Source organism: Hibiscus syriacus, unplaced genomic scaffold, assembly GCF_006381635.1.
Source record: "Hibiscus syriacus cultivar Baekdansim isolate YM2019G1 unplaced genomic scaffold, ASM638163v2 tig00000538_pilon, whole genome shotgun sequence".
Classification (NCBI taxonomy): Eukaryota; Viridiplantae; Streptophyta; class Magnoliopsida; order Malvales; family Malvaceae; genus Hibiscus; species Hibiscus syriacus.
Window position 1 is genome coordinate 102947 of NW_024061797.1, and position 144179 is coordinate 247125.

Here is a 144179-nt window from a genome sequence, read left to right on the forward strand (position 1 = left end):
GTCATATAAAAGATAATAAATATAATAATGAATGTCGAATAATTACTATTTTCATGTTAAACATAGTTTTGTGGCATAAATACAATGTTACATTTTATATCATATAAAATATGACGAATCAAATTGTCACAAATAAAATTTATTGGCCACCAGTTATAATGTTAATAATTCAAATTAAATCGTCATAATAATAAATCATCACTAATACTTTCATTTTATTGTAGACGAATTTACAATGTCGCAATTTTACCTAAACGTTATTGAAAGATTTCTCACCAATATTTTTGGAGAGAAATTTTGGCACCAAACATTTAGCGAAGAAAATCAATGACCGTTTTTAAAATTGTCACATAAGATCACCAATCACTAAATGTGACGAAAACAAAAAAAAACACGTTTATAGTATATTTGTGATGTTATACGCGATGTCATATAGAATTTCCGTCACAAATTGATAAATATGTTGTAGTGATATTAAAATCTAATGTATCATAAATAACTCTCCAATATGCTTATAAAACTTATCTACAATATAGACTCCAAAAATTACAAAGACTACAAAATGATTATATATCTCTAAAATTATTCTCTCGTGATTTTAAAAATTAAGATATACTCCCTATTTATAGAGTCAAATACTTAGTCACCCAAAAACTTTATTTCATTGTAATTATTAATTAAATAAACATAATTACCAAATAATCTTCTACCAGTAACAGTTCAGGCATAATGAATTTAACGCAAGATTTGATGTCAGCTCACCTGTCACCGATAAGCCTATGCATCCTGCAGATGAGGTCTCCTCCTAATTGATGATCAAGCTTTCGTTTAGGCCCAGATTTTATGGAATTTATATCTATACGTAAGTGGTTGATTGGGGTAGTTGAGCGGCAAAAACAATATGAACATAACATGTCAATATGTCATGTTTCTTCTTTGGTCCTATCGTCATTGTTCTGTTTCATGTTTTGGAATAAAAGCTTAGTGACGAATTCTACAAGCCTGAAAAATTGTTCCCATGACAATATTTTTCAGAATATATATATATATATGGTTGATCTGGGTAGTTGAGCGGCGAAAACAACATGAACGTAGGATAACATGCTTCTTTGTTCCTATCGCCGTTGTTTTGTTTCATAAGCTCAGTGACGAATTCTACAAACCGGGAAAATTGTTGGTTAGACAAAAGCCAAGCTGTTTCTTTGTTTTTTTTTAACTCATCTTCTCCTGTCATTGATAACCCAAAGTCCTTTCTCAATCTCTTCACCACTTTTATTTTGTATCTTTCTTTTTCTTTCTCATAAATCTCTGAATTCAGAACACATTTGATTAAGAGAGGGAAACAGAAAGAGAAAGAGAGAAGTGAAGATATGGCAAGCATTGTTATATCAGGTTCTTGTTCTTCAAGCTTCCTGTTTAGAAACCGAGAAGCAGGTGGCAATGGAGTTTCTCTGGCTCAGTACAATGGTCTTAGAGCTATGGAGAGGATGCAGCTGCCTTCATCTGAGATGACTAGACTGTCTTGTTCAGGTATTGGGATGATATATTTTAGACATTTATTTATATTTTATATTGATAATCTATTTTCGACTCTAAAATTTGGAAGTTAGTCCTCTGACATAAAATCCTGAAGTCTAACCGAGTCTCTCTTTTTTCAGCTCCACAACGAAAAACAATCAGGGGCATGGCATCACCAACAGTCTCGATTCCGAAAAGAGAAAAAGATCCCAAGAAACGAATAGTTATATCAGGAATGGGGCTAGTGTCGGTTTTCGGCAGTGACATTGATCACTTCTATAACAAACTTCTTGCTGGTGAGAGTGGGATCACACAGATTGATCGGTTCGACGCCACAAGTTATTCGGTTCGATTCGCCGGTCAAATTCGTGATTTTTCGTCGAAAGGATACATCGATGGTAAGAACGATCGTCGTCTCGATGATTGCTGGAGGTACTGCTTAGTTGCTGGACGAAGGGCACTCGACGACGCCAACCTTGGTTCTCAAGTCCTTGAAAAAGTAAGTATTTTTTTTGTCAAATTACGCGAGTTGGTGTATCGATATTACTCAACTTTTAATTTCTTTAACTATAGCATTAAATTTTTATTTTGATTTTAATTATATCATTTGATTGTTTAATTTTAACGGCATGATAATATGAACATATCTTTTTTATCATTGTGATGACGTGAGCAGAACGACGTCATTTTGATACGACTATTAATGTTCAAAATGATGTTTTAGGCACTAAACTTTAAGGTTGTATTAATTTTGTATACTAAACTTCTAAATTGTTCACTTTTTGTCAATGTCCTTTTCCGACCATAGTCGACAACCAATCATTTTTTTTGTCACATGTCATCTTTTGCAGTAAGATTAGCATCAAAACGTTTGCATTTCACCCATTTCTTCTCATAGGATGGTTTCTCATAAAACTCACTCAAAATAGACGAAAATTCATTTAAAGGTTCAATGTACTACTATTTCGATCTCCTCCAATTATTGTCTGAGAAGACTAATTTTGAGGTATGTTGTGTGTCGTCTCGAAATAATGCTTCTGTCTATTAAGATTTTCGAATAAACACCCCAAATCTCTCAAATCTAAGGAATAAAAATGATAGATTTTTTGTTGTTTAATTTTGTCGATTTTATGAAAAATCAATCTTATGAGAAGAAAGAAGAGTGAAATAAGAATATTTTGATATCATTATTTCCACAAAAAAGGATCGTTGAGGGATGATGATTGGTGGCCGGCCGCAGCCAAAAAAGTACAATGACAAGAAATGAATTGTTTAAAAGTTTAGTGATAAAATTGATACATCCCTAAAGTTTAGTGATATCTGATGTAGGTGTTGTTTACGCTATACTTTTTCCTACGTTGAACAAGAACTAAATTAACCCTTTTGTTGCTCATCACCATAGATGGATAAAACTCGAATCGGGGTGCTGGTGGGGACGGGGATGGGAGGGCTTACAGCATTCAGCAATGGTGTGGAAGCTCTTATTCAGAAGGGATACAGGAAGATCACTCCATTTTTCATCCCTTACTCCATCACCAACATGGGATCAGCATTACTGGCTATTGACACTGGCTTAATGGGACCTAATTATTCCATCTCAACTGCTTGTGCAACTGCAAATTACTGCTTTTATGCAGCTGCCAATCACATTCGAAGGGGCGAAGCCGACATCATGGTAGCCGGTGGGACTGAGGCCGCTATCATGCCGACCGGGATAGGTGGGTTCATAGCCTGCAGGGCATTGTCTCAGAGAAATGATGAACCCCATAGAGCATCCAGACCCTGGGACAAGGACCGTGATGGTTTTGTCATGGGGGAAGGCTGTGGCATACTTGTTATGGAGAGCTTGGAACATGCTATGAAAAGAGGGGCTAACATAATTGCAGAGTACTTGGGCGGCGCCGTCACTTGCGACGCTCATCATATGACTGATCCCCGTTCCGATGGGTTCGGAGTTTCGTCCTGCATAATCAAAAGTTTAGAAGATGCCGGAGTTTCCCCTGAAGAGGCAAGAATTCACAATGAAGCCAACTTTGAAACAATTTGTAATATGAACATTGTAACACCATTAATTTGCAGGTAAACTATGTAAATGCTCATGCAACATCAACACTGGCTGGAGATTTGGCTGAGGTTAATGCAATCAAAAAGGTCTTCAAGAACACTTCTGAGATCAAAATGAACGGGACAAAGGTGATCAAAACAACAATTTTTCTTTAATTACAAAGCTTAACGACTAAAGGGTTTGATTTGTTTCGCGTTGCAGTCGATGATCGGGCATGGACTTGGAGCTGCTGGAGGATTGGAAGCCATAGCAACAATAAAAGCAATAACATCTGGTTGGCTGCATCCCACCATTAATCAAGATGTAAAAATCTCATAAACCTTGCTCATATTCATATCATTTTTTTATCAATGACCTTGTATCATCTCTTCAATGAAGAACTTGGAGCCTGATGTGACAATCGATACCGTTCCCAATGTGAGGAAACAGCATGAAGTCAATATCGGTACGTGGTTTTTCTATAAAGAGTTTTTCACGTTAAATCTTAATGTCTCTTTTACTGTGTTATCATTTTCATCGGCGTTATCTTTTCCTGCAGCAATCTCTAATTCATTTGGCTTTGGTGGACACAACTCGGTTGTGGTATTTGCTCCTTTCAAACCATGAAAGAAACTTTCATATTGCAGGGCCTTTACTTGATCCTGTAACTGGATCCATGAAATGGATTTATTACCCTTTGTTTTTTTGTTCAATAAAATATAAATGGCATTTTTCTATATCTTCATCGTTTTTTAAGTGGATTCACAACTTATAATATACAATTATAAATAATTTTCACAACTATTGCATGATGATATGGATTATTTTAATGTCCTTTTACTCATCTTATTCTAATTCCTCAAATTCAAATCAAGCCTCCATTTCACTGAACTAGTAGCCATCGTCTTTGTTGTTCACGACTCAGTTCATCACCACCTTCAACGTCAACCATCATTGCCTCCACAAAAACACCAACAAATCGATATCACCTTAATTTATCGAGTTCACCACCGAACCATCAGTCAAATCATACCAACAACTAACCCTTATCTTTTGCCCTAACCAAATCAAAATCCTTACACAAAGGAGAAGTAAAAAACCCATCAGAAAGAAGAAAAAAAAGAAAGAAGTAAAGAAAGGAAGAAAAAGCCTCGTGTTTCCTCATTCTTGGTAATTAAAATATTATTTCTCTAAACCCAATGATAGAAGAGTCTCTCACTTGACAAAGAGAACGACATATCCTGAATACGCCATGATCCAATGATAGAAGAATCTATTGGTGTATAATTTAACTGTCAAAAGACTATTAGAAAGTGACGATTTTTTCAGGGAATAGAAGACGACGTTAAATTCATCGATTCAGTGTCATTTAACTTACTAGTAAGGGGACCGAAGTACGTTGACTTCGACCGTCGACGGGCCATGCATTGTTGATTTAAGTGGCTTTGCTTTATCTTGATAATATTGGGTTGGCTTCTTCTTTGCCACAAGATTCAGATGCTCCATGAAAATCGAAGTAGTGGGTTAGTAATAATGGCCTATCCAATTTTTTTGTACAATTGGGTATCTAACTTTTTTTAATGGTGTAATTAGGTTGTTGAATTTTTTTAATTACATATGTTCAATTATGATTTGTTTATACTTATAATTTAAAATTGTTTAATTAAAGAGTTAATGTGTGTTACATATCCAAAAGTTAGACATTAAATTCTAGATATGAATACATATAATTTTAAAAAATGTTACGTATTTAATTATACCAAAAAATAAATAAAAGTTGAATACCTAATGTTACATATTAAAATTCTAAGTATGAACAAGTGAAAAACTAAAAAATATATTAGGTACTTAATTGTAAAAAAAGAAAAAAAATGGTATCTAACTGCACTCTCGAAAGTTAGAACTGAATTACACCAGTAAATAAAATTAAATATTGCATACATACATGGAATGGTTTTGAATTATGTGTTAGAAACTCATCTAATTGAAATTACTTAATGCTAAAATCAAATCAATTAGTGTAATTGAATTGTTAATCAATGTTGAGTTGATGAATTTTAGAGCACAATTCATACAAAGGTGTGTTAATTGGGTAAAGATTATGCATCCATTGACTTTTCAAAGAAGTCGTTCTAAAATAAATAAAAATGTGATATAGGTAAAGGATAAAAAATAATGCTAAACATGTGGGCAGCCTCACTGCCTCATATTGTAAAATAATTATATCAGCGGTAATCTATTGGAATCCTCCCTCACCTTCAACTATCAACCTTTGTCATTTGTCAAAAAATTTCCTTAAATTTATTTTTTACATGTTTTCGGGTGATTTGACTGTTATTTTTGTTTATATTTTTTTATGGTTAGATTTGCCATATCTTTGACTGATCAATATGACGCTCATTTGTTATCATGTTATTCTTCCCTGTTTTGGACCCTCTGATTGAATTTGGATACGTGGTTTGTCTTCATAGATAGTTTTCTCACATTGCTTGACTCTGATTTACGATTGTCATTATCTACTATTAAACGTAGGAAAATATTTTATTATTTTAAATTTATAGATACCAATTATCTTAGTATTTTAAATTATTTATTATTAAACGTAGGAAAATATTTTATTATTATATTAATAATTTAAATATTGAATTATAATTTATATTTAAATATTTAATTACCCTTTTAAAATATCTTTAATTACATTTTCATTTTAATTTAAACTATTTAAGTTTATGTATAAATAATATTTTTTATTATTTTTATTTGAATATAAAGAAAATAAATTTATTATCATCTCAAAACAAAATAAAAAATGAACAAATGTAGCAAATAATAAAATTAGAATTTATATTTATTTTGAATTAATTTTATCATCCTTAATTTCATGAGCTGCATTATTTTTCGTAGGGGTCCATTTGACCTACTTTGTACACTTCTTTTGCTTTATCTGGTTTTTGTTTCGGTTTTTGAAATTCCATCGTTTTTGTTACACACCCTCTCTTATTATTCTTCTTCTTATCATTCTTTTCCATGATTTTTCTTTTTCGAAAGAAAAAGGAAAGAACTTGAAGAATATATTCTCATGGCTGCTTTCTAATTCAAAGAACCAACGATCGACCATTCTTTTCTGCACCAAGAACAACCACTATATTCTTCAAAAAGAAAGAACAAATTATTCTCTTTCACTCTCAAAAGAAGATCATAGCATTGTAGGTGGTGAAATGTAAACCTTCTTTGTTTCTTTATTCTTTCACTTTGCCTTGTAATAATCTTCTTAGCTTCCTGTTGCTCTTCTTGTTGTTGTTTTGGAGACTATGGAAACAAGGGTTCTTGATGGTATAATCAATAGGTTGCTTGAAGTTAGAGGGAAACCAGGGAAGCAAGTCCAGCTTTCTGAGTCTGAAATAAGACAGCTTTGTCTTGTTTCTAAAGACATCTTCTTGATGCAGCCCATTCTGTTGGAGCTTGAAGCACCTATTAAGATCTGTGGTATCTTCTTTAATTTCTCACTCTGTTTAAAGTTTGATTTTAATGAAGTGGTTTGCTTCTTGTTTACGTGTTTGAATTTGCAAAGTAGCTTGTTTTTTGGTGTGTCTTGATGTATGTTTTGTCACTGAAAATGTTCTGAATTTGGCATCCTATGACCTGTTTGTCGGAGTTGCTGACTGATGTTTATGTTCACGAAATCGAATGCATATAGATTTTCTGCAATGTTTGATCTTTTCAGTTCTTTGTTTAAGTATCAAAATCTTGAACCTTGATGTTTATATCGATGTTATTGTATGAACCAATTAAGTTAAGTTCCGGTTTTAAAGATGTTATGGTTACATATCATACATAATACTGAATCTACATCGTCATGAATTACCAGGAGACATTCATGGCCAGTACTCGGATCTCCTGAGGCTGTTCGAAAATGGAGGCTTCCCTCCCATTGCCAATTACTTGTTCTTAGGAGATTACGTTGATCGGGGAAAGCAAAGTCTCGAAACCATCTGTCTTCTCCTTGCATACAAGATCAAATATCCGGAGAACTTCTTCCTGCTCAGGGGCAACCACGAATGCGCATCTGTGAACCGTATCTACGATTTCTACGACGAGTGCAAACGGAGATTTAATGTCCGGCTCTGGAAGGTGTTCACCGATTGTTTCAACTGCCTCCCCGTAGCGGCCCTGATCGAAGAAAAGATATTCTGCATGCATGGCGGACTGTCGCCGGAGCTATGCAATTTAGACCAGATTAGGAAGTTAAAGCGGCCTGTGGATGTTCCAGAATCTGGCTTACTATGTGATTTCCTATGGTCTGATCCTAGTAAAGACATTCAAGGCTGGGGGGCTAATGACAGGGGAGTTTCATATATATTTGGTGCTGATAGGGTGATTGATTGTCTGAAGAGGCTTGATCTTGATTTAATTTGCCGAGCACACCAGGTTTCATAACCAGTTTGCATTGAATCATTTGGTATAAATGGTTATAGTTTCAGCTTCTTATATCTTGATAACCAGAATCTATACGCTTGCTTGCAGGTCGTCGAAGACGGATACGAGTTCTTTGCTAATAGGCAACTTGTAACCATATTTTCAGCACCAAATTACTGTGGAGAATTCGACAATGCCGCTGCCATGATGAGCGTGGATGAAACATTAATGTGTTCATTCCAAATACTAAAGCCTGCAGACAAGAAACCAAAATTCGGGTTCGGGACATTGACTTCAATCAAGTCTCCTACACCTCCATCGAGAATCAGAGTATACTCAAAATTCCTTGTCCATAGTTTCTGCAATTTCCTGTGTCGGACACGTACACAAAACCGATAGCTCTCTTACTTGGTGCTTGAATTTTTCTTTTTTGCCAGTCATTTCTTGGAGCAAAAGTATAATAAGAGGCTTCAAACTGGTGGAGATATCAAGAGCAAGTTGGCTGCCATCAAAGGGAAGATTTGGAAGATTTTACAAAGAAAAACTCTTATGAAATCTGGTGATTTCAAAGACCCTTTGTTATATATTAGTTTCAATAGAGTCCCCCTCTTTCCCTCTCCTCATCTTTGTATTTAACCTCTGCTTTTTTTATTGTAATCAATGGATGAAAGTGAAAGAGGGATTGATGATTTACTCATTTTGTGCATTATTTCTTATGAATTAGTTTCACACACTTGTGGTTGGAAAGATTATCTTGATGTTTGGAGCATTCCCGGCTTTGATCACGTATTACTGGAGAATGGAAAAGCCCGAAACCACTCTGTACACTGCCTTGGTCGCCAAGAAAGCGAAACAACCTGAAACAGATATGTCGAAAGTTCTTCAGGTCAATTTGGAATCAGAACCAGATTAATAGAACAGAACAGATGGAACAAAGATACAATTGCAAAGTAAAAGAAACAAAGATACAACATTTGGGTCACACAATTTTAACACGTAATAAAACTACTCGAAGAAGCTGATGCGTAAGTTTATTAGTAATGTAACACCCCAATTTAGAGGCTAAATTGTAGAAATTTTAAAGTGGTGAATTTAATTGAAATTTTGGATTAAATTATAAAATTTCAAAGTTCACAAACCGTTTTAACAAGTGTAAAAAATTCAGTAGCTAAACTTATGATTTGATCATTTTTCTTTAGTAGAAAATATAAACCCCTTTCCACGTGCGCGGTTTCTAGATTATTTCCCAGTTTTCCCTTCCCCGTCAACCCCTCTTTGAACTCCAATCTACTCACCGTCCGACCTCTGATCGACGAACCGAAACCACCATCATGGTTGTTGTCGACTGATGAACAAAACCCCTCAAACCTTTCGTCGTGAATCATCGTCGTTCGTCGTTAATTTCAGTCGAAAGTATCGTCGGTATTAACTCGATTACAGTTGGTTTTTCGTCGATTCACGACGATCTGACCATCCATTTTCGACACCTCCCGCACCATCGTGTTTCTTGCATCGTTCCGAGTCCGTCGGTGTCCTCCGTTTCTCCGTCGTCGCCGGCGCGTGGAGGGTGAAAAAGTTGAAGCTTTCAATGTTTCGGAATCGAGCTCTCCACCGTTCAAAATTGTGAACCAAACTCGGTAAGTGTCTTAAAATGCCTTAAAATAATTTTTAGGAATTTTTCCGGGAATTTTCTGACACTTTATCACTGTTCACGCTCCGCCACTGCGCATAGAGGTGCTAATTTTGTAATTAATTTCTATTATGGTGATATTTGTCAAAAATTCGGGTGTTAGTTTTGTAAATATTTATAGAAGGTGACTAATTTTGTAATTAATTTATGTTAGGGTGATATTTGTGTAAAACGGTCGACTGTTGACCGTTGACCGACATTGACCACTGTTGACCAGAACTTTGACCGGCGTTGAAAGACATTTGACTTTGATCAGGTATACCTATCCTAACGTTTTCGACGTTCTGAGTCCGATTTCGCAGTCTGTTTTTCGAAATTCAGACCTGAATGCCTCGAAATTTGGATCCGAATACCTCAAAATTGTCAGTCAAACCCGTTGACTTTGACTTTGACCGAAAAGTCAAAAAATTTGAAAAGTCATATTTTATGTATTTGACGTTTCGAATTCGTTTTTGGGGTCTGTTTCGCAAAACTCGAATCCGATAAACTGTTTTTGATTGATTTATCACCCGATTTGATATGTTTTTCAGAATTAAGCTCTGTTTTTTATGTAATTTCTGTTGATATGGATACGAGGAAATATTGGAAGTTGAATTAAAGATCAAAGGCGTTCGAATGGAATTTATATGGTCGATCAGTATGGCACGAATATCGAGGTAATATTTTACTACCTCTTTATGCTTTATGTAACATGTGAATATTGATAAATGCATAATTAAGATAATGTTGGTCTCATTTGTGTAGTTAATTAATTTCTACACTCAATCTGAATACGGTAAAAAGGTTCAGTAATTGATTATGGTTCAGATGACTGTTATAGGAAATTGAGGAATTGTTAGAATTAAATTACAAGTTATGTGCTCTGTGATAAAGAAATCAACATGGATCTGTAATTTATAATTTATTTTATCAAAGGTTAAATGTTAAAGGTACTTGGATGAAAATACTCTGATAGGGTGAAATTACGAAAATACTCTTATGCTATAAAAAGGCAATATTTGATTATGGAAGTTGGATAAGAGGTTTTAAATATATATTGATCTGATGAAACTACTTATATACACAAGAAATGCTAGTTTTGCTTAGAAAATATGGATAACTGATTTTTAACTTAAGAGGATTTGAGCAAGAATCTAAGAGTTTGTTAAGAGAATCATTTCAAGATCAGAGAATGTTCGGGAAAGCAATTAACCATAGGATCTCCAAATTATAAGTATGTTTGTTAAGAGTTAATACTGAAATTATCTGGTTAAGAAATTACGAAAATACCATTGAGAGGTAAAAATAGTCCGAGTTGACCCTGAATGAGAAAGTAATTTGAAAATTCATATTTAACTCGATAAATTACGAATTTAATGGTTAAGATCCGTCTTTGTACAGAAAATTTCTGATAACATGTTTGTAACTTTTGAGAAGGCAATTGACCTGAAAATCTCTGAGCTAAGAATAAATTATTGAGGGTGCTCTTTTGTCAGAATTGTTCGGAAGAACTGAAAAATATGCTACATTAAAATTAAATAATCAGATCAGATGGGAGGAAATGCTTGTAATACATTGGATCTGTAAATTGACCAAAATACCCCTAGAATAAAAATGACCAAGAATATCACCAAGCCCAGGAATAAATAGATATCCTCAAGCTTTGCAATTAATGGAATAAAATTAAGCACCAAAATAACCAAAATACCCTTATGGCCTATACTAAGTATATGTTTTGGATTAATTAAGGAATCAAAGTAAATATGGGTGTTGTACTACCCTTAAAAGTAATGGAACACAATTTAAGTGAGTAGATCAACCCTAAAGCTATGTCAATACCTGAATGACATAGATATTACTTGAATGTGTGTTCGTCTTCTCAAGTTTGGCTCGATGATAATTTTGGAAGTATTTAGCTCAGCTCAACTCTAAATCGCATTCAGTACTAAGAATTAGACGTTTGTTCGACAAATCAACCATGAAGACCAAATTGAATGGAACGAAAGTACAATATGTATCTGAAATTCAGGAGCGTTTTAATTACTCTGGAAAATCCTGAAGTAACTGGAATGGACTTGAATGCTAAATGAACTAAGTAACCTCAATGACTGAGGATTAATTAAGTGATTAGGATAAGGTTGGAAACTCGGATGAACTTATATGATGTATCATCCCTATGGATTATGAACCACAAATCAAGTACGTCAACATTTCATGATATCGTGGAAGCGTGAAAATGAAATAAATACCATTAGAATATATGTTTGTCTCCTTAAGATATGTTCAGTGATGACTCAAAAGTTGATTTATGGACAATAATTGTTGGTATTAAAGAGTGAATACCTGGTAGGACAACGAATGGACCGATCAACATGCATTAGTTTTGGGAGTTGTTAAACTTGAGTTATTTCAATAATCTGATAGATCGACACCGACTGTAAATGTCCTGAATCTACATTTCTTCCTTATCAGCTCAAGTCACATTCTGAATAACTGATGATTCTGTCACTTATTAAACTATTCCAATAGTGATTCTGAATTCCGACATTCTATCGATATACTGAAGATCCATGTGTCTCTGCCTATTAAGATTATCATGTACCTCTGAATAATATTCATAAACTCTAGTGTGTTCCTTTATCACATAAATATTTTATTTGATTTCCGACTTGAATTCTGTTCTGATACATTACCTGAATTTTGTTCTGATTTCTGTTATGATTATGTTCTGATATCTTATCTGAATTCTGTTTTGATCTGTGGGGTTTATTGTTGGAGGAAGAATACTTACAGGTTCATCGACTTTGTGCTCAGGGCCTAACTGTTGTGCCGGGCTTGTACACATTATGTTGTGTTCGGATGGGGGAATTTACTATGGTTTTTGATAAATGTTTTATTTGGGGTTATTGTTGGAGGAAGAATATATGCAGGCTCATCGACTTTGTGCTCAGGACCTAACTGTTGTGCCGGGGTTGTATGGTTCTGGGGAACCTATACATCATGTTGTGTTCGGTGGAAGGGATTACTATGGTTTTTATAAATAAAAATATGTTTTAAAAAAATTGTATATTTTTACTGGTTTTACGGGAACACACTAGATAACCTATTCTGATCTCCTGAACCCAGTCATCCGAAATATTTCTCTGAACTGAAAGCTCATTGTCCATTACCATCTGAAATATCAGTAGGATCTTCGCTCAGTATAAAAGTCTATGGATGTTCGGAACCAATAAGAAAATATATGTTTATCTGTATCTGCACGTTCTTCAGCATCATCTGGTAGCTCTGTATTACTGAGTTTTCTAAAGCTCACTCTGTTACTCATCTTTTCAGGCTAAAAGAATTGTATCAGTGCAGCTATCGACTTCTGTAAGGGAGTTCTTCCGGTGTTGTTTGCAGAGTACGGTACATGTGATTAGGGGGCATGTAATTGTATTTTGTTTTAAATACGAATCAGAAAATCTATTTTATTTCTGAATATTGATAAATGATTTTATGAGTTTATATGTTATGATAAAAAGTTTTAAATTTTCTGAGATTTTACAGTGGGTCGCTCCGGTGGCCCTAATGTGACACTCCAGATCGGATCGGGCTACCTGCATCGGTCTGAGGGGTTACAAGTAATTCGTTAATTTGAAAGGAAGGACATATTAACAGTCATTCAGAGAGTAAGAGGAGTCCCACCTCAAAAAAAATATTTTGGTTCAATTATTTGGAGAGCTAATGATTTGATTCATACTGTCGAGTTGAATGCCGCAATCCGATGCAGAGAATTGTCGACATCTTGTGGGGGGATGGCGACAGTAGAGGTAAGAATTGTTGGTCACCATGATTGTGCACTTGTGCAGTGTCTCAAAAGTTACATGTAATTGAGAATTTGAGATACTTATTCCGATTTAACAAAGAATGATTTTTTATAGGAATTGAAGGCCTCGTTAAAAACCTCCTTCTTGATTAAAGGATCTTGTAAAAAAGCTCCTTAATCAACAGAAGGAGGAAAAGAGTGCCCTAAGATTTCATTAACCATAAGATTCAAAAGATACAACCAAGTCGCCACCCCCAACATAAATAAACAACCAAAAATAATCGAAAAAACCCTACACAACCACACTAACACAGCGAAAACCATCTATGCTACAACAACAGTCAGAAGAATGACTGACCAGACTTAACACCTGAACTTAGCCCGACGACCAGCACAAAAACAACAGCTAAAACAGAGACCGAATAACACAGCTGGCTCAATCCATAAAAGGCAAAATCAAAAACAAAACCCTGAACATCCGCACTAAAAGAGTACAAGAATCAGCTTCCGCCTTACTGCCTCTTCTTGCTCGACTTGTCGACAGAGGCCAACCGAACTACCAACTCCATACAGAAAAATAGAAAGGAGTCACCTGGTAGTTCCACAACTTCCACTGCCTTAACCTACCTCTGAGAACTCTTGCTTCGACTTTAACGAGGTTTCCTTTGATTAGCCGAAAATTTTTCTTGAAAGTTTCGGAGAGAACTAAAAATTGCATTTCTCTCCTCCAAAGTTCTTTGTTTCTGGCGCCCAGTATTACCCACAAAAGCACATGCAGGTTCACACCTTTTCCTGTTGTCTTCTTCTGCCCCTCTCTTATCGTGAACCAGCACTTCCTTGTGTACCCCCACTTTCTCAGATTTCGATAGCCATATCCCCTGACCAGCAAGCACTTCCTCGTGTGCCACCAATACCTTAATTCCATCAGTAGGCGTGATCGGCACAATTGGCAACTGCACGTTACCTTTGATTACATCCTTAGACCCAACGTGCGCCCTACTAGCACTCTCCAAGGCCTGAAAATTCCCACCACTTTGATAGCATGCTCCCGCACAGCTGCCCCACTAACCGAATCCACAATATGAGACTCCAAGGACCTTTCAGAATTGAATAATAAATTGGTATGCCGTAGGCCACCAATTCTTTTTGAAGAAAAACCCCTACCACTAACATCAAGAAACATGTGTCGTGCATTATCAACTTTAGAAACACACACATCCAATCCTGAGGCCACGTGTATCCCACCATCTCCCTCCAAAATGTTAAGATCTCCACTCCTCTGGCCAAGCGAATATGCCCCATTATAAACTGTCGGGAAAGTGCCACTCTTCTGGCAATCAGTCCCATGCGCAGCAACACCATTTTGGACTGTCGGGGACACAGCTTTAACAGCCCATACCTGTTCGGAACAAGGGCCATCTCCTGCTACCTCGGCACCTGAACCACACGTTCCACCCTCAGTATGCGTGCCATCACTAGACGCTCGTGTTTCAAGCTGTACTTCCTTAATATTAGTGGAATCAGAATTAACTCGTGAAAACGTTCCAACACAAACCGCAACCTCGGAAGACTTTTCTGGCGAGACACCATCGAGCTCCCCCTCCGAGTGAAGCGGGGAAGCAACTGTAGTATCCAATGCAGACGAATCCTCCCAGACGGAATCTGGGCTAAAGCAAGGATCTATCTCGGACATATATACTGAAAAAGAATGATCCCCGACTTTCAAAACAAAGGATTCTTCCACACGAACTTTACAGTTCGTAATGATCTGAAAACAGGCCCTGTCAAAAGAGCTAGGATATAAGGTCCCTACGTCAATTGAGATAAGAGCTATTTTCAAAACTCCTTTGATAGGGGAAGCTGTTTGGGTGGCGGGTTTGGATGACGGCGTTGCAAAATGTGTCATCAGGACCAGGAGACCGTGTTGCATGCGCTTTGTGGTCATCCTTTGGAACATCTGGAATCGACATTGGGTGCTGTTTACTATGGAAATTCTAGACAAGAGAGATTTTACACGTTTTGTGGTCATCCTTTGGAACATCTGGAATAGACGGAATAAGGTTGTGCATGAGGGGAAGCTCCAAGGGGCATCTCTCGTTGAAAATGCCAAACTGCTGCAAGCCTGCAAGTAGATTTTCAACAGGTTCATAATGGAGCGTTGGTTTGTAACATGGAGTGCATCAACAGCCTCGTTTGACTAAACCTTCTGCTGGTGTCGTTAAGCTACATGTTGATGGGGCTTTAGTGGCTGAAACCAAGCATGCGGCGGTGGGAATTGTTGTAAGGGATCATCACGGGCTAGCTATCGCAGGACACGCAAAGCAGGTAACCAGGTGCTCAAATGCTGAAATTGTGGAGGCACACACTTTTGCAGAGGGCATCCGAATGGCGAGTTATTATGCGATGAACGTGGTGAACGCCCTTGCTATACCGCGCCACGATCTATCTGTGACGGGTTTTCTTTTTACGTCAATCTTTGGTTCAACTACGATTGAATCCGGGTTTTCGTACATCTTTTATTAAAAGAAAGGCGAATACTGTAGCTCATAATTTGGCTCAATGGACACTTATAATTCTCTGGCTTGGTTCGAGATTGAGTGTCCCATATATATTTTGGACACTTGTAATGTTAATCTATAAATTCAATTTTATTCTTAATAAATGATAGAATGCTAGAATGACTCCTCAATGTTTGCATAAATGATTACTTAATCTTCAATTTTTTTTTTTGAAATATTTTAACCTCCAACATTTAATTTTTAATCAAAATAGATCTTATTGAATGAAAATCATTAATTGACTAACGATCAATACATATTACTGATAATATTCACATATGTTTAGTTATTGAAACATTATAATAAAATGTTAAAAAAGTGCACAAACTTTAGTGCTATTTGTCATTATGCCAAAAAGAAATTAGACGTGATTATGCCAAAAAAAATTAATTAGAAGTGATTTGATTCAGTATCCTGCCTGTTTGCAGATGGAAGATCTGATTTTGGCCCGGCGCGGTCCACGGGTGGAGGCTTAGCTGCCAATGGCCAGTGAGTGTGCTCATCCAGATCGAGAAGCGAAACTTTTCACACATCACTTCATAACATGCATCTTTTCCTTTTTTTCTTTCAGATGAAACCACCTCAGAGAACCAGGCGATCGAGTGAACAAGATTTTGACGATGAAGATGATCCTAATTTCAGCTTAAGTTCTTTGGTAACAATTGAGGGGAATTCTTAATATTTTATTTAGTACACATTAGGGAGATAAGGCAAAGCATGGCAAGAGGGAGCGCTATGGATTCAGTAACATCCATCACGCCCACAACTCCATTGCTATCAAACACCTACTACGAATCTCAAGGGATTTATTAGCAAATACGAACATGAAGCTCCAGATATTCGCAATAAACACATAACTTGAGCAAAAAACATCAACTTCGATACAGTCGACAATAGTCTCACTTATCCCATTCAAAATCGAAGCTAACATCCAGGATTATCTAATAAAAGATCCAAAATATCCATGATCAAAATAACATTTATGACAGAGAACGATCCGAGGATGCAGCTAACCGATCATTAACAGTTCATATAGAATGCTTCTTATTCAAAACTGCAGCTAAACCATACTAAGGCAGAACACTCCCCTCTTTCAAACACATTATAGAAGTGATGAATGCGTTCACGAGAGGCACGAGTACGCCAATTCCTTCTCCTCAGTGAGCTCCACTCCGGTCAAGTCCAACTTCTTCCTTGAGAACTCATCAATAGCCAGCCCTAAGAAAAAGTTGAAAGAAAATAAATAAGGAAACTCATATTTGCACATGGTATCCACAAATCTCCAAAATTCCTTAGAAGTTGTACAGATTAAACTATAAGTGTCAGCAGTTAGTAACAAATGATGGCTTATGCTTTTGGAATCAGAAGGTGTTCGAAAGGGAGGCACACAAAAATGAGTACATTTTCAAAAGCATTAATTCTAATTTGTATTAGACACATGTCGGCAGAAGACTAGCCAAAATTCACACAAATAACGGGGGTCGTATTTTGATGCATTCTTACCTTGGACAATTGTCCATTCTCCATTCTTACAAGTAACCGGGAAGGAATAAATGACCCCCGCAGGTACATTGTATGAACCATCAGAGTAGACCCCCATAGAAACCCATGTGCCCTAATAAAGCAAAAAAGCCAATCAGATTGTGACCGTATCAAATATCATTAGAAAAAGAACCGATCAACAACATTGTCAACCTCGGGAGTTCCAAGGACCCAATCGCGTATGTGATCACAAGCAGCACTAGCAGCAGATAGAGCACTTGAGAATTTCCTTGCTTTGATGATTGCAGCACCACGCTGTTGGACGGTTGTGATGAATTCTCCATTCAACCTACAACAAATCAATAATTTCATAATGAGGTCTCAAATTTCTCACGGTTAGAATATACCCGTTTCGTCACAGAACCAACTCTTTTAGCGTGACTCTACTTACCATTCATCATCCTTAACAAGCTCACGAACAGGCTTGCCCCCGACAGTTGCATGATTGACATCAGGATATTGAGTTGATGAGTGATTACCCCAAATAATCACATTCTTAACATCAGAAACTTGGACATTTAGTCTCTCTGAGATTTGACCTAATGCCCTGTTATGATCCAGCCTTGTCAAACAGGTAATGTTCTTAGCAGGGATTGAAGGTGCGAATTCCTTCAGGATCAATGCATTGGTGTTGGCAGGGTTAGCAACAACAAGAACCTGAAACAAGCATGAAATGCACAAAAAACGTGTAAGATTGAACAGTAAACAAAATATTAATCCATGAATTTAGAAACTTTTGAGTTCCAGCAAAGAACATCGAAGGCCCCATGAGAGGATATGTGTGACATTGCATAATTGATAGAAAACAAAGTAATCCATTTAATACAATTTTAAGAAGTTATAAGAGAATACTATTGTCCATTCCTGCCAAATCAGTAACAACCCACAAAATACAGTACCGACAGTTCGAGGCTTCAAGACACAGCTTCATATTTGCAGCAAATTATATTTCCCCAATCTTTATAGGCGAAGAAGAACAAAAACTTAAGACCTATTTTTCAAATATTTTGTGCAGGAAACTAGAGTTAAACACAAAAACTGAGATTTTTCATTTCGCAGGTGACCAAAAATGCAAGAAATTTAATGTTGAAACATTATTTTCTCACCTTGCAGTTTGGAGCTGCATGCTGTTCCAAGGCAGAAGACTGAGACTTGTAAATAGACACATTCTTCGACATAACATCTTTCCTTTCCATTCCTTCCTTCCTTGGGAAACCACCAACCATGACAGCAACACTGACTCCAGTGCATGCCTCAACAACATCGGTTGTAGCAACAACACCTGACCGAAACAACAAAAGGTTAGATCACAAACCATACAACATATTCATACAAATTTAATAATTTTAAGTATTGCTCGATGACAACATTCAAAACTCAAACAACACGATCATGAACACATATACCTTTTAGAAGCGGAAATGCAGCATCCACCAACTCCATTTTGACACCATTTAAAGCCTCTGCTGCAGGAGGGATATCAAGCATGTGAAGGATAACGGGCTGGTCAGCACCCAACATGATTCCCCTAGCGATCATGGGAACAAGAGCATACCCAATTTGTCCTGCAAACACAACAACAAAAATGATTTTTCAATAAGCAATTTTAGAAAACCCAAAAAAAAAATGATCAGCGAGTCTAAGCTATGTTGCTCAGACTCGGGTGCGAGCACCCATTATATATTTGTGTGTCCAGCACAGTTCTATTTTTTTTGAAATTTTTCATGTATTTAGAGGATCCTTAAAGGGCCATATTCTCATATGTCCGAATTCAGTTCAACTCACTAGTACTAACTTTTTAATGTCAATTATACATGGAAGATCCCTGTATTTTCAAGTATGAACAAAACAACGCATATATCATTACGGAGCATGTAAAATACACTTTCTATTTATTGATTGATTTTATTTGTTTGTTTGTTTGTTTATGATCTTAGCAACTCAACATATTTACTTTCCACACTAGCAAGATATTCAAAAATTTCAAATGTTAAAGCACTTTCTCCATCACTTACCATATAAGCTTCTACGGTCAATACTTTGAGCTACTAAGCACAGATCCATGGCAGATTAAAATACTTTTCAGTAAAATCTAATTTTAGATCATTTTTTCTAATCCAAACAACTGTCAGATCAATCGAAACATCTAAAAAAACAGTTGAAGTTTAGATCGCGATTAGCTAGATCTGGAAAACAGAGATCGGGTTCATCCAACTAAAATCACTAGATCTGAATACTAGATTTCAACCGACAGATGTTTAAGTAAAAGATCTGATTATTGGAACCATAACATTACCTGCAGCTCCGGTGACGAGGACGCGAACTGGTTCTTTCGCCATTGATGAAGATCGGAGGATAACAAAAGAACGATGTCGTTTAGCAAGAGTTCAGTAGAGAGACTGACAAATGACTATGAGCTGAGGGGCACTGGATGAGAACAATACGCGAAGAATCGACGATATTTATCAGCCACGAAATGAACATACCGAGGGAAATGGTGATAAAACCAATGGTCTAATTCTAGTTTTAGTCCCTTCACTATGTTATCATGTATAACTTATATTTTTAGTTTATCATAATTTAATCATCTTTTGTTATAATGTTACATGTTATTACTTATTCTTATTAAAGTGATCAAAATTGATTAAACATGATTTATTAGATTTTTACATGACTCTAACTATGTTATCGAATAACCATAAATGAAATTTCATTCATTACTTTAATGTTATAATTATTAATGTTATCTATTTGGACTTCCTATTAATATTATAAACATAGAAAGACTGGATTATGACAAACTGAATGATTGAAATTAAAATTGTAACATAAAATAGGGACTAAAAACTGAATTAGACTTCAAAACAAGAGGGTTTTAGTTTTGCAAAACTGTGTGCTTAACGTCGTCGTTTGGAAGTTAGAGAGAATAAAGTTTATAGAGTCCACCGCACAGATAGCGTGAGAAAGTGGGGACCGTCGTGCTTGTCGCCGTTAAAACTGGGATGTTTATGGTCAGGTTGGTTGTGTCAAATCAAAATTTTATTTAAATTTGATCCCAATATAATCTTTTTTTCATTTATCATTTGGTTTGAATCGAGTTCAGGGAAGAGTTATTCAATTAGAAATCCAATCTGATTTCTTAAGTAAAAATATAAGGTCAGATAGATTGTCTTTAAATTTAAAGTGAAAAATATTTAATTTGGTTTGAGTGAAAATAATAATATAATTGTTCTTTACAAATTTAAGAGTAATTTTTATAATATATACATTTTCAAATAAAAATATATTATAAATATTTATATCGGGTCGAATTAAATGAAAAATATCCACATGAACCCGATTTTAAAAAAACGATCATATAGCATAAGTTCGGTCAAATGTTCATCGTTAATTATAACTTGGATTTAATGTAATTGGGGATTGCTAAACTTTATTTCGATCTCTATTAATCCATGAATTTGACGACTTTTTTATTTGTAGTCTTTTGATTACTAAAAAAATGGGTCAAAAATCCAAATTTAAGAGTCCATTGGGAAAAAAAAGTCATGGACCAGGTTTTAAAATGTTTTAGGGATTAAAAGTTGTTTATCCCTTTTAAAATAAATAATATTTTTATTTTTTAAAAGCTATAAAAAAGTAGTGGCTTGAAACTGATCATACAAACTAGCAAGCCCAAGGGAATTAAATTATGGCCACAAATGTCAAACAATCGGCTTAGATACTTTTAAAGTTAAAATTATTGGGGTGGGGGATTTGACTTGCATATAATAAAATTAATTATTTGATATACTTGTATACTTTTCATAGAAAAACAAGAATAAATTTAAAATATTTAATTGTTTATTTGATTTTAAGACATTCTAATAATTAAATATATGATTTGACATGTGTGATAAGGGTTTTTAAGGTACGGGGGCTATGTGTGGTAAGGTTTTTTAAGGTACAGGGACTTAATTTGAATTAGGGCTAGGGTTTTTAAGCTATGATTTGCATGTCATTGATTTAAAGATAAATAAATAATAATTTTGCCTAGAAATCACGAGTTCGGGTAACAGCTGCATAGGGTATACATTTATTGTTAAAAAAATTCTGAACAAATATAACCTTAAAATCATCTTAAACTAATTAAAATAAACAAATAAAAAAATGCTTCTTATGTTTAATGAACAATATTCATGTGAAGCTTCGTATTCGATATTTGTATTTGATACATATTCGATATAAGGGTATGATCTTCTAAATACATATTCGAGTCCTGTTTGCATTGTAGGCATGGATTCCTCCATAACTTACCACTAAGTAGCAAGAAAACGAGGGACACACAACAGCTCTTGTGGACCAAAATAGATGTAGACATTAGCAGGAATGAAGAATAAGGTACGTGATAACATATCAGTTGGCCATTGGTCCCCAAGGAAAATGAAAACAAGAAAGGCACAATAGAAGCACTTCATGTTGCTCGAAATCCGATACGTTTTACGACTCAAATATGCTTTATGTTCCTAAAAATAATCCTAATACCTATGTTGGGACATGCATCAAACATGATAATTGACACGGGTATTTCAAGTACAATGAAGAGTCGGAGTAACATAGCATTCGATATGGTACTGATTTGCGGAAGAAGCTTTGGATGGCATCAAAGTAGAGTAGTTCTTTTTTGCTTGTTTGAAGAATGACCTATATAAACGGTAACCAATTAATGGCTTGTCATGTAATTCATTACAAGAATAACATTTGAACCATTGCTTAATGGTACAAAATGAAATTGTTTGCTGGCTTAGTAATGGGTGAGCTTCTTAATACCTCGGAACTGCAGAAGAAGATATAAGGAGAGTACTCGGAAACGGTGATGCTAAAATATTCTACTCAGAATCCCGGACGCTTTCACTTGTGAGCCACAATTTCTTTTGGATGATAAACACAACATCATCCCCTTCATGCTCTGAATCCGAACTGGAATCAGCCGTTGCCACTGCTTCCCAGTGCAAAGCCGATAAATACTTCCTTATGAAATCTATCACTGGTCGTTTGTCCTGGACAATTATGAAACCACTGGGCCGGAGAATACGATCCATCTCGAGTAACAAATCCTCAGCACTGCAGCCTTTCTTCTCAATATCCGAAAAGACGGTCCAAGCATGGAGTAAATCATACGTTCGAGGGTATGTGGAAAAGGCTTCACACCTGCCAAGATGATCAAATTCAAATAATGCAATTTTTTCGGAACTATGATAATTGGACTCTGGGTGTGAGTATCGGCAGGTCATATCCATGTAGTCATGTAATAAATATTATGGGGGTTTACTGAAAAATAATTTTACAGTTCAGACTAAGTTATGCAGATTTTGTAAGTTAATTTATGCATACCAGCTATGTGTAGTGCCAATGAGACCTCTGTCATATATCAACTTAAGCGTGTTCGGTCCATCCTCCGGGATGACATTCATCACCCAAACATTCTTGTCTTTTAGAGAAGCTGAGAAAGATCCCATGTTTGCTTTCATGTCCATCACATTTCTCAAAGTGTCGGCTTCAATCTTAGGACTCAAGAGATTCCAATAACTCTCGACCTGTCGGCGCCAAGTTTCCTATGGATTTGAAAAAGCTATATTAGCGTTTATACCCTTTGTCATGACCGCATAAATTAAAATATAAACACAACGAAGTAATCACAAATAAAGGCATAGATGAAACAATGCTGCTGCCTTCATTACCGTGTCTTTTTCAAACATTTCGTTTGAATAACCAAAATCAGCAAGCCTTGGAGGAGGAGATGTCAATCTGGCTGGCCAAGGAGCCAAACCACTTCCCTTGGCTTTCTGGTCATCTGATAGAAACAAAGAGAGGTTTTAATTCTGATAAATTCTAAAGCTCGGTAATCATGTGTGATCAAGCAACAACTGTATGCTATATAACTCGCAGAAATCCAAAAATAAGAAATGAGCAGAATAAATGCACTTGATACAATTTTTTTCTCTCTCTTTACCCTAAAGCTAAAAGCAAATCAAGGTTACTGTTAAGAATTCAACTACACAAAGAATACATCTTCATCAGGCATTTGATATGAAGCCGTAACACAAGCCATCTTAATTACTTGGACTTGGGTGTAAGTTTTGGATATGGATATCTTTCCGACAAGGATGTGTTCAAGTTTTTCAAGCTTTTTCCATGTATTTAGAGGATAGCTGAAAGGTCATATTTCCAAATCCGTGTCTGAAGTGTTGGACACAGGTGTCAAACTAGGGTACTTCAAGCAACATGAAGAGTCAGAAACATAGCAAGCGGTTTTATGTTTGGTTAGTATAGGTAAGCAACACGATCAGTGCAAGAATGAGAAATAAAAACCATCAGCCAACCAATAAATGACTTCAGAAATAAAATCTAATGATACAAATGTTATGAAAATTTTTATCTTAATATCAGCATACTCTCCAATAATAAATCAAAATGGATAAAAATATCAACTAAAAGAGGGAGAAAAGGCAATAATATTAGTAACACTGTGAGGTATACTTACAATCAGAATAAGGAGTTATACAAGCTTCCATTGGAACACCCCAAACTGCATCTGGATCATCATCGGACCGGCAGAGGGGTGGATTAGTACCAGGTTCTCGTTCCCTATAACAATCATTTGTTAAAGGCTTTTGCCAAATGACAGTTTGGTTCCTCTTTGCGGCTATTCTCCAACACATACGTCCCACAAGGGCACTCATCTCCCTCCATATCTGGAGATCCTCTTCGTCTTGTGCATAAGCTTCTGGAGATGAGTAGGCAAAATAGCCTCCGGGTCTAAGTAATCGGTCTAGCTCAAGAAGAAGAATCCCATCCCTTTGAAGCCAATCGATCCTACAGCGAGAACAGTGAGCAAGTTCGAATGATCTGCTTGGGTAAGGGAGCCTTTTGGTCCCTAGAACACCAAGATATGCAGGAATTCCTCTTTCCAAGGCAAATTGGATTTGATTTTGATGCACATCATTGGGGGCTAATGACACTGTTATGATATCAGAAGAAAGAAGATATGCCCCAAAACTTGCAACACCACAACCGACATCAAGAACTGTACGAATCCTCCCTTCATTATTTAAATTGTTGTGCGAAAAATTGAGCATCTGCCAATTCAAAATCATAGAAATCAAAGTCATTTATTCTTCCCTAAGTTTGCAAAGTTTAAATAAGAATCATTACATATGAAGCCGATCTAAAAGAAGGAAACAAAACATTATGCAGAAAACTCAAACAGACAATTATTTTCAATCGGAACAAAACAGTATGCATCGGCGATCTTACATTTGCAATCGAAGCAATATACTTGTCAGCTCCATAGTGAAAATGGGTACCTCCCCCTGGAAATACTATCTTTTCACCTTGTACAATCATCCAATTCTGGTCAGACTTTTCATGTGCAAGGTGAGTATGGGGAATATTTGCCTTCCACACTTCATCTCTGCTTTGAGGCCACTTAATTGGGATCTGTAATTACACATGAATTAAAAAAAAATCCGAATATGATAAATATCACAATGACCATCACTATACATGACAAACTCGCTATATACACTTTATCAGCACCTTGTATCCTGCAGGAGGAGGAATCAAGCAATTGTATCTCCTTTCAGGAGGGGGGCAGTGGCGTTCGTAGTGCTCCATCACCGACAGGTCAAGCTTTAATCTCATTTGGTATATGATATTTCTGTCCAAGCAAGGAATAAGTTCCGAATGTCGATCATCACAAACCTTCAAAAGTCACAAGCAGATAAGTTAAATGCCACGACAACTAATCAAATATGAAATGATTCAGCAATAAACAACTTACCGGGAAAGTTTTTGGTACAAAATCTTCTCCGTCCTCCAGTCCAACTTTTGTTGAAGATTCATATTGCTTGTCATCAGCTTCATCATCTCCACCCAAATAAGATGATCCAAACTTTCTCAGAGATTTGCTGCCATACTCTAGAGCTGAAGCACCATTGCTTGAAGATCCAAAAATAGATCCATAATATACATAGAGAAAACCAAGAAAGATGGCCACAACACAGACTGACATGATTAATCTCTTCTTTTGGCCTCCATCAGATCTTCCCCTCATCATTCTTTAGTACTATGATCCTTTACAAACTGTTTTCACACAAATATCCTTATCCTAGTCGATCTCACATCAAATTCCGTATTCACAATAAATAAGTTTCGTTGCAACCATCAGGGGGCTGTATTCAATTGAATGAATAACACAAAACACTGGAAAACCGATCAAACCTGCAAGAAATCATCAGGTGATTAATGCTCTTGAATCAACCAACAAAGTGACTTAAGTTCAACAACAAAATTCAAAACCAAGCTTGAAGCTTGTGTAACAATTTAGATCCCTGTTAATAGTCCAAATCTATGATGAACTTACATTACATAATTGATTAATGCTAGATGATGCTAACTGCCTAAAATTGTAACCAGTTGATTGACAACCACTTAAAAGGAAATAAAAGTATGTAACTAATGCTCTCTTTTTACCCTGAAATGAAACAATGGGAATCATGAAAATGACAGCTAGGTAGCAAACTTTAATGAACAAAACAGATCTGCGTAAAAAAAAAAAACTCAACCAAATCCAAATTTCTGCATTAAAAACCAACCAAATTCAACCATCAAGAATCAAACATGGATTCCAAAGGAATCAATATGGCTAACATTCTTGAAGTAAATATAGGAAACTGGAATTGGCCCATTAAAACTACCACAAACGTAAGCAAAACCCATCAATCCAGATTCCTTAAAAAGAAAGAAACACAAATTTAACGAAAATCCATAAATGTATTCACACAAAAAACAAGATTCAACTGAAAAAAGTAAAAATAAAAGCTTACTGGGTTTCAATGAGAAAATCGAACTGGGCAAAGTTCAATTGAGATATAAGAAAAGATAGCTGTGGGCTATCTCCAAAATGAAGATTCAAAAGCAAAGCAAGAAAGTGAGAGGGATTATTAGATCGCAAAGAATCTGATTCTTTTTAATATGCAGTGTGAGATAAATAGAGAGAAACTGGGAGACAGTTGTTCACACGGTGTTTCTGAAGGAATCTGTGTTTACATCTATCTGTCCTACACTTGATCTGTAGATGACTAGAATTTGACACTGGGTTCATTCTAATTCTTTCAAGATAAAAACAATTTTTTTTATAAATATGAGTCATTTTTTAAAATTAAAATTGTTTGTAATAATTTTCAAAGGAAATAAGTAATATTTTATGGTAAATTACATATTTAGTATTTAAACTATCATTTGTATTTCGTTTTAGTTGCTCAATATTTTTTTAAAATCATATTTAATGTTTTATTATGGTTTTATTTTGATTACATGTCGTTAAAAAATTAACAGTGATGTTGATATGTCGCTATAAGATAATATCACATCATCTTTGAAGATAAAAAATGTCACATCATCTTTGAAGATAAAAAATGTAACATCAATAGTCCTGATAATTTTTTAACGGTTGATGATCAAAATGAGTCAAAACGTAACGTTAGGTATGATTTTGAAGAAAAAAATAGTTGAGTGACCAAAACATAATAAAATTGATAGTTGGGATACTAAATGTGTAGTTTACCCTTTTTATATAAGGATAGAAATCTAAAATAATTCAGTGTTAAAAAAATCAAGTTGAGGAATTAAGTGTCGAATTAAAACTGATAATTAATTTTTGTTTTAAAATGTATAAAAGTTATTTAATATATTATTTGAAATTAAATACATAATATGATTAAGTTGTTTGATAATTTTACATTTTTATATTTATTTAAAAACATTTTAAATTAGTTTATATTTAAATTTTAAATATAGAAATTTAGAGGGAGAGATTCATTCTTATCAATATTTAAATTAAATTTATTTATTTAGATAAATATGATAAAAAATAAGATTTATAAAGAATTTTAAAATGATATTTTAATTACCTAAAATCCTCATATAAATTTTCTTCTAATGTTATTTCATCTTGCACATAATTTCACTATAAAATATTAAAAAGGTAAACTATAAGATTGATCACTTTCGTTTAAGTTTTATATACTTTTCCTCATTGAATTCAAAAAACATAATTTTTTGTCACTTTTATTTTTATTTAGTTAAGATTTGATCCTTTTGTTTTTAATTAATTAAGATGCAGTCACTTAGAGTTAATTATCTTTACACTTTTAACGAATTGCAGACGTAGCATTGTTAGTAAAAATGTTTAATTTTTATTTTAACCCTTACACTTTAAATAAAATACTAATTATGGAGCTTTTTATAAACCAAAAATAATTTAGGAACAAATTATTAATATACTCTTTTTTTAATATTTCATCTTTATCAAAACTCTACCCAAACTTGTGTTGGCTTCTCACTATCTCCGTCGTTTGTGTCCACCGCTTCAGCTACAAGCTCATGAAGATTGAAGAACAGTAGCTTCCAGGATCGTTCGTGTCACTGCCTAGATCGAAGAATAGCCTTTCGAATCGAGCTCTGCAAACCACCACCTCCAAAGACTCTCCCCCGTAATCCGACTTGGTGGAAAAGCTCGATGTTATCCATTGTTTATCCAAAACACAAATATTCTCCAATGTTTACCTATAATAAATGGCATGGCTTTCCATCATATGTAGTTGATTTATTTGTTGCCATTCTTTCGTTCTTCTCCATTGTTTCCTTCTCACTATTCACTGTTATGTCACCCATATTTAGTCATATTTCCTTATACATTCCACAGCCTTCTTTATTTATTAATTGCATGTCCCAAACATTTTAGTTTGAACATAACTCGGCACATGATTGAGAGGACAAACAAGTTTTGATCTTCCGAACTTCACCGGTCACATTGTTCTTGCTTTTGATTTGCAAGCTTAGCAAATCTTTCACTCGAGGTTGTCGACATCCAAATGAGTCCATGGATACTGTAAATTGGACTCCAAACTTGATAAATGTTAACTAAATTAAAAGCTCAGGGGTAAAATTAAAAATAAACCATTTTGAAATTTTAGTAGGAAAATAAAAACTTATTCAAATATTAATGATTTTTGTGTAATTTACTCTTTGTAATTTTATAAATTTAATGTGACACGTTAGCAATCCGTTAAAGGTCTAACAATGGTAACCCGATGACTATATCTTAATTAAATAAAAATGAAAGTGATCAAATATTATGTTTTCTAAATTCAGTGAGGAAAAATATACAAAAACTTAAAAGAAAGTGATTAATCTTGTAATTTACCCAATATTAAATTTTGTCAACTAATAAATAATTAATATTGAAAAAAGTTCAATTATTGTCGATTAAGGTAATATAATAGACAAATTCTAAATATGATAAGATAATTATGAAATATAATATTATAATCTCCTACCCTTCTCATTCTATCCTTTCATACAGACACGACTAAGAATATTGTGACATAATGATAAAATAATCTCATAAGTTTGTATAAATTGTAATTTTATCTCCTATTCTTTTTTTAAGTATTTTAGTCTCAAATGTTTCAATATTTTTTTATTAAAATAGTTCATATTAGATGAAAATTATTAGTTAACCAATGGTCAATATATGTTATTGATGTAATATTGTCATATTTGTTTAATTGATGACGTGATATGTATCATGTCACCCAAAATGATGACATGATATTTATCATGTCACTCAAAATAATAAAATCGCATATGACATGTCATTAATTAAATATATATGAAAATACCACACTAAAAATAAATATTAACGTTAGTTAACTAATAATTTTTATTTAATAAGACTTATTTTGAAAAAAAATATTAAAAATTAAAATACTCTAAAAATATGAAATAAAATAAGCAATTATGTAAATGTTGAATACTAATTTTATCATTATAACTATTATTATTATTAAGCTTCGTTGTGCCTGCAAAATCTGTAAAGTAGTTTTCACATCCCTAGTTCAATTCAGATTTCAAATGCTTGAGTGCCATTTGGCAGATTTGGATATCATCAATTACAACTTCAAGTATAAAAAGGATCACAAGGTATAAACCCAAATCATTGAAACTCAAATAAAAAAAAATGATGTCAATGGATAGAAGAAAAGTTGTTTTCATTAGAGATTTTAGATTCAAATAATTATATTTATAGGATGTTTATATGTTCTCAATAACTAAGTAATATGAGCAGATATCACGTTATAATCACTTCAAACTATAAAAAAATAATTAAAAAATTGGAATAATATATTTTAAAATGGACTGCTGTAGTGATAGGTTTAAGGGTAATGGTCCACAAAATGAATAATTTCATTTGTTTTTGATGATCAAACCCCACTTGTAGTCCAAATGTCAAGCCTATCACAAAATTTAGGATATGGTTTTGATTTTCTTTTGGAACTTTCAAGCCCGAGCGTTTAAAAGAGTTTTTTTCAAGAGTAAACCATACAATTAATCACTTTCGTTTAACTTTTGTATATTTTTCTTTAAATAATATAATATTTGATCATTTTTGTTTTCATTTAATTAAAATGTGACCACCGAGGGTTAACTGTCACCACTAATCCTTAAGAGCTTCACAGTTTAAATTCTAAAGGTTATCTTGTGTTCAATTTAGTCCCTATATTCACTGATAATTAAAATGTAAAAGAAGGAAAAGGAGAACTAGGTAAACAATCTTATAAACAAGTTTATTTATGAACATAAACGAGTTGAGTATATGGAGAGAATGTTATATAAACAATTGAAGCTTGTTTTCTAATGCAATGAAGGAAAAGAAGAAGAAAATGGGAAAAATGAGGTTTACATAGATTCAAAATGATGTTATTTTAATATGAGTTTAGTTTTTTTAAATGATATTTATTTTATGTTGTATGTCAAGTCATAACATATAACGTGTAACACCCTAGACTCGGCCTATGAGTTACGACCAAATCTAATGAATTACAATAAAATTTTCCAAAACATTCTTCAATAATTTAAATTCATTTTATGAATAAACACCTTTTAAAAACATATTTATTAATAATTAGTTCTAATTCGAGTAATATATAAAACCATAAATGACTAAGTAAAACAAAATCTTTCACAAATCAATATCGATATAATTCTAACATTAGTCGCAAAGGCAATATACATCGCAATATAAAGTATTTCAAAATAAATAGGCATGTGTCACCCAACATAATGACAATTCGAAAGATAAAAACATTACAACAAAATAATAATGTACAAATGTGTCGATCCTCTAAGTGCCAAGTCCGGGGTGCCTGTCCAAAAGTATCTGAAAGGGGAAAAGTTTGGGGAGTGAGCTAGGGAGCTCAGTGTGTTCCAACAATGAATAATAAAAACATACAATTGAATTTCAAAAATCGGTTCATTATCAAAGTCATGAAAATGATTTTAGAGTTGTAGTTTAAAATACAAAATAACCCTCCAATCGTACACCATATGCAGTTCCCCAGAATTGCATCCACAAGGACTTACCCTAGGCCCAAAGGGCTTAGGAGTCAACCTAAGGGAACAACTTGGGTACATAAGTTCTTACCCTAGTCGAAGCATAGGTGCCCACCTGAGGGGTATGCCCTCAGGCTCATAAGGACTTACCCAATGCATATAGCAGAAGAGCCACCATAAAGGAGTATCTTAGGGTCCATAAGGTCTTACCACTAGGCCCTTTGAACCCAAGAGCCTACCCAAGGGATCGTCTTAGGTCCGTAAGGAATTACCAGCTTGATCGATGTTGAACCTATATAAGGAAATTATCGGTTTGATTGAAGCTAAACCTATAGAGACTTCATACTAGATCCCAGAGTACCCCGAAGAAAATGGTTTTCAGATAGTAAATAACAGTAACAGGGAAATCAGAGTTCATACATATATCAATTCAGTAAAAACAGTAATCAGATAACATGAATTAGACAAACAGGCTAAAAACTTTAGTAAATCATAAATCAGGCTTGAAACAGATAAATCATGCGAAATTAAATCAGATCAACTAGCCATATTGCAAATCAGGTAAAACAGTCATGTGTACATGATATTTCAAACATATATATATATATAGCACACAAGGAACATAACTCACAAAAAGAATCAGTCCAGTAGATCTATCGAACACCAGCTTCACTACGCTCTTTGATTGTACGAGAACCTAATTCATATCAGAACAAAATTATTATCGGAGTAGTACACTAAATTGAGTACTTAACAGGGTTGCAGAACTATACGAGTAATCACAGGCTATCGTAGACGAGCGGATCGAGAGGAATCAGGCTGAGTAGATGAATGATCGGGAGAATCACAAGTACCTTAATCAAACGACATAATAATTTAGTCATTGACCATCAAATTAAATTAGATGCACTTAATTAAATAACTTAAATGAATATTTAAATTACACATGCATATTCGACTTTAACGGATCAATTCAGAGGCTTTTGGGTTCGAATTTGACAAAACAGACTTCGGATTCGGAATTAGAACGCTGAAAAACATAAAATATTACTTTTCAAAAATTGATTTTTGGTCAAAGTCAATGGGTCTGGTCAACAATTAACAGGTAGATCAACGGATCAAATCGGTTTGAGTTGACTCAGGTCGGTTCAAGTTGACTCAGTTCAGTCCGAGTTAACTCAGACCTGTTCAAGTCAACTCGAATCGCTTTTAGAAGGTTCCAAGACAGGGGAAGGCCCCACGCGCATGCGGCAACATGTGACGGCGGTGTGAGACGACGGTGACGGGATAATTTCAATGGTCAACTATTCCACATTCATCCAATCACCATTTCCAACTCATATCAGGTCAATAATCCATTCAAACATGAAGCAAACAAAACGAAAAGTGACAAGAACTTGCCTAATACAGGCGGCAGAGGAAACGACAACAATAAAGTGAATCAAGGTATAGGTTTTGAGTGCACGACAACGTGAAGTCCAAAGGTGACGGCGGTGAGGCGAACCAATGACTTGAATGGTCGAAAATCACAAAAACAAATCGAGGCGATGGGGGTGGTTTTCAATGAAGCTTTGGAGACTTCTCCACGACGATCGGTGGGCCTTCAACGATGACGGATGGAGGGGGTATGATCGAGCTTGCGAAGTGCTTCGTTTGGGTTGTGCGATGACACCCATCGACGAATGGTGGTTGAGATCATCATCAGTGAGACTCGAACGATCTTCATCTCATTTGCAACAAATGACAGCCGATTTGGAGGTCTGACGATCAGGGACGGGACAATACTAAACTCGATGGAAGTAGCAGTGGCCACTATAGAAGGTCAAAGATCTGTTGAACGACGAAGGCGATAGGTAAGGTGAATGAGTTTAAATTGATAATGGGTTTTGGGGTTCACGAGTAGGGACTATTTTTGCTTATGTAATTTGGTAAAACCAAATTTTATTAGGTTAAAAGGATGTTTTCTTCGTTTAAATCAACAACGGTAATTTTAATGTTTTAAAGTTCAGGTTCGAGTTTGAGTTTAAGGCTTCAATCGAGTTAAATTTAAGAATTTTTTTTCCATTTCGAACTGCTCACGAGCTTCAGTTCAGGATTTCGAGTTCGAGTCGAGCTTGAAAATTTTAAGCTCGCGAGTTTTCGAGCCGAGTCTAACTCATCAATACTCGAACTCGACTCGGCTCGGCTCGTTTACATCCCTAGCTTTATCTATGCATAGGTCATGGTTCAAGGCTTTATAGCCTCATATTATTTTATTTTACCTCCATAAGATTTTTTTACTTTTTGCCAGAAGGGTAAATTATGGGGTTAGTCCCTAGAGCATCATTGGTTACAGATTTAACCTTAAATTATTATTAAGATACCAAATAAATCCTAATATTTAGTTAATGAATTTTTAATATTTTTACCCTAAAATTTTGGGACGTGACATAATATCGTTAATTATTTAATAGTAAAGTAAAAAAATAATGATTAAAGTTTACTGATTAATTAAAAATAAACTTCAATAACCAAAATAAGAGAGAGTAAAATTGAGTGGTGAAATTATAATTTACCCTAGATTAATATATATATATATATAACAAATGCTGCATTAAGTCGTATTGACATAAGGCAAGGACACGTGTCAATAACGCGGCTGTGTCTAAGGCGGACATCAAGCTTTGCATTTATTTATTTATTTATTTGCAATGGAGAAGTTACTATTATTTGTCCAATTAATTAATATTGACACTTCTCTAATCCAATTATTTTCAAGTGGTCCACCTCATACCCCTATAATTATATTCTCTCATCATATTTTATTATTTATGGAATTGCATATTATACATTTTATTGTTAATTTTAACTAAATATGTGTTTTAATTTTATAAACAAAATGTTAATTTATTTTAAAATCTTAATTTTCTGAAAAATATATATATATATATAATTTTTAATAATTTTTATAATATGTATCCCTATACCTCATTACTTAATAATAAATTAAAAATATTAAGATTATATTTATTTTTCCATTGCCAAATGGAACAATGAAGCTAAAATAATAACAATTATAACAATAAAGTTAAAAAAACAAAACATTAACTAATATAAATGATAAATGTAATAACAAAGTAAAAAAGAAGGGTAAAGTATACCTGAATTTTATTAAAATGAAAGTTTTGGTTTTTAAACTTCTAAAAGTCATTAAAGTTTTCGAATATATACAAATGGTTACCAAAATGTTTATAAATTCAATAATTTTAAGGATTATTTTATAATATTCTATAAAATTGATATCATTTATAACATTTTAATAACTTCAATGATCACTTTATAATATCGTAGGAGTTTGCTCGGTTGAGATTTAAGATTTAGGTCATAAAATTTAGAGATTTTTGGAATTGATGTTATGATAAAAGGATGATCAACCAATGGGTAGCAATCGATAGGACGATATCGGTAAGAAAAAGTCGGTGATAAAGTTGATGCTTTGAGATTAAAGATTTTTGGAACTTCTCTTGATATTTTTTTAAATTTTGTTTTTGTTTTAAAAAATAATAATAATTTTAATTTTTTAAATAAAACTTTTAAAAATTTATAAACATGTAACATGTCACATTTTGAGTGATTGGCTAAATTTTTTTGACAGTCATAACCAATCAACACTTAAACTGATAAGGTCAAAAAGTTAAACATTTATTTTTACCAAAAAAAATTAAACATCTAAAGGAAAAAAATTGTATAATTTATGTAATATTTTTATAATTAAGTAATTTTAAGACGGAACATAAAATAACAAAAGAATAAAGCAGGTGAAAGCAAAGGAAAAGTCAAAGGAGCAAAGCCTCCAACTTTTCAAAAGCCATAAAATCCTAACCAATGAGACAGTCAATTTCGTCATCTTCAGTTTAATCTTCTCTTTTCTCGATTCCCTCTTTACTAGGGTTTTCTTCTACCTTTTTTTCTTGTACAATTACTACGCTGTCGTTTTATCACTTATCTCGCTTTACTACAACAATCAAATCTCTTCTCATTTCCCGGTTTAAGTATCTTTGTAAGTTAGTTTAATTATAGATTTATTTTTGGAAAGTTAGTTAGATTATCCTTAAGAGATTTAACTTTTAAGTTACTGTTTGGTTATTTGTTGTTTGTTATTATTTTGTCTTCTGATTGTTAGTTAGATTCGTTTTGAGTGTTTGGCTGGTGAGGAAATTAGCAAAATGCTGAATTATTTTAATTGTTAGATTTGCTAGCTCTTTCTTCCGGGACATCCGCCTTGAATTGCTTTGATTTTATGATTGGCTTGAACTGCAATCAGGTATTATCTTGGCAAGGATCTCACTGCATCATTTTGTTTTTTTTTCTGAATTGATGATAAAGTGTTGGGATATTAATCCTATTTTGTTTTTGTTCTATGCATGTTTAGATTGGTCACCGCAAATCAATGGAACACCGTTTTTTTTTTCAAGAAAAAAAATTGCATGTTCTTAGTTGGGAACTGGGTTTTGAGTTGGGGTCTACTTTGTTGTTTGTTTGAGCTGAAAATATGGGGAACTCCGTGTTGGTTGATAAAATTCTACAAAAGCGCATCTATTTGTGCATCTTAGTCGGATGCGGCCATTTGCAATTAATTGATCTAACAGAGTAACTGAATGTTTGGTGAGAAATTACTGGCATCCAACGGATCTTGAAGTTTCCAATAATTAGATTTTTCCCACCATTTATCTGTTTTTTCTTTGTTTATCTGTTTATCTCTTGACAGCTGAGAGCAACTTAAAATTCTGTTTCAAATGTTGTTTGGTTTCCCCTTTGTGTGCGTTTGAAATTAGTCCTTATTCTCAGTAATGTACTAATTTTTCACTTTTGTTGTTCTTTGCAGAATCCGTTTGTTGGATATTTGGGTAAACAAAGATGTGTTTAAGTCGGTTAGATTTCTGTCAGTGAGAATGAGATAGTCGGAACCTGATTATTTCTCGTTTAGGAGTGTGTGTTTTAGAAGCATTGTATTTTTTGAGTAAACCAATGGAAGCTACAAGGTCTTGGTTCAACAAGCTGAAATCAAAAGATAATATAGTCTTCAAAGAATAAAGAGGCTCGCCAATGCAAAGGGGCTCTAAACCACCAACAAGTGAAGAGGCTCCGTCGAATGTCACCAAACAGCGGGTAGCAGCTGCAAAGCAGTATATTGAAGACCATTCAAGAAGCAGATGAAAAGCCTGCAGGAAAGGAAGGAACGGTATGATTTAAGTTCTTCCTTGGATATTTCTAAATGTAATAGTTACTTTTATGCTCACATAACTATAACATAGCATGCAAGGCAACAGTGCTCTATAAAGTTTTGTTTAAAAATTTATGCGAAAAAACTTAGCGCTGTCATTTTATAATCTGCAAAAGTGTAACATGATAAAGTGTATCTGTGATCAAAGGAATGCTGGGTAGTTATGGTAGATTTATTTAGAATAATAAGGATAATGCTTTTGGTTATTATGATTCTGCAGGTGATATTCTTGAAAGGAAGTTGGCTGATGCTGAAGTCTCTGAAGAAGAACAAAACAACTTACTAAAGTATTTGGAGAAGAAGAGACCGAATACATGCGTATTCAGAGGCATAAGATGGGGGCTGATGATTCGAGCCGTTGACCATGATTGGCAAGGGTGCATTTGGAGAGGTAATTATATCTTTTTCATTTTGTACATCATACATAGGTGTTTCTTTTTCTTATATTTCTGATTTTGCTTTAATCTACTTGCTGATATTAAGAAAAATTGATGAGCTATGACTACCACTAGATCTGTTTCGCCAGAATTACTTTTTCCTCAACTTTTTCTCGTTATAGGTTAGAGTCTGTAGGGAGAAGGCAAACCGGTCATGTTTATGCTATGAAGAAGCTGAAGAAGTCAGAGATGCTTCGTAGAGGCCAGGTACACAATTTGAATCACTATGTAGTTTCGTTAATTTGTTTTGTGCCATGATGCTAACTTGTAACTTTTTCTCGTTATAGGTTAGAGTCTGTAGGGAGAAGGCAACCGGTCATGTTTATGCTATGAAGAAGCTGAAGAAGTCAGAGATGCTTCGTAGAGGCCAGGTACACAATTTTGAATCAGCTATGTAGTTTCGTTAATTTGTTTTGTGCCATGATGCTAACTTGTTAGCTTGCATTTGATGTTCAGGTTGAACATGTGAAGGCTGAGAGAAATCTACTTGCTGAGGTTGACAGTAATTGCATTGTTAAACTATATTGCTCCTTCCAAGATGAAGAATACCTATATCTCATTATGGAATATTTACCCGGTGGAGATATGATGACTTTACTAATGCGGAAGGATATACTAACTGAAGATGAGGCCAGGTTTTATGTAGGAGAAACTGTCTTGGCGATTGAATCAATCCACAAACATAACTATATTCATAGGTGAGTCAGCATGAGGTTAAACATTCGCTCACATTTATATAATGTTCTTCTTGAGTTTGGACTTAATGGTGAACCCATTTCACATGTTGCAGAGATATCAAGCCTGACAACCTACTACTCGATAGAAATGGTCATATGAAATTATCAGATTTTGGATTATGTAAACCATTAGATTGCAGTAATCTTCAGGAAAAGGATTTTACTATGGCAAAGAATCTCAGTGGGGCTCTTCAAAGTGATGGACGACCTGCAGCACCGAAACGCACCCAACAAGAGCAGTTGCAGCACTGGCAGAGGAACAGAAGGATGCTTGTAAGTACATGACTACCATAACTAATGCAACATTTATTTTCCATAGTTCACGCTTTGTTTGATTCTTTCGGAGTTCTCAAGGCTTAGATTTTACTGCTGTTACTTTCCTTGCATAATCTAGAAAGCCCAAAAGCCTCATCTCTTTATCTTGCCGCTTTCATAAATGGAAATATTTTTTTCCTTTTTGCTTCCGTTGAAATTGCAAGCGAATGTTGCTTGAACATTTTAATGTTGTGACTTGTGATATTTCAGGCTTATTCTACAGTTGGTACACCTGACTATATTGCACCAGAGGTTTTGCTGAAGAAAGGATACGGAATGGAATGCGATTGGTTTGTATATTAAACATGATATTTTATGTTTATTTATTTTTATCAGATTTGGTTATAATGGTATTTTTCTTTTGGATATTTCCCTAGGTGGTCTCTTGGTGCTATCATGTATGAAATGCTTGTTGGATATCCACCCTTTTATTCAGATGAGCCAATGTCAACCTGTAGGAAGGTAAGCTTTTACCATGAAGTTATTGTACTGTCATTGTTTTGTATTATTATAATTTTCTCCATCTTTACATCCAAGCATTTATTTATATTTGGTGATCAACTTCCATTTCACAACTATTTGTCACATTGCCTTATTTCAACGTTTCCCAGATAGTAAATTGGAGAACACATTTAAAATTTCCAGAAGAAGCAAAACTATCACCCGAAGCAAAAAATCTTATCAGTAGACTTTTATGTAATGTTGAGCAGAGGCTTGGCACAAAGGTGCCCAAGAAATTAAGGTGTTGTGTGGTGTGTCCTGTTCTGGATTCTTTGTCGTTGTTTTAAAAGTAGAATGCAAATTACTAAATTAACTGGCTTTATCTGTCTTTTTCCCAGGGTCATCCATGGTTTAAAGGTATTGAATGGGATAAGTTGTATCAAATGAAAGCTGCATTTATTCCTGAAGTCAATGATGAGTTGGACACACAAAATTTTGAGAAGTTTGAAGAGGTAGATTAGTATTACGATGATTATTAATATTAAAAATGGCCTTCTTAGAAATGTTCTTATTGCTTTCCTTTCTTTGATGCACCAGGCTGACAACCAAGTTCCATCTGCAGCAAAATCTGGTCCGAGAAAGGTTAGGACAATTTCATGTATTTTCAATTAAAATACCGTGAACCAATACTCAAGTTAATAGTTATTAGTATAATAGAGAATTTTTAATGTCGTAAATTCTTGCTCTACCTTTAGCCTGGACTGACTGTTTCTTAACCAAGTTTGCCAGAAATTTTCTTTACTGAAGTTTTCGAAATTAAATGGCACCACTATTTTGGGGTGGCAATTTCTTCAGTTCTTTGTTGCATCTATACTAATGTTTCATCAAATGAATTCTTCAAAAATTTCCATTTTCCATAAATGCCAGAACCATTTTCATGCGAAAATTTGTACGTTGCATTTTCTGGTCCATTAGCTTTAATATATGTGTTATACTTCATTATGTTTCTTAAATTATTAAATCAACTTTCTAAAGAAAGCGGATATATATAGCCTATTGTCTTTAATATGTGTATCCTTTTCTGGTGTATTTATTTATTTTTTCCTTTGATGCAGATGCTTTCATCCAAAGATGTAAACTTTGTGGGTTACACTACAAGAACTTTGAAATTGTAAATGATAGCCGGTTGCCTGGCATTGGTATTTTTCTTCCTTGATTTTTTGTTTGCGTTCGTTGCTTCTGCTTTCCATACACGAAGTTTATCTAACTACTCAAATACTTTATGCATCTTTTTGATGATCATTGAAAAACAAGATGATCATTGCTACAATTTTTTCTAAATCGATCTTCTCCTTCCCTGTCTAGTTATTTTGAAGGCGGGCTTATCACCTGCAAATTTCTAACCTGGCAAATATATTTGTATTTGACTGTCTTTTACTTGTTCCATCGTACAGCTGAATTAAAGAAGAGCTCAAAACCCAAACGACCCTCCATCAAATCCCTTTTTGGTAAGATTACCGCACAATTATATGTTTTGGTCGGTGCACCCGATTGTTGTTCAGTAGCTTTGCTGCAAAAGTAGTTGTTTATTTCAGCTCATTGCAAGCACTAAATGTTCCCAATCAAACTACAGTTCAGTCATCTTAATCGTGGTCTATGTTTTGCAGAGGACGAGTCAGCTGAAGCTGCCAGTCAACCCGTTCAAGGGAGCTTCATAAACCTCTTGCCTACGCAAAAAGAAGTCCCCGAGAACCGTTTGAGAAGTGAACGCCTCAATATCCTTGTGATATTGGGATCGTGATATTGGGAAGTTCTCCGGGGAATTGCATCTGCTTTTTTGCCACATCTTTTACGTTTTAGGGAAAAAGACCCCACAAAAACAAAAAAAAGTGGTTTGAGATATGGGATTTGGCTCCTTGAGCCTGTTAGGAGATTGTTTTCTTTTTTTTGTAAAATGACATCTGAAAGTAAATATTCTTTCATATTTGTTGTGTATTTTCCCTCCCCCACATTATGTCAATTGCCAAAGCAATCAAAGAATTTCATGTACAATATCTCATTGTTTTTCATTTTGCATGTAACTTGTTCTCAGGTATACAAGTGTGCTTTACCGTGTGCAAGATTTGTGTACACTTTACCTTTATTACCATAGTTTAAACATTTATATTTTATTCGGATCGATAGGCAATTTTTATTATGGGTGGATATCAGACACGGATATCGGATATGAATGCTATAAGGAAAATGAAGAGTTGAATAACCGCCCGAGCAAAGCAAAGGCATCAGCTGTTAATGCTATACATACTGCCCTTTACTTTTGAATCCTAAGCTAAGTTGCTTATCATTAACGGCTACCAACTTGATGATAAAAGGGTACCTAAACAAACCCTTTTCTCACTTTAAACTAAAGTAATGATTAACAACATACCACATGTTTTATAAAAAAAAAACAACATACCACATGTAAATTGTTAATCATAACAATATCCATTTTTCTTACAGTTGTTCAAGCTCGGTCGGAGGTCCTTGGTTCAAACCAAGAGAGTCGTACTTCTCGAGGGGCAAAGCCTTAAAAGGATTGGTAGATATTCAAAGAGAATAATAATTTCGAAGCAAAGATATAGAGAAAGCAGATGACACAGAAAGCTAGAAAGTCTTTGTTAGTATACTTCATAAGCAGTCTTCTTGTTTGCTTCTGATGAAATAAAAGAAACATCACGTGTTTTTATTACACAGCTAGAATTAATAGTTGAAACTTGGAAATATATGAACAATTTTCATGAGGTGATGACAATGATATCATTTCGCTCTTTCTTTAATGACACTCTAGAGGCATGATAATGACAATAATACCTGAAAGGGTGCACAAGGAAGGAGTTCGATGAGTTTTTCCCTGAGGTGAAACTTCTTCAGGGGATATGTGAAGTTGTGGATGGAAACAAATCAAGGACGCAAATATACAGATTAAACTGTTTGAAAATACAGTTATAGTACCGAGATCTCCTTCATAACACCAAATCCTTAGTACCAGATGTGCATGCCATTTATTTCCTTCTCCCGCTTCCAATTGTCAAGAAGTCAAAGCTCCTGAGAGCATCAATGCGACCACCTTTTGTGGCTGCAGCACGAGTAAAAGATGATTTGGATTCAAATCCAGGTTGGACTTTCTGAGTGGTTGACAGGCGACTGCAGCTCGGGACCAATCTGCTAGACCGGTTTTCACTAGGCTCACCAGAGGAGCCAGGTCGGTTGCTAGAAACAACAGGCCTCTTTGACGTATTAACATTTCTCGAGGAAGACTGAGCCCTATCAGAATCAGGTTGCTGAAGGAGAGAAAAAGTTCAAGAGAAAATCATAAGAAAACTTGTAAATTAGCACTCATTGAAAAACAATAGATGAAATCCATTAAAAAAATGCAGCAGCAGGGTCGCTCACCACGTCCTTGGATGATGGCACATCTGAAGATCTGTATCGAGACTGATCCCCATGCCCAGATCCATTCCGTCTCGCAAATGCCTCAACAGCACCAGAGAACCTTTCACGAATCTCTTGGCCAACTAGAGCAAATAAAGAGATGTGCTAAACCCATAAGTTGGCGAACTTAAGTAAATCAAGGTCAGAACATGTCAACATGGTCAAGTTTAGGTGTCTTAACTACAATAGTTAAATTTTCATATTCTCAACCAGGTTGTGAAAAGGAACACACCTGAAGGCCTTTCAGTTCTTTCAGCAGATACTCCTGGGGGGTTTAAACCAGGTTTTGGGCTTGACTGTTCAAGAATAAAACGAAACAGAGTATGTGCGTCTTTAATGAAGAAAACTAATATTTCCATGAAAATCAAGTCCATCAAGTTAAAGATCGCTGACCTGTGCTCTTGAGCTAGAGCCAACCTGCGGATATCTCAGCATAGTCCAATCAAATACGTAGTCAAACTGATAACCTGCACCGGATTGTTGTAAAAATCAATACTTATGAGAGTTCAAAAGCAGATTCCATAATAAAAGTTCTATAGCAAATTCATGATGAACTAACTGTAAGACTCATTCAATGTTCAAAAATAAACAATTTCAAAAGGTAAGCAAAATTTTAATGTGAGAATTAGAATAGCAAGTCAACCCTCTCGAATGAAAAGGTCTCGGAATAGCCTCTTCAGGTATGATAATCCGGTTTGTCTTCAAACCGTAGTGATCGACAGTAATGGAAGTATGATGTGAACTCAGAAGGATATGATTTGCAAAGGACCTAAAAATGCCATATTACTCGTCAGACATACAATCAACCTTTGATTTCTTGAACATGAAGGGAACTAGAAGGATTTTTTTTAAAAGTTCTACTACTTATTTGTAAAGAAAGAATTCATTGGTATCAATACAAGTAATGCTACCTCTATGGGGGTAAGCATCTTCTTTTCGCTAATCCTGTCGTACTTCTGCTTTTTGGTGCCAGCTTTCAAGCCCTGCCATGGAAGGCTGAGACAGATAACAAGAAAATAAGTTCACACTATGACCCGACATTTAAAAGGTTTGTGAAGTAAGCAACCAGATATGTGTTCAACCAACCTTCCCCTAAGGAAGTACATAAGCACATAACCAAGGGATTCGAGATCATCCCTCCTGCTTTGCTCTGCAAGTTATGTAAAGCACATTGGATAATATCATAAAACCAAAATAGTCCAAAGTGATGAGTGTTCGCTGAAAGTAAAACCCATATCTATAAAATGCAGTAAGTTCACTCACCAACTCCAAGGTGAGTGTTAACAGTTGCATATCGAGCTGTTCCTGTAAGATTCTTGTTTTCCCTATTAGAAAAAAAATGGATAACTTAAATGAGAGTCTATGGGCAGTAAAAGGGTTTATAAGAAGGGAAAATAGTGCAGGATGAGGTCGGTGTGGCACGTATTAAATGACTTCACCAAAGAAACATACATGCAACATATGATATGAGCTATACTAATTGGAAGAATTGACAATTGATACTACAGCACAGCTAAAAGCATAATTAAGTATCAAAATTTTGTAGTAGTTAATTACAAAACCAAATTGTTTATGAGGCACTCTAAGTCTAGCATCGAAAATGGATGTCAAGGTATGCTGAAGAGCTACAAACATAATCAATGAAAATCTTAACCATCTTCCATGCTACTATCCTATCCATGAGAATTTGTGGTCTTTAAATCTATTACCAAAAGAATTAAGTCAAGATTAGAGTTCTTTAAGTTGGGTCAATTGATAATCAATCTACAAGAGGAAACATCAAATTCCACAAATACATCACAAGTATTACCTGTATGGTATGTGCTTGTGTTTGAAGATCCCTATACTTTTTTGCAAGGCCATAATCAATTATATATACCTGCAGCGAAAATGTGGAAAACAACAGTGTTAAGCAAAACGTACTTGGATATCTTGTTGAACAAGTGAGATAAGTTATGTCAAACTAAAATTTCAGTTAAGGGAAAATGATATTTCAAATGGCATATAAAATTGTGTAAAAATCTTATCAACATGATCTCATGCCTCATCATCCATAAACAAATCCATGTGCCATTAAATGTGGGGAATAAACAGAGAAGAACATGCCTGATTTGCTTTGCGCCCTAAACCCATCAAAAAGTTATCAGGCTTTATGTCACGGTGAAGAAAACCACGAAAGTGCATATACTCAACTCTATTTAACTGAATTACCAACAATGAAAGAGCAAGCATTAGTAAGGTAGCCAACTAACCAAACTAAAGTTCCCTGAAAAATGGCAGAATACTCACTAGCTGATCTGCAAGCATCAACACCGTTTTTAAAGAAACTTCCGATTGCAATAGTTGAATAGGTCTTCCAGACTTGGCCCAAGAAGATCAATAACCATGACATTGTATTCACCCTCAACTCCAAACCATTTAAATGAGGAATACCCGCTGCACATGAACAGAAAGTAAGAACAAAAAAAGATGAGAGAAAGTGAGTGAAACAAAACTGAAGACTCACTCCCTCCTTGAAGAAGCATGTACAGCTTTGACTCATAGTGAAGTTGGGGATGCTTGGTCTTGACAGGTTCCTGGGCAAACAATGAGAGCAATACAACATATATTGATAACCAGTTCAAAACTTCAAGCAGGAATGATATAATGAAGCTCAATTAGATTGTCGAATGGAATAATAGAAGCATAATACAATCTAATGAGATAAGTTCTAGAATAATTTTGTAAGCACTTAAAGAAGATAATCTAAAGCTATCAGCTTAAATAATTGACGGATCCATCTCTATATCAGCAACAAATGCCACATGCTCAGTGCTCCAATTCTAAGAATACTCCAAATAAATCACAGTCAAACAATTCAAAGCTTCAAGCAGCGACGATATAATGAAGCTCAATTAGATTATCAAATGGAATAATAGAAGCATAACTACAATCTAATGACGTAAGTTCTAGAATGTTTGTAAGCACTTAAGAAGATAATATAAAGCTATCAGCTTAAATAATTGATGGATCCATCCCTATGTCAGCAACAATGTCACATGCTCCAATTCGAAAATACACCAAATAAGTCTTGGTCAATCAAATTCTTACCTTAATTCCTTTATCAAGTCACAAAAGTAAAGATATAAAGAAATCTTATAGCTGAATATTATCATCACATCAAACATGAAGCATACATCTAAACTCCAACTAAGTGAACTACTTAAGAAAAGCAGAAAGATCACTATTTGGTTTACTTAGATTTCAATGGCATAAAAGAACTGCTTGGGTTTAAACAATGCTAGGTGCCACCTGATCTCCTTTGACAAGATAGCTCTACAACACTAAATCTAGCATCTACATAATAGCAAATGTATACACATGAATTAATGAAATATTTTTACACTCCCTAAAAAATGGCATGATCTAAAGTACAAGTCATCCAAATGAAACACAAAGAAATACATCACGGCATAATATCGAACACAAGAGCAACAAGTGAACTAAATCAACGATTCCATATTACATATCCGCTGATCAACTAATACAATCTAAAACAGAAACTCCATGGGAATTATGGTAAAACTTCAAACATTACCAGCTTAACCGCCACTCTCCACTTTGTACATTAACGCCTGCAAAACCCAAAAAAAATCGAAATCAATGATAAAATGTAAAGAAAAACTAAGAAAACAAAGTCAGTATTATAATACCTAAATAAAGTTCACCAAATGATCCATTCCCGATCTTTCGACCAAGCTTGAATTTTCCACCAATAATATGCTCCATGCTCTAGTCTTGATTAACTTTTACACTCAACTATAACACAATAAAGGGAAAGAAAAAACACCCCTGCCCTCTTATTCGCTTTGCTATTATTGACAAATTGACTTATTACCCTTCTCTTTAAAGCAACTCTCAGATCCATTAAAATTCTAATCTATCAATTCCAAAGAGCCAAACCCAGTTTTGAAACCCTCACAAAACCACCCTTCTAGAAGAAGAAAAAAACAATCCTTTAACTTCTTTAGTGACTAGAGGAAACAAAGGGAGAAAACTGACTGAGGAATTAGGGAATACCCATTAATCAGTGAACCAAAACAAACGTTTTCAGCCATCAAACTGCATTTTTCTAGGTAGGGAAAAGTAGAGAGAAATGTTTAAGGATGAAAGCTTAGGAATATAAAAAAAAGAAAAAAAGAAAAAAGAGGGTATATTTGATTGCCCCGGTAAAGGGGAATAGTGGAGAGAATCTAAAAGTAACGAATTTATGGGCAAGAATTTTGGGCGATGATCCTTAGATTTGGTTTTGAAGATGATGATTTAATTTCCTCGGAAAATTCTTTTGAACGAACAAAAATGATTTCTTTTTTGTGCTTGCAAAGAGGGAGATAAATGAAAACGGATGATTAGAGAGAGGAAGTTGAATTATTTAATTGATAATTATACTATTGTAAAAACTATTGATATTATATAGTACGCCTAAATTTTATAAAAAAATATAGATTTAAAAATTAAAAAAATTAACTTCAAATATTAATATTATTTTAGAAAAAAGACTAAAATACATGTTATATAATACTAAAAAAATAGTAGAGATTGATTATAATCGAAAATGTTATTAAGAGTATAATTTTTTTATGTTGGACATGTAACATTTTAGGTTGAACAAAAAATGTATATTTTTTATAATATTTTTTATTGTAATTAAAATTATTATAATTATATAATTTTTAATTACAAACCTTAAAACCACCGCAATATAACATTTTTATTATAATTTAAAATGTTATAAATTTATAATTTTTTAAGTTGAATATGATAACTTTTTAAATTAAAAATCATCTTAAATTAATCTTAAATTAATTGTCACATAATAAAACCACCCATTATTTAAAAAGAAAAAATGGTATATAAAATCTAAATTTCTGACCCTATAACTAAATTTTATGATTATTTGAGTGTGAGAATGTGAGTAGAGATGGACGAACGAGAGTGGGTGGAGGTGGTCGCTCCTCTTAAAAGTTTTAAAGTCTCGCTTCTTTATTTTTTATATTTTTATTGAGAATCTATTTTACTTCTAAAATTTTATAAGTTACTATTTTTAAAATTTTATAAGTTTGTCCCTCCAAATATAAAATCATACATTATCCATGTATATGAGTATAAGTTTATATCATAAAATATGTAAATTATCAATTTGTGAGTAATATATTTTGGTAAATGGAGTTTCTTTGAAACAAAATTTTAAACCATTTTTGATTTATTAATTCATTTTTGCACTTAAAATTATTATGATGATTTAAATTAGTTCTTCAATTTGATTTATTAATTTATTTTGTACTTATGATTTTTTTAATTTAATTACATATCTGAACTTGATTTTTTTAGTTAAAAATGATACTTCATATTTGAAACAAAAACATTTATATTTGTCTAAGTCCATCCAATTTGGAAGGAGCTAAATCTGAAAGAATCCAATTTAAACTCAGAAGATAATTTAGATATCAGTTTAAATTAAGAGGTCAAATTATGGTATTTAACTGAATAAATATCATGAATATTGAATTGACTATATAAATAAATTTAAATATAATTTGAATTAAGAATTAAAATTTAAATATCTGTTTATATATATAAAAAACCCTTCAAATGTCATATTCAACCTTCAACCCAAATTTATTACCGAAAACGTATATTTATTCTTAATTTGTTAAATTCGTAAAATAAAATATGAAATTAGCCTTTGTTAGCATGATTTTATAGGGATTATTGTTGTTGTTAGGTGATAACTTTATAAGCATTAAATTATGATATTATTTTTATATTTGAAAATGTTTTGTTATTTTAAAAAAATCTGTGACAGTTGATTAGGTTTTTCTAGGATAACATCCATCTTTTTTTAAAAACAAAAATAAATATATTTGTCAATTAATGGTGGGAGTAGGAGAGACATGATTTATTGAAGGTTGATGTTCATCTTAAAAGAATCACTGCAGGCACTAGAAGATATATTGAAGGTCCTTTCACGGAAGATGAGGTCTGGCTCACGATTAAAACATCATGGATCCATAGCACCAAGTCCGGATGGTTTTAATCTGGATTTCAAGAGATTCTGGATATTCATAAAAGCAGATGTTATGAATTTATGGATCAATTTTATCGTGGGAATGTTGATGATTTCTCTTTCAACAAGTCGTTTATTGCCCTCATTCCTAAGAAATCCGAGGCTGCTACTCCGGACGATTTCAGGCCAATTTCGTTAGTAGGCAGTTTGTATAAGATCGTGGCTCGTGTTTTGGCTAAGGATGGCTAGTTGTATGGGAGAAGTGATTGGGGAAAACCAGTTTGCCTTTATGGCTGGAAAACAGATTACGGATTGTGCCCTGATCGCAAATGAAGTTGTTGATGAGTTGAGGAAAAGTAAGAAAGAAGCTGTTTTGTTTAAGGCAGATTTCAGCAAAGCATACGATACAGTTGACTGGAACTTTTTGAGTCTAGTATTAAAAAAAATGGGTTTCGGCAAAAGATGGAGGAGGTGGATCAATCTTTGTATTTCAACTCCCTCGATTTCGGTTCTAGTTAATGGATGCCCTTCAAGGAGTTTTCAATTAAGAAAGGCCTAAGACAAGGATGTCCGATGTCGCCGTTTCTGTTTAATGTAGTTAGTGAGGCCCTTAGCGGACTGCTAAAGAAATCAATTCTCAGGGTTGTGTGGAGGGGTCATATTGGTTCTGGAGTAGGAGTGTCGCACATTCAATTTGCTGATGACCTCATTTTCTTCTCGGAAGCGAATGCTGGAAAAATAAAAAATCTTTTACGGGTGTTTAAAATTTTTGAAGTTGCGGCTGGACTGAAGCTAAATATGAAGAAGTTAAAGCTTTATGGAATTAATGTAGACGATAGTATGGTTTCTACATGGGTTGATTCAATCTCTTGTGGTTGGGAGAGTCTTCCTACCTCGTATTTGGGTCTTCCACTAGGGTACAAAAAGAATTCCAAATTGATGTGGCAACCTATTGTTGATAAACTTAGAAATCGACTTCAAAGTTGGAAGGTAAAATGCTTTTGTTTGGGGGTAGTACATTGATTAAAGCTGCTTTGGTTAACTTGCCGGTCTATTTCATGTCCTTATTTTCAATTCGAAATACATAGCTGATTTGATTAATTCGCTTATAGCTGGATTTCTGTGGAATATTAAGTCCAATAGAGGGATTCATTGGATCAAGTGGACTAAGGTCTGTGGTCCGCAATCTTATGGAGGTTTGGGTATTTTGATGTAAAGTCTAGAAATAGAGCTTTATTGAATAAATGGATTTGGCGCTTTAGTGAGGACAACGATTGCTTGGGAGAAAGATTATAGTTGCGAGGAATAACTATGGTCCAGAATTTCTTCTGCCAAGAGCTGTAAACAATCGTAAATCTTCTTGGATTGCGTGACATTATAACCCGGCAGTTTTGTTTGAGGATGGGTTCTTATCTGAGGTAGATGTAGTATGGGTATGGGTCCAGAATTGATTTTTGGATAGATTATTGGACTGAAGTACATTCTTTAAAAGAATCCTTTCCTCGAATTTATGGAATTGCGATTAAAAAAACTGGTACGTTGATGAGTAGGGAATTGGGTTCGTGGTGCCTGGGAGTGGAAGATTCAGTTGAGAAGAGGATTATTCGTCTGGGAATTGGATGTATGGAGAGTGAGTTTAATTTAGTTCTGGAAAGAGCTGCTCCTTCAGGTCAACGGTCGGACAAGTTAAAGTGGACAGGTTCGTCTGACGGTAAATATAATTCGAAGGATTATTGCACTAAATTGGATTCAGTTGGTAAAGAGGCTAATCCAACTTGGAATCTGGTTTGGTCTAAGTATGTTCCGCTTAAATTTCTGCCTTTGTGTGGAAAGCTATGCACCAAGATTGCCGGTGGTTTCGGAATTGGTTAAGCGAGGTATTTTCTCCATTGTGGTGTTTCTTGGAAATCTGGCAGCGATGGTGTAAGGTGTGGGAAGTCAATATAGTTTTTCCCATGAACGTTAATGAGCTTTTACAAAACTGGTTTTCACAGAAAATTAGAACTAAAGTTCGAGTTTTATGGCATATTGGGTTTTTCGGCTTGATTTGGAATATTTGGCTGAGTATAAACAAATCACGGTTCGAGGGCAAATTATTCACAGTAGAGCAGATTTTTGATAAGGTTCTGTTGCAGATAGAGTTTGGATGAATTTCTTGTGGCCATCAAAGTTTCCGTGTGTGCTGGATTTTGTTCGTAGTCCAAAGTCTTTTATATTTGAATGCTTCCATGGTTGAAGTTTTCTCTTTGTAATAGCTTTTCATGATTATAGGTGACAAGATGAATTTGCTGTTTTGCTATTTTTGTGTGTCATTGTGTTGTTTTGCTTATTGGTAACCTGTTGTTCTTTGGTTAGCAAACATGGTACAAAATTGTTAATTAGGTTGTGTTTCAGATCGACCAGAAGGAATTTTGTTGGTTGAATGGAGTGCTATTTCGATTGATGTATGGTAGTTTTATGGTTTATGTAATTATCCACCTCATGGGTGTGAAAGGCAAAAATTATTTATAAATATCATATTATGATTTATATATTAAATACAAATACAATTTTATTTTATATATCATAATTTACATTTGAAAAATGAAAATTAAAAGGACAATCAATTTCGTTTATTTGATTTGACACTTCAAAAAAAATAAAACAAATTGAACATTATTATTATATATATATATTTTGATGATGGATGTATATTATGTTATGCATGTAGGAAAATTGGCAAAACTAGGATCCGAGCAAGCACCAATCAATTATAGATTTGATTTGGAACACGATTTTATATATATATATATATATATATATATATATATATACACCGAATTAAGTGACTTCATTGATTAAGAGATTATTGTTATCCCTTGAAGTTTTGGGTTGAGCACTGCGTATGTAAGAATGTATTGATCAAAAATAGTTTATAAATATATCTTATAAGGACTATTTATATATAGTTTGAGGATGAAATTAAAACGTTTAAAATTATAAGGATTAATTATGAGAATAATAATTTAAGAATAAAATTAGAATGTTCAAAGTTGAAAAACCGTATTAAAACTATAGTTATAAATTGAAGACAACTATAATAATTCTTAAAAATATGTTTTTTGTATTAACAATTTACATTATATCACCTTTTAAATATTTTACAATTTCCGTATCATGTAATGTTCAATTACATGTATTACTTATTTCCTTCAATTTTATAATATAATTAAAATATAATTTTGGTAGTTGCTTGAAGGCTTTAAATAATTAAAATTCTACTGTATAGCTTTGCCCTTACATTATTTTTGTCTCACATTGAAACTTAATTGTTTTATTGTTTATCCAACTTTAAATTACCATTACTAAAATATTATAAGATTTATTTAAAAAAATATTTATATTAATATTCGAATATTCATAATTCTACTTAAATAAAACAAATTTATTGCTAAATAATAATTAAAGTTAAAATTAGAACTACCCTAATTATACTTCCTTGTTAAAAAGAATCTCGTAAGGAACGATAGTCATTGAAGCTTGTCATGTCTTGGACGAATAACTTATCGATTAGGTGGAATAGGTAATCGATACCAATAATTAAAAGTTGTCCATTATTATAATATATATAATTGGTGATTTTTTAGTCTTGAGGCATCTATGGCCTATGGGGAAACAATATCTTCGTGGCTGTAAGGTATTGATTCTTAGTAAGATTTTTTAGTGGGTGTTTCAATTCCAAGTATAATATTAAGATGCATAATCTTATTTTTAAATCATTTATTACTTAAACATAATAAAAACATATATTTTTAGTTATATTTAAATTTTTTTACCTTACATTAGATTTCATTGTAATTCAAATTAAACATAATTTATAAATACCAAGCAAACAAAGTCGTACTGTTGGGCCAAGAACCCGACGTTTTGCCGATAATGGATCCAATTCAATAGGGTTAAGTTGGGTTTTTGGCCCATAAGGATAATGTTTTTATTTAACCTATTAGGACATTTCAGTTTATATTTGGGATCTACAGTGTTATTAGAACTCGCCAAGTCGAAGTGACTTTCAATAAAAAAATATTTTTATTCAAACTCGTCACCTTGAGGTGATAAAATAAAATATAATTTTTTTATTAAAATATATCATATCGAGATAAAAAGTTAGAATAAAAAATATTTTTTTAAAACTCGTCATCTCGACGTGACGAATTACATGTCACTGTAAAAAATACCATAGATCCTAAAATAAATTTTTTACTTGCTCTATTAGGCTAAATAAAAAATCCATATACCTACTGGACCAATTTTACGGGTTAAGTTGTAAAATGGATTCAAATCAAAACAAAACAAATGTAAACCGGATAGGCAAAAGTAAGATGGATCCAAATTCACATTGAATTCAAAACCCTAAATTCTAAAAGTTATCCATTTTAATATAAAATGTTAGAATTTAAAATTTTAAAACTAAAATCATAAATTCAAAATCATAAAAATAAATAGATTCGTATAAATACAAAGTTTACAAAATCCGTGTATAAGACAATTCCATATAATGAAAAATAAGTGTTTAAATTTATATCTTTCGTTGCTTTGGTACCTAATTTTTTAACCAAGTAGGTATATAATATTTCATTCTATAATCATTTTAAGGTTATTTGTTAAAAAAATCATTATCTTCCATTGATGAGTTCTACAAGTTCTATGCAATTTTTTTACCTGATTCGTTACTACAAGTGAAATTGAGATGGTCTGAGACTAGTTTTCTAGAGTTTAATCGTGATTTAACTTTCACATGAATTTGACGATCGAAGTGTTTTTTAGACAAATTGTTGGGACATGTGATTATTGATTTCGTAAAAAATGATAATGAAGAGACATGGATCAAATTAATGTACCAATAGATAAATTATCAAAAAAGTGTTTTAAGACTTGTAATTGTTCGATTGCTAAAACGAATTTTTTTTTTGTATTTTATTATTTTCGTAGAAGATGATGAATGTCATATGTCACGCATTTGTTGGTTATTTTAACGACTAACTTGTAAATGGTTATAAAATAAAACATTAAATGAATCGATCAAGTGACTTTAGTGGTTAAAAAGAGTGTTATTCTTCTTTATATCATGGGTTTAAATAACTATGTTTATAGGGTATGCATGTTAAATGTTTTTTAACAAATATAATATTTAAGGTCATAAAGTCGCCTAATATTTAACAATGAAATGATTTATTATAGCAATCGATTAATTAAGTGATTTATTTGTAACATTTTAAAATTAGACGAATTATGTATAATCTTACTAATAATTAAGTGACATATGGGTGTATTTTAACCATATAAAAATTCATTGTTTACCGTTGACAAAAAAACAAAAGAAGGCTATTTACGTAAACATAATTTCATCAACGACTACAGTATACACCTTTACGTTCCGCATTCCCTATGCTTGTCGTCAACTTCACTTCAATTCCCATTATACCCCTTCAGTCTCTCCTTTTACTCCCCAAAAGGCAAATTGAAGGAAAGAAAACAATTTTCTTTTTTCTTTCAGCTCTACACTTCCCTCTACTTCAAGGAAAAGCAGTCTTCTGGATCCTCCATCTCTCTTTAAAAAATACTTTTTTTTCACTTTCCAAAGCAGTTATGTTTCTATCTGAACTTTCCATTGTAATGCTTTTTCTTTGATGGGCAACTAATACTTAGCTTGGTAGAGGTATTAAGCATGCTTGGTATTAAACTTGAAGTAAAATCGAACTATTTGAGTGAGCTAAGTGATTTACCGACTCGAGCTCGAGTAGTGTTCCTTGAGTGCAAGCGGAGTTTCGAGCAGTGAATTTAGAATGTGGTATTGTTGTGTATAATCTTGTGGATATAGATTTATATATATTCTGCTTTGCCTTCATCAGGTTTGAATCGGTGATATCTGCCAATGGAAGACAGAGAAAGTGGCTTCTGGTTTGCTTAATCCGTATCTTGCCCATTTGAAGACTGCTCAAGAGCAGATGTCGAAAGGGGGTTATTCCATTATTCTTCAACCGGACCCTGGTTCAATGCGACTTGGTTTACAAAAGGAACCATAGAAAGGTTTGTTGTTAAGCTTATTTGGTGCGTTTATTGTTTGATATAGTATGAAGATAGGATGTGGAGCAATTTTCTTTTGCTGCTGTGATAGTTTGATGGTTGATTTGAGTCCGTTGTGATACCGAGTTCGTTAACCGAAACTGCTCTAGGATGAATCTTTGTTTACCTTTGAAGTTGTCATGAGATACTATTTGTTTTTGTTTTTGAAGATTTGTTCGATTTGTGAATACTCCGGAGATATTGGAACGAGTGTACACCGTTGAGTCAGAGATTTTGCAGATTGAAGAGGTGATTGCAATTCAAAGCAACAACAATATAGGGTTGAGTACTGGGGTAAGTAAAATCTTTGCAAGTCTATTATATGTAGACTGTACACGTGATAACTCTATTTGTTCATTTTTACGATAGGTGGAAGAACATCACGGAAAACCTTTGGAAAGCATAGAAGGTACTGTTAGTAACTATTTTGCCTACGTTCTTTAATCGTGATTCATCTTGATTACTTCCTTTTTAAACTTAATTACGGATTGAACGTGGATTAAAAAGTCATTCTATATCATATTTTCTACTCATTTTGTATCTTCGCGTTACTTTGCTGATTATGGAGTTACTGTCAAGCTAATAAATGTTCTTGCTTACTAGTACATATCTGCACATTCAAGTTTTCCATTCCAAAATTCTTTCTTCATCAGTTCTAAAATCTTATGTTTTGGTTTTTAATTTTTGTTTGTTCTTGTATTAACACCTAATGTCTTTGATCAGGCAAAAGGGCTACACCGGATTCCTTGCAGGAGAAAGCCATCATCCTTTATGCAGTGAGGATCTGCTAAGCTTCTTAGCATTTTCTAAATTATGCAAGTTAGTTAACTCTTTTTGTTTGTTTTGGAAGCCTGATTGATAACTCTGTAAAAAGACTACTTTTAAGGCCTTTTGACTTAAGTATTGCTGTTAAGGGTACATATAAGTCATTTTAGATGTATGTAGCTGCATGTAATTGCATTTGTCGTGGTTGTGTTATTTTATTTTATTAAGGTGCTATATGAGGAGGAAGGTGTGGTTTTTGTGATGTGCAGGAAACAACAAGCAAAATAGGCGAGCTGAGAAGTAATGTCGCGGCATCACACGCTAAAGCAGATTGAAATGCCTCGGCATTCTGGCACAAAAAAACGATAAAAATATACAGCTGTAGTGGACAGCTGGCTCTGCACGTGAAATGATGGTTGTAACAACCTGCTAGGGGACCATGACACTTGGAGGATAGGTTCATGCACAATGTGATTCTAGGGGTATGAGGGGTATTTTGCACCCAACAATATTCAACAACATCATCATTACCCCTAGATATTTTTATTATATATTACACCTCACAAGAGAGAGTGTGTGGAAGAAAGGAGACGCATATTGTAGCAGAAAAATCATATTTTTATTTTCCCTTTTCCTTTTTCTTCCTTGGGTTTTCCTCATTGATAAAACTTCAGGAGTGGCGAGCTAGGTGCCGAGAGGAGCTAGCGAGCTAAGGCGGTTCGTGGTGGCCGAGGAGACCTCCGGTGGCGCGCGTCGAAGGCTCTTTCTCAATTCCCTTTACTGTTATTTTTATTTTTTATTTGACATGTGATTCTAGGGGTATGAGGGGTATTTTGCACCCCAACAATATCCAACAACATCATCATTACCCCTAGATATTTTTATTATATATTACACCTCACAAGAGAGAGTGTGTGGAAGAAAGGAGACGCATATTGTAGCAGAAAAATCATATTTTTTTTTCCCTTTTCCTTTATTCTTCCTTGGGTTTTCCTCCACTTGATAAAACTTCAAGGAGTGGCGAGCTAGGTGCCGAGAGGAGCTAGCGAGCTAAGGCGGTTCGTGGTGGCCGAGAGACCTCCGGGCGCGCGTCGAAGGCTCTTTCTCAATTCCCTTTACTGTTATTTTTATTTATTTTATTTGTGGGTTGTTGGAACGAATATTTTATGGATTTTTCTATGAATATTTCAAACCCTACCATGAACTAACTTATTTGGTGGTGGTTGGTTTAATGGATGTTTAAACTTTATTTTTAATGATATATTTAAGTTTATTTTGGTTCTTTATTTGCTTTGCTTGTGAATGCTTCACCATCTAGGCTTGTAAGAGGCATGGAAATGTCAATTTCTTAGATGAAGGTTAGGTGTTCGGAAGAATCCTAAGCTAAAAATACTTGTAAGTATTCGGAAGAAACGCAAGATAAGATCCTCATAAGCAATGGGTTATGGTATTTCAAGGGGCTTTGAACCGGCCTAGGAATATTATAACCTAATCCTTAGATCTCGAAAGACTAGGATAGGATTTCAACGACTAAAAAGGGTGTCTTTATCAATAGGTTAGGCTGTCCAACATCGTTGAGTGAGAGCAGATGCCTTGGCATCCTATTCTGTTAGGTTCCTGTGAGAACATTTTAGGAAAGCCCTGTCGAGTAAGTGAAGTCCAGAAAACTTAAATATACTTGAGAAATAAGTTTAGCATCCTTAGATCAATCCCTACCATTCATTCCATTGAAAGCTTGTCACGTGAGGATTATCTTCTTTTTATTTTATTTTCTATTTATTTACTGTTTTTTACCATTTTCCTTTGCCATGACATTTCCTTTTGTTACTCATACACATTTCATTTGCTTCAACATAATCATTTGAATACCATTAGCTATACTTAATTACTTTAGAATAGTGCATAAACTTTACTCAATATCCTTCCAATCCTGTGGAGACGATATCACTCATCACTTTATTACTTGAGCGATTATGTACTTGCACATTATTTATATTTTATAGTACTCACAACACGCGAACAAGTTTTGGCGTTGCCGGGGATTGGCAATTGATGATGTTGAGTTTAGTTGTTGCACTGTTTTATTTATTTTCTTTGTACATAGTTACTTGTTTTTGTGTTTACCTTTTTCAGGTGTTACGTTGTCGCATGACACGTAAAAGACCCAAAGAACCATTATTTCATATAGAACCTGAGGCTCATGTTGTTCAAAATCAAGTGAAGGATCCTGCAGTTCTAAATGCCACGACATTCCAAATGCTAGGAATGCTGCTCGACCACAAACTATTAGAGATTACTTAGCTCCCACCTTAGATACCTACAACCTGCTATTATACCTCCCAGATTCAGGCAACCCAATTCGAGCTCAAACCAGTTATGTTCGACATGTTGGACTTGATTGGAAAGTTTGGTGGTGCTCCTCATGAGGATGCAAGGCAACATGTTCGAGAATTTTTGGAGGTCTGTGACTCCTTTTCGACAAGAAGTGTGCATGAAGATGTGTGAAATTGAAGTTATTTCCATATTCTTTGAAAGATGATGCCAGGCATGGTTCAATGGATTACCTTCCGGCTCTATAAGGTCTTGGACTGAATTGTGCAAAAAATTTTGCTACGGCATAATCCACCGAATAGAGCAACCATCTTAGGAATGCCATAGCATCTTTTCACCAAGCTGATGACGAGTCAATGTATGAGTGTTGGGATCGCTACAAAGAATTGCTTCGCAAATGTACAACCATGGATTCCACGACTGGACTCAAGTCGTGATGTTCTACAATGGAGCCAATGCACCCACGAGGATGATGCTAGATGCCGACAAATGGCACTTTGCTTGACAATCACCGGAGAGCTTTTGGCATTCTTGATCGAATGCTAACCATGATTACCAATTTCCCTCTTCAAGGTTTGAAACTATAAGGAAGGCATCTGGGACATTCAAGTTGGAAGCTGAAGATTCAGTGTCGGCCCAACTCTCTACCATCACCAATATGTTGAAGAATTTGCAAAATTCTAAGGAGGTGAAAGAAGTGAAGGTTGATAGCTTAGCATGTCTGTTATGCCAAGGCAATCACCATGAATGTGAATGCGAGCAATCAAAAGTCCATCAACTATGTGAAGCTTCAATGGATGGAGTCAGCATCCCAATTTCTCATGGGAAAATCAATGAGCTTGTAATGTCAGTCATCTCGCTCAGCAGCAGTATATAGATGAGCCCCCAGCCTTGCAAACGAATATGCCATGGCATAATCAAGGACAACATCTTCACTTAATACAAGTTCTCTAGAGGCCACTATGCAAGACTTTATGGCAACTACAAAGGCTTTATTACAAGATAACGATGCATCTATTAAGAGTCAAGAAGAATTATTACAAAGTCAAGGGGCATGGTTACAAAGTCATAGTTTTTCTTTGAGAGCTTTGGAAATGCAGTGGATCAAATTGCCACGCATTACAAGAATACCAACCAGACATATTTCCTAGTGATACTGAAATCACTAAGCTAAAGGCAGTGAGCAATTTAGTACATTCACCTCAGGGAGTGGCACCTATATCTACAAAGATGCTAAGTTTGGGGGGGAAACACTAGAAGAACCTAGCTATGAGATTGTGTTAAGGATATTTCAAAAGAGGCGGGTCAATCTAGCTTACTCATAGCTAGACCAGGTACGAAATCAGAACCTGTGGATTTCATTGAATTTACTCACCCCAATTATGTACCCATGTTAAAGCACTAAGAAATAAATGGAGAAACAATTCCCTGATGAGAATTATTATTTGCCACGGCATTTGTGGTATGCTGACAATGTCAATTTTCTCGTTAGTGGTGTTTTGCTTCCGTACTTGAATAGCGGGAAAGAACAGATTGATGCAGGATGATGACCCATACTTCTTGAATGACTTTGCTGCCCAAGCAATTAAAAGATGCCACTGCACGGGAGGAAAAAGAGAGGACTACTGTAAGGTCCTACAATCGGGTTTTATCGACTTACACTAAAGGTGGCGTTGTTATATATGTGGAGCATTTGGTCTATACTGGTGCTCCAATCGAACGCGACAAAAATGCCATAACAATTCATGATATTGTGGAGTTTGCATCCCTTGAACCCTTTTTAATTTATGTTTTAGAAGTTTTATTTTGTCGTGAGTGTTTGTTTGTTTATTTTTATTTGTTTTATTTTTTTAGTTTTAATTTTAATATTTTTTTAGGACAAAGGGTGTTTTGAAGGATGAATATGATGAAATCACGAAATATTTTTTTTAGGACAAAGGGTGTTTTGAAGGATGAATATGATGAAATCTCACGATGGAACTTCACAGGCTGCTGCAAACCAATATGCCACGACAAGCTAGATGCAATTGAGGCTCTAACAAGATGCAGTCGTGGCACCTGTTCACAAAGAGATGCTCCCACATTGGGATTATAATCTTTTAGTCATTCTGGATGAGATCTTGCCATCATTTGAGGATGACACGACATTTGTAAATGTCACTCAGCAAGGCAATACACCCAAGCCAGAGGATGCTAACCCAGTCAGCATGGACTAGATGACGTCTGAAGTCATCTGTTGGGCGTATGGATACCTCAACATCTAAGAACACTGAAGGCCCTAGCACACCAGCTGCTGAACCCAGTTCTGATCCTGACAAAAGCCCCACATCACTGAGGAAGTGCACCAGACGCAATACTACTAGCACTGCCAGCGCGACTCCACCACCATCTTAGGAAGACAAGGTACCTTGCATGGAATTGCATCGCATCACATAGCATGTAGTCTAGTTTAACTTAGTTTTTTCAGCATTGAGGACAATGCTTCTCTCAAGTTTGGGGAGGTAGTGTTCTTTGTAGAACATGTGCATGATAATTAGCATAATGTTATGCCATGGCATCAGTAAATGGTAGGACAGTTAGATGGAAATGTTTTGATGATACCTGATGAAGATGAACTTTTTAGGCTAGAAATTGAATGTAAATGACTATTGAGAATGATAGAACTGACTCTAGGGCTTGATGCTTTGTGAATTATTATTACATGATTTGTATGTTCTCTATACTTAATGAACTTACGAAATTTTTATGAAGAACTCTGGTTAGCCTTGGCATTAAAATATGTATTATGCTTAAATGATAAATCAATTAAAAAAAACTCCCTTATCTCTGAATTTTGTTTAATCGTGAATAAATGCTTCGGCATAGCTGTAGAGGGATACTCCTCTTTGTCGTGGCATTGCCTGGAACTCTCTTTAATAAATGGCAGCCACGCGCATACGAGTGAATGAAAGTAGTCACGGGATGACTCTGTCTGACTAGCTTGGGGGTGGAAGGTATGCTCCCTTTCACCTAGAGTGTGGATGGTAGGTGTGTGATGACTGACTCCCTTCGTAGCAGTGTAAAAAAAGTGAAAAAATAAGAAAAAAAATGTGTAGTAAGTGAAAAGGGAGTATAAATGTGCTTAATGAATGAGTTAATGCCGTGGCAAAACTAGGGAACTCAATTAGAAATTGCCTAAATTCGTTAAGTATAAATTAGATACAATAAATCACACACACAACACCATAAAGAATCTTGACCTAGGGAAAAGTACTTGAATTCTTGATATGTCTAGCATGTAGAAGCCGATTTTTCTGAGGGTTGAAATTCAATTTTTGTCTTGCTGTCCTACTGTTGAAATTGCCATGACATTTTGATTGTGTTAATTGTTATCCATTGCTTGAGGACAAGCAATAGCTCAAGTTTGGGGGTGTGATAACTCTGTAAAAAGACTACTTTTAAGGCCTTTTTGACTTAAGTTATTGCTTGTTAAGGGTACATATAAGTCATTTTAGATGTATGTAGCTGCATGTAATTGCATTTGTGGTGGTTGTGTATTTTAAAATATACAGCTGTACGTGGACAGCTGGCTCTGCACGTGAAATGATGGTTGTAACACCTGCTAGGGGACCACTGACACTTGGAGGATAAGGTTCATGCACAACATGTGATTTTAGGGGTATGAGGGGTGCACAAGAGAGAGAGTGTGTGGAAGAAATGAGACACATATTGTAGCAGAAAAATCATATTTTTATTTTCCCTTTTCCTTTCTTCTTCATTGGGTTTTCCTCCATTGATAAAGCTTCAAGGAGTGGCGAGCTAGGCGCCGAGAGGAGCTAGCGAGCTAAGGCGGTTCGTGGTGGCCGAGGAGACCTCCGGTGGCGCGCGTCGAATGCTCTTTCTCACTTCCCTTTGTTGTTATTTTTATTTATTTATTTGTGGGTTGTTGGAACGAATATTTTATGGATTTTTCTATGAATATTTCGAACCGTACCATGAACTAACTTATTTGGTGGTGGTTGGTTTAATGGATGTTTAAACTTTATTTTTAATGGTATATTTAAGTTTATTTTGGTTCTTTATTTGTTTGCTTGTGAATGCTTCACCATCTAAGCTTGTAAGAGGCATGGAAATGTCTATTTCTTAGATGAAGGTTAGGTGTTCGGAAGAATCCAAAGCTAAAAATACTTGTAAGTATTCGGAAGAAACGCAAGATAAGATCCTCATAAGCAATGGGTTATGGTATTTTCAAGGGGCTTTGAACCGGCCTAGGAATATTATAACCTAATCCCTTAGAACTCGGAAGAGACTAGGATATGATTTCAACGACTAAAAAGGGTGTCTTTATCAATAGGTTAGGCTGTCCAACATCGTTGAGTGAGAGCAGATGCCTTGGCATCCTATTCTGTTAGGTTCCTGTGAGAACATTTTAGGAAAGCCCTGTCGAGTAAGTGAAGTCCAGAAAACTTAAATATACTTGAGAAATAAGTTTAGCATCCTTAGATCAATCCCTACCATTCATTTCATTGAAAGCTTGTCACGTGAGGATTATCTTCTTTTTATTTTATTTTCTATTTATTTACTGTTTTTTACCATTTTCCTTTGCCATGACGTTTCCTTTTGTTACTCATACACATTTCATTTGCTTCAACATAATCATTTGTGAATACCATTAGCTATACTTAATTACTTTAGAATAGTGCATAAACTTTACTCAACATCCTTCCAATCCCTGTGGAGACGATACTCACTCATCACTTTATTACTTGGGCGATTGTGTATACTTGCACATTATTTGCGTATATTTTATAGTACTCACAACACGCGAACAACCTGATGCACGACCACCTGAAGCGAATGGGTCTTCTGTACAGCAAGGAAATCCAAAGTATGTTTTACTATGGTTGTGTGAATAGTTTTTATTGCTTGCATGTTATCTATAGTTTTTGGCGGCCACTTCAAATTTTGAGTAGTTTGATGTCTTTTTCCATCCATCAAGTTCCCAAAAAAGGCTTAAGTTGGGCGAGTCAATCACCGATGTCATGAATGCGATAACCTTATGACAGTAATTAAATACCAGTACTTGTAAGCGTGTAAAATATCAGGGGATGTGATACTCATGCTGATCTAACAGACAAAAATAACTTATTCTTTCTGTGTTCCTTGGGCTGCTTTACCTTCAACTGTAGAAGGTGTGGTGTACACGATTAAACTTAGCTCACTCGACAGTTTTAGCTGCTTATACTAAAGATCAACTGAATTGTGTACAGTCAAATCTGAATATTCTTGGAGACTGGAGTTGAGTCGAAGTAGCTTGCGAGTAGGCTTGACTTGCTTACACCCTTATCTGAAAGGATGCAAAAAAATTCGAGGAAGGACAAAAACATTATGGCTTCTAGGGACTTCGATATTTGCATGACATTTTGTTGACTTCTTTCTCTTCAGTATATACTCCTAATATTTATAATGGTTAATTAGCTAAATGCTGTCACTGCATGTTTTTTTTTGGGTACAACTGTCACTAGGGGTGTAAACGAGCTGAGTCGAGTATTGTTGAGTTCGACTCAACTCGAAAACTCTGAAATTGAGTTCGACTCGACTCGAAAACTCGCTAGTTTAAAATTTTCAAGCTCGACTCGAATTCGAAATCCTGAACTGAAGCTCGTGAGTAGCTCGAAAAGGCTCGAAATAAAAAAAATTCTTAAACTTAACTCGATTAAAGCCTCAAACTCAAACTCGAAGCTGAACCTTAAATACATGAAAATCTTACTGTATTTTTTTTAAAATCAATACATAAATATTAATAATATTTTTTTTTAAATAAAATCTTAATATATTATACTTTCGAGCTGCTCACGAGTTTTTCGAGTCGAATATCAAATAGCTCGTTTCGGCTCGTTAAGAACTCGAGTCGAGTCCATTTGATCCGAGTATTTATCGACCCTTGATCGAGCCGATCTCGAGTAACTCACGATCTGTCTCGTCTCATTTACAGCTCAAACTGTCACCGCATGGTTTGCCCGAGTAAATAAATGCTTATATATAGAAGAACAAGAAAAGTTAAAAAGGGCAGACAAACAAGTCACATTTTGTCATGCTGACGATGAAGAACATAGTGCTGAATACCATCACTTTTTATAATGTTTAATTTGTTGGAATAATCTAACATATTGTTTCGTTATTTTACTAGAGCGCAACTTTTGAAAGTCCTTGAGACAAGGAAGACAGTGCTGCAGAAAGAGCAAGGCATGGCCTTTGCACGTGCTGTAGCTGCTGGTTTTAACATTGATGAGATGACACCTTTGATTTCGTTTTCTGAAAGGTTTGGAGCGTCTCGTTTGAGGTAATTGGAATTCCAAACATGGCACTTAGTTTTGTTCAAGCAGATATCTTCATGCACGATTGCATACTCGATTAACTCTTTTTCTTTATTGCAGGGATGCTTGTGTAAAGCTCATTGAATTATGGAAAAGAAAGCATGAAGACGGGAAGTGGCTTGAAATTGAAGCAACTGAAGCAATGGCTGGGCGATCTGATTTCTCTGCTATGAAAGAGCTCAAGGGAGCATGGCCAGGAATTTCAGAAAACAATGGAAATATGTTGTTGAGTCAAGCACAGGTATATTTCTCCGAGATTTCCTTTTCTATGACACAACACATTCTTACAATCTCTGAGTAACTTGTCGATTTTCTTCTTGAAGCGAAGGGAGTTACTTTTAGTTTTATTGCTCTTTTCGTGTAATTTGAAAATTAATATTTCTCTTATCCGTGATTTACTGATATATCTATCAGCATGTTCCGTCCATGTGTAATTATGTGCACTGATGTTCATCTGTCTGGCCTTGCTTCAGTGCATTAGATGGTCCTAGTTTCTGATGCTTATGGAAAACGGAGACACTTGTTTGTTTTCTCAATGTTGAAACAAGGTCTTGTTTATAATTTAACGGAAACCACTACTATCATTGGTTTTCGGTTTTGCTCCGATTTTCCGCCCACTCCATATGTTTGGACTTGATCTCGGGACTGGCAAACTCTCGCCATCTGTAGTTACTTGTTTCATTACTTTGCTGGTTACCACATAATTGATATCTCAGTTAGAATATTCTTGCTTTGTGGTATTCATCCATTTGTTTTAATTATGGATTGAAATAAGTAAAATTCCGTTATCGCCATATGAGAAGCCTCCCATGGATCAACAGACCCCTGCTCGGCAAGAATATTTCCAGGCCTGGTTTCCGCATCCCATGTTTCCTCCCTGGACTATCCAATCTCCACCTGGTGGTATGCCAACTTTTCAAGGATAGCCGTGCAAGGCATGTCCTACTACCCACCCTATCCAGTATTAGTCCATTCTTTCAGCAACCTTATCCATCAATGGAGGATCCGAAACTCGATGATGGTCGAAGAATTCAGAGAATACATTCAATGTATAGCCAGAATGGATCGGATGCTTGGAAGCTGGAGAGAGCAAAACCTCAAGATGATAGGGAGCTGGAGAATGAAACTTCAGTGAGCCCGAAATCAAGAAAGAAGAGTAGCAGGTCAGGTAAAAAGCAGCCTGGAACGGTGGTCATTCGGAACATTAATTATATCACTCCAAAGAAGAGAAACTCTTCGGATGGTGATTCACAGTCGCATTCCGGCTCTGACATGGACGAGGAAGATGGAGATTCAGCGCAAAAGAACTCTCTAAAATCCTCAAAGAGGAAAGGGAATCGAATGAAGCCCGTTGATTTATTGAATTCATAATGATTTCTGGGAAGGAGACATGGGTGGACAATGGCAAGCATTTCAAAACTATTTACTTAGAGGTGCTGAAGAGGAAGAACATAAGATGGACCAAGGCATTTTTTCAACAGGAAAGCAGGTTCAAGGAAAAAGAAGACCGAATAGAGCCGGTGAAGACCCTTTAGTTTCTGGTGGACGAGAAATGGGTCAATACAAAGAAAGGAATACAACTAACATGCATGAAAGTGGAGGTCGCATGCTTAAAGCACCATCAAATGATCATTCTTTGATTTCGAAAAATGGTGATCATTCGGTTGATGGCAGGATTCTCATTGATGGTTTACATTATATGGAAGCAGATGGCAGGAGGGTATATAGGAGTTCTATGAATGATGACTTTATAGTAGATAAACAAAAGAATCAGTCGGATTTTATGAATTCACACTTGGATCCGTTGGCTGTTAATGGGTTCGAACGTTCATTGAATAAGACAGATGATGACTCCTACATAGTTCCTTTCAGGTCAACCTCAGTCACTCAAGTTGAAACTGATAATCGCAATGCTATCAATATGGATTCTGAGTTCTCGTTGTCACTTCAGAAAGCAGGAACTACATCTAACAGGGTCGGAAGTCATGTCAATTATGAAACAAAAGATTTAACTTTGATGCCTCAGCGAGGAACAGAAATGGGGTCGATTGGTTATGATCCTGCTTTGGACTATGAAATGCAAGCTCGCGCTGTAAATGGTACTTCATTGGATAAGCAAAATAAAGAGGGCATGAAGGGGTCTAAAAAGCCGGACATCCGAAAACCGAAACTTATTGCTGATCCTTTGGATAAAAAGAAGACCGTAGGGCCGATAAGGAAAGAAAAGCCTTCAAAAATGAGTCCTTTAGATGAAGCGAAAGCCCGGGCTGAAAGGCTAAGAAACTATAAGGCTGATCTTCAGAAAATGAAGAAGGAGAAAGTATGCTGCTTTTCATGCACACTTAATAATTTGAATATTTGTTGTATAATCTCAACTATCTTTACAACTAGTTTGGGTTGTGTATTAAGTGAATTATTTATTCATTTTTCAGCAAGAGGCGGAGATTAGACGACTCGAAGCATTGAAGATGGAAAGACAAAAGAGAATTGCTGCTAGAAGCAGTTCCTCTATTCCTGCTCAGTCGTCTATGGCTGCACAAAGCAGAAAACAGATGCCGTTGAAACTTTCCCCGAGCTCTCATAAGGGATCAAAGTTTACTGATGCTGAGCCTGGATTGTCATCGCCACTACAAAGATCCATCCGGACTCCTCCTGTGGGATCACCTGCTTCTCTTAAGACCCCCAAACCGAGCAAATTGAACACCGGAACCAACTCCAGAGCAAATAAAGTAAGCAAGTCAGCTCCATCACTGCCCGTACTGAAGAAAGACACCAGCAGTGTAACGCCCGATGCAAAGGCAACTATGGCAAGGATTAGGAGATTATCAGAGCCGAAGATAAATGGCAGTACACGTGTTCCTTCAGTGAAGCCAGGGAACTCGGAGCCATCATCCAAAAAAGTATTTCGAAGGCCTGAAAGCAGAAAAATATCAGCAATTGTGAACTATGATAACAGTAAGATTGCATCCCTTCCTGACGCCAGACAGAATAGTGATTATTCTGTAGGCTAGCTCCGACAGACGATTCACAAGAGAAAATTCGCCCAAAAATCAGAGAAAAAAAGTCTCTAGGGTTTAATAAAATATTATAAAATAAAAAACAATCCAAAAAGCAGTCCACAAGCCGGACTGTTATAGCAAAAAAATCGTCTTTATTCGAATTTTGCCAAAAATAGCAAAATCCCGAAAATCACTCTAAATTGAAATTCGAAATAAAATAAGAAATCTCCCAAAAATCCGGCCTAAATCGGATTTAAATTGACTTCCTAATTAACAATCGAAATATTACCATAAATAGTAAAAAATAACTAAATCTAGTGATTCGGAGGGGAAAAGGCAGAATTTGAGGTTGAAAAAAAGGCCACATGGAGCATAGCTCAATGTGGAGAGCGTGCACGTCGAAAAGAGCTTTCCGGATTGGGGTCTTATGCGCGATTCTGACACCTGTAGCCAAAGTTATGGCCAAAAGACTGAAACATACTCAAAACGACCCCAATGAGGGACATGTCACAATCAATTCCCGCCTTTGCGCTGATTTGCCAACTCATGGTATCTCAGCGCCATCAACGTTCAATCTGACAGCTCAGCATCATCTGTCTCGGATCCCCCTGCATCAGTCACCCCGGGTTGGAAAGAACTCGTCCTCGAGTTCAGAGTAGTGTCATCAGGATCCACAAAACAATGACTCAGGTGCTTCACATTAAAGACATCAGAAGTCTTCAAGTGACTGGGAAGTCGTAACCTGTAAGCATTATCATTGATCTTCTGCACGACCTCACAAGGTCCAATCTTCCGATCCTTAAGCTTATTATACTCACCAACAGGAAAACGATCACGAGTTAATACAGCCCAAACAAAATCACCAACATCAAAAAGTACCTGACGACGATGATTGTCGACCCGAGTCTTGTACTTGGTATTGCTCTCATGAATGGTCTGTTTCACCTGCTCATGGATGCCCCGAAGATACTTTGCCATCTCATCTGCTTTAGGACTGAAACGTCCTATACGTGGAATAGGGGCTAAGTCCAACACCCCGGATGGGTTCTGACCATAGACAATCTCAAATGGGCTTAAACGTGTGGTTCTGTTTTTTGATCTGTTGTAGGCAAATTCTGCCTGAGGCAATGCCAAATCCCACTGCTTCGGCTTCGTTCCTGCCAAACACCTTAAAAGGTTTCCCAAACTTCGGTTCACCACCTCAGTCTGGCCATCCGTCTGGGGGTGGTAGGCGCTACTGAAATTCAACTGCGTTCTCAGTTTCCCCCACAGGCTCTTCCAGAAATGACTGATGAACTTAGTATCACGATCTGAAGTGATGGATCGAGGAACACCATGTAAACGCACAATCTCCTTGAAATAGAGATGGGCAATCCGGTCAGCATCCATAGTCTTTTTGCAAGCTACAAAATGAGCCATCTTGGAAAACCTGTCAACCACAACAAAGATAGAATCAGAGGCCCTTTGGGTGCGGGGTAAGCCTAGTACAAAATCCATGCTGACATCGAACCAAGGAGCTTCAGGAACAGGTAAGGGAGTGTACAATCCTGCATTGGTGAGAACTCCCTTAGACCGCTGGCACACATAACAACGGTCCACATAATGGGCCACATCACTAGTCAACTTGGGCCAATAAAATTCAGAAGAGATAAGGGCCAATGTCTTATCTCGGCCAAAGTGTCCCTCATTATGGAGTTCACTTATAATTTGCTGCCTCAATGAACAATCTGGAATGCACAATTGTAATCCACGAAACAGATACCCATTATGCAAAACAAAATCATGACGGTGACCCTCAGTTACCTCCTGAAATATCCTTCCAAAGGAAGGATCAGCTGCATACATATATGTGAACGTCTCAAATCCTGCAACTTTAGTACTCATGGTGGTGAGAAGTAAGGTACGACGGCTCAGGGCATCTGCGACGCGGTTCAAACTCCCTGCTTGGTGCCTCAGCGTAAAAGTGAATTCTTGCAAGTATGCTACCCACTTGGCATGACGTCTACTCAGCTTGTGTTGACCATTGATGTACTTCAAGGCCTCATGATCGGTAAACAGAATAAACTCCTTCTGTACTAGGTAGTGACGCCAATGCTTCAGGGACTGAACTATGGCATAGAACTCCAGATCATAAGTGGAATAATTTTTCTTTGATCCCGATAGCTTCTCACTGAAAAAAGCAACCGGACGACCTGCCTGACTCAGAACACCACCAATGCCAATGCCAGATGCATCACAATTTACCTCGAACACTTTGTCAAAATCTGGAAGTGCCAAAACTGGAGCCTCGGTCATCTTCTGCTTGACCAGTTGAAAACTGGCCTCTGCCTCCTCAGACCACTGGAAATCACGCCCCTTGAGGCACTCTGTGATAGGGGCGATCAGAGTACTGAAATCTGAAACATACTCAAAACGACCCCAATGAGGAACATGTCACAATCAATTCCCGCCTTTGCGCTGATCTGCCAACTCATGGTATCTCAGCGCCATCAACGTGCAATCTGACAGCTCAGCATCATCTGTCTCGGATCCCCCTGCATCACTTCCAGAGCTCAAAATTAAGATAACTAAAGCCCCCGATATTACCCCCAGCAAGTCCAGAGGAAATGAAATGACTCAGAAGGTGAATGGAAGTATTTCTTCTACCATTGATGTTAAAAACCCAGACAAAGTTTCATACGACGTCAACAGGGATGATGGAACAGTGATTGAGAAAACCATTGTGATGCTTGAACGTGAGAAGCCCTCTGTTCCAACAATAAACTCATCAGAAGGAACTGCAACAGTACAGAAGGGATATGATGGCTTTAATAAAATAGGGAGGAAAACCGAGAAGATGGTTTCGGATTATGCTGCCCCTCGTGCTCCGGTTTCATCTGTTGACACACTTGATAAAATACACTGGATACAACAAAGATCACTAGCTTATGAGGTATGGTTTGTTGAACTTGATTTAAAAGGGATGATTAGCCTTTAGGAGTTTTCATATTAAATTGAAACCTTGTTCTCAATTACTTCCTCTCAAGTTTGATGCCTAATTTCCAGTCTTGTTGATTACATGATTTACAAATTTCCAGGTTCAAAAGGTTAATGCGAGTAACACCAAGAAGGAATTATCGAAAGTTACAAGTTCCAGTGTTACCGGGAAACCTGATGAAGGCCCATTTGCTCGGGTCTCTTCTTCGGAACCTCCACAAAGTGAAGTTCCGGAGAACAGTAGAGCATCTCCAACAAGATTGCAGGCTACAGTGACAGAGTCCGAGAGTGTTAGAGCTCGTGTAGCTGATTCTAAGAACTTGAAACTAGAAATTATTCCTGAAGTGTCGGATAAGCTTCAGGTAAAGGAGTCATCCAAAGGGTTTTGGCGTCTGTTAAAGTTCGGAAAAAAGAATCATAGCTCAGCGACAAGCGAACCTTGTATCAAATCAGATGGTGTCATTATTAACGGTTCTCTGGCTGATGAGTTGGTTGCGAACCACGGCTCATCTAGTAAAGGTAATTGCCTTACATTTCTTGTGTACATTGATAGACAGTGGGATGCCAAATGCACGACTATCTCCGGTCTTGACATTCATCCTTATTCGATCCATTGTCAAAAATCTGTTACTAGCTACTTGGATTGTCCGCAATTTTCCTGTAAATAAAATATCCCAGAGCTAGAATATTGCATTTATTTCATCTGATGTTTTTTTTTTTGTAGCTTTGGTAGTTTTCCAATTGTTTCTGATCCGAAAATAACTAATTTTCTCGTTGTTATCAGTTCGTACATTGAAGAATCTTCTCTCTCAGGATGAAAATCCAACAGCCAGCATTACTCCGAAAAAAGTGTAAGTAGTGGCCACACATCGGACCGTACTTGTCTTTTCGATTCCTTTATCTCATTTTACTTAAACTATCCGTGTCCAACACATATTCTGACATGCTCGTATCCCGTTTTCATCATTGAGTCTTGAGTTTCATAGTTTACATCATTAAGGCTGATAATCTTACAAGAAGTGTATAATCATGCAGCTGCTCTGTCGTTTTCTCTATTGTCACCATTCAAAAGCAAGACCAGTGAGAATAAGTTGACGGCTTAAAGATGAAGTGTCTCAGTTGTCTCCATTTAAATGGATTTCCTTTTTAATTTATACTGAAAAAAGGTTATTTCGGTAGCCGAATTCATTGATTAATGTTAAACCAAACAAGTTCGGAAAGACATTTGCCAATGCTTTTATACTCCTTTCTCTTGGTGGTTGGTATGAGCACTTGCTGCCATCAAATGATGAACAGATGAACAGCCAACACATAACTCTCATGGAGCCAATTCAAATACCAGCAATCAAGCAATATATAGCAATAAACTCAATACAAAATCAGTCATATAACAAACAAGGTGTCCTCAACTGTTCTTTAACCATTTAATAGAAAAAGCAAATGCACTTCCGAGACAACTAACGGGATATTGAAGAAAAAGTAGCAACAATCTCATAATTATCACTTCAAGATGCATTCTCCTTTTTAAGCTTAGCAAGTTCTTGCCTGACGATTCCAGCCTTCTGCTCGGGTCAAAGTTTCAAGAAAGAATTTAAATGTTGACAAGGGAAATTAAGCATAAAAGGGTAAATGAGTTAGTGGCACAACAAACTGACCTTGATCTTAGCTAACATAAGCTTGAACCTATCAAAGTCATTGAGAGATGCCCTTCTTTTCTGGACAATCAGCTTTCTACCCCATGAGCTATTCTCCCACTTGTTCTTAACATCTGCAACAATTGCATACGGCCAAATATAAAGAAATATTACTTAGGGAAACAATGCTATGATAACAAAAGTAATTATAATCAAACTTACCAGCCTTCTCCATAGCATCAATCAATGTTTTCTTCTTAGGAACTCGGGGAATGTCAATTGTGATATCTGTCAATGTAAGCCTCTTGAAGTTCATTTGGCCTCTGACCATATCCGGGGCATCCACAAGAGCCTACACCAATATATAAGCAAAAAATAAAAACTTAAAGTCATTATGCAATTATTACTTTTACTACATTTCTTTTCTCAACACGCATATACACCACAATCAACAAGTCATAACAAAAGTTGTAGATTAACAAATGCTGAGAAAAATCCACAATAAAAAAATGCTGGCCCAATCTGTGTAGTATTAAACTACTTCCCACAACTCTTCATTCCCTCCCACTGAAACACCCTTCACAGACCCATATATGCAACAAAGTAGATGTGAGTGTGCAGTTCTAAGCATCCCCGTACATAATAAAACTTAGCACACTGTCAACCATATAGTGATATCCGGCATTCTCTCAAGTCCGAGCAACATAAGTTAGACAACTACAATAAGCTTAATCATTAAAATACAATGACTTAACCCAGATTCCTTTGAATACCATGTTTCAAACTAGATTACACTCAACATGGAAAATACAGAAAACCCAATTTCAGTCGAACTCTTTATAACCAAAACAACTAGATTCCACTATAAGTTCACAATTCATCCTAGCATCAAATTAAACCTAATTAAAATGCCTAAAATGAAAAATCAATTAAAGCCATACCACATTAAATTTCGCATGTTTCCTCTTAATCAAACAACTTTAAGCTGAACCCATCACATATTTCATAATTTTAAATCCACTAAACGCTTAAGACAAATGACTAAAAAAAATTAAAATGCCTCTATATTAAATCTGAAAAAAAGAAAGAAAGGACATACTCTGTTCTGGTCAACGACATCAACGATGACAACCAACTTGCCGTAGTCTTTGCCGTAGTTGACGAGAGCCACTCGCCCGATCTCAACGTACCTCTTGAACGGCTAAAAGCGTAATAAAGAAGGGGGGAAACAATTAAAACCCGTAAACAGGAATGGGAATAATGAATCATATTCTCCATTAAAAGATTAAACAAAAACACTCACCATTTTTTGCTGTTGGTGTGTGAGAGTGTGGGAACTGGAGAGGCAGACGTGAAATCAATGAAGGTGCTAACAACGGATTTTAATTTATAGTGGGTTTTCTAACGTGTTTACTACCGTCGGATCTAGGGTTTTTCTTTTATTGATTTGGGTGATGATGATTTTAGTGGATTTGGGCTCATCAAGTTTTCAATCTTCCTTGTATAGGCTATTTGCTTGTATTTGGGCTTATTTTTCTCTCACGTTTTCATTTTCCAAAAATTAATCAGAAAGCACAAATATGAGTGGTTCAAGGTTCATCCTATTTAATACGAATAAGGAGAGATGATAAATTAATTTGAATCTAATTCGACATGATAAATTTAATTTTCTTTAAAAAAATATTAAATTTAGTAAATTTAAGATGAAAAATATTTGATTTGACCTTGTTGAAAAGATTCTTCTATAAATTTAAGGACAATTACTGTAATACATCTTTATATTTTTGTAATTAAATTATTATTTTATCGAATAAAATAATTTTTAAGTTTGTGGAATTTGAATAAGCCTAACCCATCCAAGTTAAGCCCCTAAATATTTTTATATAAATTAGTTGGGTACACGACCGAAATACTTGTTAAAGGTATATCAACATTCGAACGAGTCAAGTAAAAAAAATTCGATCCAAATCGACTTGTTTGAGTTTTTGTTTAAATTTAATTGTAGATATTTATAATATTATGACACTATCTAATTCTAAATTAAACAATTTTCTATAAATATATACAATACATATATATTCCTTCTTTTTTTTATATGATATACATATATCACTCAAAATTGAGGGATTGATTCAAATTTGAAAATCAATCCATTAATTACTAAATATTTCTAGTTATTCAAATTCTATTTTATAACTCGATTTGAATTTGAAATTCTTTTATTTGAATCGAGTTAATTAAATTTGAGTTTTTTTAATCGAATCGACTCGAATAGAGAAGCCAGTTTTGTTCTAAATTAAAAGAAAAATTTTAAAGAACTAAACTAGATGACACGAGCTTTACAATATGGAGGTCCCTCAATGTCTCTATAAATAAACTCCTACAAGTGAATTGGCGGAGAATCGTGAAGAAACATCTCAAATCGTGAATGAGGGATGTGTTTGGCCATAACATCCCTTGGGTGGTTGACTTCTCGTGAGATCTAGATGAAGTTAATTATCCATTCTCATTGTTTAAACATTGATATAACACGAACCAAAGTCAAGGGACTAAATTAAGCATGAATAGTATTGAGGGTCGATATAACTCAGGAGCAATCCAATTTACTTGCACAATCAAATTATCAAGTGATACACAATCCGTATATAGTCTATAGTCGAGTAGAGTTGAATTTATTTTTTTAATAGAGTTGAATTTTGCTCAGATCTACCGGCGAGGTTTTACTTTGGGACCCAATTGATCCTTCCAATTAGAGAGAGCCACGTGTACACTCTGAAACGTGTAGACGTGCAACCGACCGACGCGCAGCTGTTTCTGCTCCAGGAGTACTTCATTCAGTGCCCCTCTCGTCTTCAATATTTCAACTGAATCCAATTCTCCAAAAAATATCTCCAGGTTCTTCTTTTTCACCTTTATCAGTATTGAATCAATGCCTTATACCCACATTTAATCTTTTATTTCTTGCTTAATTCCTCGAAATTCTCCATTTTTCTCTTGGTTTTTCAGTTTAAGAGCAGTAAAGTTCCATGTATTGATCTCCCAATCTTTTTTGTTGTTGTTGTTGATAGTCTGATCAAAATTAACACTTTATGATAGGATCAGTTGCATTTTTATATGATTGTTGATTTGAGTTTTTTAGTTTTTAGTAAAAAGTCTAAAACTTTAGTGATTCTGAGATCATAAAGTGGCTGGCTTTTTTTCTGTTTTGGATATTAATGTATTTAAATTAAATATTGCTGATTTTAATTTGATTATTGTAGTGAAGAGAGAAGAAAAAATGTTGAAAGCCTTTTGGAGCAATGGAAGGATCAGTTTTTACTCCATCATTGGAAGGAATGAAGCATATCAAATCTCCAGAAGGGGAAATGCTTGCTAAGCCTTATTTGGAAGTCTGCAAGTTGATTTTGCCAGTTATAGGCTTGTTTTTGTCACGCCTTTGGTTATCTTCAAGGCTTTCTGATTGCGGGTTAAGTTTCTTATGTGTTAAGCTTGTTAGATTAGTTAACTTTTTTGTATCGAATTCGATTTAAAAATCTTTCTTCATGTTTGTTAGTGGAGAAGTTGACTCGGAAGGAATTGTAAGAGTGAAATAATTACAAATGATTCGATATCGAAATGCTCTTTGATGATAAATCATGTGGTAGTAGACAAATGCTTGATAGTTTTAGCTGCCAATCCTTTGGTAGGATTTTCAAGCTGTCTAAGACTGCATTCCAAACTAGATCTGATCGATGTGTGCATGTGTGCGATAGATAGTGAAAGGCCAACATCTTCGGATTTTGAAGGCTTATAGTTTACCTTGCAGGCCTGCATTACTGGCTTTCTTTCTTGATTGATGTGATTTACAGGGTAAAAAAATAAACCCTCCATGTTACTTTTACAGATAAGTTTGGATCTGCTATGACTCTTGTAAAGAGTGATGTCGGTGGTAACATATCGGTAAGATATTTATTCCCGAGTAACTTTTCAAGTATGCTACTGATGACTTGTATTTATTTTTCCTTCTCCCCTTATGTTAATTTCCTAGAACAACTGTGTATGGGGTATCTAGGTGGTCATCATAGCTGTTTTCCCTTTTCTGTCCTTTAAGTTCGAAGACTTTTAATGTCTGTCCAATGAAACAAATATCGTTTTCCCAAGAAGTGTTAATTTTAAACTCTTGTTTTGTTGATTCTTTTTTCAGAGGTTGGGAAAAAAAATACGAAACTGATCCCACTAAATACAAATACTTGTACAATATGGTCAAAGAAGAGGTTGAATGTAAAACCGCAATGGGTTCATCTAGCTGTACCAATGGTCTTCTTTGGTTGACACGGTACATAACATTTCCAATTGGAAAATGCAGAAATCTCTCTTTCATATGTTCCATTACCTTCTGTCTCGCAATTTATAATTTACATTTTCGATGATTTTCAGAGCGATGGATTTCCTTGTAGAATTGTTCCGCAACTTACTTTCACATCCAGATTGGACTATGATAGAATGTTGCACTGACTCCTATGGCAAAACCCTGAAGAAGTTTCATGGCTGGATTGCTAGTTCCAGTTTCACAGTAAATATTTTCATTCTTGCTTGATCAAGTTTCTTTTTGATTGATTCATCTCTTTCTTGATAAATAATGCAGATGTTCAATTATAATTGGTACTTAATGTTTTCATTAGGATTTGGGATGGATAGTTGAGTATCGAGTTACTTGAGCTACATTGCTTAGTGAATTGTTTCGATTACAGGTTGCAATGAAGCTGGCTCCGGATAGGAAGAAGTTCATGGAAGTAATATCTGGCTCAGGAGATGTTAATGCAGACATGGAGAAATTTTGCTCCACTTTCCCTCAATTTCTTGAGGAGAACCACAAATTTCTGGTAAGAACCGTCCTAAGAGATCAATTTTGCTATGCGATGGCATTTGGCCTCGATGAAAAGTTTTCTTCAGCTTCGATTAACATGGTCGCTTTTCGTGTCGAATGTATTATATATTTTGCCTATCGAAATAGTGTGGTGAAAATCAACTAACCAACTTATATTCAGCAGGCGAATTTCAGTTTGGACGATATGAAGGCTTGATGGAGTAAGTGTCCTTGTGTTATTCGTATGTTTGAATTCCCATTGTCCTGTTTTGGCTTCTAAACCGTGAAATAATGAATGACTTACTCATAATTGTTTATGATTTCAACTTCACTTGAATGATTTGCTTATATATACACACACAAACTGGATAAAAGAGAGATCGAGTTCAAATGATTTAATGGATTGTTAAACAAGAAGACTATGGAAATCGAGTTTAAATCCATAACCAGAAGAAGATACTCATAATTGTTTATGATTTCAACTTCACTTGAATGATTGCTTATATATACACACAAACGGATGAAAAGAGAGATCGAGTTCAAATGATTTAATGGCTTGTTAAACAAGAAGACTATGGAAATCGAGCTTAAATCCATAACCAGAAGAAGACGCACTGAATGATATTTATACATATTGATAACTTATACACACTTCATGAGATTCAACTGAACAAAAAAAAAGAGCAAATACTATGTTTACATTCTTCTTTGACCAGTGATAAAGGGAGTGGTCCCGAGCTGAGGCAATAAATCGTCACCTTGGTTCGACAAGCGAGTGCTTGCGGTGAGTGGAAGCTTGTTTTCCAGTGGAGTCAACGGTAATGGAGTCAATTGTAGTGGACTCAATGGAAGATGATTTGTTATCTGCAGGCCCTTTGCTGGCCTTAAGCAAGCCAGATAGCCGTTGTTGCATATTGGCAGTTTACTGGCCTTCACAATGACTTCATTCTCTTTCGGTACGGTCATCCCGTTGGGATCCTGCACGGTGCCAAAGTATAAATATGTATTTTGAAGTTCAAAGACGGTATTTCGAATTGAGTTCTAACAATTACTTACTCCAAGCACTAGAAAAGTGAAAGCTTGATTATCTACATCGAGATAGATATCGATAAACTTCCGGAGATCCGCAAGTGTCGCATCCTTTGTAACCTTTACTATTGTGATGAACTTTCCAGGATTTTCCCAGATGATTTCCATTTCACATAGACATCAATCTGACCATCAGTACATTCATTACAAGGGATTTGGTTCTCCTTCGAGGATTCTGCCATTAAAGCAGCTGTGTTACTTGTTCAAGCTTTTCACAACAGAGCCAATGTCAGAAGCTACCATAACAGAGGACCAGTGAGGATCAATGGTTTCAGTAATGGCTACTTTTGCAGGTGTTGGAGTTCTGAATATCTGAGAAAGCTCTCTTTGGTTCCCACAAAGGGTGAAGATGTTTTGGATTCTTAATAGTCTCGATGTATCGGAATCCGGCTGTTTAGGTGCTGAACCGAAATCTTTCTCATTCGAACATATCCTCTTCTCCTCTATTATCACCTTCTCCACTTCTTCATCCTCCTCTGCTATTTCTTCTTCCTCATATACAGTGGTGAGGCCTAGTTTTGCACCAAACACTGGGGTAAAACCATCATGATTTGCAGCCCCACGATGATTTAAATTGGTTTCCGATTTATTTTTGTCCACATGTTTCACATCGTGAATAAATGGTTCGGGATCATTCATGTCCAGCTCCATCGACATTACCATCCCGGGAACTTCATCACCATAAATCCCCACTAGCCTTTTGGCAAAGCCGCTTCCATCCATCTCATTTGATGATTCATTCTCGTCGCCATTATGATCCCTCGAGTCGCCATTACGATCCCTCGAACTGCATAACTCTAATTCAATTTCTTGCAACCGCTTTCGTAGCATCTCAACTTCTTCTTGCTGTTGCAGGATTCTTTCCTCCATTCTTCTCCTTTCCATTTCAATGAATTCCTCTGCCATGCGCTTGCATTCATCCAGTTTCTTCTCCAACTCGAGTTTTAACATCTGTGTCTGCTCGTTTACCTTCAAGTTGATTTCATCTTCAGTTGCACCAGAACCTGAACCCTTCACTTCCAGAAGTGATCGTAGTGCCTCCACTTCTTCTTCTTTCTTTACGAGTGCTTTATGCGCCTCTTCTTTCTCCCTCTCTCTGCTTGCTCTCCATCTGTAGTCTATTTATGAACTGGTCCATTGCTGCAAGCCTAGATCCCAATTTTACATCTGATGAAGAATTTTCATTTTTGTCCTTCAATGGTGTATGAGGGCCCCTCACAATACACTTTGCTTTTGCCCCATATTCAAGGGTGCAAATTGTCTTATGTATCTCTTTAGGATCAGGAGTGGCACATAGTATCATCAAAATCTTCGACTGATCATCCTCAAATGAATCCTGGGGAAACCAAAAAAAAAAAACAGAAAAGAACTTTGTGAGCCTATGAAACTCGATCTCGGTAGCGTTGAACTCGAAAATGAACATGAACTTTACCTGGAGCAACATTGTTAATTTACTGTCTCTGAAAGGCACATGAGAGTCTCCATTTGCAATGGATTCAACAACTCTTTTCAGTCCTATGTTTCCCTGGTTTATCTTCGCGGTCTGCAATTTTTCCAGCACATTCAAAGTAATCACAAAACGAAACGTCGAGTTCAACATCACCATCACGCACTCAAGTTATATGTTACCTGCATTTTTGTCTCGAATCCGACTTGACCTGCATTATCAGTATTTTCAGAGCCTGCCATGTCCACAAGCATAAGCCTTCCTCCAACTGTTGGAACATCAAGAATTATCTGTGATGATTGAAACAAAATATTGTTTTTTTTATCATCAACAGGACTTAATAATAATAAAAGATGTAGAAAAATTTGATACCATGCAGTGACTTCTGGAACTTCTCTCATTGCAGAGAGTGCTTTTGACAATTCTTCTCTTCTCTACTTTCTGAATCTCTTTTGAAATCTTTCCAGCTTCACTTCCTGATATGAAAGTAGCATTCTTGGCTTTCTTCCCCATTACTTCTAGTTTCACCTGCAAATACGGCGAGACACGGAAATTAACTACAATTGATGACATACATTAAGTTAAACTCATAGCATCTCAATGTCATTCGATTATGTGTTCGATACGACAATACATGTATCGATGTAAATCAACTTAAATCATACATGATCACTGCAAAATGTTGTGCCAAATCACCAATAACAAACAAGAAATTGAAAACAAATAAACTCCAGTAATCAAGAAGAGACTTTATGAAATGAAACTCACCTTAGATCCATTGCCTTTAGACCATCCAAATCCAATACCACCTCCACCATTACTCGACAAAAGATCATAAATTTCCTCATTGTAAATCTCCAAAACAGTAACTCGAACAGAAGTCCCAATCCCCGATCTTTCCCCTCCATTGTCATCTTCCTCAAGATCTCCTAGTATATCCTTCAATGACCTATAAACAATCCCAGGCTGATTCGAACACCCAAACATTGTATGACTCTTCCCTGCACCAGTAGGTCTATAAGTCATAATGGTACCACTTAGCTCCTATTTTCACCCCATTGATCCTTGACTGAACAAACTTCTTGTAGAAAGTATCAAGATCCTCTTCCTCTGAAGAAGAAATTATTGAAAATTGGTACACCAAATTGCATCAATTGTCAACATTATAGGTGGCAATTTGGTGGCATTAATGCGGAGGCAAAATTGGTCAAATTTGGCCACCAAATTGTTGAAAATTTTGGATGGTAAAACTATGCAATTAGTCATTGTAATTTAGGGTATTTACAAATTAGTCCTTAAAGCTTCAACTATAAATACCATAGCTCATTTAGCTTCAAAACCATCCCAAAGCATTCTAGCTTTCTTCCAATACTAGAGAGATTTTAGAGAGTTTCTTGAGAGTTGTTTTCTCCTTTTTATCTAGAGAGAATTATCATTATTTTCTCCTTGGTAGATCGAGAGAGGTTGTAATTCCTATTTTCTCATAGTGAAATTCTTATACCGTTGCCCGTAGTTTTTACCCTAAAGTTTTAGGAGTTTTCCAGGTAAATTTTGTGTCTCTTTTATATTCATTTTTATTTTCTCAAATTATCAGTTGCGATTTTGCTCTATCCGATAGCCGTCTTCCGCAATAATTGGTATCAGAGCTAGATTAGAGTGTGTAATATCTGCTTATTGTCTTGTGGTTGCCACCAAAAGGTGGATCCTCCAACATAAGAAAATAAGAAGTTATTACCCATTCTTTGAAGGTTCCAGAGAACTATTCACAATAGTGAAATAGTGGGAGCTATCCGTAGAAGAAGCTATGGCAACGAAATTTGATATTGAAAAATTCAATGGGAGAAATTTTTCATTGTGAAAATTGAAGATGAAGGCCATCCTAAGGAAAGACGGGTGTCTAGCGGCTATCAATGAAAGGCCAGTGGATTTCGCAGATGACATCAAATGGAACGAGATGAACGGGAATGCTATGACAAACTTTCATCTAGCATTAGCAGATGAAGTATTGTCAAGCATCGAGGAGAAGAAGACAGCTAAAGAGATATGGGATCATCTCATTAAATTGTACGAGGCCACATCGCTGCACAATAAAATTTTCCTTAAGAGGAAATTGTACACTCTTTGTATGCCAGAATCTACTTCAGTGACGGAGCACTTAAATACACTGAACACCTTATTTTCTCAGCTTACATCATTAAGCTGTAAAATAGGAGAACAAGAACGTGCTGAACTTCTACTTCAAAGTCTACCGGATTCATATGATCAACTCATCATCAACTTGACAAACAGTAATGTCACCAGTCTAGTCTTCGATGACGTTGCAGCTGTTGTTCTACAAGAAGAAAATCGGCACAAGAACAAGGAAGACAGACAAGTAAATCTGCAACAAGCAGAAGCGTTGACAACGATGAGAGGGAGATCAACAGAACGTGGCCAAAGCAGCAGTCATAAACATGGTAGATCGAAGTCGAGGAGCAAGAAGAATTTAAAGTGCTACCACTGTGGAAAGAAGGGTCACTTGAAGAATGATTGTTGGAGTCTAAATAAAAACTCCAATCCACAAGGCAATACCGCAAACACTTCAGATGATGGAGATGCTCTATGCTGTGAAGCGTCAACCACCGTGGAAAGCAGAAAAAGATTTGCAGATATATGACTCATTGATTCGGGAGCGACATATCACATGACCTCAAGAAGAGAATGGTTCCATCATTATGAACCTGCCTCAGGAGGATCTGTGTATAGTTGCAATGATCATGCCTTAGAGATCGTTGGTGTGGGAACCATCAAATTGAAGATGTATGATGGAACAATTAAAGTTGTTCGAGATGTGCGGCACGTGAAAGGTCTGAAGAAAAATTTATTATCCTACGGATTGTTGGATAATAATGCTAGCAAGATTGAAACATGGAAAGGAATCATGAAGGTGTTCCGTGGAGCGCTTGTGGTGCTAAAAGGTGAAAAGATAGCTGCAAACTTGTACATGCTGAAGGGAAAGACATTGTTAGAAGCAGAAGCCTCTGTTGCCTCATGTAGTTCAGATTCTGCAATGCTATAGCATAAGAAACTTGGACACATGTCAGAACAAGGAATGAAAGTCCTTGTGGAGCAAAAGCTACTTCCAAGCTTAACAAAGGTATCACTTACTTTGTGTGAGCATTGCATAACAAGTAAGCAGCGCCGGTTGAAATTCAACACATCAAATTCTAGAGGCAAAAGTGTTCTAGAATTGGTTCACTCTGACGTATGGCAAGCACCAGTAACATCCCTAGGTGGAGCAAAATACTTTGTCTCATTTATTGATGACTACTCCAGGAGATGTTGGGTGCACCATATTAAGAAGAAGTCAGACGTGTTTTCAACTTTCAAAAACTTCAAAGCGCGGGTGGAACTTGATTATGGAAATAAGATCAAGTGTTTCAGAACAGATAATGGAGGAAAATACACAAGCGAAGAATTTGATGACTTTTGCAAGAAAGAATGCATCAAAAGACAGTTCACAGTGGCGAACACTCCTCAACAAAATGGAGTGGTAGAGCGGATAAACAGAACCTTGTTAGAAAGAACAGAGCAATATTGAGGGACGCAGGCCTAGAAAAATCATTCTGGGCAGAAGCAGTCATACCGCCTGTTATTTGGTGAATCGAGCTTCATCAACTGCAATAGAGCTGAAGACACCAATGGAGATGTGGACTGGTAAACCAGTTGATTATTCAATCCTCCATGTATTTGGAAGTATTGTGTACGTGATGTACAACGCCCAAGAATTTCAAAGCTGGATCCAAAATCCAGGAAATGCAAATTCTTGGGGTATGCTGATGGAGTAAAGGGGTATCGCTTGTGGGATCCCACTTCCCGCAAAGTGATCATTAGCAGGGATGTTATCTTTGTAGAAGATAAACTACAAAGAAAGAAGACGATGATAGCGCTGAAAAGTCAGAGACTACTCAGATACATGTGAAAAAGAGTTTGAAGAAGGAGATTCTTCTGAAGCAGAACCAGCACATGATGAACAAGAACCATAGAGTTCTGAAGCTCCAACAACTCGTCAATCAGATCGTGTGAGAAGACGTCCCAATTGGCACTCAGATTATGTTATAGAAGGTAATATTGCATAATGCCTTTTAACAGAGGACGGTGAGCCATCAACATACCAGGAGGCAATAAACAGCTCAGATGCTTCACTGTGGATGATGGCAATGCAAGAAGAAATCGAAGCCCTTCATAAAAATAATACATGAGACCTGTGCCACTACCACAAGGAAGGAAGCCAATTGGTAACAAATGGGTTTTCAAAATCAAGCGAAATGGTGACGATCAAGTGGAGAGGTATCGTGCAAGACTGGTGGTCAAAGGATATGCTCAGAAAGAAGGTATTGATTTCAATGAAATTTTTTCTCCTGTGGTTCGACTAACAACAGTTCGAGTAGTCTTGGCAATGTGTGCTACATTGAATTTACATTTGGAACAGCTAGATGTTAAAACAGCTTTTCTTCATGGAAATCTTGAAGAAGAGATTATATGCTCCAGCATGAAGGTTTTGAAGAAGACAAAAAGAAGAACTTGGTTTGCAGGTTAAACAAATCTCTGTACGATCTAAGCAGGCGCCGAGGTGTTGGTATAAGATTTAATTCCTTCATTATGTGCCTTGGATACAACAGATTTAATGCAGACCCTTGTGCTTATTTCAAGAGGTCTGGTGATAACGATTTTGTTATATTGCTGTTGTATGTGGATGACATGTTGGTTGCAGGACCCAACAAAGATCATATTGAAGAATTGAAGGCACAACTGGCTAGGGAATTTGAAATGAAGGACTTGGGATCAGCAAACAAGATTCTAGGGATGCAAATTCACCGAGACAGAAGTAATAGGAAGATTGACTTTCACAAAAATTACTTGAAGAAAATCTTGTCACGATTTAGCATGCAAGATTGTAAGCCAATTTCTACCCCTCTTCCTATTAACTTCAAATTATCCTCCAGTATGAGTCCTAGCAGTGAAGAAGAGAGGATGGAGATGTCTCGAGTACCGTATGCATCAGCAGTGGGAAGTTTAATGTTCGCTATGATATGCACAAGACCAGACATTGCACAAGCAGTGGGAGTGGTTAGTCGGTACATGGCGAATCCAGGCAAAGATCATTGGAATATTGTAAAGAGGATCCTAAGATACATCAAAGGGACCTCAAATGTTGCATTATGTTACGGATAATCAAACTTACTAATCAATGGGTATGTAGATTCTGACTATGCAGGGGATTTGGATAAAAGCAAATCTACTACAGGATATGTGTTCAGAGTTACTGGTGGAGCTGTAAGCTGGGTTTCAAAATTGCAGTCAGTTGTGGCTACGTCCACGACAGAGGCAGAATATGTAGCAGCTACACAAGCCAGTAAAGAAGCAATTTGGTTGAAGATGCTATGGAGGAGCTTGGGCACAATCAAGAGTATGTCTCTCTATTTTGTGACAGTCAAAGCGCCTTGCATCTAGCAAGGAATCCAACATTTCATTCAAGGACTAAGCACATACGAGTTCATTACCATTTCATTCGTGAAAAGGTGGAAGAAGGAACGGTAGATATGCAGAAGATCCATACCAAAGATAACATAGCAGATTTCATGACGAAGGCAATCAATGCTAATAAATTTACCTGGTGTCGATCCTCCTGTGGCCTGTCAGAAACGTAAGCAACATGAAAGGTACAAGGTAGAAAGAATGGTGTGAAGATATGATTGTTCCAATCAAATCTTCAAGTGGGAGATTGTTGAAAATTGGCACACCAAATTGCATCAAGTGTCAACATTATGGGTGGCAATTGGTGGCATTAATATGCAATTAGTCATTGTAATTTAGGGTATTTACAAATTAGTCCTTAAAGCTCAACTATAAATACCCTAGCATTTAGCTTCAAAACCATCCCAAAGATCGAGAGAGGTTGTAATTCCTATTTTCTCATAGTGAAATTCTACGTTGCCCGTGGTTTTTACCCTAAATTTTTAGGGGTTTTTCACGTAAATTTTGTCTCTTTTATCTTCATTTTTATTTTCTCAAATTATCAGTTGCGATTTTGCTCTATCGATAGCCGTCTTCCGCAACAGAAATCCCATCCAGGGTAAAGTCCCGGTACCCGATATCGGTCCAGACACGGAGACTCTTGTTACGGGGTTTATGGAGATATGATATTGGATTTTTGTCTTTTTTTCTCGTCTGGGTAGTTCCTAATCCTGCCGATGACTTCCACCGGTGTTCGATTGCCGGGGTGTTGTTGTTTCGCGTCGAATTGAAATTCAGACGGTGCTTGGATTGAGGTGTTCTGATAAGGGTTTGGGTTTGGGTTTGTTTGGGGAGAAGAAGCGTTGGAGCCATTTTGTTTTGTGTTCGTCAAGAAGAAGAAGAAGAATGAACTGAAAATGGAAGGGTTAAGAGTGGCAGTTTCGAAATTAGAAGTACAAAAGTAGCCGTTACAGTCAAACGGCTATTTTTTTAAGAAATGGAGTTTAAATACCCGACCGTTGACAAATTAACGCCTTGATGGGAGATGTGTTATCTTTCATTGTGGGTAAACTATTTCATGATCTCTAAAGTTCCAATACATTTTTTTTTGGATAAGTAATCATTATTATCCAAGAGCAAATTAGCTACAACAATCATCCCAAAAGGGAGTATAAACCATACATTTTATTTGGTTACTTCAGTTTCTAACGAATTTATATTTTGGTCACTAAAATTTCATAAATTATTGAAACGAGGCGTTGAGTGCTCCAATTTATTATTAATTTGGATTGCATTAGTTACGAGATATAAGAATAATCTACGCAGGTTCTTGAAGCTGTTGTACGATGTTTTCATCTCCTATTATGCTTCCCCCCCCCCCATTTCATGATGAATATTTATAGATTTAAATTGAATTCTTCTCTGGGCAATGCCTTACAGATAGGTTCAACTTCCTCGCAATTAGCCCTCAAATATTTGCTTGAATAAACATTTTAGCTCATGTTCCTTTTTTGGAGCTTTGGTCAAAAGGATCCATGTTAGATGGAAACTGTTAATAAACTAATAATTAATGCATATTAATGATATAACATTTTTACATGCGTTAAATTATTGATATGAAAGTGTCAAGTCATCCAAGATGATGATGTAATATGTACCACATCATTCAATGTGATGACATAGTATATGTCACATTACCTAATATGATGACGTGATATGTGTCACATTACCTAAGATAATGATGTGGTATGTGATACATCAGCAATTAAACACATGTGAAAATTTCACGTCAATAACATGCGTTGATTGTTAACCAACTAATGATTTTCATCCCATAAGAGTCATTTTAATAAAAAATTAAAACATTGAAGGCTAAAATACTAAAAAAAAAGAGAGAGATTGAAATGATAATGTTGAGGGCTAATTTTAACTTTATACCAGAAAAATAGGATAAACATTTCAAAAACAATAAAATTTTGAGAGAACATACAGTTAGTCTAAAAAAGTCTAATTTGAAATTTCTCGAGGTTAAAAAAGATAAAGATATTTTGATTGCGAAACTTGAGAAAAGAAATGAGAATATAATCAAGACTGACGAGAAGAATAGAATCACCAAATTATTTCATTTTTAAATTCTATTCATTTAATTATACATATCAAATTTAAAATTAAATAAAATTTCCATTTATTCATTACATAATCCAGAATAAATACTAAGATTCTTTAAGCTAACAACAAACATTTGGTATGTTTTTAACGCAGATTTGAATAATCCAAGAAAAATTACTTATCCAATTTTTGAACGTTCGGCATAATATTGTCAAATTTCATACCCATAATATTCAATTAAATGCTCCAAACTTCAAAATTAGAAAAAGTTTCAAATATTCAGGTTCGTATAATTAAATGAACATCCATTGATTTCAACCAATTCATGAGAGTACATAATTAGTTTACCTGAAACATCAATAATAGTTTATAAGGATATGATGGTTTGTCGGTGTTTGAATCATTTGTTTTTATAAAGAAATAGAAGAGGGATGGGTGAAGAAAGAGGTTTTAAGTTTTCTCAGTCTTGATCGAAAGGATTATGCATATTAGTATTGATGTTAGGTATAAGGTGATTATGACTACTTGTAGGTTGAAAGATTTGATTTGATGTAATACTTAGCTGTCAGTTGATTTTAATTATGATAGGACACGTGAACTTATTAAAAGTCATGTCAAAAGATCGTGACTTCTTTATATCTAGTTCTCCAAAGATCTTATGTGTGAAGATCGTGACTTCTTTTATATCTAGTTCTCTAAAGATCTTATGTGTGAAGATCGATACGATAAAAGAGATAAAAAGATGGTACATCAACATGACTTATTTATTTATTCATTTATAAATAGTTTTATCACTATTAAGGGGAGGGGTGCGACAGAGGTGCAATGCCTGAATAAATAATACAACATAAAGAACCAAAATGCGAGCCTTCTTGATCCATGCAATCTTCACTTGGATTTTAGTTATAAAGCTCAGGAGCAAGACGAGGCGTGACAAGCGCTTCAAGCGGGGTAGATTTAATGTTGGTCAATCCAATAGTCCCACTCATGTCTATCGAACCATTATTCTTCGTCGAGAAATCGAAAGCGTGTAAGAAATTCGACATTGTCAAGTACAGCATGTGGAGTGCAAACGATGTTCCGGGGCAACTTCTCCTACCACTACCGAAAGGCATAAGCTCAAAATGCTGCCCCTAACATCCACATCCTTGTGTGTGGTTAGAAACCTCTCCGGCATAAATTCTGATGGTTCTGGCCATACGTTCGGGTCCCTTTGGATCCGATGGAGGTTCACGATCAGACGAGTGCCCTGTGGGATTTCGTAGCCCCCGATAGTGCAGCTTTCACTGAGCTCACGAGGTGCCGAAAGGGGTGCAGGTGGATACATTCTTAATGTCTCTTTAACAATGGCTTGAATGTACACCAATTTGCCGATGTCTGATTCATTCACAAGCCTATCCCTGCCTACATGGGCGTCTAGTTCTTCTTGTGCCTTTTTGAGTGTACGAGGCTTGTTTAGCATAAGCGAAAGACCCCATATTAAGGTAACAGTTGTGGTGTCGCTGCCTGCTAAAATCATGTTCTGCAGGGTGCATATTTGTTAGATTTTACCTAACGTTAGATTTTTATCATTTTAAGGTAAAATGATATATGTTTGGATGAAAATTATTAATTAACTAACAATAAATGTGTATCGCTGACGTGATAAATCTTATGTGTATAAAATGATGACGTGACACATGTCATGTGTACATAAGAGATATTGTGATACATGTCTCATGTATATAAATGACAGTGTGACATATGTCACGTGTACGTAAGTGATGATATGACACACATGTACATAAGTAATGATGTATCATGTATCATGTCATCACTTTGGACACATAAGACTTGTCACCTTAGCGATAAGCGTTGATTGTTAGTCAACTAACTATTTTCATTTAATCAGTAATTATTTTTCACCAAAATGAAATATTGGTGATCAACGTTTGTTTAAATAGTCACTTAGATCATTATTATTCTTTTTAGAACACTTAAACCTCCAACGTATCTCAAAATGAAATGTTGGGACAAAGCTGCTCTAAAAATATATGGTCAAAATAATTATTTTATCAAAGGTTAATATTGGATTTTGAAATTGTACATTTTTAGAATTTAGAAGTGATTAATGGGGAAATGAAGAGAAAAAGGAAAGAGATTGTACCAAAGAAGTGGCTTTGTTGATGGTGTCAGCATCATATCCAGCAAGGCTAGCACCTTTAAGAACAGAGTTCATAACATCCATGAAATCCTTCTCCTTTTTGTTTTCATCCCAACGTCCACCTTTCCGATGATCATCGAGCCATCCATCAGCAATTTCATCCAACTCTCTTGCAGTTTTCTTCATCCACTTCTCGTAGCCGCCCAAATCCATCCGTCGGAGGAAAGGGACGGCGTCTCCCAACACAAAAATCCCCGACAGGTGAAAGAAATCCCGTAAAGCCTTACGGTATCTCGACACCACTTGCCGGTCTTCCTGTGCAGCAACATTATACCTCTTCCCGGCCACAGTCCGGAGAATAACGTTCAACGTCAAGTCCGCAAAATGCTTCTCCATCTCAACCAAAACTTTCCCAGAGTCATCTTTTTTCTCACCCCAAGTCTTGTATAGTTGCTTTAGTGATCCCTGTATCTCCGATACAAAAACTTTCTTCAGCTGATCGATCCTGTGGTTGGATAGCACCTCTAGCATCGTGATTTTACGCATCTCACGCCAATATTGTCCGTAGGGAGAGAACCCAAACATGGCGTAGTTGTAACCGAGGTGTTCGGCGGCTGCGAATTTGGAACGAGAGGAAACAACCATATCATTGGTGGTGAATATCTCCTTGGCTACATCTCTTGAATTCACCACCAGGGCTGGATGGACGCCGATGCGGATCATGTAGGCAGGTCCATATTTATCAGCCAAGTTCCCCAGTGTTTCGTGAGGCGCCAAGGGTCCTCCCAACAGCGGGAGGTGGCCGATTAATGGCCATGCACCGGCTGCTACGGGTGGTGCAGCTTTGCCGCCACTGGCTGAGCTAGATTTTTTGAGTTTGGAGTAGAAAAAGAGTAGTGTGAGGGCTAACAACACTGTGTAGCCGAAAGTTGGGAGATCAAGAAGATCCATCACGGCTTCAGATTGGAAATTGTGTAGATCTCCGGAAGAAGTTGATGGGGGAAGGTGGTGTGGTTTGTGCATATAAATATAGCTGCTTGGCGTTGGCCAAATTTGAGTCAGTCGTCAATGTTGAATTAGTGTTCTGGTGTACTGCTGCAGTCAAAATTATACAAATCATTAAACGTCCAATATTCCAATATTGAAATTCCTGTTATTTTCTTTTATAAAATAACGCTGTCCAACAAAATAATATGTAACTGCAATACACCATATTGTCAGAATTTTTTAATTATTCACGTCGCACAAAGTTTATAAATGTAATTATTTAAATTCAGAACATTTAGAAAGAACAAAAAATAAATTATGAATTTTATCACTCAATTTTCTTCTCTATTATCGTGGTAATTATAGTTAAATTTTTTAATTTATTCATTAAAATTCTAATTTACTTTTATTTTGGTCACTCAAATATTAAATCATAAATGAAATAATGATATGATAACCATGTGTCATCCATGTAATTTTTTTTTATTTTATCTTCTTTCTCCAAAGATGAAAGTTTTGGAGTTTCATCTTTATATCACGTTGACAGAATACAACCACTCAAGATATCGTTGAACTCATCTCATTGTCTCCTACCACTTTATCGGTTTAGATTTTACCTAAATCACTTCAAAACTCATAAAAATCAACCCCAAACTCATGAAACCCCAAACTACTATGATATATAATATTCATCATCTGATCAACATGGAATTAAAACATACAACTCGTTTTCTTCTTCTCCACCTTCTCGTTGTTAAAATTTGAAAGAAAATGTTTCATCATTCAAAATTAAAGAAAATTTGAAATTAAGATATTTTTCATAAAAAATAAAAATAGTTTTAGAGTCATCATATATATATATATATATATATATATAAAAAATGTTAATTCATAATATCGTAAAATATTTAATTACAGAATAACTAAAATAATAATAAATTAAAATTTTAATGATTAAATAAATATAATGACTAAAATAACAGTAAAAAGAAAATTGAAATTTGTTTGCCGTCCTTTACTATTACATTTTTGAGTTGGTGAGAGTGAGGGTCTTGTTTGCCGTCCTTTCACTATTAATTTAAATGATATGTATTATTCTTTTTCTTCTCACTACTATTATAAGATGTCTAGGTACGACAACTTTAACATACAGTTAAATAAAAACGTTATTAGAAATATTTTTTTAACGTTTATGGTAAAGTGTTATCTAAAATATTATATTTTTTATCGAAATATAAATATTGTGCGCCACCTAAAATATTTAACATTTCTATAAAGCGCTACCTAAAATATTATTTTTTCTACATGAAATATTAATATTGAGTTTTACCGAAAATTAGTTAGCAAAACTAACATTTTCGATAAAAAAAATAATGTTTTAGATAGCGTTTTACTGGAAATATTAAAAAAATAATAACATTTCCGATAAAACCTTTCCTTAAACGTATATTAAGGCGCGTACAATATAACTACCAATTATGAGATGTCTTAGGTACGCTAGCCTAAATAATACTCCCATATTAATAAATTAATAAGATACGTCTATTCCATCTTATATTTTTCTAATTAAATATTTTGATTTTATATTTTTCCACTAAAATAGTCTAATTTTACGTTTTTGTCAAATTTAGATCAAATTTTTAAAATTACACCTTAAATATTTAATTATTTTTTTGTATTGATTAATTAGCTTCTCTCTAATATAATATATTTATAAATTAGATAAATTACAATTCATATTACTCAACTTTTTTCTGATTATCATTTTGGTCACTAATTTTTTAAAAATTAATTTACTTATTAAGCTTTTTATTTTATTTCATTTTAATCACTTTGTCGTTAAGTATTCGTTAAATCATAACTAAACATTTTTTAGAAAATCATGAAATAGGCTGCTGCATTTCTCTCAGATTAGGTTATTTAATTATGAAAAGAGAATGATATTTTTCATAAAATAATTCAAAAATTTAATTCTAGCCTAAAATTTTTCTAAATTAAAAGGTAAATAATAATCCATAACATGGATAAAAAGAAAAAGAAAAACAAAAGAGCTTGAGTAATATTATAAATCATACAACAATTTTAAGCTGAAACTCGTTGCATGGAACATAATATTGAAGTCTTCATAATACTACTAATAATGTTTCCATATCTCAAGGAACACTTTTGAGTTCAATTCACTGCTTCCAAGATTTCTACACAACATTTTATTTCTTTGTAATCATGCGTCTTATCGCATGTTTTCTCTACAACGAACGTATCGAGTCCGGTCATTGTACCTCGGTCTGTCTTGTGCCCTTTGTGGCTGTGGTTCCACCCTCCTTGTCTTTCGGGTGATCTTTGGACGATCTCGCCATTAACAAACAATTCAGCTGCAAAGCATTCCGAACGTTAAATGCCATATATAATCCATCTATGATGTCTCTATAGAATATGCAAATGCAAATTGTTATGTATCATCTCAAACAACTCTTTAACTCCATATATAAAAATCACAAAAGTGAACCGAGAAGACTTGATGCGAGTCCATTAACATTCAAAGCTACACATTGCCAACTCAAAGCTAGTAGCTTTGCCAAGAGGACTGAGGTAAGCAGGTTTACAAGCCCTTGAATCGATCATTTTCTCTAAACTCCCAATGAACAATACTGACTTCATCTTGACGATAACCGCTTTGTTATTGTTCAAAAGAAGATGCCATAAGCTATGTGCAATTACAAACTGATATTCCATCTCCACAAATCTTAACACCATGTATGATGGCACCAGAAAGTTGTGAAAGAGGCATTCAATGTAAGTCCATTAGCATTCAAAACTAAACATTGCCTATAAGGCGTTTTAGCTTTGCCAAGATGGACTGAATGTGTAGGTAAAATATACGCAAGAACTCGGTCCCTTTTGATGGTGCAAACTATATAGGGTAATGTAATGTCTTCTCCGGATCTCTTCACTGATCCGAGCTCCATATTAAAAGAAAGAAGAACAAAGCAGTAAGAGAGGAATTTGATTTAAGTCCATTAGCATTCAAAACTAAACATTGCACATAAGGCTCATTAGCTTTGCCAAGATGGACTACCACGTCCCTCCTAAAGACAGAACTGGGTGTTTCCGATTACACTTTTGCTAGATATCGGCATGATACTTACCTTGTGGGTCCAATTAAAATAAAAAGAACATTTCCGTCACTATCATATGATTCATATCTACTGGAAGGCAATTACAAATCATAACAAACATAAACATGAAAAAGAAAGTACACAAATGCAGATGCAAATCAAAACAAGAAAAAAAAGCAAGCATGTTAACGCCAGTCATCTTATATGCATATGAGATATGTCGAGACGGTATTTCGCCCGGCGAGAACAAGTGTCGTTGGTTTCTAAATCTCGTCTTGAAAAAGTTAGTGTTTTTCTTATGGTATAAGATAAAACACAATTGTGGAGTGCCACCAATCATTTATCGAGGTGTGATTGGTCACCAAAAATGCTATGTTATTTTAATAAAATTTATAAAAATAATATTAAAATAACAAAAAGGGTCTGCTTACCAGAAAATGTGTTCGGGAGTCGGTTACGTGTGGGGAAGGATTAGCACCCCACAACGTCCAAAATTGTACTTTTGTTTATTAATTAATGTCTTTACAATAAATTAACAAATTTATATTTAATTTCAATTTATGATCCCATAAAAATAGTAAGGATATTATTTTATACCAACAAATCATTTAAAATACTTTCCTAATCAGTTAAGAAAATATTTTATGACTTATTGTATAAAATAATATAACCCAATTACATATAATAATTTTAATGATTTAATCAAGAAAATATAAAAATTAAGGTTACTATTATAACTACTTAATATGCAAAGTACTATAGTTGTAAATAATACTCTAATAATATGAAAATATTAAAAATATTAAAATTAAGAGAATAAAATACATATTTCAAGAAAACAAATAAAAAATGAAGCATTATAATTAATTAAAATAAAAAAACGTGGGTTTATTAAAATATTTGTAGACACAACTTAGTGGAATGTATTTTAAAATGAAACACCATAATTATAGTGCTCAACTTTCTAATTTTTATTATTACTTTATGTCATTATTATTATTTTTTCTATTCATTATATTATTTTATTTTAAACACTAATATATATATTAGGATATGTTACTAAAATAAAAGTAATAATAAGTACTAAATTTAAAATATTTGAAGATAAAAGGTAATAATAAAAATAAAATAAAGTTGCAATAATAACCAAAATAATAATATATGATTAAATTAAAAAATATATAAATTACTGGTCAATATTCGAAATATTATAAAATATATATTAAAAGCGTAAATAATCTTAAAATATTATTTAAATATATATAAATATACGGTAGTGACTAAAATAAAATAAATAAAATATATAGAAACCTGATTTCGGTGACTATAATAGAAGGTTACAGAATATAGGGACCATGGACGTGATTTATCAATCTTGAAATTGCACACACTCCCTCCCCAAAACGACATAGTTTTGATAAGTGTATAAATACCCCAAATTTGGCTCAAAATGGCCAATTCTTCTCATTTTCTCAATTTTGCTTCTCTCTAAATTCCCTCACCGGAGGAAACTCTGACCACCGGCCGACCACCGGCCGTTCACTATTTCAAATTAGAGGAAGTTCAAAGAGACATATGTGCTGGACCAACCTGAGAAACCTCACTTTACCAGAATCAACCCACCTTAAATCAGTCAATAATTTTGACACTTGTCATAGGACTATGATTTTTGAATGTTTAAAAGAGTAATTGATTTATTTGATATTCTTTAAACTCATGCTTATGATTTGATTCAATTGTGAACTTGTAAGGGGCAATATTTTACAAAATTCTTCCATTCTTTGATAAAGAAAAGAGAAAAAACATTTTCAAACAGGACAGTCTCAAAGATGACACATTCTCATTTCAAAGATAAGAGCTATATTGGATTTCTACATAAGTTCAGGAAAAGAAAGCCAACCTTATCATAGACAAGGGCTTGTTGGGGCAAGAAGGAATTGACACAGCTCAAAACTTGCAAAAGTGTATGTTGATGAAGATCGCCTTTGAAGTCATTTTTCACAGATCAAGAAAACATGCATTTATACATAATACATGTCATTGCATCATACATCATTTCATACATACATGATACATTTTTATGCCTGGAGAAATTTTGTTTTTCTTTTGATAGTTTCCCTAGAATTACAATTGTGGTTTTATGGGAACATGTTTTTTTAGGAAACTTAATCTTGTTTCCTAGAGTCAATTTCTGACTTTCTCTTGAAGAGAAGTCAACCTTTATTATTTCTGACTCCTCAGTAGAGTTTATTTCTGACTTCCTCTTGAAGAGAAGTCAACCTTTATTATTTCTGACTCCTTGGTAGAGTTTATTTTGACTTCCTCTTGAAGAGAAGTCAACCTTTATTATTTCTGACTCCTTAGTAGAGTCAATTTCTGACTCCCTCGTGAAGAGAAGTCAATATTTATTATTTCTGACTCCTCAGTAGAGTCAATATTTGACTCCTTCGCGAAGAGAAGTCAACATTTGTTATTTTTGACTCCTCAGTAGAGTCAATCATTGACTTCCTCGTGAATAGAAGTCAACATTTATTATTCCTGACTCCCAGCAAAGTCGCCAAGCTGTCGTAACCGATTTTCGTCCGGGCACGAAAAAATAAATAGTGTTATAAATAAATGGTTTTTATTGAAATGTTTTAGAATCGCCATCAATCTTTTGGGTTAGGTAAGTCGAATACCTAAAAATCATCTTTTAAAATAGTTTTGAATAAATCATCGTTTAAAAAATAAATCAGTCTATGCATAACCAAAAATCATTTTTTTAGTAATAAAAAGGGATTCGTGGTCAGTTACATTTGGAGAAAGATTAACACCCTATAACGCCCAAAATTGGTACCCTTGATTATATATTGTCTCTATTAGTAGAAGTCTAAGAATTCAAATATAAATTTAATTTACAATCTTACTATTCCATATTCAATTGCATAATTTTATTTAAAGAAAATTATAAGAAAATATTCCAATATTTCCAATCGAAGAGAAACTATTCCCTAGAATGTTTTAGGACGAATATTTTTATTTTCGACCGAAATAATAAAAATCTGATAATTCTTCCCAATAAATAATATTAAAATAATTTGATATAACCAAAAATAAAATAAATATATTTTTAGGTTTTTTTTGTAAGTAATATATTTATTATTTTAAAATATCAAAATAGGATATTTAGTTACTAAGACAATATTAAAAAATAAATAAATATTATTCTTTAATTAAATTATAAAATTAATTAAATTAATTAGCATAAGATATTATGATTATTTAAAAAATATGTTAATGAATAATATAATAAAAAATGTTATTATTAATTAACAAAAATATAAAAATATAAAAAAAAAACGTTTACCAAAGACATTAATTAGCATAATATATTTTAAAAAATGATATTATAATTACTTAAGGAATAAAATACATAAAAAATTATCATTAATTAAAAAAATATAGGATTAAGATTTAAATATAATAAATTTTATGAACAAAAGTTAGTGCTTTTATAAATATATTTGAAAGTGGAGTATCCAATATAGTGTTCTTATAAAAAAATTAAAGTAAAACAATATAATTAGTTAAAAAACGTGAAACTAGTATTAAAATATAACAAATTTTATGAACAAAAGTTAGTGCTCTTCTTTTTCAATTTTTTATTATTATTTTTAATAATGGAATTATTTTTGTTATTATTTAATTATAATTTTATTTTATTATTATCTTTTATATTTAAATATTTTAAATCTAGTACTTATTTAGTATTTTTATTTAGTCACATATGTATCTTAATAATATATACTAGTGTTTAAAATGGAATACATATAATAAATAATAAAGACAAAATAATTCTATTATTAAAAAAAATTGGAATGGAAGAACACTAACTTTTGTTCATAAAATTAGCTATATTTTAATATTAGTTCCACGTTTTTTAACTAATTATATTATTTTATTTTATTTTTTATTTTTTTATAAGAGCACTATATTGGATACTCCACTTTCAAATATATTTATAAGAGCACTAACTTTTGTTCATAAAATTTACTATATTTAAATCCTAATCCCATGTTTTTTAATTAATGATAATTTTTATGTATTTTATTCCTTAAGTAATTATAATATCAATTTTAAAATATATTATGCTAATTAATGTCTTTGGTAAACGTTTTTTTTATATTTTAATATTTTTGTTAATTAATAATAACGTTTTTTATCATATTATTCATTAACATATTTTTAAATAATCATAATATATTATTCTAATTAATTTAATTAATTTTATAATTTAATTAAAGAATAATATTTATTTATTTTTTAATATTGTCTTAGTAACTAAATATCCTATTTTGATATTTTAAAATAATAAATATATTACTTATAAAAAAACCTAAAAATATATTTATTTTATTTTTGATTATATCAAATTATTTTAATATTATTTATTGAGAAGAATTATCAGATTTTTATTATTTCGGTCGAAAATAAAAATATTCATCCTAAAACATTCTAGGGAATAGTTTCTCTTCGATTGGAAATATTGAAATATTTTCTATATTTTCTTTAAATAAAATTATGCAATTGAATATGGAATAGTAAGATTGTAAATTAAATTTATATTTGAATTCTTAGACTTCTATTAATAGAGACAATATATAATCAACGAGTACCAATTTTGGGCGTTATAGGGATGCTAATCTTTCCTCAAACGTAACTGACCACGAATCCTTTTTTATTACTAAAAAGAACGAATTTTTGGTTATACGCAGACTGGTTTATCTTTTAAATGATGTTTTATTCAAAACTATTTTGAAAGATGATTTTTAGGTATTCGACTTACCTAATTCAAAAAATCGATGGCGACTCCAAAACATTTCAATAAAAACCATTTATTTATAACACTATTTATTTTTTCGTGTCCGGACAAAAACCGGTTACGAGAAGATCATTAGGCACAATTATATGACCCCGAAAGACAATGAAACACAAATGTCGGAACCGATGCACATGTTCTTGATTAATAAGCAGTTTATGCAAAAACTAGAAAAATTTGTTGCAGAACTACATTCGACTAAAAAGGCTAACAGCTTACCCCTAGTCCTTGTACTCGGGATCGACATAAGAAATCCGGTAGCACAAATAGAACACCAGGCAATCCTGTTAACAAGAAAACAACAAAATTTATTACAAAACATAAACTTCTATTACGAAATGTGAAACCAAATAATCAATCAGCTTAAGGGGAGCTAAAAGCAAAGACCTTCAAGCTTATTCGAGGTCTCTTCATCAATCTCGCATCCGAATCCAAAGTACCTCTCACAGGAAACATTGTAGATCTTCTTCTTAGCTTCTTCCTCACTAACATAGAAAAATAATCAGCATCAATTATTTACGTAATAATGTAAGCAACGTCAAAGAACACTCCAAATCCCGAAATGAAATGTATAGCATAAGCAATCCTACTAAAGAATCAATCACTATGAAGACAAAGCCAAACCCAGAAAAATGGCTAATTTAAAACCCCCAAGATATTTCCTTCCTATTCAAATTTAACCCAAAATTTTCCTCCCAATTTCCCACACTTTCTCAGCACCCAAACACCCAAAACAAACCTGCCCAAGACTTTAGCGAGAGTTTTGATATTACAATCAATCATTTCCTGCTTGGTAGCTCCTTCTCCACCGGGCTTATCCATAACAATAAGCTAGTGCTCGTAATCGCACCCAGGAAACAGCGGGGCCATTTCGGTGGGTGGCCGGTCACTGAAGTTCGACCCCGAGTTGAGCGGAGAATAAGCAGAGTTCCCAGAAGGGTTGACACGGCACCGGATGGAGGTGAAGCGCGTTGCAGCGAGAGGGAGACATCGGACGGCGTGGGAATGGGGGTAAGAGGGCGGCGGGAGAAGCGGAGAGAAGGGATGGGTGGAGGTTGGAAGATGGATTTAGAAGAAAGGAGGCGTTCGGGTATGTGAAAGGAGATAGTAAGGTGGCGCGTGAAGGTGGAGGTGGCGGCACGTGACAGGGTTTGTGCAATATTGGGAAGAGATTTTGGTAGATTGAAGAGAAGCTAAGCCGAGGGTTTTTGAGACTGAAAGGGGGTTTTGCCTTGCTATTTAGTTTCTCTATTTGGGCTTTGAGTTAACCCCATTTATTTGACATGAATAATTGTTTGAACCTTCAAACCCTAAATAATCTTGAAATATCGGTCTGAATCATTGTTAAAAACCTCATTAATCAAATTATTAATTTTCTTGATAAAAAAATCCCTTTCATCTACAGTACGTGATTTTCAATAATCGGGATACATATGCTAATACAACATCAACATGACTCCACTTTTATAATATTGAGACACTTGTACTCTTACAACATCGGGTTACTTTCACTCATGCAACATTGAGATGTCTTAGCTTATGTAATGTCTTGATATCTCTACTCGTACAACATCGAGATACCTCCACCCTTATAATGTCGAGATTCCTTCACTGTCCATTCAATGTTGAGATACCTTTATCGGGGTACCTCTTCTCTTACAACATTGAAATAACTTCACTCTTACATGTTGAGATACCTTCCCCTTACAATGTTGAGGTGCCCCCATTGTAATTGAGATTTCTTCACTATTATTTTGGTGTTGAGATGCTTCCATCGAGATGTCTCCATCAAGATGTCTTTGTTCGTACAACGTTGAGATGCCTCCGCTCATACGATGTCAAGATATCTCGATTCTTATAGTTACGAGATGTCAATATAGATTTCTTCCACTATTAACTCAATGTTGAGATGCCTCTGCTTATATAGCATTGAGATGTCTTCATTTGTACATCATCGAGTTTTCCTTTGTATATAAATTGTCACCTATAAGACGTATAACTGAGTTTCAGTTGCGTCAAGATATCCTCCACAAGATACTAGGTCATCATTGAAAAAAATACCACATCAACAATTATGTTAATTTTTTAACAGTAGGAGATCAAAATGAAACAAAAGATTTGATTATAATTCCTTGATTTAGGGGATTGTGGGAGAATCTTATCATATTCGTTGTGAACATCTATCCAAAGAAAAAATCCTACTAATGGATGTAATTAGCTAGGTAGGATTTGGTTGTAATTCCTTGATGGAAAGTGGCATCATATCCGAAGATGATCACAGAAGTTCGGTAAATATGTCAAGAGACAACAAATTAAGAAGATATTGTGGGAGAATCTTATCATATCCGGTGTGAACACTTATCCAATGAAAGAATCCTACTAATGGATGCAATTAGGTAGGATTTGGTTGTAATTCCTTGATTTAGGGGATTTGTTATTAATTGGGCATATCTTAGTCATTGATGTAAAACGATCTGGGCCATTGATTGAGAGGGAATCAACTATAAATAGAGAGCCTCTTGTCACGCCCTCAGAACCTTCAAGCCCAAACCGTCAGAATATCAGAGTTAATGTCTGACGGGACATGCGGTCTTAGACACTTCTTGATCTTCTCTGCGACTAAGTAAACCTTACCCAAGCCTAGTGAGCATGCAAACTCACAAAGGTTGGAACCAAGCCCTCAAAGCTTCTAGGATTGCGGAAGCTTTAACACCAACGTGGCTACTCCAAAACACCAACGTGACTACTCCAAGCCACCAAGGTTGGACTATCGTGTGGAAGTGTAAACACAAGTGTGGCTACTCCTAGCCACCAAGATAAACAACAACACAAACATAATAAAGAACTAAGAACACTGAAAGTAGAGTAAATGTCTCAGAGTTTTATTACTCTCCAAAGAGAATAAATGGAATGGATGATACAAATGAGGAGGAGAAAGTTTCTATTTATAGTTGAGCTCCCTCTCAATCAATGACCTAGATCGTTTAGGTATGATTTTGAAAAAATAGTTGGGTGATCAAAGCATAATAAAAGTGATAATTGGGTACTAAACGTGTAGTTTATAAAAAAATGATGTAATTTTAACAGGTTCCATATCATGCATTCGGATAACTTTATCTATAGTTAAGAATTGACCTATATTGCTTGCAAACTAAACGTTCAATCACGCCATTACTTAAAAACAAGAATCTGACTCAACTCCATAGTCTTGTAAATATAGAATAATTTTGTTTATGCATAATATTAATTAATTAACTAAAGTTTGTAACGGTCAATCTATGATATTACAACATAATATTAATTATCCCTAAAAAAATCGAGTCAATTAAGCAGTTAAAATGATCTGATTTTAATTTATTTCTTATTTCCTCACAATTCATAATTCATTTAAACCTTCACTAGTAACTCACCTCAAAATAATTTAAAACTTTAGAGTGTACTTTTATATTTGAATTTGAATAAAGTTATTGAATATTTATGACTAAAATATTTATGATATTCATGTTCCGGATTAAAGATATCATTAAAACTCAAAATAAAATTTTTTCTTTTATTTTGGTCTCGATTTTAAAATATCATTGACAATGAACCCAATAAGTGCATTAGTAGTTAAAGGGAATATTATTTTTCTTAAATATCTTGAGTTCGAACATCTATCTATATAAAGTGTGTGCATATTATTAATGATTATTATTTTTAAATAGATATTATCTTATAATCACTCAGAATATTGAAAAAATAAAAATTGAGAAATGAGATTTCATTTGGTTCAATCAATCATTGATAATAAGAGTCCTACGCGTTTAATGGAATTCTAGGCCACATGATCATAATTAAGTCATACACATGATCTTATATAATAATAAAATATAGGATAAAATACATTCTAGGTCACTCAAATATTAATTTGGTTATAAAAGAGTCACTTTTTTTCTCTAAAAGTTACAATTTAGTTATTCAATTAAAATATTATTACAAATAAGTTATTGGTTGTTAAATATTAGATAATAGTATTTGTGACATGCTATAATAACAATTTTAGCCCATAAAATTTAAACATTCGATCGATTCGGTCCCGATTTAAAACAATTCAATAAATTTAACCCTTCATATTTAAAAACTCTATCAATTTAGTCTTTGTTGTTCTCCAAAATTGTTTTTTCTTCTCTCAGAAATGTTATATTATTTTTCTGTTACTTTCATGGTATGATAATAGTTTAACAAATAATTGTTGTTGCTTTATAGTAGAATGCAATTATTCAACTATTGCTTTAATTTGATGGACTTACTTGATATGTCAATATCATAAAAAAAAATTGATAGAATTTTAAATATGAAGGGTTATATTTATTAAATTGTTTCGAATTAAGACCATATTAATAGAATATATAAGTTTTGAAGACTAAAACCATTATTATACCAATCACACTATGTGTTTGTTTCAATTTTAACAATAGAATGACATGTGTAATGATATTTTAACAGACTAAATTATAACTTTTTAGGGGAGAAAAGTGACTTGCTTGTAATTGAAGTAATAATTGAGTTACATGAAACGTACTTTACCCTAAGATAGAATAAGATGTCTCAATTAAAAAGTACATAAAATTAATTCTATAATTGACCTCTTCAAACCTCAATACCAATATCAGTCACTCAACCACATTGAGGTCTATATAAAGGAGTGGAATATACATACACAGATAACCTGATACATACATAGAGATATACATATATGTATAAGCTTAGTTCAATGGCGATTGAAGAAGGGGTAGACGATTATACACAAGATGGATCTGTGGATCTTAAAGGAAACCCAGTTCGTAGATCCAAGACAGGTCTATGGACTGCTTGCTCCTTTATTGTTGGTAACTCCCAGTCTCTTCTTCCCACTTTTTGTTTCACTTTCTTCTTCTTATTATTTTTGCTCGTTTTCTTCGTATATATAAAGTTGATATCGATCTCGGAATAAAGAAAAGAAATACATGTATTTCGATTCGAAACCTTGACTATTGAATGGAAAGTTATTAACTTGTTTGTTTTTTGGACATTTGGTGCAGTGTACGAAGTGATTGAACGAATGGCATATTATGGAATATCATCGAATCTCATAGTTTATTTGACGACCAAGCTTCACCAAGGCACGGTGAAGTCGGCCAACAATGTGACCAATTGGGTGGGCACCAATTATCTCACTCCTATCTTGGGTGCCTACGTTGCCGATGCTTATCTCGGACGATATTGGACTTTCCTCATTTCTTCCATCATGTATTTCTCGGTAAGTTCAGTCTATCAATGATTCAAACAACAATATATCATTAAAAATAAATTTAAATTAATTTTATTCTTATTTTTTTAATAATATGTTATAGTTGGTTCACTAATACAACATATAAAAATCTTTAATTTTAAGTTAGGTTACACTTGTGATCACTTAACTACGGAGAGATTCTAGTCTAATTATAGATCTTTCAATTTTAACAATCAAGCTACTTAAAAATTTAAATGAAGTCAATCAATCCACTTACTGTTAACATTTAATGAATGAGTTAACGTGCTAGATAGCATTCTACCAATCAAATGTGTAACTAATGAGAACTAAATATGTAATTATACAAAATTTGTTAATTATCATATCAACTCTCCTCCCAATGTTAACGGCATGTGATTTGATTGACATCATTTAAATAATTAGGCGGTTTAAATGAAAAAATTGAAAGACCCCAACAATTTTAAGATATTCATTAGTGGTTCTAGGGTTTGGATCCCAACAATATTACTTTAAATAAAATGGTCCATGAACTTGGTAAATTTGATTAAATACTTGAACTTTTTATTTTTGTCAAATCGACCCTTGAACCTTTTTTACAGTCAAATTGGTCCCTAAACTCTATAAGTTGCTATAAAAGGTTCGAGGCCAATTCGATCAGGAAAAATCGGAGATGATTTGACTAATATTTTGAACTTTCAGTTTGGCCCTTTCAAGTTTAAGGACCAATTTGATAAACTTACCAAGTTCAGTGATTGTTGTGTTTTAAACCTTAAAAATGGTAAATAAATATGTTTTGAGCCTTAAAACATTATCCTATTTAGATAAATTAATTTTGTTTTAATTTTTATAATAATTAAAAATTTGAAAGCCTAACCTATTACTTTGACTAAAAATACGTAAAATATATTCTTACATTTTTTTATTAAAATCAAACAACTAAAAATAATTCATTCAAACATGGGCAAATTGTTGAACTTTGACTAAACACTCTCTTTTGTTTTTTTATTTCATTATTATAAGATAACATGATGGTTGATGGTTAAGATACTGTTTTTTATGTTTCAATTTCTTGTCTAAATTTGCTAAAAAATAATTCAATCCAATTATGTAATTAATTGCACAAGATGTTTAAATTTACTATGACAATTCTTTATTTTATATAATTTTAATGTTTGATTTTTATAATAAAAACCGAACTGACCTAATGCATATCCTTTGATCACACAGGGGATGGTTCTGCTAACATTATCTGTATCAGTCCCTGGACTAAAACCACCACCTTGTCACCAAGCAAATGTGGAAGATTGCAAGAAGGCATCCACATTACAGTTAGCTGTATTTTTCGGTGGATTATATATAATAGCCTTTGCAACCGGTGGCACGAAGCCCAACATCTCGACGATCGGTGCCGACCAGTTTGACGATTTCAATCCAAAAGAGAAGGCTCAAAAGTTATCTTTCTTTAATTGGTGGATGTTCAGCATATTCTTTGGGACACTCTTTGCCAACACAGCTCTTGTTTATATTCAAGACAATGTTGGTTGGACCTTAGGGTATGGTTTGCCCACAGTCGGACTCATCATTTCGGTTCTGATTTTCGCAGCCGGCACACCATTTTATCGGCACCAGGTGCCCTCTGGGAGTCCTTTCACGAGGATGGCCTCGGTCATAGTGGCGACTGCTATGAAATGGAGGGTGCCACTTCCTAGTGACCCTAAGGAACTTTATGAACTTGAATTGGAAGAGTATGCAAGTAAAGGGAAGTTCATGATTGAGTCAACATCGTCTTTGAGGTTAGTATTGGATTTAGTCGGTTCGGTTAGCTCGTTTTTCATTTTCATTCGTGATCTACGAATCACACGTTCGCGTAAATCGCAGGTTTTTGAATAAGGCTGCAGTGAAAACAGGGTCTGTGGATCCATGGATGCTATGCACAGTAACCCAAGTAGAGGAAACTAAACAAATGTTAAGAATGATCCCAATACTGATTGCCACAATTGTGCCAAGCACAATGATTGCACAAATCAATACATTGTTTGTAAGACAAGGCACCACACTTGATAGACACATGGGGAACTTCAAGATCCCCCCAGCAAGTTTAGCTGCATTTGTGACGATTTCTATGCTTATCTGTGTTGTCCTCTATGATCGTTTCTTCGTGCCGGTTGTCCGAAAATGGACCAAGAACCCGAGGGGCATCACTCTGCTTCAAAGGATGGGAATTGGCCTTGTTATTCACATCATAATCATGGTGATTGCTTCTTTCACCGAGAGGTATAGGCTCAGCGTGGCTAGAGAACATGGTTTAGTTGAACATGGAGGCCAACTTCCATTAACCATATTCATTCTACTCCCCCAGTTTGTGCTTATGGGAACAGCTGATGCGTTTTTAGAGGTGGCTAAGCTCGAGTTCTTTTACGATCAAGCACCTGAAAGCATGAAGAGTCTCGGTACTTCCTATTCGTTTACGACTCTGGGGATCGGGAGTTTTCTCAGCAGCTTCCTTCTATCGACGGTTTCCCGTATCACTCGAAGGCATGGTCATGGAGGATGGATCTTGAATAACCTAAACAAGTCTCATCTTGACTACTATTATGCATTTTTTGCAGTACTCAACTGTTTGAACTTCATTTTCTTCATGGCAGCAACCAAGTTTTATGTGTACAAGGCCGAAGTTTCGGATTCGATGCATGTGCTTACGGAAGAACTTAAGGCCAAGAGGTTAAAGGTATCAAATCAAGATGAAAAGGATTAGCTTGAAGGAACAGTGTTGAACTGTTAGAATATTAATAGAATTGGTTAATGTCTGTTAGTCTGTTTCTGAAGTAGTTGTAATTCAGTTACTTTGTTAGCATGTTGTTAACTGGGTTATATAAGCCGACCATGTATTGGATTAAATCATCCATTTTATATTCAACTAATAAATTCCTATTTCCTTTGTATTTCTTTCTCCTATTTTTAGAAACTAAACATTTTCTGGTTATCTTTTTTCTCCATTCATCGCTGCCGTTAGCAATGTCCTGCCACCGTGCCGGTGGCTCAACATTTCAACACGAACTATATTACAATGTTAAAAAAACGTTTTGGTTACCACTTCAATCAAATTGGTTTTTTTATAAGATCCACTTAAAATCGACGGAAATTAAATAGAATAATAAGTAAAATTATCATAAATAAACTTCGAGAGGCAAGTTAAATGCCATGTTCCTTAAAACAGGGTTAACTGTTGAAGTGGTAATTTTAGTTTTAGTTTTGGTCATTGATTCGGTCATTTACGTTATCAATTTATTAAATTTTGATCACTTACGTTATTGATTGTTATATTTTGACCACTGAATCGTTAACTCAAGTTTATTTTATAGTGTGACATATTAGTATATGGAGTTAATTTTTAAATTTATATTTAAACGTTAGATAAATTACTAAATAAATAATTTACCCTAAATTTAAACTCGAGAATTTATGATTGAGCTCAAGTTGCAACAAATGAAGTGACCAATGATTTGGAAAGCCAAGTCAACCAAAAGGACTAGTTGGAAGAAATAAATGGTTGTCCCTTGTTTCCATATATAATGGGGTAAGAGGAGGTAAGATAGTAGGCTGCCCCCAACACTAGGTTGAGAGCAGCTTCCGTAGGAGACCTCCGAATTATGAAATGCCCTCCATGGGACTCGATCCCACAATCTCAAGGGTTAAGAACCTTGTGCTCTACCAACTGAGCTAGATGATCTAAAGGACTAACTACAGCCCAAGCTACTTCTTTCACTAAACCTATATATATAGAAGCTTGGTTGGTTGTTCATCAATGGCGGTTGAACAAGGCAAAGATGATTACACTCAAGATGGAACTGTGGATCTTAAGGGAAACCCAGTTCGTAGATCCAAAAGAGGTGGATGGACTGCTTGCTCCTTCGTTGTTGGTAACTTTTCTTCTCTTTTCCCACTTTTTTTTTTGTTTTGCCTCTCCTCTTATGCAACAAATTATGATGATGAAGTTCCAATTTCAAATTTATGAAGCAAAACTTTTAAACGTCATATTACTTTAGTTTCTCCCTTTAATTCACTTTATCACTTTAAAAATAATTTTAAGTCTGAAGCTCGAATCTCAAATATATTGAGTTTATTCTTTTGAAGTAGCAATTTTCAATTTTTTTTAATTCATTAGAATTTAAGGTACTATATAGAATTTCCTTCATTTCTCTCGGTTTTTTTTTTATAAATCTAAATCTTAAATCAATTGATTAATTATAACAAATTATTATTTTAATCATACCTAGAAAAGTTCTCTTGGTCAATTAATAGAGAAGTATCCAGTGAGATGACACACGTAGAAAACTAGAAAATAATTGCATTTAAACATGGACCAAATGTAAAAGTTTGACTATTTTTTTTTACTTTGTTTTATTATTAGAAGACAATAGAAAATGACCGATGACTGAGATAGGCATGTTGGTTGAAATTATTGTAAAATTTCTCATTTGGACCACTGATTTTTATGGCACAACTTCAATCCTGTCGGTCTAAAAGTCTGCAAATTTTTGTCTAATTTTCCAGGCAACATTCGTGTACATGTTTCAGTCAACTTAGTGCAATTTTGGATTGCAATGTTTTCAAAATCGGATCGGATATTGAATCAGTGAAGGTATTGGTTCATTAGTTTAACCGGGTTCAATGCGGTTAAACCGGATTTTATATAAAATAATATTTTTTTTAATTTTACATAATATTCAAAGCAATATTAATATATATGTAACACTTTTTTTAAGTTTATAATATTAAAAGGTATAAAAATATCACAAGTCATAACATGTATAAATGAAAAACCATAAAATCAAGTGAAACAAAATGATTCAAATCAACTATAACATAATATTTAAGGTAAAACATATTAAATAATAAATATAATTATATAACTATAATCAAAAAAATAAAATTGAGGTTTAAAAAAATCATAACAAATGATGTCATTTGGTTTAATTGTTTTAAAAAAAACAATCTCACATGGCTAAGAAACATAGAAGAGTATCCCAAAAGTTTAAAAAGTAAAAATATGAAAACAAAACAATCTCACATGGCTAAGAAACATAGAGAGCATCCCAACTTACTTCTATAAATAATAGAGGTAATTTGATATTCAAAATCATAGAATCTTTTGGTGAGCACAAAGTGAACTATTCTTTCGCTTTAATTGAGCTCAAATTTTAGGCTTCAATTGAGCTCAAATTTTAGGCTTCAATCGAACTTCTAAATTTTTTTTTGAGTTCGAGCCTTTTCGATTTCAAGTTTTAATATTATATTTCGAGTTGATAATTTTTAGCTCGTGAGTTTTTGAGTCGAGTTGAGCTTACTTTTAAAGTTTTCGAGTTCGAGTCGAGCTCAGCAATACTCGAATTTGACTCGGCTCGTTGAACAAACGACGTTGTTTAGTTTAATTTTTTTTAAAAGAAAAAAGTGAACCGGCGATTCAAACCGATTTTGCCGGTTTTCAGCCGGTTCACCCCGATTTTCCCGATTTTCAGCCGATTCTTCCAGTTCTGTGCTAATCCGGTTTTGGGAGTTAACCGGACCGGACAGGCCATCGGTTCACGGTTCAACCGGTCGAACCGGCCGGTCCGGTCCGATTTTAATAACATTGTTGGATAGAGATAAAAAAATATCAACAAAGCTGCTAAGGTTTCATCAGATATACCAATTTTAAATACAATATATATTAGGGTAAATTATATGTTTAGTATCTTAGCTATTACTTTTGTTTTGTTTTGTTTTATTCACCTAATTATTTTTTAAAAATCATATCTAACATTTATTTTCAATTTCATTTTGATCGCCTATCATTAAAAAATTAACGATTATACTGACACGTCACCATAAGATAATGTCACATCATCATTAAAAAAATATAAAAAAATACCACATTGGCAGTTCTTTTAATTTTTTAATAATGCGTGACCAAAATGAAATCAAAATGTAATGTTAGGTATAATTTTAAAAATAAAAATAACTGAGTGACCACAAATGGAACAAAAGTGATGGTTGGGGTATTAAATATGAAGTTTACCCTAATTTTATATGAAAAAAGAGTTAATTGCACTACACATCACTAAATTATGACCCTCATTTTAAATTGGTATTTAAATGTTTAAATCATTTCAATTCATCTTTAAACTATGACTCTTATTCTAAATAGATTCCAAACTTTTCAATATTTCAAATTCATCCTTAAATTATGACCCTTATTCTATATTGGTCTCCAAAATTTTGAATATTCCAATTTCATCTCAAACTTTTGAATGATTTTGAGGGATGTTAATGGAACGTTCAAAGTTGGGGAGTTTAAAATGAGGGTCATGATCTGGGAATGGATTTGAAATGTTAAAAAATAGGAGAACATTTTAAAATGAGAGTCATAATTTATGGATAAAATTGAAATATTCAAAAAAATTAAAGACCAATTTAAAATAAAATCATAATTTGAAGATGTGCGGTGCAATTAACTCAAAAAATAAAGTCTAACACTTTAATCAGAATGTAATAGATTAACTTACAATTAAGTTGTTAAATTTTCAAGTTTTAGATTGACTTTTTAAAAATAATTTTTACATGAAAGTTTTGGAAATTTAAGAATTTATGAGTAAATTAATAGTAAATGTATACAATAAAAAATTATATATAATTTTAACAAATTACATAAACTATTATTATAATTGATAATAACATAATTTTTAATGACATAATTATTAATTATATTTAATATAAAAATGTTTTATTAACGCAATTTTTCGCAACAGGGAATGGCATTGCTATTTGCTAACATTATCAGTATCACTCCCTGGACTAAAACCACCACCTTGTCACCAAGCCAACGTATACAATTGCAAGAAGGCATCAACCCTACAGTTAGCAGTATTTTTCGGTGCACTGCACACACTAGCCGTCGGAACTGGTGGCACAAAGCCGAACATTTCGACTATTGGTGCTGACCAGTTCGATGATTTTCATCCGAAAGAGAAGGCTCAAAAGCTATCTTTCTTCAATTGGTGGATGTTCAGCATCTTCTTTGGGACACTCTTTGCCAACACAGTCCTTGTTTATATTCAAGACAATGTTGGTTGGACATTAGGGTACGGTTTGCCCACACTCGGGCTCGTGATTTCGGTTATGATCTTCTTAGCCGGCACCCTGTTTTATCGGCACCGGGTGCCCACCGAGAGTCCGTTCACGTGGCTACGGTCATAGTGGCCGCCATTAGGAAATGGAGGGTGCCACTTCCTAGTGACCCTAAGGCACTTCATGAACTTGACTTTGAAGAGTATGCTCGTGATTTCGGTTATGATCTTCTTAGCCGGCACCCCGTTTTATCGGCACCGGGTGCCCACCGAGAGTCCGTTCGCGAGAATGGCTACAGTCATAGTGGCCGCCATTAGGAAATGGAGGGTGCCACTTCCTAGTGACCCTAAGGAACTTCATGAACTTGACTTGGAAGAGTATGCTTGGAATGGGAAGTTCAAGATTGATTCAACTCCAACTTAAAGTTCATCCCGATTCCGTCCCTATCTACGTACTCGCAATTAGTGAATTAATGTAAATTTTCCGATCTTCGAATCATAGGTTCTTGAATAAGGCTGCTGTGAAAACAGGATCTACGAATCCATGGATGCTGAGCTCAGTAACCCAGGTAGAAGAAACTAAACAAATGCTAAGAATGATCCCAATATTGATAGCCACATTCGTTCCAAGCACGATGATTGCACAAACCCATACATTGTTTGTGAAACAAGGCACCACCCTTGATAGATATAGGGAACTTCAAGATTCCTCCAGCAAGTTTAACCGGATTCGTGACGATTTCTCTGCTTATCTGCGTCGTCCTTTACGACCGTTTCTTCGTGCCAGCTGTCCGAAAATGGACCAAGAATCCGAGGGGCATCACTCTGCTTCAGAGGATGGGAGTTGGCCTTGTTCTCCACATCATAATCATGATGATTGCTTCCTTCACTGAGAGGTATAGGCTCAATGTGGCTAAAGAACATGGTTTGGTTGAACATGAAGGCCAACTTCCATTAACCATATTCATTTTACTTCCCCAATTTGTGCTTATGGGGACAGCTGATTCATTTTTAGATGTGTCTAAGCTCGAGTTCTTTTACGATCATGCACCGGAAAGCATGAAGAGTCTCGGTACTTCCTATTCAAGTACAAGTCTGGGGATTGGGAATTTTCTCAGTAGCTTCCTTCTGTCGACTGTTTCCAATATCACTCAAAGGCATGGTCACCAAGGATGGATCTTAAATAACCTAAACAAGTCTCATCTTGACTACTATTTTGCATTTTTTTGCAGTATTCAACTTCTTGAACTTCATTTTCTACTTGGCGGTAATCAAGTTTTATGTGTACAAGGCCGAAGTTTCGGATTCGATGCACGTGCTTACGGAAGAACTGAAGTTGATGAGATTAAAGGCATCGAATCAATAAGATCTTAAGCAATAGTTAGATGGAACAATGTTGAACAATTATCAGTTATACTTCATTGCAACGCTATGTGTTAAAACCAGTAAAATTGCCTAATAATGCTACAAAGAAATTGAATATGAAGCAAATAAAATTGTACACTTTGCTCTCTCTCTCTCTACCTCCCCAAAGAACTTGTTATATTTAAGGTTACCGAATTCGATACATTATACTTGTGCTCTCTTTAGACCTCCTTCGATCTCCGTAGATATAAACGGAAAATAGTTAGATCATTGAGGACTAATGGCATGAGTACACCCAGAACCATGAAAACTCTGCTTCAAATATGCACCATATATACACTACCCCTCTGGCATGTGTCATTTCCTCTTTGCTAATTGGAATGACTTCTTTAGGAACTGATTCGCAACTCGATCGTTCCGATGGCACAAGACCCTTAGCATAGTGTTTGGATCTGATTTGTCCCACCTTCCTCCTGTTGGTGGCATAGGTAGCTTTTGCCCCGGTCCGACGACACCTATTCCGCTAGCCTCACATGTGACAATGCTGAGATCTTCCGACAGTTGTTCCGTCGATTGAGACATCAATGATATTACCCCTTCAACTATCTCAGCTTCCTTTTGAACAACGTCGTCCGATATTGATCCTTCTCCGCCATTCCAAAATACCTTTTTCAAGCTGTCGAAATCCTCATCGATCATCTCATGATCGGACCGATTAAAGGCCCTGGACGGTCCACCAGCGAGCAAAACCATAAGAAATGCTTCAAAAGATGCTTTCATAATATCTTTTGTTGCTAATTGTTGAGCTTGATCTGTAACCATTGCATTAAGAAGCGTTAGATTCTGCTTTAGAATCTTGATTGCAGGTCGAATTCTTGAATTGGTTACGTCACCGACGTAAAGGCCATCGTAGAAATCAGTATTTGAGTCAAAGAAGATAAGGCGGTAAGCAGCAACTTCTGATACATGATCACAAGAAGCCTGAATAGATCCAATTACATTTTCAAAGAAGGAATATGAAGCACAACGTTGTCCGCATCCGTTGTCGGAATCGGTTCCTGTCGAACCTTTCGGTGAGATGGTTAGAGCTTTATCAAGAGAATGGAGGTTCGAGATTAGGTAGTGCAAGGTATTAAGTCGAATGTAAAGGCGTTGTGTGTCGTAGCTTGTTGACGGGCGAGAATGGTGACCACCTAGATTCACAATTCGATTCATATCTTCAACTCCAACACTGCAAGGACTGGCCTTTTTCCAGATTTTGAACAACGTCGAATCCGGATTGCATCGTGTTAGAGGAGGGAGTGCAGGGACATAACTCCTCTTTGACCCTGTAACATGATAAAAAATGAGAAATACATCAAAATCTCGAAACACAATGAGATGATACTCACCACATGATGCTACAAAGGCAGTGTACTCTTGGAAGAGCTGCTCTAAACCTTCAGCTAGATCAAGAATCAAATCATCGGTGATTCCGATCGGAATTTTGAAGAGATCTTTCACCGTTTCATTGGCCATACTAATGAACTCCACCATTGACTGCGCATACGGCTCAGATTTGGACTTGGGATTCCATGTCTACAACATGAACTAAAACCAATTAGTAAGCTCAGCCATAGATCATTTAATTAAAAAAGAATACGGAAATTGACCGACTTCAGTTTCTTTTGCTCTACCAAGAAGATCGTTCCCCTGTTGTAGCCTTTCATCTATCCATTGTCTCAAGAGCCTCAATATGATCGAATCGACTTCGTATGGAGCCATTTGTGTAACAATTCCTTTTCCTCCATCTTCACATTCTTCGGAATCTTCGACCACCATCTGAACCAGAACTTGTTCTAGGTTGGCAGCTCGTTGTAGTACCCCGACTACTTCGCTGTTCAGCGTATGCGTCTTGGTTAAATATTGCTTCAGCAGTGCTCCATAGCATTGGTGCAGTGTCACAACCGCGATACCGGCTGCAGTTGGATGCCATTTCTTCAATATTGGACTGAAAATTGCCCTCTCTTTCTCAGCCAACTCCTCGGTTCTTTTAGCCATTTTTAACATGGTTACACTCGATTCTATAGCACTTTCATTTTCTATTAACTATAGCAATCACAAAGAAAACAAAGGATTAAACAAAGTTCATGTCAAAAATGATATCTGGTGATAATAAGATAGTTTCCTACTCACCTTTGTAAATGCATTTTTCACCGAAGATCGAACGTAACGATCTACATGATCACCGGTCGAATCTGCGAGCAATGTATCCCGTTTCTGGCCTCCTTCCCCTTCCTTGATTGTAACATCTTCACCTAGAATCTTTGCTGAAGATAGTGCCAATGACAAAAGACTTTCGATCCCGCTATTAGTCCCTTTGTCAAAGTATTCATGATAACATAGCAACCGGTGCTCCACCCAATTTCGAGTCCAAGATAACATCGAAGACAATAGTTTCGCATGCATGTGTCTCGGTCCGGCTTTTTAGCATCGTTTGCCACCTCTGTCAACAGAGTAAGTGCAGCAGAGAGAAGATCAGGCTCCATTTGATTAGTGGCGACATATTGCCGAAAAAACACCCAAGTGAGGCAAGCTGTGTGAACCGGCCTATTGATCCCCAATGTGGTCCATGTCTTTTTAATCAATTCTAGCAACTCGTCGACCTCGTCAAGGACTACCGTCCCATCCCTGCTATCGAATATGGCTCGAAGGAGACAAGTGTAGAGGTGAATGTTGAGAGGGAATCCATCAGCCCAATGGCACACATCAGTAGGAGAACCATTGGTATTTCGGCAAGCTAAAGAAGCAACGGCAGTGCATAGTGTTTTCCACGCCTCGGAGTTCTTCGTAATGTCTATAGGCTTGCAATCAACAGCTAGGATCATCTCGTGGAGACGCGTTACAGAAGAATTTGATTCGTCTAGAGGGATCGACGGGTACAAGAGAAGGCCTGCTTCGAGGATTTTTAGCTGACGCTTTTGCCAAATATGGTAATCGATCGGATTGTCGAATTCAGACGGTTTTATGTGTCGAATAAGCTCGAGCGGAATGATGATGGACTCCATTTTTTTACCAGTCTGTTCAAACCAACATAGAGATTAACTAGCAACATGTAGAACCTAATTCAACACATGAATTGGAATTCCTCAATTGAAATACATAAACAAATAACATGCATTATTGATACGTACTTGGCCAACAAGGGCTCTCATGAGAGTCTTCCTAAGCCTATTATCACTTTGTTCTGTCACCCCCATTTGTTGTCTCATGATCTCTGCCGCCGACAAAGGTCGTTGAGGCCTCGCCGACTCCTTCGTCATATTAAACCCTGAATCAGGCGGCGACGATGACAACCCACCGGCACCACCGTCGCTTCCGCCATTGTCGCCGCAAAAATTCAAAGAGGATATCGTCATTCTCCTAGCATGTTGCGGTCTCTTCATCATCTTCAACCCCAAAGTTCTTTTAACCCTACTCGAACGCACATTCACGACCCCATGATTCGGTCGCCGCCCCACCGATCCCGGCCCTGATGCTAACGATAACGCCCCGTACCAGCTCCCTTCATCCCCATCATGCGAAGAATAAAATGACAATGCATTTCGACCCCCAAAGCCCGGCGCCGAACGACAAGACGTGAAAAATATCTCATATGCCGTTTCACGAAGGTCATCGTATCGGATGCCTTCGAGCTCGCCGAAAGGCCATGAAAGGTAAGCGTCCGTGGACGTGGAGGTGGTGGAGAAGAAATCCCGAGGGGATTGGTGGACCATGGCAGAAGGGGGGAAGTCAATTACCGGAGGAGAAAGAGAGAGCGGCAAAGAAGGGGCAGAGAAAGGATAACATTTTTGTTTTCTATAAAGAAGGAAAGAAGAGATACACAGAGATAATATTGTTTTACCATGGATGACACCATTTCTTTGTTTGATAGGTTTGCCAACGTTGTAGTACCATGAAAGATAGGTTGGTAATTCACACTTAAGATAGAATTTATTTTCCTTTCCCATTTTTTCTTAATTTTAATGTTTTCATTTCCAAAATCATATTATCAATAGAAAATAAAAAAAATATATCTAAAATAATTGATAATTTGAACTTTTTAAGATACGACTGTATCGGTTGCTCTCTTATGTCCATCCTTATTTACGAGGTTAGATTATTTATACTTGTTACCTTTTAATTTATATTTGATATAGTATAAATTTGCTAAATATTATATAAGTCTTTAAGCTAGTTTTTTAAATATAGTGAGAATATCTTAAGATAAAGTATAAATTTAAAAGAGTAAAACTGAATTGAATAACTAGTTTGATTATTGACTTTAATTTATATATATGCTTAATAAAGTGTGGATTAAAAGAAATAAACATAAACTATTATGATGATGTTATAATAAAAAATAGATAATACTCAAGTTAAAATATAAGCTACCGTAAGCGTGATTAAAAAATTAAAGCTTGAAATGATAAGAGAATATACTCATGTGAAAATATAAGAGCACTGAAAAGAATTTTTCGTTGATTCATTAACTTAAAAGTTAAAATGGGAAATAATTTATAATTTATTCAAAGGAATGAGTCTTAAGTCCATTGATTGAAAAATTTACGGTGAATATTCGACTTAACTTTTAAGTTTTATGTGACCAAACGAAGTCATTGAAAAACTCATAGTATACATTTTGAACTATTCCTAAGACGAATAATGTACTCAGTTTTCATTCTTAATAATTCAGTTAATAATTTGGGAGTTCCTAATGATAAGGACTTGGTGAAGCCGTCAAATAAAAAAAAGGGTAAGTTTTTATGCTATTAATGAATCGTAACTTAAAAATTGAGTAGTCCTTTTTTAGACGAATTTGAGGAATTGCTCCAATTGATAGGATGAACTATTAAATGTTATAAATTAATATCTAAGATTTTGATGATGAATTCACTAAATCTTTTAAAATTAAGAGGTTGAAGTTGCTAAATGTTTGTAATGATTTTATAGCCGAGCGGCCTGTATAGATGTTTATGAAAAAAATATTTGATGTTCATGATCAAGTGAACCAACTGCATAAACCGAACATAGATTGTAGGAACTCACATCATGGAGCCGGTTGATATAAAATGACGGAGGAATCGGGTAACGAAAAGACGTGCTCCAGTTTCCATCAGAGAGGGTACCATATGCTTTGGATTGCTCAGAATCGCACAACTTTTTTCCCAGAACCACAAATGATTCTGCATAACTGAATTGAGTAAAGATCACCTCAGAACCAAGGGAGATGCATGATCAAAACTCTTAACGTCTTCATTGACAAGTTCACGTCTAAAAAACTGAGAATTTAGAAGGCCAACATAAGTCCATTTTTTAGGAGGGGGGGAATGGTGGAAACTTTTAATGGAACTAAAGCTCTGTCCATGATAATTGAGAATATATATCTGTAAATGGAAATATATCAGACAACATTAATCTATCAGAAGTGAGAACAATGCATTGCAGATGACAGGTACCCATAGACATGTTGCTTGATTCCCTAGCAATCTCAAAGAATCTGGTGCACGAAAAGCCATTATGCAACCTTGATATGATTCTCGAGACTCGTCTTCGCATGCTACAGTACAACCTGTAATAAACCTTTACCATTATCAGTGGACAGGGATGGACCAGAGCTTATGAGACGTGCTTGATAATTTCAATTTCTCATATAATTTAGATATTTGGTGCGAGACTTTTTTTTTGTTTGGTTATGGAGAAAACTGAAGGAAGTTGCATGATGGTACTGTGGAGCATGTGGAAAACATTGTGCCTCATTACTATCCAACACTTGGATATTGGAGAAAGAATTTCCTGGGCAACAAGAGGTATGCCATTATATGATCCTTAAATGACACATTTACTGGTGCAAACATTATTTCATAACCTTCTATGAAATTTTGCATTTTGACTGTAATTTTCTCAGTAAAATTCTTGCCTTGGGATTCGACGAGAAGTTCATTCGAACATAGGAATATTATTTTGATTATGCGGCTACTGGTCACAGGACAAGGATTCTTGGGCTTTACCAGGTGAGTTTCAAGTAACTGCACAACTATATCATCCATGGTTTTCATTTTTTCTAAAATACTTGTATTCAACACATACTCGACACCAATATGAGATATATCGTACAAATTGTAAAGTCAAAAAAGGTAGCCTAAATGGAACCGATTTCAACAAAGGGGGCATCGAATTCGGTGCCCAATTTTGTTGAAAATAGAAATAGGGTTAATTACAATTTAGTCCCTACATATTTTAGGATATTTATAAAATTAGTCCTTAAGCTTCAACTATAAATACCCTAACCTATTTAGCTTCAAAATCATTTCTTTCTCCCAATACTAGAGAGCTTTCTTGTGAGTTGTGAGTGTTTTGTAAACACCTGTAAATTTTCTCTCTTTAGTAAAAGATCTGCAGTAGTCCGGAGACGTAGGCACAATTGACTGAACTCCGTTATCAATTTCAGTTATTTTTTTTTCGCTTTTATTTCGCATTCTCACTAATCTGGTTATAAGAAATTACTTGTTACTCGTTTATTTCCCAACAACTAGTATCAGAGCTTTTGGTGGTTAATTTTTTTAGTTTTTCTGCGAGGTTACTATTCACATAAATAGTGAATTTCGTGAATAGTAAAATTTGGTCGGCGATACGAATTTGTCGACGAATGTGTTCTAATACACGGTGGTTCGTAAGAATTGTCAAAAACGATTCAAAAGAAGCCAGATTCGAGTGGGAGCGATGGCTTTGAGAAACGAAGTGGATGAGCTCAAGGGGGCTGCTCATATGCAAGGGAGCAATGAGTGAATGGGGTGCGCTCAAGACCTTCTTGGAAGGACTTAAACCAGGGGCGATGCTCGGGGGAGAGCAAGGAGATGCCCAGAGACTTTCGGAGGCCATAGTTGTAGCCGGAAAGCTGACTGAGCTTGTAGGAGTCAAGCCAAGTAGCAATGTGTCGTCCAGACCCATGCCCAGGGATAGTGGCAACACTGGAGGAGACCGGGAAAAGGTGCAGTAGGGAGATGGTAGAGAAAGTTCTTCGAATGGCCAAGGTGAGTCATCGACTGTTCGTAGCCAAGGAAAGCCATCGAGAAATAATGACAAGGCTAAGTCCGGTGTAAAGAAGAAGAAAAGCAAGGAAAATTTGAAGTGCTACTTCTGTGATGGTCCTCATTTGATTAGAGGATGTCCCGAGAAGCGTCGCCTAATAACCATCATGAAGAGGATGGAAGAAGGAGAAGAAACGGGATTTGGCGCAGTCAAAAGTGTTAAAGCTACCAAGCCAGGAAAAATACTTGGCCCGATTGATGGAATCAATGCGGCCAAGCAAGGATCGAGACGAAGCAAGGTTGTTGATGTTAAAGCAGTCGAACCCGGAAGAAAGCCCGAGATTGCGAGTATCCAAGCAATCAAGACAGGGGAAAGACTTGGTGAGGCTACATGTTCCAAAGTAGTCGAATCAAGGAGCAAGAGTGGTGAGACTACAAGTTCTCAAGTAGTCAACCCAGGATCGAAACGTGACGAGATTGCAGGTGTCAAGGCAGTCGAGCATAAGAAGGGACCCGGTGAGATAGTAAGAGATAAAGCCGTCAAGCCGATGGTGCAAAGTGAGCAAGTCTGCTCACAATATGACAGGATGGAGGCATGGTCCAAGTTGAGGCGTCTCAGGCATAAAGGGACACTTAAGGAGTATGTGAGTCGATTAGAAAACTCATGCTCAAAGTCCCAAGTTTGACTGAAGAAGATGGATTTTTCACCTTCATGTTCGGATTGAAACCATAGACGAAGAGAGTGTTGGAGCGAAGGGAAGTCAATGAGTTGTCTAAAGCCTTTACAACCGCTGAGTCCATCAAAGAATTTGGAGTCAAGAAGAACAAGACTTCTAAAGCAAAGCCGAAAGTTGAGGGTAGCGGCAAGAGATTCCGTGATGAAGGTAAGTCAAAGGACGAGGAATGTTGTTCCTCGAGTGGCAGAGATAATTCACTCAATGATGAACCAGATGGTAAGTCTGGGGAAGATGTTTGTAGTCTTGGCACAAGTTCGAGTGTTAAAGATGCTAAGCCGAGGGTAAGAGTCGAGAAAACGAGGGGGCGCAGACTTAAGATGCCGAGTCATCCAAAGTGATGAATGAGCCCAAGATCGAGTTGTCCAGAGAAGAGGACGAGCCCAGGATCGAAGAGGCGTAGAGAGTTGGCTCAATAAGGTTCATTTCTGCCAAGACGAGTAGAAGCCAAGTGCAAGAAGAGTTCTCCGTGTCCAATGAGTTTGCCGAGCATGTTCGTGTAGAGAACATGGCTTCAGAGACCATCTTAAGAGAAGGGTCGAAGCAGGGGCTTGCCGAGGATGTTCAAGTGAGGAACAATCTTTCAAAGACTAGTGGACAAGATTCGAAGGGAGCCAAGACGTTGAGGGACAAGGCAACCACGGAGAAACTGCCCATTTACAAGGTGGGAAGTGAACTCCAACCTCCGTGTTAGAAGGGAGGAGGTAAGAAGAGGCATCGGACTTTGTCGTGAAAAAGTGTCGATGCATGATGGCGCAAAGAACTCCAATGACAAGGGTTCAATGTGAGGAGTGTCAGACTTCAGGTTGTAAGAAGGGCAGACGCAAATTTTGAGTAAATGCCAATGAAATTAGAGGGGAAGGTACATCTCAACACTACTCTAGTGTTCTTTTGAGTTTGATTTGTTGTTTTAAGTGGGTATAGGTCGAGCAAGACCTAACTTTTAACGCGGAGGAAACAAAGTTTAGAGGATCCAAGACTTTGCCAAAGGACCGGGAGGGTCCAAACCGAGACAAATCAAGACTTGTAGGAAAGAGAGTTCCTACGGTAGAGATGCACTTGTGGGCGTGTTAGCCCATTTCATTATTTGGCGGTAAGAGCCGAAGCAAACACAGCCGTTATGGGAGGTCGAGTCCTTATGGGAGGACATGAGTAAGTGGTGGCGTCGAAAGGCAGCCAAGTTGATGCAAAGTATGGCGCGAAAGATCGTGAAGTTACATACGGCAAAAGCCAAGGCAAGCAGTTCGTATGAGAGGACCTGAGTGCTATGATAAGGCAATGCAGGTGGGGAATTCAGTCAAATGGGAGTCTTCCTTGAAAGATGAGATGGACTCGCTTATGTAAAATCAGACGTGAGAATTAGTTGTATTACCACCAAACAAGAAAGCGCTTCATAACAAGTAGGTTTACAAAGAATGTGACTAAGGACAAACTGAAGTTATGTTCAGCTTCAGTTGGCATGCTAGAGTAACAAGACCAGAAATGTTGTTGCATTGATCGAGGTGTGAAGACAGATTAAAATCAGTTTCAAGTGGGAGATTGTAAAGTCAAAAAAAAGGCAGCCTAAATGGAACCGATTTCAACAAAGGGGCACCGAATTCGGTGCCCAATTTTGTTGAAAATAGAAATAGGGTTAATTAAAATTTAGTCCCTACACACTTTAGGGTATTTACAAGATTAGTCCTTAAGCTTCAACTATAAATACCCTAACCCATTTAGCTTCAAAATCATCCCAAATCATTTCTTTTTCCCAATACTAGATAGTTTTCTTGTGAGTTGTGAGTGTTTTGTAAACACATGTAAATTTTCTCTCTTTAGTAAAAGATCTGCAGTGGTCCGGATACGTAGGCACAATTGGCTGAACTCCGTTATCAATTTCGAAGATTATTTTCCGCTTTTATTTCGTATTCTCACTAGGTTGTATTTACTCGGCCTGGAAATGTAGCTGCACTAGGCAATTCATTCAAAGGCTTCCCTTCAGCATCTTAATTCATCCATCTCTCCTCATATCAGATATAGTACCATAACCATGATTTGAGTCTGTTGGAACTGTACTGTAGTTTTAGTTTCATATATTATATATATATATATATATATAATAAAATGCAGGCATGCATATGTATGATACCTTTTAAAAGTCAAGATATATGTTCAAGCTTTACTCTATATTCAGAATTTGGAGGATTTGAATAAAAAATATGAGAGCGATTATATGTGTTTGGACAAAAAGAAATTGACCCAAGTATAAATAAACATCTAATATATTCTAAGACAGGCTCATGATTATGTTAAGGAGTCGAATTTATAAAATTTTGGACAAAACATATTACCAATAATAAATACAAAGAAAATATTTAAAATATAATAATAATTTAAAATTTTCAGGAGATATTACCTCCACCCTTTTCCCCTCGGTACGTTCCTAAGTGAATATATTAATTCTTATACTTATTTTTTATTCTATGAACTTAGACATGCAATCATATAAACTAGATTATGTTAAAATGTAAGTCAAAGAAAACATATAAATCTATTTGATGAATAATCCTGGATAGAGTGATAAAGAAATTTTATATAAATTCAGTAATTTCGTGTTCCATTTGTCTAATAGTAGATTTGAATTGTTATTTTAAAGATGGTACAAAGTATGAAAAGATAAAAACACCTTCATGATAATATTAATTATTATTTTTAAAATGTAATTTTAAAATTATTTTTCAATTGAGTTAGTATTCACTTAACTCGTGATACTAATTCAATTAATGATATAGATAAGGTGAATATTTTTCAGTTTAAACTGAAAAAACCGAGCCTTACTATCTCTGTTTAAACTGCTGCACCAATCGAGTTAGAGACCCGCACCATCAGTGAAGGCAAGCACAGTTTTGAGTATGTAATTAGCCGGGACTACGATAATTATTAGCTATTTTCATGTCGGACATATTATCAGAAATGAATATAGAGATGTGATCCTTCAAAGACTCAAAAAAACAGAAAACACGTAACACACCCAAGTCCAATTGTTTTGATGGGGTGGTTCATGTTACTACACTTCATATTGATACCAGAAGATCGGTATGAAAAATACACGCGAATACATCTTCCATGGACCTTCTTTGGCTAGGATAACAACGGCCATGAATGCTTGCATCCAGACTCTGGTATACTGCAATTTTCCTCGAGTAAACATCCATATACATAGCAACGCTTTACAGTATCTAAAGCAAATGTATCAGCTAACACACGACACATTTGGTAACCTAATTAGCTTATAACTTAAATGAAAAGTTGATACCAACAATAGCGGAGGTTTTCGTTGCATAATTCTAGGAGTCAACAACATTTGAACCATAAGTCATTTCTGTATTCAAAGAACATCTCCTAAATGCTTTCACCACTCTTATAAATGAATGCTTCCAGCGTCAACCCAAAGTCCCCAACTCACTTCACCAACCAAAACTAGATTCAACTTCCTAGATTAATGGATAGTTATGATTAATTCAAGGTTACCAAAAGAATTTAGAGATAGAAAAATTAACCTACTGCCAATAAAAGGGAAAATAAGCCCCTGCATTAAATGTTGGACACAACTCAATTAATTCATTCCAAAACTAATGGGAACTTTTAAGGACATACTTTTCCAATGCTCTAATAATCAGTAATCATGCTATAAGATCTACTCCAAAGAATCAAAAGGCACACTCAGTAATTAGGGAGTATTGCAAACTTGATCTGCCAGGCAGCTAAAGCTATGAGTCAACAAAGCCCCAAGAAGTTTGCTTCACTAATCCAATTCCAACTTGAACGAAAACCCACAGAACATGAATGACGGAAACTTTTTGACTTCAAAAGGCAAGAATTTGAAAAATTGGGGCAGCACCGGGGAGGGGAAGGTCCTCTCTCATGTCATGTTAATTCAAAATTTCAAATGAGCAAAGTCCTCTGCTGAACAAACACCACAATGAACAACCCCCCACCACAAAGCTCAGCTCCATCCATGAGAGGACACTTGACTCCACCTTTGAACTCTCGAGCATCTCTCCGCCTGTACAACACAAGGGCAAATACAGGGGGAAAATGATTATGCCATCCTCAAGTGTCAACTACCACTACGTTTATCGCTATCACTACGAGTGATCAACCCAAGTGGCCCATAGCTCCACCGCTATCATTAAAAAGCCTTGATAAATCTCCATAGCCTACTGATCATATCAAATCAAGCATGATGATCTATCATCCAAGTTTCCTAGATGATATAAATAACAATAAAATATTCAAAATAGCAAGCTAACACAAATTTAAGTTATATAAACTAACATAGCTTAAACACTACCGTAGATAAGAAACGTACTGGAGCAGCAAGAAAAAAAAAGAAGAAAAAAAAGAAAGCCAAATTAAAAACTACACTCAGTAGTACAACTGAAGAAAGGCATCTATTAAGCCTCAAAACTACTTATTATAACTAGCAAAATAGATACTGCAAACAACAGGGTGTCAAGCAATCAACCGATCCCAAGGTGATTTGGCATCCAACTTGAGCCTCTCCTGTCACTGCTGGGAGTAAGAAACCAACACAATTACAGGGGCAAGGCGAAGGTTATGCACAGAAGATGATGAGATCAAGTTGTCTTTCAAGTGATAGAATCACTGTTGTTGAGCTTGTCAGCCCTGTGCACCACCATAACCACCTTGTCCTCCATGAGGACCATTTGCCTGAGCACCCCCATAATTTCCAGAACCTTGGGATGAATCAGACCTCCATGATGCATTACCATACCCTGAACTTCCATTTACATCACCGTATCCACTCCCCATGTAACCACCACCACTCCCTTGTAGATCTCCCCCACCCGCACCAGCATTACTATTTGGAGTACCACCAGAGCGACCTCCAGCAGCCCCGTATCCAGCATTCCATATGATCCATCACTTGCTCCATATCCACCATATACATAACCTTGATTCCCGTACCCAGAAGCTCCAGTGGGAGATTGACCAGTAGCTGCAGAACCCGGGCCACCACTACCGGCACCAGCACCCCAAGAAGCAGCATTTCCATAACCCATAGCAACATAACCAGATGGATTTTGAGCACCCCAAGAACTTCTAGCGGCACCGGGAGGCCCACTTGCATAACCAGCATTGGGATTACCATAAGCTGCACCTGCAGGAGCTCCATAACCAGCACCTGCAGCGCCATAATTTCCATAACTACCATAGCCAACACCATTACTCACAGGATCATAACCATAACCGGGTGCATATCCCGATGAGCCATAAGGTAGAAAGCCAGCTCCAGTACCCTGGGCGCGTACGTAACTGTTAGAGTCCATACGACCATCATAAGAACCTGAATTCCCAACAGAAGAACCATAGCCCTGGTAACCTCCGAAAACACCAGAACCACCACCAATAGTTCGGTTAACTGCACCCGGATTGGCATCTTTAGGAAGGGCCCGCTTCACTTCAACTTGTTTGCCATTCAAATCATGAAAATTCTTCTGTAAAACCCTATCAACTGCATCTTCAGTCTCAAAGGAGATAAAACCAAATCCACGAGGACGTTGAGTATTCTGGTCATACATGATTACTACATCGGTCAATGACCGTAAGCCTCAAGTATTGACGAAAACTGTCTTCAGTTAAGTTCGGAGGCAACCCTCCGACAAAAATCTTCTTGTCCGTATATTTCCACCACCTTCGGAATTTCTACCCTGATTAAAATTACCAGATCTAGCAGATGTTTGCTGCTCCTCTCTAGATAAGCCCTCTTTGCCTCAACCTGGGAAACAGTTATCTTATAATTGGGAACTGTTTTTGCACAAGGCAAGACCACTAACAATACAGACGGTATAAATACACAAATTTACAATTAAAAATCACAAGCTAACCGAACATATATAACACACCAAGAAAAACCAAGTATAAAGTTCATAATTAACAATAAATACAAATAATTGGAAAAATATCATGAACCCAATTTATTCCCCTCCCTAAAATCAGTATTAAAAAGGAAAACTCATCATAGTTATCAAAAAACCTATACAATCGTCAACACACCAAATAAAAAAAAAACCCAAAGAATCTTACCGTTCTACCATCGATGGTGTGTTTCTCTTGCAGAACAGAATCGAGGACGGACGGATCTGAGAAGAACGAATCCGAAACCTCGAGGTCTACCCGTAACCTTATCTCTCATAACAACAGTCTGCAAGATGTCGCCGTATTGACCAAAGTGTTTCCTTTAGCCTATCCTCGTTGTTTCCCATGATATACCACCAATAAACAGCTTCCCCTGATCTGAATCCATTCCCCCTCTTTTTTTCTCTCTTTTTCCCCCTAAATCTAACAAAATTTTCCGATTTTCAATCTTATATTAGGTTAGGGTTTTTGGGTTCTTTTTAGGGATTTGGAGGAGAAGATAAAACGAAAGAAAAAAATATTTGAGGGGGCGATGTTGAGAGAGAAGGCTGCTTGGGTAGAAGCCAAGAGTAAGAATGGAAGGGCCGTGTGAGGGATCGGGTCCTATGCTGTTTGGACGGTAGAGATTGTAGAATATTCTGGGAATTAAACGGCTGGGATTAGATTATGGAACAGGTCCGGTTTCATCTGGGCTAGGTTTTAATTTTAAATAAGGTTTCCACTATGGTTATTAAATTGAATCAAATTAATTGAATTAAAATTTCACAATTAAATTAATTGAATTAATAGTATAAATTTAATTTTATGTATTATTTTTAAGGGCAAACTACATATTAGCACAAACTATATCCTTATATCAAATCTTATTTTTTAAACCATACATAATGTTTAGTTTTAGATTTATTTTGATATCTTACCGTTAAAAATTAGTAGTGATATTGGTGTATAACCATAAAATAATCGCGTCCATAGTTCTGTTAATTTTTTAATGGTTGAATAACAATTGAAACCTAACAAAATATTGGATATGCTTTTGAAAGAAAGAAACTAAAATTTATGTACCAAATAGAATAAAAGTAATAGTTTATATACTAAAATTGTAATTTACCTATTTTTAATCGTTAAAAATTAAAAATAGTTGATCAACGATTAAATTAATATTTAATTGTTTTTATTTAATTATTGAATTTAATTTTTTGATAAATTATTATTGAATTTAAAATCAATAATTTGATAGATTCCAGTGAACCAGAGAGATTCAGTAAAATGGGTTGTTTTCTTAGATGTTTTCGAGTTCCGACGAAAATAAAACTTCAGAACTCAGCCGAACGAGTTCTTCCTGGAAACTCAGTAAGCTTTTTGAAACCATTTTATTCAGAGCTTCTCTTCAAAGTTTCGGTTTCGTTAATGCCTGATTAATGTTTTTTCCCCAGAAAATTGATAGCCATGAATGTTTAGATTCTTTATTTTCTCAAGAAAATTTCGTCCCTTCAGTTCTCAACTCAGGTCAGCTACTGGTTTATATCTTCTTATTCCGTAGTTCAATTTCATTTTTCAATTTATTTAAAAAGTTGTCCGAATTTTATCTTAGAGACAAATTTTAGAGGACGGTTGCCCTAACTATCCTTCAGTTCATCCCTGCATACTTGCCCTGAGTTTAGAGGACGGTTGCCCTAACTATCCTTCAGTCCATCCCTGCATACAACATTATCTGATACTACTTATATTCGAATCAGAGTAATGTAATATCGGTTTTATTTCAAAAAATAATGTAACCGGATTCTTTGTTAACTGCAGTGACAAGTTTAAGGAGAGACTAGCATCAAACCGAGAAAAACACGGGTTTGACTTGAACGTTCAAATGTATGATCCGATTCTCGACGAAGAAACGACGGTGTATCGGTTTTTTGCAGATAAGAAAATGAAATTGATTATAGATACATAATTCAAAAGGAAGCTGCGATGATTATTTAGTCGTTAGCCGAATATTGAAAAACGACGATATTGAACCGATAAATAATTTGTTACCGGATTAAAATATGAATGTAGACTAGGATGTGGAATAAGACTACTCCAAGAAAAATCCGGCAATCATTTGATATTTGCAAGTTTGACTGTATTCAATCAAATATTGTAAAGCTATGATACCTATCATCGGTCGAAATTGGTCCGCAATCGAAATTCGATCAAATATTGCAAATCTCCGATGTCTACTTTCGATGAAAATACGATCGAAACAGAATTTCGTCTACGTATCAATCCGTTCTTACAGAAAATTTGTAATAAAAAAAATGTTCAATAATTGAAGTTTGTGTTCTAAACAGTGTCAACCAAATATGCATAGTTTATACACTCTGGAACATTGATAATTCTCTAACTACAAGAATATTGTGATATCATTCAGAAGTTCTAAAGAAACATATTCATATCCGACCCGACATAACATTAACAATACTAACAAAGCTCACTATGGAGATTATTAACATTCGACGAGCGAAAAACATACCATAAATAAAGATTCAAGTGTCGACAATCTCATTTCTGTGTAGTGGGATGCTACCTCTAAAACAATGTTTCCAACTCATATGTATCAACAAACGCAACTCTTTTTTTTGGGCTTTTCCGTGAAACTCTCTTCTGTTAATAAGCTGCTAAAATATGAGAAGACTGCCTCGGGTTAGCTTCCGGACAATTAAATATCCTTCTAAAGGGAGTTGAAAGCAGCACTATCTACATTATTGTACACATGCAGTAATCTTTATCATCATCATCATCAGATAGTTTTATCCACTGAACAAGTTACGCAAGAATTCTGTCAAATTGTTCTACTTAATCGGTTTTTCGACATATATAAAAAAACAAAAAGAAACTAGATAGAAAATATCATATATCTGTACAATAGAATCCTACTCAAGTAATTCATAGTAATACACCAAGAAAAAGCAAACAAAGCTGTCAGCAGTTCAATCTGTATTCTCTAATCTATAATTAGTAGCGCATACTTCGTAGCCAGATGCCAAGCTAAGTGAAACAGAACATAAAAGCACGATACCCTGTCAGCAGTTCAATTTGTATTCTCTAATCTATGGTCAGTAGCATTATGACATACTTGGCAGGCATATACTAACCTAAGAGAAACAGAACATTTTTTTTGATAGGAAGAGAAACAGAACATCAAAGCATGATACCCTGTCAGCAATTCAATCTGTATTCTCTAATAAATGGTCAGTAGCCTTAGGACATACTTGGATAGCCAGATGCCAAGCTAAGAGAAACAGAACATCATAGCACGATACCCCGTCAACAGTTCAGTCTGTATTCTCTAATATATATAGTCAGTAGTTGCGTTTCAACATACTTGGGTAGCTAGATGCCAAGCTAAGAGAAACAGAACATAAAAGCACATATGCCCCCAGAATTCAGAATGTTATTTTTTTCAGATACTGTCCGTAGCTAATGCGAACAAAACATTTGAATAAATGTGCAAAACAAATCCTAATGCTTCAAGAAAGTACCCAACAGAGGTATATGTGCAAACACAAACTTTACAAGGAGTGACAACTGAATTCGAATAGCAAACAACGAGCAAAAAATTCACATAAACCAATAATTAATATCACGAACATCCCTGCAAACCCTCAAAAGGGAATTCCGGTTTAAGAGAATCCTTCTCTACAATCATAGATCCAACATAACATAAAAAAGTGAAACTATATGAAACATAAAGTAGTAAACTTTGTACCCCAATTGTTCTATTCTCAGGACTATCATTTAGCTAGAGATTTGCAGATACAAACAAGTGTACGACAATGCACATGTATTCACAACTCAAAACAGAAATATCACTAGTGACAAAATATGCAAACTGACAACATAAAGAAACCGCCAAAATGATCAAAATGCTTCAGAATCAAACAAAAGCACTGCTATGTCAGAAGATAAACTTCCAAAAACACCAATTACCTTGGTTCAAATTCAATGATCTCCACAAGTTTGTTCCCATTCCTATCATTCCATTGGACTTTTCGCTTTGTATTATCAGATTTTCTTGACATCCCACCTCTTTTAGGCACCAATAAAACAGTTGACTCACTGCAATCTTCTCCATCAGTATGGTCTTCAGCTTCTGCAGAATCTATGGCACTTAAGCTGTTGTTTTTATGCCCATTAACATCTTTTACATCATTATGGATATCACCCATTGACAATTCCACTAAAATAAAACTTTGAAATCAACTGATAACTTGGATCAAAAGAAATAGGGCCTTTTATAATAAATTATAAAGCCCCTTAGGTCAACAAGGTGAAAAAGAACAAGACTTTCATCAACTCAAAGCTCAAAGAAAACCATTGCAAAAAGAGAGGGACAGATCTCTGTATAAGACTGTGATTTAATTTAAAAAAAAAAAAGCCCAGCTACCCAGAAAGCAAAAGGAGATGAATGATCAAACCCTAACCCCCAAAATTCAAGAATTTATCTGATTCTGGGTATTTTCAAACAGGTGGAAAGTGGAATCCTTCAATCTGATAAAACCCAAGAATAAAGTCAACCCTTTGTTTTTTGACACCATAAAATGCAAATTCAATTTCCAAGAGGGAAACTGGAAAAAAGCATGAAACTTTAGAGAATCTCGAAGCAGGCAAAAAAAAGATCAATCAGCTAAAATTTTTTTTTCCCGGGAAAGTGATGGAAAAATGAGCTGCAAAAAATAACGAGGTTTGAGCAGGAATGATTTATTGGGTGAGGTGTCAACGTTGGAGGAGAAGTCGATGGAACTTTGATCATAACTGTGAGATTTAAACTTCTTTATATGGCGTTTTAACCTCAACTATTATCAGATAAGATAGAATATTGGATAATTTTATCCAAAATTTTAACCATCTTAATCCATTTTTTATGTAAAATATTTTTGATAATGAAAATAATTATTTTTAAAAATTTTAACTTTTAATTAAAAAGTATAAATTAAATGTTAGTGATTAAATGATTTATTGTTATCAAATGATTGATAATATTTAAACAAATGTTGTTATGTACTCATTCTAGATTTATCAAAAAAAAACTTTCGACTAAAGAAATTATTTTTGAAGATGTAAATGATTTAAATTTGAACGAATAAGATTATATTTATGATTGATTATTCATTTTCTAAGATGCTCATCCTCAGTGTATAAATTTTGAATATTATGTTTGTGTTTATTTATTTATTTTTTAAGATATTTATATTTGGTTCGGTTGAATTCTCAAACATGTATTTTTCATTCACAAACATATTAATTTATATGATTACTAACATGTTTATTTAGTATTAACAAACATATTCATTTAAAAATGATGAAATTTTATCATTAGTCCTTAAACTCTTTAAACTTCACATTTTGAACTTCAAAATTTTGAGTTGAAAGCTTATAAATGAGTCGAAAGCCGAACTTTCAGATGAGTTTAAAGGAAAAATCAGATAAATAAACTTATAAATGAGTCGAAAGCCTTTACCAATGTTTAAAATATAAGCATAAACAAACAAAACATATCTCTATTTTTGTTTGTATGTTTATTAAATAAACATGAATTCTGTTTGTATTCATTTATTTAGCTTAATAATAAAAATAAATAGAAATTTTGCAAACAATTCACAAACAATTCAAACTATGAATTGAGTATATAAAATAATATACTTATAAAAAAATTACTTTCATTTAATAAAGTCCAAACTCAACACGAAATAATATATTTATAAAAAAACTACTTTTACTTAATAAAAATTAAGATTTAATTGAAACAAATAAATATATAGAGTGGTATTATGATAAATATCTCTAAATAAAAGATAAAATTACATTTTTCGGGTTAGGTTAAATATTTTTCATCCTAAACTCAACCCAAACATTATCTCTAAAAACACAACCCGGCCCAACCTAAACGTGAAAACTTTTAAAAATCCAACCTGATTGTCGAGTTAGGTCAAAACCCATCAGGTTTGGATCCTGTGCCCATCCCTATTCCTGATGGTTAACATCCTGCTATGATAGATGGATCTGTAATAGCCTCTACAAACTTAGCGTTCACAGGTTATATTTACCAGATATTAGCTCACTATGATCACAATTACATGTACAAAGAGTATACAACTGATTCTCAAAGTTCTCAATACATCATTAAACCAAAGATATAGATGAATAAAAATTTGAGGGGCTTCCATAAAGTACATTCATTTTCAAATCCAAAATCAAATCAAAACCATCCAAAATCTATTAATTTAGAAACAAACACCAAGTATTGAACCAGCACACTATACTCAGTCGAAAGAAGCAGAAACAATCTTCCACAACTTAGAATTCCTAAACAATGGCATTTGCTGCACTTGCAATCCTTGGCCATAGATCAGCACACTCCTTTCCAATTGGACCAGTTATGGCAGAACCTAAATTTATCAGTAAGAAAAATGTCATTTGTAATATCTTAATAAAAGACAGCCTCAAGTGTACAACATAAACACTTCACAGGAAAATATGAATTCAGGGCACATGGTAATTATTTTTTTTGACGTCATACCTTTCATCTCTCCTTTTGGATTCACGATGACACCAGCATTGTCTGCAAGTAAAAACAAGGTTTGAATTAGAAACTTTATGTTTATAAACATCAAAAACAAAATGGGCAATCATAGAAAAAGTTCTAAGTGAACATTTAATGACATGTAGAGCCCAAATGGAGCACATGCAAGCATTGAGAAGTTAATGCATCTGCAATGATGGACGCACTGAGTTTTCCAAACAACTGTATCAACCATTGAATACTAGTGTAGATACCTGACTTATGTCTGGTTATACAGACTTATTTTAACTAACTATAAACATGTAGAGACCAAATGGAGCACATGCAAGCTTCAAAAACTTAATGCATCTGCAACAATCAAACACTCAAGTGGATACCTGACTTAAGTCTAGTAATATATAACATCGGTTTAACTAATTGGCATAAAAACTTTCCAGAAAAAACATTAAGAACTTTAAAAGGGGATGGCAAGATAGCGTGATTAACATTTTATTTCAAATGTCCCAACCTGGACAGGGATGATAACAATGGTTACCACCTGGTATTGATAAGGTAGGTAAATCAATTTAGCTGGCTATGGGAGGTGTAGAGAAATGCTGAAATAAAATTCCCCACACTACATCACCAGCATAAAAACCATAATAGTCTATAAAAAAGGCCAAATGAGAACAAATGTATCAAATTAGTTTATGATGCCAGTCACTGGAAGCATCAAATCATTGTAAATGCAGCCTAAAACACAAAACATGACACCTCTCAACCAGCATAGCCACTATCTTAACAGGAAATTCTCCACACTACATCACCAACACAAACACCACAGAAAACCATTACAATAGTCTACAAAACACAATGAAGAATGCAAACAAACATACCAAATCGCAAAACGTGGGATCCCAAACGAGAGAAACCTCACTCAAAAGTTATTCGACCATTTGGGTTCACATTACTGGTCTCGGGAAGCAAAATAAAGTGCATGTTAATGCACATATCATGACACCGCTTAACCAACAAAGCCTCTACTTCACAGTAAATAGTCTCATAAACAGCACACAGGTATTAGGTAATATATGTTTCCCGATCCTTTATTTAGCTACTACCATGTCCAATGCACATGCATATCCATATACAAGGAATTGATAACTAAACATCCTACATTCAAACCAATCCTAAATAACATAGTGCATAACAAAAAAAACTAACACTACAAATCCAGTATGAGATTTTACCTTCAAAGTACATGTAAACACCATCCTTTCGGCGCCAGGGCTTGCGCTGCCTCACAATGACAGCAGGCAAGACCTTCTTCCTGAGATCTGGCTTCCCTTTCTTGACAGTAGCCATAACCATATCTCCGACACAAGCAGATGGCAAACGGTTAAGGCGGCCCTTGATTCCCTTCACAGAGATGATATAAAGGTTCTTAGCACCAGTGTTATCAGCGCAGTTCACTGTGGCTGCCACTGGCAAACCCAGTGACATCCTGAACTTGTTTCCAGCTGACCCTCCACGTCCTAATCACCAAAATAAGAACACCCAGCTATCAAACATCTCATAGAAATAAACAATAACCCACATAAATTCTCCCTCTTTTTTACATTTTTATGAACCTTAAGCGTTTTAAATAGGCTAAACAGCTATTGAAGAAATAAATAATTTCATTTCTGGGTTTTCTTACTCTGGGTTCTTTTTTACAAGTTTAGGATCATAAATACCAAATATAAAGAAAATGCAGAATTCATCCCGTGGCTTTTTTTCTCGGGAAACAAACGGAAAATGAAAATAACACGAACAAAAGATACATGGACAGAGAAAGAAGAGAAGGATACTGACCTCGCTTAGACATTTTTTACGACTGAAGCGAAACAGATTGCAAATGGTACGGGTTTTAAGCTTTTATATAGACAGCGAATTAGGGTTTTTCTTTTCTTCAGGTTGCTCCTTTCGGTACTGTTGGAGGCGCTGATGATTTCTCCCTTACAATTGGGCCTTGGCAAATATTTAGTGCAAAAAAATTACAGCTTTTTTTTTGAATTCTTTAAAAAGGTATTTTGATTGATAATTTTATTTTTAGATTTTGATATTGATTATAAATAAAAAAATAAATTATATGATTTTATTAAATTAAGAATAATTAAATTTTGTTTGATTTTAAATTTATTTATTTATATATATTTAAATTTAAATTTTTATTTTCTTAAATCTCAATTTAAAATAAAAGTATTCTATCAATCTCTTGAGACACTCGAATGAAACATTGAGATATTCAAATGTAATTATATATGATATTCGATTTGATGCTATTTTAAAGAATATATAATATTAATCATAGTTTTAAAGAAAATTACAACATTGGATAATGAAATCATCAAACTCAAAGTGCAATTGCAATTGCTTGCTCTTTCAAGTATTGCACTTCGTTATGTTAGTAGATAATATCATTAGAAAGGATCAAAAAAATAGCAAGAAAGAAAATGAAAGCACAGAGATTTTTAGGAGAAAATCATAATCATAGAAAATTACGGATAAAAAAGAAAAAATAATTAATGTCAAAATTAACAAAATACAAAAAGCTTAGGGCTATGCTCTGTTTTCAACTGTTAAATTTACTTCTAACACTAATTTTTAACATCATAGTTCTATACGTAACTCAAAGAAAGTATATTACTTAATCATTAGTTCTATAAGGTTTAATTATGTGCAATAAGACCGTACCGTGAGATTCCGGTCGAGATTATTGGTGGCTCACAACTCTTGAACACATTTGGTATAAAATCACTCGAAACCTAAAACTTGTAGATTCAATCAAAAAGCATACAAATTACAATATCTTTGGTTATTAGAACAGCTCAAGTCCCGAATTCTATTATAAACAACCTATATAAGAGATATCGATCTCGATTCGTGTATAACTACCTAAATTTTCAAACTTACAAACTGCTGTGGCATGGTGTTGAGGTTATTCGACAGACCCGGATCTTGCTACCTCGACGGCTTTACACTTTTCGGCCGGAAATTCAGACTTCGAGAATGGATGTATGCCACTGCAATTGAGAAAGACTGCAGGGCTGAGAGTGGTGATTGAAAATGAACAAAATAAAGGCCATCGTGAACATGTGCTATCCTCAACATCGGAGAACCGTGCTTCGAGCCCTGAAAAGGTTTTGAAGTCAAGGCAATGGATATCACAATGATTATTCGGGGCTATATCATCTGTTGTTGTTCGACATTAACATTTCAAGTAGGCTAAATCATAGTTGTAAAAGATGGGAAAGATATAGCCTGATATACCTGAATGAAAACATCGAATGGCTTGCTTGCATCCGAAGTATCTATCGAAGGTAAACCTCGTTCTTTACTTGATCTGCCTTTAAGTACAGTAAATGGACAGCCCAAATCCCAGCCGCCGCAGTCACAATGTCCTCCGGATCTCCATCTGTCGATAAGACTAGATGGGCCACCAGTTCCCTTTCTTGGCCACCGTGAATACCTGCTGGAACTAGAATATCCGTACTTGTCGAGCAATCATTCACAGAACAAGCACATGGAACCGAGGCTTCCATAGTTTCAACATGTTGCTTCCCCCTTTTTCCGGAGAAAGTTTAAGCCCCAACCCCCGATGTCAGGCAGTGGTTTTGTAGGCAAATGGTCCCTCACACACAACAGCAGCCAATTCAAGGTTCGGTGGAAGTTCTTCCGCCAAGTGATTCATCGTATTGAGTGACACGGAATTGCTGACTGTATCTTGGCATTGAATCCAAGAAGAATCCTCCATTATGGAAATAGGCTGAAGTCTCGACGCTGTGCTCGGCTTGGACGAGTGACTGCTCTTGAATACTTCCACCATCTTTTTTGGTAGACCCTTATTCTTCCTGTGGTTATAGGTTGAAGTTTGCATATCTGGATTAAAAGTTTTGATACCACTAAACAGAACAAACTCCGTCTCCTTGACTTTAGAACCTTGGGGACAGATCGAGAAAGAATTCAATACTTTCATCTTACCGACAAGGTTCGAATCATCGGAAATCCCATGTTCCTTGTGACTTCCCTTTCTTGAATGGAACAAGTACATACAGTCCGGACCCCTACCCCGAGCTGATCCTTCCTTTGACAAATTGGCTACATATACCACCCGTTGATTATCCAAGGAGAAAATGAAATATGGATTCCCACCCTTCCATGTGCATTGAAGCATTCCTTGATAACTTGTTGTTGAAGAAGAAGAAGAGGACTGATCGGAGCATTTTGTGCTTGAACTCGACATGGGAACAGGCCTTTTATGCACGGTCTTGGATCCGAGTTTACGATTTTCGGATAAGGGTGTTTCACTTCCTAGCTTATGCGAGGAATAGTTATTGTAACCACCAGGAGAGTTCATGAAGTCATAACTTACCGATCTTTTAACATCATTCAACTTGGATTGACATCCGACGCACCAAATTTCCGTAACAATGGGCTCTTCAACATATTCGACATACTCCGGCTGCCCCTTTTTGAACTTATGACCCACTGTTCTACAGGACGGATGACTACTCCATCGGTCCCAGCTGCAGGTGGACAGTCGAAAACAAACCTTCTGAATTCACAAGTATCTTCATCTCCAATTTAGCTGAATGCAATCCATTTGATAACATCCCCATTTTTACCGAGCACAAGTTTACAGATAAGTTGCATTGAGCTGCTTTTGCTGCATTGATACGAATCAATTCGACACAACGTCGAAGGTATTTCTCATCTAGGGTAACCACATGCCTCGGAACCATGTCGCCTATGCTGAAAATACTCGGAAGAAACAAATCCATTAAAAGACTTTCTCCCTTCTAACCGTTTACCAGCATTTATCATCAGAGCATGCTGTGGATTTGCCCTTCTCACCAGCTTTCTCGATTTAATTCGGAGTAATCCGTCCCATTCTCTGCCAAGATATCCATGTTTTCTTCCAAGTTCTGCAACGACTCGTCTTTCCCCTGCTCATCCTTCTGACCACTGCCAAACGTGTTGTCCATCTTCGGTCTCGGATTGAAGATATAGAGCCTAATGACGGGCACACATTGCTGCCATTTTCTGCCACGAAAAATATATAAGCCTCCAATTAGTCGAACTTGAACTTTCACAAGAAATCTGCAGAATAAGATGAAGAATTACTTCAAGATATAACCAAAGAACAGAAGCAAATACACAACGGCAACACCGCAACAAATCGATTAAATAGGTGTACTAAAGAAAATCCGATGTAAACATCCCGAAAACCGGTCTCGGTAACACTCCATGTAAAACATAAAAGGGTTATATGGAGAGCATTCATAAAAGGGGAACGATCTTTAGGCTTGAAATTTGCAATTTGAACTAATTCACACTGGAAAAGATACAGAGAAAGGTATGTATATGAACATTCTGAAACCTTCCAACATCCCAGGGAAGCTAGCTGTTGTTAAAATATCCTGGACAATGTATGTATGTATGTATGTATGTGTGTGACATAATGATATCCAAAGTAAGTGATTTGGCTATCTAACCAGGCATAGAACCGGAATGGAATAATAACTTTATCAAGGAATAAGTGAGTTATCAACAAGAACATATGCTTTTGTTTATGAATCTGATTTCATCGACATCAAGATCATGAGCAAATCACATACAACATAAGACATAATTCAAACCAGAAAACTGACCGGTTCTTGAAAATTTGCACAAAAACTGGGAACCAATTGCTATTTAAGCAAAGACTGTCGAAATCGAACTTGGAATAAGAAAAGTAAAGAAGAAAGTTGCAAACTTTTATGCATAGAATAAACAAAAAGCTGAACTTGTTTTCTCCTCTTACCTCAAAGAAAAGGGTCAACTACTCCAATCCAAAAGAACTTAATCAAGTTTGATATAAAGAGAAAAAAGAGAGGAAGAAAGCAAGCCATACAAGCTTCCAAGCAGTGTGTATATATATGTGTTTATATATTGCTTTTGTTAATAGTAAAATTTGGTAAGTTGTAATCTGTTTTAAGGCACAAATCAAGGTCTCTTCTTTTGTTTAAGAAAGATATATAAGAAATCAAAGCAAAGGGAAAAGCACCCCAAAACTGAAGCAAAGGTAGTGGTGGGATGAAGTTGAAGAAATAGGAGTGTTCTTCCATGGATTCAAGTAGGACCCATTTTTCTTTTTATCTTTTCTTAGGCAAATAAGAGAGAGAAAAGAAAAATAAAAGCTAATAAGTGAAAATCGGGAATAATAGACAGAAGAGAAAGTTGAGTTGCAGCGCATGATATGAACAGAAATCCACTAAATCCAAAATAGAGTCACTCGGATAAGCTGAAACGGATTTTTTGTTTTAATGTTTGAATTTATTTGGAAATTTTTATTATTTTTTAAAAAAAATTAAAAAGAGAACACAAGGGTGTTCTCACAAGCGTTTTTCTCGAAATATCATCGGTGATCAGTATATTTATCGATCTAATACCGGTCAGATTATATTTTTTGATCTAACACCCGTAGCAGTAAAGCGCGCCCCCTGACCAGCGTTATACGCTGATTTGGCGCCACGTGGGTATAGCGCGGCACGCTATGCTGACTGGGTTACACGTGGGGTATAGCGCGCCCCCTGAACCGCGTTATATCTATGTATCTAGACAATTATATTTAGCGCGGACCCTGATCCGCGCTATACCATAATTACATATATCACGGTGCAAGTACCGCGCCTTGTATGTCTATATATACCCTTCTCCCCCGGTTATGTTCCTCACATCTCTCCTCTCAACTTATAAATTAATACAATAATTTCGTCAACGAGTCAATAATTTTGACAATCTTCTCATATTTAGTTTAGAAGTTCGTGCGATTTTTCGTTAATAGGTAATTTTATTATAATTTTTTATTATACTTATTATTTATTATGATTATTTGAAAAAATATACTAATTATTTTCAATTAATTTTTATGTTTGTAAAATTGAAAAGCGAGAGTATACGTCGAAATAGTTTTACAGTGCATGTAATAATATAAAATTATATTATTTAATTTATTTACATTGATGTGTAAAAATTTATTGTGTTATATTTTCGTTCATATATAATTTATTTAATCAGGTTTGTTTCAGTTATTTTTTACAGATATAATATTGCCGCACTTTTAAACTCAAAGAATGTCGCGACTTTCAACTATTGTTTATTATGATGAAATTCGAGAAGATGAAAATGGCGTTACTTTCGTATCAAATGAGCGTGTTAAAATATCATTCAATAGAAACATAACTCTTGAGGAGCTGATAACGAATATTTTGAGGAAGATTCATGTTGGAAGTAGTAGAAGAATGTCGTCATTGCAGTACAAATTTCCAACATCATTTGTCATTAACTTATACAGCGTTCGAACTTTCGAACAATGATGATGTTGAAATGATGGTTGAAGCTCAAAGTAATTATTCAGACGCCGCTATTGAGATGTATGCACATTTTGTTCAAGTGTGTGCTGTTCGGGGTCAATCATTAAGCTCCCACTATGGGCTGAACAAGTTGACAGCCCGACTACAGTAATGTGTAATGATTTTAATGCCATAATGAGAAGACATTCATCCGTAACTCCTTATGATATGTACCGAGGTGGGTCCACGAACAATCGGTATGGCAACACCGCGTCCAGTTCAAGGGGAAGGCATTCATCTGCAAATTTCTTTGACCATATGGAGATGCCATCGACGCAACCATCTGTACAGTTTCCAATTGACACGATGATTTCAATCTCCAGGGGGAGGCATTCGACTGCGAGCTTTTTCGATCTCAATGTCGATATGCCTTCCAGTTCAAGGGGAAGGCGTGCAAGTATGTTCTTCGACCTAAGTGTGGAGAGCATGGAGGAACCATCATCTCCACTAGAAGAACCGCTTCGTGAGCCTGGTGCGGATGGTGCTGAGACTGGACTATTCATTCACCCAGAATCACCGCAATTCAACTCCGATGATGATGAAGTTCCAGGAAATGTGGCATAAACTGACCCTCCTACACCATGTATGAAGCTGATTATGGTGCAATGTACGGGCCAGAATTTACGGATATACCTCATCTCGGTGACTATGGATATTACTTATTAATAAATAATAGTGAGTTACTTTAGGCATGAAGTTTTCAAGCATGGAGTTTTCAAGCAAAGAAGAAGCGGTGATGGTTATAAAAAATTAAAATATCCGTAATTCTGTTCAGTCCAGTAAATCGATCGACGATCGAAAAATATGTATGCTACTGGGCCCGACGCGAAAACGGATGCAAATGGATGGTTCGTGTATCGAAAATGAAGAGGAAAAACAACATATTGGAACTAACAGTATACAACGGTCCTCACACATGTTGTGCTGGAGGGGTCAACCAAGATCATCCCAACTTGGACTCTGAAGTGATATGCCCATGGTAAAAGCAAGCTCTCATATAACTGTTGCACTGTTGATTTCAACTATACAACCGCAGTATGAGTACACTGTCACCTATAAAAAAAACTTGGTTGGCAAAACAAAATACCATTGTCAAACTTCATGGCGAATGGGATGCATCTTGCAACGAACTTTCAGGCTGATTTAGGCTTGTGAGGTTGAATCCTGGGACAATTGTGGACTTTGAAACCTCCTATGCATACCATAATGATCGAGTTCTCCGCGATTGATGCCAATTCTACCGGGTTTTTTGGACTTACTCACAGTGCGTTAATACTGTCAAATACTGCAAGCATGTGGTCCAGATCAACGGGACTTTCTTGTATGAAAAATACAAGCAAGTTTTATTATTGGCAGTTGTCCAAGATGGAAATCGCAACATTCTTCCAGTTGCTTTTGCTCTTGTCGAAGGAGAAGATACAGATTCTTGGGCTTTTTTCCTCCGAAATTTACGTGCACGTGTTATCACGAGGGAAAAATCTGTGTCATTTCTGATCACGGAGTTGGGATCAAAGCAGCAATGGAGTCTTTGGGTCCAATGTGGCAACCACTCTTTGTCCAACATAGGTATTATAACATCCTCAATACCGGGTTAGTGACCAAATTGTAAAGTTTCAGAAATTGGTGATTAAAGTAGGATAATTGAATAATTCAATGATTTATTGGAAATATGATGAAGGTTATTTAGTAATTATGGAATGAATTAAAGGGTAAAATGGTCAATTGATAAGTAAGATTTTTTTATATTCCTTTTATAAGATAAGGAACCACGTGGAAAAGGAGAATTATCCAGAGTTTTCTTTCTTCTTCTTCCTCCTCCCGTATCTCCAAGCTCAAAGGTAAGTTTCTTGTTTATGGATTAATTGTTGATTTTAAGGTTGGGTTTTGATTATTAGATGATAACTAAGTTTAAGGAAAGCTTAAGTTATCTTAAAATCAAAATATGATGGAGTTAGGAGGGATTAAAGATTTGAGGTTCTTGGGTGAAATCTTGAAATAGAGTTCATAACTAGAGTTGGAAGTTAAATTTGACTTGTTAAGGGGTCTGATTAAGAAGTTAGGAGCCATAGAATGTAATTTGGAACATGTTAGAAATTGAGTATGATTCTTGAATTTCATAAGGAATATAGGATTTTGAAGTTAAAGATGATTTATATGGATATAAATTGGTTTAAAAATGTGTATATGAGTTGAGAATATGAAAGGTGATGAAATTTGAGTTGATTTGAGATGATTTTCGTGCTAAAATGATAGTTGGGCTATGTGCACCGATGCATCAAGGGTAAATTTCCAGGAATTGTTCAATGTGTATCGATGCACAGGAAGTGCATCGATGTACCCTTAAAATGGAAACATCGAATACAATTTATGCATCGATGCATAAGGAGTGCGTCGAAGCACATGTTAAGAGATACATCGATACACTGTAGAATGCATCGATGCACTTCAAGGGAAATAGAATTATACCTTTCTTTTGGTCTAAGAAATGATAGATTAGCGTATATCAATTGAATACTGATATGTATCAATGTATGATCATATAGATATTGAGCACGAACAAGTCCCGGAATGATTATCAAGTCAAGATTCGATCGAAAGAGATGAAAGCATAAAAGTGGATTGGAACTTAGTGAGGCTCAGGTGAGTGCATACAAGTTAGTTTATGATGTTTAATGGAAATAAGGCTTACGAAGAGTCTATTTCCCATATTAGAATGCATTAATTTATGATCATAGACATATGTTTGATTTGGGTATATGTGATATATATATTACAATATGTATTAAATGGTTTGTGTGAATACATGTATTGTGATAAGTATAGGAATTAATATGAATGATCTATATGATTACATGGGAATGTGAAATAGGTTATATGATAGTTGACCATACATGTTAATAGTATACGTGATCAATTATAAGAATCAATATAATATATTTATATGAATACATGAGAAAGGTGATGAGTTAAATAAGATTAGACTATAGAGTAATATGAGAATAATATATTAGTGAAGGGAATTGAGTATAAATGATGATACCAAACCATAGGATAAGTATTACTTATAGGATATTATAATATTATATGAATATAATATAACTTTATGAGGAAGAATTGGGTGTTATATGAGTTAGGTATGGAATGATCTATGTGTAAGTAAATTACGTGATTATGTGACTATGTGTGAAATAGTGTAAACTAGGTAATTATAAGGTATGTAAATATATGGTTATGGAACAAAGTATGTAATAATACAATGTTATTTGAGTTACTTAACAATAAGTCATAAGATTACAGGCATATGTAACGTAAGTCATAAGATAAAATATGGGCTTACATGTATTTGTGGATATATATATATATATATATGAATAGATATGATATATGTTTATGTAAAACCATGCAAAGTTATATGAGAAGGGAACTACATGATTATGTGATCATATGAGAATGAAATAAAGAGCCATGTGATATATGTCATGAGATATATGAAAGAAAAAAAATATATGTGATAAGTGAAAGTGAATCATATGATTATATAATGTTCTACGTGCAAGTGATCTACGTGTATGTGTGATTTATATGGAAATGAACTACTTGACTACGTGTGATCTTATAAAAATGTAATAAAAAGACTATGTGTATATGTGAATGCGTGATAACATAAATATTAATGCCCATGTTATGTGTCATACGAGCTAGAGGTATAGTTAGCATGCCAAGAGTCGAGGGTCTACGCGGTCCTTCGGGACATATATGTATTCTTTGGAACATGTGTGAGGTCTTTTGAGACACATACTTGATCCTTGGCATATGTATATGATTCTTAAGGAATGATATGTGGTCCTTAGGGACAACCTTATATGGCACTTCAGTGCATTTCTACGCGGCACTACGGTGCAATTCTACGTGGCACTTCGGTGCATTTATACGAGCTGTGGTGACAGCATTAGTGCACAACCTCTATAAACTCACATATCTATAGTTCTCATAAATGTACATGGGCTAGACAAAGATATAACAATAAATATATTACATGTGAAAAATATGCTTTTGTGATATATGTTGATATGTGTATTGCACGAGTCATATGATGATATGTGTATTGTTTGGTTACACGAAGCATATGTTGGTTAACAAGGTTAGGTTCAAGAGGATATGATCAACACATATAAATGATAATAATATGGATAGTGAAATAAGGCTAATGATAGAAATGATGAGTGAGGAATATATGTGTGTATATGTTTTTATATGTAATGATATATATATTGCATATGTGTTACAGGGATTTGTTACATGAATAATGGTATGAGTGATAGTAGTAATGGTTCATACATGATTACAAGCTATAATTTATATTTTATGTTTATTGCCTCACTAAGTCATCGACTTAGCGTGTGATTGTTTCGCACGAAGGTTACCAAAGTAAGAAGAGTAAAGAGCAATGTGGAGCAAGACATATCAGTTCTTCTTACCAAAGGTCAGATCAGAAGAAATGTGAATAATATGTATTTTAATACATAAAGTTCTAGTTGGCATATATTCAAAATAATATATTGTATAAGCTCTGAATAGTTCGATAAAGGTTTTGAATAAGTTACATGTAATAATAAATTTTAAATTACTCATTATTTTATACAAGTAAAGGTTTTTGAAAAGTCAATGTGACGTTTCGGACTCGGATCTGGGTCGGATACGGGTTAGGGGTGTTACAAGTATTGTCTCCGACACATTGCTGCGAACTACCACGAGGGACAAGCTCAAACTTGGATGCAAGGCGGTTATGTCTATCACCCTAGATTAGTTGCAGATCTACAGAAAAAAATTGTTGCATCAAATGGAATGTATGTAACAAGCTTCTCTAGAAGGCATGAAGTGTTTCGTGTCACAGAGTTACCGCGACCTCTTCAAGGGATTGAAGCTGTGTTGTTAAGAGTAAATCTAAGGGACAGAACGAGCGACTGCGGGTTTTTTCAAGCTCTGAAGTATCCATGCTCTCATGTGATAGCAGCTTGCTCGCATACACGTCAATACTATAACCATTTTGTGGATCCCGTATACCTACTATCTGAAGTTTTTAAGGTATACGAATTTGAGTTTCCCCCATAGGTAATGACAAAGACCCTGATGAGGTTGAAGATTGGCTTTCGATTGTACCAAATCCGAGTTTATTGAGGGAGCATGGTCGTCCAAAATCCAATCAAATTCATTGCGATATGGATATTCGAGAAAGATCTAGACAAGACAGAAGATGTGGGCATTGTAGAAACCCAGGACACACTAGAAAAATATGTCCACTTCTGTTGTCATCAAGTAACAATTGATGAGGAAATGATGTATTTGTTTATCAAATAATAATTCTTGTACTTTAATTTGCATTTACTTCAAGTTAATGTCATTCGATAATCGATGATGAAGATTAAAAAAACGAACACAATCATTAAATTTTATTAAACTAATACAATTTGGTATTTGAATATAATTTTAAATACAACAAACTTACAATAAGTATTAAATGGTAAATGATAACCAAATTACAATAACTGATATTAAATTATAATAAACAAAATGAACTGAAATACATTAAAAAAAAGTCCAACAAATTTAACAAAATAAAGTAGTATTAAATGAGAAATAAAAAAATTACAATTTAACAAAATAAAGTAAATACAAATATAATAAAAAACAAAATCTATCGATGTCTGCGACGCGAATGTGCTTCGCAAGGCGGTGGCTGTCGTCTCGAGGAGGATTTCTTCATATCACTGGTTCTGACTCCTCGTTGTCATCATCATCACCATCAT

The 144179-nt window shown here is 35.2% G+C and overlaps 9 protein-coding genes, 2 long non-coding RNA genes and 9 pseudogenes across 13 annotated transcripts; 9 read left to right on the forward strand and 11 right to left on the reverse strand.

Annotated features, from left to right (window-relative positions):
- Nucleotides 1–1140: 1140 nt before the first annotated feature.
- Nucleotides 1141–4208, forward strand: LOC120208284 (3-oxoacyl-[acyl-carrier-protein] synthase I, chloroplastic-like). The gene is made up of 7 exons (XM_039207597.1): nucleotides 1141–1530; nucleotides 1659–2017; nucleotides 2921–3526; nucleotides 3598–3711; nucleotides 3785–3886; nucleotides 3962–4028; nucleotides 4122–4208. Exons 1-7 carry the CDS (start codon nucleotides 1371–1373, stop codon nucleotides 4187–4189), a joined length of 1476 nt encoding a protein of 491 aa, XP_039063528.1. The 5' UTR covers nucleotides 1141–1370; the 3' UTR covers nucleotides 4190–4208.
- Nucleotides 4209–6527: 2319 nt separating this feature from the next.
- On the forward strand, nucleotides 6528–17081 carry LOC120208306 (serine/threonine-protein phosphatase PP1-like). 2 transcript variants are annotated; one of them, XM_039207611.1, is made up of 4 exons: nucleotides 6528–7048; nucleotides 7431–7990; nucleotides 8087–8308; nucleotides 8416–8685. In XM_039207611.1, exons 1-4 carry the CDS (start codon nucleotides 6874–6876, stop codon nucleotides 8437–8439), a joined length of 981 nt encoding a protein of 326 aa, XP_039063542.1. In that variant the 5' UTR covers nucleotides 6528–6873; the 3' UTR covers nucleotides 8440–8685. The 2 variants fall into 2 exon arrangements, with proteins under 2 accessions (XP_039063542.1, XP_039063544.1); XM_039207613.1 differs by lacking the exon at nucleotides 8416–8685 and adding an exon at nucleotides 16946–17081 and having other exon boundaries at nucleotides 6529–7048; nucleotides 8087–8256.
- Nucleotides 16956–19996, reverse strand: LOC120208294 (malate dehydrogenase). Its single transcript, XM_039207603.1, has 7 exons — nucleotides 19849–19996; nucleotides 18959–19117; nucleotides 18659–18834; nucleotides 17944–18209; nucleotides 17706–17841; nucleotides 17514–17625; nucleotides 16956–17228 (listed from the first exon to the last, which is right to left on the reverse strand). The coding sequence occupies exons 1-7, from the start codon at nucleotides 19889–19891 to the stop codon at nucleotides 17134–17136; spliced, it is 987 nt and encodes a 328-aa protein (XP_039063534.1). The 5' UTR covers nucleotides 19892–19996; the 3' UTR covers nucleotides 16956–17133.
- Nucleotides 19997–22077: 2081 nt separating this feature from the next.
- LOC120208321 (probable methyltransferase PMT3) lies at nucleotides 22078–26619 on the reverse strand. 2 transcript variants are annotated; one of them, XM_039207621.1, is made up of 8 exons: nucleotides 26417–26619; nucleotides 25372–25811; nucleotides 25128–25292; nucleotides 24846–25028; nucleotides 24073–24667; nucleotides 23270–23382; nucleotides 22923–23143; nucleotides 22418–22739 (listed from the first exon to the last, which is right to left on the reverse strand). In XM_039207621.1, the coding sequence occupies exons 2-8, from the start codon at nucleotides 25645–25647 to the stop codon at nucleotides 22418–22420; spliced, it is 1875 nt and encodes a 624-aa protein (XP_039063552.1). In that variant the 5' UTR covers nucleotides 25648–25811; nucleotides 26417–26619. The 2 variants fall into 2 exon arrangements, with proteins under 2 accessions (XP_039063559.1, XP_039063552.1); XM_039207628.1 differs by lacking the exon at nucleotides 26417–26619 and having other exon boundaries at nucleotides 22078–22739; nucleotides 25372–25647.
- A 9780-nt stretch (nucleotides 26620–36399) lies between these two features.
- Nucleotides 36400–40211, forward strand: LOC120207979 (annotated as a pseudogene).
- Nucleotides 40212–40800: 589 nt separating this feature from the next.
- LOC120208335 lies at nucleotides 40801–46044 on the reverse strand (annotated as a pseudogene).
- A 7651-nt stretch (nucleotides 46045–53695) lies between these two features.
- On the forward strand, nucleotides 53696–54577 carry LOC120208342. Its single transcript, XR_005524311.1, has 4 exons — nucleotides 53696–53765; nucleotides 53972–54095; nucleotides 54171–54210; nucleotides 54525–54577. It is a non-coding gene; the product is annotated as an uncharacterized LOC120208342 (long non-coding RNA).
- A 10066-nt stretch (nucleotides 54578–64643) lies between these two features.
- On the forward strand, nucleotides 64644–70397 carry LOC120207988. The gene is made up of 6 exons (XM_039207372.1): nucleotides 64644–65573; nucleotides 65686–66208; nucleotides 68802–69184; nucleotides 69330–69747; nucleotides 70013–70079; nucleotides 70264–70397. The coding sequence occupies exons 1-6, from the start codon at nucleotides 64644–64646 to the stop codon at nucleotides 70310–70312; spliced, it is 2370 nt and encodes a 789-aa protein (XP_039063303.1). The 3' UTR covers nucleotides 70313–70397.
- A 233-nt stretch (nucleotides 70398–70630) lies between these two features.
- On the reverse strand, nucleotides 70631–72251 carry LOC120208148 (60S ribosomal protein L14-2-like). Its single transcript, XM_039207497.1, has 5 exons — nucleotides 72166–72251; nucleotides 71962–72063; nucleotides 71085–71214; nucleotides 70884–70996; nucleotides 70631–70790 (listed from the first exon to the last, which is right to left on the reverse strand). Exons 1-5 carry the CDS (start codon nucleotides 72166–72168, stop codon nucleotides 70734–70736), a joined length of 405 nt encoding a protein of 134 aa, XP_039063428.1. The 5' UTR covers nucleotides 72169–72251; the 3' UTR covers nucleotides 70631–70733.
- Nucleotides 72252–73635: 1384 nt separating this feature from the next.
- Nucleotides 73636–76010, forward strand: LOC120208361 (glycolipid transfer protein 1-like). Its single transcript, XM_039207652.1, has 7 exons — nucleotides 73636–73757; nucleotides 74123–74279; nucleotides 74746–74820; nucleotides 75048–75177; nucleotides 75279–75414; nucleotides 75593–75724; nucleotides 75893–76010. The coding sequence occupies exons 2-7, from the start codon at nucleotides 74162–74164 to the stop codon at nucleotides 75923–75925; spliced, it is 624 nt and encodes a 207-aa protein (XP_039063583.1). The 5' UTR covers nucleotides 73636–73757; nucleotides 74123–74161; the 3' UTR covers nucleotides 75926–76010.
- Nucleotides 76011–76395: 385 nt separating this feature from the next.
- LOC120208350 lies at nucleotides 76396–84613 on the reverse strand (annotated as a pseudogene).
- A 2120-nt stretch (nucleotides 84614–86733) lies between these two features.
- On the reverse strand, nucleotides 86734–88964 carry LOC120208380 (annotated as a pseudogene).
- A 2127-nt stretch (nucleotides 88965–91091) lies between these two features.
- LOC120207997 lies at nucleotides 91092–98680 on the reverse strand (annotated as a pseudogene).
- Nucleotides 98681–101673: 2993 nt separating this feature from the next.
- Nucleotides 101674–105003, forward strand: LOC120208371 (protein NRT1/ PTR FAMILY 5.2-like). Its single transcript, XM_039207663.1, has 4 exons — nucleotides 101674–101821; nucleotides 102014–102231; nucleotides 103453–104018; nucleotides 104104–105003. Exons 1-4 carry the CDS (start codon nucleotides 101689–101691, stop codon nucleotides 104978–104980), a joined length of 1794 nt encoding a protein of 597 aa, XP_039063594.1. The 5' UTR covers nucleotides 101674–101688; the 3' UTR covers nucleotides 104981–105003.
- A 1027-nt stretch (nucleotides 105004–106030) lies between these two features.
- LOC120208008 lies at nucleotides 106031–110865 on the forward strand (annotated as a pseudogene).
- A 51-nt stretch (nucleotides 110866–110916) lies between these two features.
- On the reverse strand, nucleotides 110917–114464 carry LOC120208390 (annotated as a pseudogene).
- A 7562-nt stretch (nucleotides 114465–122026) lies between these two features.
- On the reverse strand, nucleotides 122027–124974 carry LOC120208401 (annotated as a pseudogene).
- Nucleotides 124975–130575: 5601 nt separating this feature from the next.
- Nucleotides 130576–132902, reverse strand: LOC120208412 (60S ribosomal protein L23-like). The gene is made up of 4 exons (XM_039207700.1): nucleotides 132791–132902; nucleotides 132187–132471; nucleotides 130955–130996; nucleotides 130576–130823 (listed from the first exon to the last, which is right to left on the reverse strand). Exons 1-4 carry the CDS (start codon nucleotides 132801–132803, stop codon nucleotides 130741–130743), a joined length of 423 nt encoding a protein of 140 aa, XP_039063631.1. The 5' UTR covers nucleotides 132804–132902; the 3' UTR covers nucleotides 130576–130740.
- An 821-nt stretch (nucleotides 132903–133723) lies between these two features.
- LOC120208019 lies at nucleotides 133724–136269 on the reverse strand (annotated as a pseudogene).
- A 677-nt stretch (nucleotides 136270–136946) lies between these two features.
- Nucleotides 136947–137318, forward strand: LOC120208420. Its single transcript, XR_005524314.1, has 2 exons — nucleotides 136947–137073; nucleotides 137198–137318. It is a non-coding gene; the product is annotated as an uncharacterized LOC120208420 (long non-coding RNA).
- Nucleotides 137319–144179: the final 6861 nt, after the last annotated feature.

Excerpts from the sequence above, each read along its gene's own strand:
- LOC120208284 (XM_039207597.1), top strand. The coding sequence starts at position 1,371 with ATGGCAAGCATTGTTATATCAGGTTCTTGTTCTTCAAGCTTCCTGTTT. Across the intron at positions 3,887-3,961 it reads ATCCCACCATTAATCAAGAT|AACTTGGAGCCTGATGTGAC; the intron begins GTAAAAATCTCA and ends TCTTCAATGAAG. Across the intron at positions 4,029-4,121 it reads ACAGCATGAAGTCAATATCG|CAATCTCTAATTCATTTGGC; the intron begins GTACGTGGTTTT and ends CTTTTCCTGCAG.
- LOC120208306 (XM_039207611.1), top strand. The coding sequence starts at position 6,874 with ATGGAAACAAGGGTTCTTGATGGTATAATCAATAGGTTGCTTGAAGTT. Across the intron at positions 7,991-8,086 it reads TAATTTGCCGAGCACACCAG|GTCGTCGAAGACGGATACGA; the intron begins GTTTCATAACCA and ends GCTTGCTTGCAG. Across the intron at positions 8,309-8,415 it reads CACCTCCATCGAGAATCAGA|TCATTTCTTGGAGCAAAAGT; the intron begins GTATACTCAAAA and ends CTTTTTTGCCAG.
- LOC120208294 (XM_039207603.1), bottom strand. The coding sequence starts at position 19,891 with ATGGCGAAAGAACCAGTTCGCGTCCTCGTCACCGGAGCTGCAG. Across the intron at positions 18,835-18,958 it reads TGCATTTCCGCTTCTAAAAG|GTGTTGTTGCTACAACCGAT; the intron begins GTATATGTGTTC and ends TGTTTCGGTCAG. Across the intron at positions 17,626-17,705 it reads GGGTCCTTGGAACTCCCGAG|GGCACATGGGTTTCTATGGG; the intron begins GTTGACAATGTT and ends TTGCTTTATTAG.
- LOC120208321 (XM_039207628.1), bottom strand. The coding sequence starts at position 25,647 with ATGATGAGGGGAAGATCTGATGGAGGCCAAAAGAAGAGATTAATCATG. Across the intron at positions 25,293-25,371 it reads TTGTACCAAAAACTTTCCCG|GTTTGTGATGATCGACATTC; the intron begins GTAAGTTGTTTA and ends TGACTTTTGAAG. Across the intron at positions 23,383-24,072 it reads TATAACTCCTTATTCTGATT|ATGACCAGAAAGCCAAGGGA; the intron begins GTAAGTATACCT and ends TGTTTCTATCAG.
- LOC120207988 (XM_039207372.1), top strand. The coding sequence starts at position 64,644 with ATGGGTGGACAATGGCAAGCATTTCAAAACTATTTACTTAGAGGTGCT. Across the intron at positions 66,209-68,801 it reads AATTGTGAACTATGATAACA|AGCTCAAAATTAAGATAACT; the intron begins GTAAGATTGCAT and ends CATCACTTCCAG. Across the intron at positions 69,185-69,329 it reads AAAGATCACTAGCTTATGAG|GTTCAAAAGGTTAATGCGAG; the intron begins GTATGGTTTGTT and ends ACAAATTTCCAG.
- LOC120208148 (XM_039207497.1), bottom strand. Across the intron at positions 71,215-71,961 it reads ATGTCGTTGACCAGAACAGA|GCTCTTGTGGATGCCCCGGA; the intron begins GTATGTCCTTTC and ends ATATTGGTGTAG. Across the intron at positions 70,791-70,883 it reads TTATGTTAGCTAAGATCAAG|AAGGCTGGAATCGTCAGGCA; the intron begins GTCAGTTTGTTG and ends TGACCCGAGCAG.
- LOC120208361 (XM_039207652.1), top strand. The coding sequence starts at position 74,162 with ATGGAAGGATCAGTTTTTACTCCATCATTGGAAGGAATGAAGCATATC. Across the intron at positions 75,415-75,592 it reads TTGCTAGTTCCAGTTTCACA|GTTGCAATGAAGCTGGCTCC; the intron begins GTAAATATTTTC and ends TTTCGATTACAG. Across the intron at positions 75,725-75,892 it reads AGGAGAACCACAAATTTCTG|GCGAATTTCAGTTTGGACGA; the intron begins GTAAGAACCGTC and ends TATATTCAGCAG.
- LOC120208371 (XM_039207663.1), top strand. The coding sequence starts at position 101,689 with ATGTATAAGCTTAGTTCAATGGCGATTGAAGAAGGGGTAGACGATTAT. Across the intron at positions 101,822-102,013 it reads TGCTTGCTCCTTTATTGTTG|TGTACGAAGTGATTGAACGA; the intron begins GTAACTCCCAGT and ends CATTTGGTGCAG. Across the intron at positions 102,232-103,452 it reads CTTCCATCATGTATTTCTCG|GGGATGGTTCTGCTAACATT; the intron begins GTAAGTTCAGTC and ends TTGATCACACAG.
- LOC120208412 (XM_039207700.1), bottom strand. Across the intron at positions 130,997-132,186 it reads TGTTTACATGTACTTTGAAG|ACAATGCTGGTGTCATCGTG; the intron begins GTAAAATCTCAT and ends TTTTACTTGCAG. Across the intron at positions 130,824-130,954 it reads TCCAAAAGGAGAGATGAAAG|GTTCTGCCATAACTGGTCCA; the intron begins GTATGACGTCAA and ends TGATAAATTTAG.